Source organism: Delphinus delphis, chromosome 5 (assembly GCF_949987515.2).
Source record: "Delphinus delphis chromosome 5, mDelDel1.2, whole genome shotgun sequence".
NCBI lineage: Eukaryota > Metazoa > Chordata > Mammalia > Artiodactyla > Delphinidae > Delphinus > Delphinus delphis.
In genome coordinates, this window is record NC_082687.1 from 65,396,369 (window position 1) to 65,540,547 (window position 144,179).

At 42.6% G+C, this 144,179-nt stretch overlaps 1 protein-coding gene across 1 annotated transcript; it reads right to left on the minus strand.

Moving 5' to 3' along the window:
* Positions 1 to 14,603: 14,603 nt before the first annotated feature.
* Positions 14,604 to 98,379, minus strand: KIT (KIT proto-oncogene, receptor tyrosine kinase). Its single transcript, XM_060011744.1, has 21 exons — positions 98,313 to 98,379; positions 60,947 to 61,216; positions 56,971 to 57,252; positions 55,761 to 55,897; positions 49,092 to 49,263; positions 45,027 to 45,216; positions 42,485 to 42,600; positions 29,911 to 30,025; positions 28,063 to 28,256; positions 26,776 to 26,882; positions 26,555 to 26,681; positions 26,173 to 26,277; positions 25,557 to 25,667; positions 24,161 to 24,311; positions 22,202 to 22,293; positions 21,543 to 21,670; positions 20,346 to 20,468; positions 16,765 to 16,876; positions 16,551 to 16,650; positions 16,097 to 16,202; positions 14,604 to 14,972 (listed from the first exon to the last, which is right to left on the minus strand). Exons 1-21 carry the CDS (start codon positions 98,377 to 98,379, stop codon positions 14,844 to 14,846), a joined length of 2,934 nt encoding a protein of 977 aa, XP_059867727.1. The 3' UTR covers positions 14,604 to 14,843.
* Positions 98,380 to 144,179: the final 45,800 nt, after the last annotated feature.

Below are 144,179 nucleotides of genomic sequence, written 5' to 3' on the forward strand. Positions count from 1 at the left end.
CTCTCCTGAATCATACCTGTAATATAATCATACCTGTAATGTCTACTTTATATTGTCATTTGCATGAAGATAGGCATCTCTTCCATGCCATGCTCTGGGACAGTGTCTTGGAGATTAGTCTTTTCCTGCCTTCAGACTTGGACTGAAACTCATGCCACAGGGCCTCTCGGTTCTCCAGCCAGCTAAGTGTAGATCTTGGCATTTCTCAGCCTCCATAATCATGTGACTTAATTCTAGAATACAATAGAATAGATAGACATCCTACAACCTATTGGTTCTGTTTCTCTGAAGCTTGCTTCAGTGACTGCAGGGACTCTCTCTGGAAGGCAGCCAAAGTGGCATTGGCTGCTGTCCAGTGGAAGTGTCCAGTGACAGGGATGGTAGCACTAGAAATGTCAGTGTCCAGCTGCTGTCCCTTGCTCTTGTCACTTTTCCACATATGTCCTTGACAATCCTGTGGGCTACCTAAGTTCCTTTCAATAAATTCCTTTTCTGATAAAATCGTCCAATCCGTCTCTGTTACTTACTATTAGTTACAAAGGGACTTGTAAATGTGTCTGATAAAACCCGGTCGTTTCCTGCTTATCCAGTTTCATCACATATCACCTCTCCACTAGGTCCCTACACGTCATCCCTCTGGGTCTTTTTCTCCAAACTCTTCCCACCTTGAGTCTTTGCTGCTCGCCTTTCCCCGGGTGTACGTGGAGGCTCCTTCACGTTATTAAAGATTCAGCTCAACGGATCCCTTTCAGGGAGAACTTTCCTGATTGTACGATTTAAAGTGAACACTTCCCCACCAAGATGCGTTTACTAATTACTCTATTTTATTTTCTATATTGCACTTGTAACTACCTACAAGTTTATTAGTCATGCTTTTACTCGTTCATGGTCTACCTCACCCATTCGAATTTATCCTAGCAGAGCAGGGACGCCCTCTCCCTTCTGTCCTGTCAGTGCTGCCTCCTTAGAGCCTGGAATGGTGTTAGGCACATGACCAACGTGCAGGAATCATTTGCAGAATAGAGAAAAGGGAGGCCCCTCAAGGGAGATGCCCAGGCCAGACTTCTCGGTGAGAAGGGATCACTCTTCAAGCTTGAGCATTAATTTCTGAGTGCAGTAAACTCGTGAATTTTGTCTTTCTGTGGAGCCAGGCTTTGTCCCCCTCAGGGTGTCAGCAGGGGTGGTTCTGTCCATGTCGACTGATGCCATTTAAACCCTGAAAACTGCTAGAGTGTTTGACAGTAAAACGTTAGCAGGCCAAAAGCCGTGATCACCCCAAGCTACAAATGTCATCAAGAGAGCCCTGGCTGTGTTGGCAAGAAAGGGCACCTAGGGCTACTTTTCCCTGAGAAGCAACAATAACAACAACAAAAAAGATTTATTTCTTTGCTCTGGTCTGCCTTCATTCTATTCTGATGCCGCTTGCTAGAGGAAGAGGGACGGACGAAGAGCAGAGGAGGGTCTGGTTTTCCATGCTTTGGAGAATGTTTGTAGGGCCAGCTGGGCTGGGATGGGTAGGGGCAGGAAGACCAGGGATACAGGGAGAGGGGTGGTGGGGAGAAAGGGAGGATGAAAAGAGCAGATATCAGAGGGCTGAAGGGAGTTGAAGGGAAGGAGAGGAGGGAGCAGAGAGAAAAATCAGACAGAGGGAAAGAAAAGAGGATGGAGCAAGGGAAAAAGAGAAGGAAGGGAGGTGAAAGAGGAAAGAATAGGAAAGGGAGAGCTGGGAAAGGGAAGGCAAATTCAGGGAACTGTGGATCCTGGGCCAGGTATTTTTGTGTTTTTTGTTTGTTTGTTTGTTTGCTTGTTTGGTATGCGGGCCTCACCCGTTGCGGAGCACAGGCTCCGGACGTCCAGGCTCAGCGGCCATGGCTCACGGGCCCAGCCGCTCCGCGGCATGTGGGATCTTCCCGGACCGGGGCACGAACCCGTGTCCCTTGCATCGGCAGGTGGACTCTCAACCACTGCGCCACCAGGGAAGCCCATGTTTGTTTGTTTTTGAATGCTGATAAGAGCAAGTTCCCTCTGGGAGTTACTGAAAGGAACTCCTGCGTTTTTAATCTGGATTCCATCTTCCCCTCCTTTCTCTACCCTACCAACTCCTGTTCAGTACCCACGGTCATTGGCACTGACCCACTGACTGCGTGCCAAACATTGATTTGAGGACCCCACCTGTGTTGACATTTAATCCTCATAGCAACTCTGTGAGGTGAAGTCAGTACTATTAGCCCCATCGTTTTTCAGATGAGAAAACTGAGACACAGAGGGGTTACGTAACTTGCCAAAAGTCTCATGTCTGATGAACTGAAGGAGCTGAGATTCAATTCTAAGCAAGTCCACCTTCTCAAACACCCCCTCATTCAGTACATATTTACTGAGGAGCTACTATATTCCACGCACCATGATTCCCCTTCCAATTCCCCAGGCAAAGCTAACTGAGCCCTTTGTGCTCCCAAGGCACCGTGTGTACCCTGATCCCCTGGTACTGGGTTGTACACGTGTGATCCATCTCCTCCAGGAGCCCAGACGTTTCTTGAAGGCACCATCCACGCTTTGTTTTTTGTTTGTTTTGTTTGTTTGTTTGTTTTTGCGGTACGCGGGCCTCTCACTGTTGTGGCCTCTCCCGTTGCGGAGCACAGGCTCCGGACGCGCAGGCTCAGCGGCCATGGTTCACGGGCCCAGCCACTCCGCGGCATGTGGGATCTTCCCAGACGGGGGCACGAACCCGTGTCCCTTGCATCGGCAGGCGGACTCTCAACCACTGCGCCACCAGGGATGCCCACGCTTTGTTTACCCCTGTATGCCTGGCACCCAGTCCTGAGCCTCCTACGGGGGAGGTCCTCGGAAAATGTTTGTTGGATAATTGGGGGGGGGGTCAATGATTGATTAATTAAAATCACCTGCTGTGACTTTGAAGCTAGTGCCTCCGGTTCAAGAATGGCAGGCTTCACTTGGCTAGTAGGGAAACGCCAAAGCAGCAGCTAAGGTAGCCAAGAGAGAAAGCTGACAGTTGCCTGTCTGAGACCGGATGCATCTACTTCGAACCTGCGCAGCCCAAGGTAAGATTGCGGATGAGGGTGAGGCAAGCAAGGGAGAGCGATCGGATCGCCAAAGCCAGGCTAGGAGGCACTTTTCCAAAACTTATGTTTCCCAGGAAGCCGTGCACATCCCGGAGGGTTCAGTCCTGACATTGTGTGTCTGGGTTCTGAAGCCATGGCTGGGGCTGCACCTGTTATTTGCTCACATCTCAGAGAGGGCCTGGGTGGGACAACACACAAAAGAAAAGTCATTGCCCACTCTTAGCAGATGCTGCTGCATTCACAGAATCACAGACCCCAGAGATCAACCAAGCCAGTGGTTTTTACAACCTTTTCCTTGCTTTGGGTAGCAGACATCTTTCTTCTAACCAGATATACGGACCAGATAAACGTCAGGTAGTTCTGGTTAAACCAAGGGTGGGAACTCAAAGTCCCCCCCCACTCCCATCCTCCTGTTTACTGAGTATTTTGGAAATCGCTGATACATTGTGACCATCTCATTTCAAAGATGGTGAGTCCAACCCCCCCCCGCCCCCCCACACACACAGAGTTTAAACGACCCAGCAGAAGGCACCTGGGCGCCGAGCAGCCTTTGGTGGGATTGGGATTCGACAGATCTGAAGAGGTTTCCTCCATTATGTCCTGCTTCTTTTGTAATCAATACAAGTCCACTAAAAACAATGATGGGGACGGTGCCGTGTACTATCGAGCATGTGGCTGGCAGGGCCCACAACTGATGTGCTGCTGCTGGTTGGGACCAGCCGACAGACGGGTTAGACAGATAGTGAAGCCCTGAGTTATATTCTGTGCACTTGCAAAACACTTGACAGGTCAAAAAACTCTATTTTCAGATGCGGCAGTATAATTCGTTAGAAGGTTAATTTGTGTGACGGGCAGAAGCTGCTGGAAGAAAACATCCCCTCCCTTTTGGAGCCTTCCTTTTTTAAAGCCTAGATTCATAGAAGGCATTATGCTAGGTTTTTCCTGAAAGGGTGGGGAGGCAAGCGGGGACCTGCCAGGGAGGCTGGGGACGTATGTGGGGAGACTGTCTGAGACCCACAGGGTGGAGGAAATGGAAAGCCAGGCCCTCCAGGTGCTCCAGGAAGACCATGAATTGAGTACTGTCCTGCCAACACTTAACCTGGATTATCTCATTTAATTCTACAAACAGCCAGTGAGCTAGGAGCTGTTCTTATTTCTATATAATAAATGAGGCAACCGAGGCTCAGAGAAATTACATGACTCACCTGAAGTCTTAGAGCTAATAAATGGCAGAGCTGGGATTAACATTCAGGTCTTCTCAACTCCAAACGCCAAACATTAATCACAATAATGTTCTTTTTACAATTTCCTTAATCTAAGGTGGAAGCTGATGGAATATCCCAAAGTGTAATTTGGCAATGGTACGATATAGTCTCGTCCATGCACATAACATTCTTATGTTCATGGATAGAACTTGCATTTCCTAGGGGAGGAGAGATGAACTGATTATTCTTTAGACAATTGTGCATAAGCACTGTTTCCATCAACTAGGATTTTGATGGATTCAGAATGTCAGGGAGTTGGAGGTTATACGGCCTGAAAGTACCTGGCATACAGTTGTTTTCATCATCGGTTAAAAGCGGGCTAAAACTTTACTAATCAGCCCAGACAGGGGTAAGGATTGACATTCTTGGGGATAGGGGACTTAGAATCATTGGAGAACAGTTCAAAGAGAAAGTGATAGCCCATTGTTGTCTGAGCAGTGAATATCTAATGTAACCCTGGTGTGGTCTGGCTTTATTTATTTTTTTGCGGTACGCGGACCTCTCACTGTTGTGGCCTCTCCCGTTGCGGAGCAACAGGCTCCGGACACGCAGGCTCAGCGGCCATGGTTCACGGGCCCAGCTGCTTCGCGGCACGTGGGATCTTCCCGGACCGGGGCACGAACCCGTGTCCCCTACATCGGCAGGCGGACTCACAACCAGTGTGCCACCAGGGAAGCTCCAGTCTGGCTTTATTTTAATCATAGGCAAATGAACTGTAGATGCATATGTGTAATTGGAAAATAACTCCTTCTCTTCCAATTTCCTTTAGACATCTGAGAAAAGCTAATAATCTTCCTTTTAAAATTCACTGAATAAAAATCAATCCAGGCACACTAATATACCTTCTACTTTCTCAGCCCTTTTTTACTTACTGAAGGATATTATACTTTCAGATTTAATTAACCTTTAATGAGCACATGCACCTTACCTGGCACTGCTCTAGGCCTTCACATGTGGATTACCTTTATCTAATAAACGGACTAAAATCTATTATCACATACTTCCCCCTGACTCTGCTTTTAACCCAAACAAACAAATGCCTTCCAACCTCTACATTTGTTAGAAGTGGGCCCCAAATATAAGGTCTTAAACTTCCAGTAGCTAATGTGACGTTTCTTACCTGAAAATGCCAGGCTTTTGGTATGTCCATGCAATGCGAAATTATAAGTTTCATTTACATGTAGTGATCTGGAGTGATAATCATGATACAGTGGAAATTAAAAACATAAGTTGCAGAATATATAATCCCATTCCTTTAAAGAACAAGAAATACATATACAGAGAGAGAGATGAGAGACAGATAGATGATAGAGGTAGAGATATATTTGTATGAAATAGAAAGTTATGAAGGAACCGTATCAAAGTTAACATCGATTACCTAAGAGAGAGTAACAGTTAATTTGAAAACAACAGCCTTTGTGCTGCAGAAGACTGGAAAACTTGCAGACAAGGAAGGTGTACTTCCTCCAGTATCTTTCTGTTGAGTCAAAAGAGGAGTCTCTGTTTAATGGCTGGGAAATGCTCCCCAAGTGCCCTTGGACAGGAAATCTTCCAGCAGGAGGAGACATCGTCGGCCAGTCCAGAGTTGGGACGGGATTTTTAAGCTGCTAGACTGCAGGGAACTTTCAGGGGTTTCCCAAATGTGGTCTGTGATGGACTAGAGAGTCTGGGGGCTTGCTGTGGGAAAGGGAGGGTAAGAGCCTGCCAGGTGGGCCCCTGGGACCCCATTGCCACTGAATGTTTTGCTTACTGGGATTTCCATTTAACTGGGGATTCAGCAGCGACCCCAGCAAAAGAAATTGTAAATTTCTGATTCCATTGAGAAGGACTTTGGAGTCAAACAAAATTTGCTTACACTCCCTGAGTCTTAGTTTCCTCACTTGTGTAATGCAGATGAAGTCCTACCTCCTAGGGCTGTTGCGAGGATAAGATGAAATAATGCAAGTTAAGTGCCTAGTGCTTGATAATTGGTTATGTGAAAGGAAAAAGGCTCACCTGAGTGGTAAATAGAGGCATGGGTAGGGCAAGTGACGGGCTTGGAATACATTCCATGGTACAATTATCTTCAACTTTTCCTGTCACCTTTAGACATTATTCATTTCAGAGACCTGGGTTTACCTGGACCTGTGGTTGTCACCCACACATGCTGTGTGCACCTGGGGACTTCCGCCTTCACTGTCTGTTTAAAAAAGCCATCTCGTTTTGCAAGGTCAGATATCTAAGTCCTGGTCATCCTGGGAGGAGCGAAGGGCCATAGAGACCCACAAAGTCCAGTAAATAAGTATCATGGTGGAGAAGACCCCTTCTTGTATGTGATGCCAGGAAAAAATGTGAAGCTTTTATTGAGTGAGGCTAACCCAGGTAGTCTGACTTGATTATAATAGGACAATAGAGGCAGTGTGACACAGTGGTTCAGAACCTAAACTCTGATGCTAGACTCCCTGGATTCAAATCCTGCTTTGGCAATTTACTAGCTAATGAGCTTGGTCAAGCTACTTTATCTCTCTATGCCTTTGTTTCCCCATCTATAAAATATTACATAGGGTCGTTGTGAGGATCAGATTAGTTAATGTACGTAAAGCGCTTAGAACATAATTAGAGCTATATAAGGATGCTGTATGGGTTAGCACATATACTGCATTCCCCATACCAATGTCTAGGCAGACATAACTAATCAACAGCAGCATTCTTTTTCACTCAACCTGTTTGAGGTCCCTGTATCCTTCCCAACAGTCGCTCCAAGTAGTTGTTGATTGATTAGCTCACCCAATGAAAACTGTTTTCACATCCTAGTCAACTGGAATATTTGGATATAAGCAGTGGAGAAAGTCAGTTTACCCATACCAGTTTTCTAGACCACACACTCCCCAAGGATAAAGCGTACCCTGATTAGCGGCAAATGATGCCATTTAAGGGCTGTTTGGCCTTTAGGCCCAGGAACCTGTTGTGTCAACACAAGTGTTTTCAGCTGCCCTAGAATACATTCTGAGACAAGCAACCACGACAAGAGTGCTTGCCTGTCCTCATTCTTCATTACCTATAGAACAAGAGCAGCTGCTAAGCCACAGACCACAAAGAAAAAGTCAGTCTCACAAAATACACCAGGGTCCTGCTGATATGCCTGAAAAAGCATACACAGTTCAAAGCCAACCACGGACGGAGACATCTAGACGAGCCACTTGAGAACATTTATTTCAATTAGGAGCCTTTACCCTGAGGACCTAGCCCTTGTGAGGTTAAACCCCTCAGTCGAACCCACATCATAAAAGCTGCATTTAACCAACAAAAGTGGAATCAACAGTGAAGGAGACATATGGGCGACAGCTTAATTTATGAGCAACAATAACAACTGTTGAAGCAAAGGCAAGGTGGTATGTTCACCTACACGCTCACTGATCTGCAATTCTTGATTTGCCCTTTCTCCAATGCCTCTCTGCACTTCAGACCCCAGCCCCTTCTGCAAACCCAACATTTTGTTTTTCTCACAAGGCTCGAATGAACAAGACTGTTCTTTGAAATATAAAGGCAAAAATGTTCTTGAAGGATATGAGGAAGGTCCCATGGTGCATAAGGGAGGGGGCAGATCATGAACCTGGGAAATCAACAGATGATCCTGGAGCCTCACATTAACTTCGACTTCAACCACCATTCTCACCAACATTTAAAGGAGCTGGTAATAGGGAGCAAAATGGTTGATTTGCTTTCTCTACATTTTCTTGTATTTTTGAAGGGGAACGGAAATGGCTAAAACATCATCCAGAACCCAGAGAAAGACCATAAGGAGCTTGCCTATACACCAACTAGTTTATAGTGATTCGGATTCAGAGATCAAACAAACTAGAGCTTGCCTCTCAACTCCGCTGCTCATGGCTGTGAGGTTTAGGGCGAGGCAGTTTTCTCACCTTGAGACGGAGATAAATCACACCTACCTCCTAGTGTTATTCTGAAGCTTAAATAAGGTAAAATGTGTAAAACATCTGTTGGAGGACAGGGAGAACAAAAAATGCCCATCGAAATGAGAAATTGTCTTGAGACCGAAAAATGAGGCAGGCAGCTCGATTTAATCAACGGATCAGTTTATCATAGGGTAGCTTACTCACGGGGTGGACTGGGCAGACAATGATCTAGAAGCATTTGCAGCTGTACTCCACACTGCCGAGGGGCCACTGGGATACTTTTATAGATAACCTAGGGTATGGGGGTACGTGCTTGGAAACAGGGAGTGCATTCCTAAGTCAAGATTTATGAATGGGTAAGTAGTCTCACGGGCGCCGGGAATACATCAACAAAGGATTTCATCATGGTTTGGAGACTACCAGAGCATAGAGGCCACCCGGTTGTAATGATTAGTAAACGATATCTATTAACTACAAAGCCCTTAACAATAAAGAAGTGATTTACCGCACAGCATAATCCTGGGTAGGGACAGTGGAAGAACAGGAGGAACTGTGTGGGCCCAAGATGGCATCAGTGATGCTAACAGTCATACAACATCCAATGTAGGTCCAGGTAAAGAGTAGGCGTTCAACAACTGGTAGCCATCATTATCTTCATCACCATTGGCATCATCATCACCGATAATACCCAAACAAGGCAACCTATCAATTGTCACTGTTATTTATATGACCGAAACATCTAATCTAGAAAGATCCCAGAGACATAAATGACTGCGTGCGTGTGCTGTGAGCAAGGCAAGAATTATTGAAAATTAATTCATTTAAATTATTTGAATACTCATTAACTGCAAACAAGCATGAGATAAAATTTTGGGATAATGTTCTAAAACTGTATCATGGGGATGGTTGCACAGCTCTATAAATTTAATAAAATCACTGAATTGTACACTTACAATGAGTGGATTTCATGGTATGTTAATTATACCTCAATAAAGGTGCTAAAAAAAAAAGTCTCCCTAGGCAGGCGCTGAAGGGGGATTCAGATGACAGGAAGAACAGAAATTACCTTGCATGCAGCATAGAAAGACAAAAAGAAGGAAAATATGAAAGATTAAGAGACATGGAGGGCAGAGTGAGGGGCTCTAAGATGCAATGAATTGGAATCCTACATGGAGAACTGAAACAGGATGGGCAGAGGCAATTTTAAAAGGGCTAAGGATTTGCCAGCATCAGTAAAAAAACACCAATGCATAGATTCAGAGTCCAAAGAATCTCGAATAAGATAAATAGAAAGAAATTCGAGCTTAGATATATAATAGTGAAACCAAAGACAGAATGTTAGAAGCAGTAAAGAAAAAAAAGATAACGATCTTCAAAAGAACAATAGACTGACCTGGCTTCTCAACAACAATGGAAACCAGAAGAAAGCATGGAAATAAGCATGCTGAAGTTGCCAACCTTGAGTTTTATATCCAGTGAATATATCTTTCAAGAATGACGGTGAAGTAATTTAGACAGCAAAAACAAGATTTCCCACCTACAGACCTTCACTAAAATAAAGTTCCTCCTCTGTGTTTTACAATCACTTTAACTCATTTCTTCCACATGCTAGACCTTGACTATTCCCAAAATCTAGACAAGGGTTATTAGATTTAGCAAACAAAATACAGGACACCCAGTTAAATTTGAGTTTCAGATAAACAACAAATACATCTTTAGCATCTATGTGTCGCCAGTATTGTATGGGACATTTAACTGGGTGTCCTCTGTTTTATCTGGCAACACTAGTATATACAAGGGGAGAAATGTTAGAGACAGAATTGGAATCGTCTGTTTGTAGGTGATGGCCACATCCCAGGGATGAGATGAAACAGACTAGGGCTTGATGGGAGATGTCAGATGAAAAGACATGAAGGGCCAGACTCTGTGCAACTCTGACCTTTGAAGGGGTGATGGAGGAAAACAGAGAGGAGGAGAACCAGTGAGGGCAGGCCAGGGGGCAAGTTCCAAGGAGAAGCATAAAACTTCATTCATTCAACAAGTATTGAGTGTCTGCTACAGACCAGGTACTATTCTAAATAATGAAATAATTGAAAAGAGTGCTCTGAAATCGGCACAATGAAACGTAGTGATCATTTAAGGGTTACGGGTAAGTCTCTCCTTAGGCTACCTCCAATTGCGAAGTACAGGCTTCCTGGAGAAAGCTGAGACTTCGATGCCAGCATGGGAAGACCAGGTACTTGCCACCACGGAGGTGCAGAGACTTCACATACCACTAAGCAAACTTGGGCAAGTCTTTACCTCCTGCAAACTCGTGAGCAATTTAACCTCTGGAGTGTCTAATTTTAACAAGTGAATGATAACCAGAGAAACTAGTGACCCACCACATATAGGTATTTTACGTTAATTAATTTTAACACTGACTATAGTATCGGTGGGGAGCAGATAACACAAAAAATCAAAATAATTACAGTACCAGGCAGAATAGATTGATAAGAGCAATAAAAATGATGGGTACCAAATGTCATGGGGATTCAAAGGCAACTTCCAATTGAGTTTATTTCCCTGGTCTTGAAGGGTGGGGGGCTTGTTGGGAGAGAAGAGACAACAACATAAAGTCAGAATGGATGGAAGCAGAAGAGTGGGGCATATTTATGAGTCGAGGGTAACATGAGAGAAGCGTGGAGAGAAGGCTGGAGCAAGAATAGAGAGCCTCGAATTCCTGGCTAAAAAGTTGGGATTTTAATAAAACACAGAAAGCCCTATAGCAAAGTCAATTTTCACCAGCAAACTAGTATGGTACTGTTCGCATTTTAGAGAAAGACAACAGGTAGAAGCACATTTTTGACCGTAGAGTTCTATGCGGGGTAACCGGGAGCATCTTCTTCCTTCCTAACGAGCCTCATCAGCCAGGACAAAGGTCACCATTTTTTTATTTTTATTTTTTTTGCGGTACGCGGGCCTCTCACTGTCGTGGCCTCTCCCGCTGCAGAGCACAGACTCCGGACGCGCAGGCTCAGCGGCCATGGCTCAAGGGCCCAGCCGCTCCGCGGCATGTGGGATCTTCCCGGACCGGGGCACGAACCCGTGTCCCCTGCATCGGCAGGCGGACTCTCAACCACTGCGCCACCAGGGAAGCCCAAAAGTCACCATTTTTGAATGCTATTTATGTAATAGGCATATGAACAAGGTGGTCTGACAGCTTCATTTTAGTACATTGAGGCAGTTACCACGGTTTTGGAAAATGAGATTTCAGGAGTTCATCTGCTCAATGTCACAGAGCAATAAGGGGTCGAGACAAGGCTGGCACCTTTGAACCCAGTGAGAGACTGGACACCAAGCATCTACTTTGTGATTAAAAGCTGGGCCAGTGAAGGTGACAGCTACATTAATAATATAAGGGCCAGGGATTGCTTCTAACTCTTGATTACACACACATGAGAAAGTCTAAATGACAATGAAACCATTCATAAAGGATTTCTTTGTTTTGTGGTCAATTAGCATTCATTCCTGTCAGTAATAATATAATGGAAAAACGCTTGACTGAGTTGTGGGTCTGTTTTTCATTGATTATTGATGTTTCTGGCCACACCATTCCCTCCTGATTTTAAAAGGATTCTTCTTCATTACAGTTCACCGTTCACCCCTTTTCCCTCTCCTTCCAGGAGTTACTTCTGCAGATGTAGATGCCATGTCAAAAAAGAAAATAAAACTGATGGTGTTTTGTGTGCTTAACTCATTTTTAATAGGATTTTGTGGTTCGGGGTGATTCTTTGTTTTAAGCTGGAGTAACACTCAGGCTCTATGCAGGTTCCAATGGTCTGGACAGTCCCTGCTGATCACAAAGGTTGCTCCAGCCAAAGGACAGTACCAAATTAAAAGGCACAAGTCACCTCCCTCCAAGCAAGTGATAGAACTTCATTTTGTTCCAGAAGCAAGTGAGAATGAAGATGAAAGGGTGGAACATGGACATGTCAGAAGGGATGTTAAAAATCCAAGCCAACAAGAATACAAACCACGTTCTTGGGATTCCTCATGTCAACCTTGTGAATTACTTTACTGTTCATATTAATTTTTAGACAATCTCTTTTAGGAAGAAACATTGCCAGTTATATTAGATTGAACCACATAAAATTGCTGCTAACCAGGATGGTCATTTCACATGAGTCAACCTAATAATCATCACAGCACTGTGCAGTCATCTCAATGTGTTCTACATTTATTTCTCAATTTAATGGAGACCTTGGGCTGTAGAGAGAAAATGAGAAAATACAGCACATACAAATTCTTAACAGATGTCTGTTGAATCTTTAAGTATATAAATCCTAGCAATCTGGTAGCCTCGCGTGTATCTTACGCATCCTAGGTACAAACCATTCTAATGTCAGGGTGAATGCACTTTAACACTTTCAAGTTTAATTTCCCTGAGTCTGAAATAATTAAAAATTCCACTTGATTTATATATTTACACTTTTATTAGAATTCTTCAGAACTGTGAACAATTGGACAACATATCAGAGAAAAAACGTAGAACATCAACATCCTTTAAACTTGCACCGCTTACATATTTACACATAAAGTTACTTACTGTATATATAAAAAATATTTTCAAGGACTCATGGGCTTGGGAATATTCAAAAGACATTATTGCTACATTTCAATATTTACCAAAAAAAGCCACAAAATAATTTCAAACATTAAGCCACTGCCAAAGAAACATGGGATGTAAAAAAAAAAAGAAAAAAATTATAAAAATATAAACTTTCAAGAATATCCAAGACAAAACTCTCAGTGAAGTGCCCCTGAAGTACCTAGACATCTACAATTAACAACCATTTTTCTTACTATAATCAAAGTCAATAGAAACACAAAGGAAATTTTCAAAGTATGGCAAACAGCGACAACTTCTTACGTGACAACAAAACGCCCCAACCTGTTACCTTTGGAAAGGTGCGAGAGCATAGAACTCCAGTGCAAATGGTTACTTCCAGATAAATGGCCACAGTTCTCTAAATGAAAGCTAAGAGACCTAGGAGGAGAAAACCGTGAGGGCAGCATACCTGAATCTCACGAGACAACACACAAACCTTGCCATGTACCCATGGATCTCTTCCAGTTGGGTAGGAAAAAAAAAGGTAAACTCTAACAGTAATATCCAGGCTACAGCCTAAAGTGTAAAATTTAAATCTGTTTCAGTGGGAAAGTAGCATTAATAAGGTCTAAGGAACAGGTAGAGTATGTTGAGTATAAATAACAGAGTGCCTTAAGTGCAGGTGGATTGCAAATCAACAGGTCCTTAAGCACTGCACTTCCTATATGCCTCTATGTAAGCTTTGGTAAGCTTCTCTACACAGCTAGGTGGAGTGGAACAAGAGCTGTGCTGAAGAAAGCCAAGCGACTTCTTGGGTACTGAAGGACCCTCTTGGGCTCAAGGCAAGACTACTCCCAAAATATTTGTCTACAAGCATACACACGCGCGCACGCACACATACATACTTATATAGATACTGGCCCAGTGTCTAGGACATGTCTGTGATGGAGGCTGAATCTGAAGTTTATTTCCGGCTACAGAAGAATCCAACTGAGACAGTACTGTTTTGTCACTTCTGCCGGAGTCATGCAGTAAATCGGTCACTTTCTCAAACGGCATCAAATCCACTGAACACAATGCCATTCTGAAGCCGGTCAGCTTGTTCTGGACAATCTCTAGAGCAAGTTCATCGGCTACAAAGGAGATCTCTGTTAAGACTGTGCTTGGCAATTATGTGTTTTCTTTAAAAAAGAAAAAAAAAAAAGCACTAACGGTTTCCTTCAAACTTGTCTGGCTCTTCAGCTATCCCTACACACAGCAGACTCAAGCCAGAATCGTATCCAGAAACTACATCGTGTGGGTTTCCCCCCTCAAATATGTGAATCTGTACAATTTACAGATGAGTATATACAAAATGCAGGCTGGGGAGGCCTTCTCTCCAATTCAGCTCCCTAATTGTGAACTCTATTTAGAAAACAGGTCAGGACCACAAAGGCTCACACCCAGCAGTCTTTATTCGTGCCTGGAAAGCATTTTTCCAAGGCCTACGTCTCACTCCCAGCATGAAATACTAGATTTCTTGAGCCCAGATACTCATAGGCTTCTGCCCTTTGAATAACATTCTATTTTCCACATCAAGGGATGAGCTTTCGGTTTCTAATCCTGCCGCATCATCGTATCATTACGGATGGTTATGAGGAATGAAGGTGACTACTGCCATGTATTCAAATAAACTATCAACTATACTTTTCAGGCAGAAATTGGAGAAGCCCTGGGAAGGACTCAGGGTGTCTATAGCCCATCCCACCCACCCTTTCTCCAAGTCTGAAGTTATTCCGTTAACGGGGGCTAGCTTGCTATTGGGAACATATGCAGCTCAATGGTAGCGGATGACAGAAATCATCGGCCACTAAAGTATGCTCATAAAGACAGGAGTACAGTGGGGTGTCCATTACCCTGGAGGAGGATTCGAGTCGAAGGAAAACAAAATAACCATTATGAAAACCAAAAGAATGGGGGCCGTTCTTGTCGGGGAGCCCCCCAACACCGACCCCCAGATGTGCATTCTGTTTCAGACGTCTTCGTGGACAAGCAGAGGCTGCGTGGAGGATGTGCTGCTGCCCACCGAGTTGATCCGCACGGAACGGTCCACCGAGGGGGTCTCCCGATGGGGGCTGCAGTTCGCTAAGTTGGAATAAATCTGAGGAAAACAAGTCCGCAGTTAATACACCAGCCCCCATAACGAGCACAGCAACAAAGGGGCACGTCTGCAGCCTCAGAATCACAACTTATGAAGACTCCTAAAGCCAGAAGGTTTACAAGACCTTACAGCCAAGAACCAAATCATATTGACCAAAGACAAGCTTTGTTCTATCCCTCATTTTCCCCAAGGTCTGACTACCTAAGAAGTGATGGTGCAAAATGTGCTTTTCTGCTGGGACACATCTGGGAAAGAGAATGATCTAACTTTTATAAAAGGTGTATAAATCTCTACAGCCAACTCCAATCCAAAGGCCGATGTCAGTCACTAAGAAACCGGTGGTCCTTCCGGGGGTCTTCCATTGAGAACCGGGCTCTTGGGTGTGAAATGCTGTTTAATTCAAAATGTGCTTTGACACCCGGAAGAGCAAGCTTCAACCCAAAAGTATCAGTGGTATATGCTGAAGAAAAGACAGTTCTAAACACACAAACCAGAAAAAAAGCAGGTTAAAAAAAATCTGAGTCAAAGTAAGGATCACTCATTCTTCCTTAAAAGCCAAACAAATGACGGATTTGAGTTTTGATTTCCCCCCTCCTCAAATCACTGGGAGGGATCTCCCAACTTCAAACAACGTCTTCATTCTCTATGGCTTGTGGCCATGACAGCTATCTGCCACATTCTGGCTATGCTTTCTTGAGCAGAAGGTTTATTTTACTGCAGCAACAAGCTGTCTTTTCTCTGATTTTATTCTAGTGCACATCACCCCAACCCTCCAAAGGCTGAATAGCCTGACACGTGAGGCAGAGCGCATGCCGACCCCATGACCAGCACTTGGGGTGGAAGAGGAAATGTGGCAAGTCCTTATGGAAACATCTATGTCCACACTTCTGAGTGCCAAGCCCTCTACTCTTTCACCTCCTTATTTCATAGCCCTTGGCCCAGAATGGAGGGGTTGGGTAAAAAGAAACTGTTTCCATTGCTTTACTTTCCTACCCAAAGCCCAATTTACAGCCCAAGCCAAGGAGAGAAGGGGTGGGTAGCTTAGTCCTCACCCCCAGAGCCTGAGAAGGACACGCTTGGAACCAAGAGAGCAGAGGTCCTTTGCCCGGCTAGAGTGTACTCACGTGATTGGTGCTCTCTGAAATCTGCTTCTCGATCAGCTGCACAATCTGCTTAAATGTCGGCCTTTTCAGGGGATCAGCATCCCAGCAAGTCTTCATGATGTCATACCTGCAAAATGAGGGCCATTTATCACTCCTCAATGCCCTTAACTGGTCCTCAGGTGTATGCCATGCAGCAATTTCAAAAATAATTCCAGGGCTACGCAACTGGACATAGTGAATGACATGGGCATAAAATAAAACTGTGTCTATGAGATGCTGCCAAACTTTCTGTATATTTGGTGACAAGAATTATGAAAATCAGCTACAGAAACGACCTTTGACCAAGATGTCATAAAAAAGGAACCAAGCGACATTTTAAACTGTGCTAGTGAAAACCCTCAACATCTGAGCTTGTCTTTAAAAAGGAAAATAAAAGGGGAAACATTATCTGAAGGAAGAATGTCCGGGCCCTTACATTTCCGCAGGTGCGTGCTCAGGGCTGAGCATTCGGAAACCTTCCTTGATCATCTTGTAGAATTTAGAATCGACTGGCATTCCAGGGTAGGGGCTGCTTCCTGAGGCACAAACAGTTTGCAATCAGTGTAACAATACGCAAGCAGGACGCTGACAACACCTTAAAGAAGATGCTCTAAGTCTGATCAAGGAGGCTTTGGCAAGGCTCGTTTTACCTAAAGAGAACAGCTCCCACAGAAAAATCCCATAGGACCAGACATCACTTTCAAACGTGTACACACAGTTGAAAATGCTCTCTGGTGCCATCCACTTCACAGGTAGCCGAGCCTGCAATGGAAGCATAACAGAGTCAACAATGTTAATTATGAAGCTCAAAAAAAAAAAACAAAAAAAAAACGGAACAGAATATATTCCTATAAATGTTGCTTCTGCTGAGAGGTGGAGGTGAGAACTTGACGGGCATCTCACGAAGGCCTTCCACCCACATAACCTCAGATGACCCCGACTGCCTCTGAAATAGGTGGATCACAAGTACAGCTGACCCTTGAACAACGAGGGTTTGAACTGCATGGGTCCACTTACACATGAATATGTCTCAATAATAAATTCTACACGGTCTGCGGTGAGTCGAATCCAAGAATGCAGAGGAACCGTGGATACGGAGGGCTGGCTCTAATTTATACTGAGATTCGTCCCTGCATTGTTCAACTGTATACTATCCCCATTTTCAAGATGGGGACATTGAGTCTGTACAGTGTGGTGGATAGGAGCACAGACAGTCAGACACAGATACATGGGTTCTAACCCTGGCTCCACCACTGGCCTTGTGTAACACAGAGGTTAGTTACCACTGAATGTTATTTACCCTTTTCCCTTGATAGAAACATGGCCTCCCACGGTAAGGACTGCATGGCCCAGCTCCTTCCCAGCTGCGTGCAGCCATGTGGCTCAGTTTTGGCCACTAAGGTATATAAGTGTTGTGTGACAGCTTTAGGAGAACTTCCTTAAAATGAAGCTGGCATGTGCCCTGTGGCCTTTTCCTTCTTGTCTCTTCTGGATGTGTTGGCTGGCTCTCTCATGGCCATATCATGGACCATGAAGATAAGGGCTACACCAAGGATGGTAAAAAAAAAAAAAAAAAGAAACAAAGGTGGAGGAATTCGCTCCCCCTAGTACATCATGGAACCTCCATACCAGGCCCGGCCTGCTACTCCTATATTTGTTTTACTTTTTTGGGGGTGTTCTGTTATATGCAACCAGAACTATCCCTTACTAATACAGTGGGAAAGTCACTTATGCATCTATAATTAAGCCTCAGGATATTCTTCTGTAAAGCAAAAATAATACTTCAGATTCCATGAGTTGTCTTGGGGGTTAAATGAGATAATATGGGTACCAGTGCTTAGCTGGGTACTGCTGACTCACTAGCGTCTGAAAACTTGCCCTGTACAAGCAAGCACGTGATAGAGAGTAGCGGATATGCTGACTATGACTATTCCAATGTGGTGAGTGGCAGATTTGGGGTTGAAATTCAATGGCCGAACTTCACATCCTGAACTCCTCCTGCTAACCTCGAGCCAAACTTTCCGTGACTAGTCCTCTTAGAGACATTTCTGAATTCCTGGATCTTAATTTACCGTAAAAAGCTAAATCAATCCTTCGCTTAATCCATTTAGGATTGAAAACTGGGAAGACAATTTTTTCTGGTCTTAAAGTTATTTTAGTCAGTAGGAAAAAAAAAATGCTTTCCAGTATCCCCTCCCAGATTTTATGCTAAAACTCTTATAGAGGCCCTTAACCTGAGATTTACAATGTGTCTTGAATTCAGGAGCTTGTGAACTTGGAAGGGAAAAAATTACATTCTTGTGTTGACTAACTAAAGTTGAGCATTTCCTTAAATTATAAATTCAGGCAATAAAGCACCAGGTCTTAGCAGTACCTGTGACTTTGTCACCAACAGTAACATAGATACCTTCACATTACAGTTTTATATTCATCACTTAGACATTACAGTAGTTGTTAGACCCACAGTTAGAACATGTTATTCTGTGTAACAAAGAAGCACGTGTAATGAATATCACAGAGGTACTTTTTAATATTTTAATAACTTCATTTCCATTTAATGGCTTTTCTCAGTATCCTATGTATTTTATGCATTTAAAACAGTGTTCTGACAAGGGATCCACAGCTGTCACCAGACTATGATAGGGGCCACAGCACAAAAACGACCAAGAACGTGTGTGAAGAACTTTCAGAGAAACTGACACAACGAGGAGGTCTCAAATGACTATGATGTAAATTTGGGGCCAATAACATGTTGTGTGAGTTTCCCTGCTTTTAATTTTGTCCCATTAGGTCTCCTTACCCAGTAGCCTGGTGAAGGGTGATATCTGTGACTGGTTAGTAGAACTGGCTTAGCTGGAGTCCACAATCTGAAGCCTGGTGGGACCTAACCACCTGACCCATCCTTGTTAATTCCAACTAACGTCACGAGCCAAGAATGGGCTATTAAGAAGCTGCAGCATAACCACTGTCATGATTACTTAGATTCTAAATAAGACATCTAGCCATAATAATAAGTGCCTCATATAAGTATTAGCCACAGTGTGCCTGGCACTATTCTAAATACCCTACTATGTATATTAACTCATTTAATCCTCACAACAACTTCACGAGGCAGGTGACAGTATTATTACCAAAAGGAAAAAAACGAAGGTTCAGAGGTGCTGGGGTAATCCTTGCCAAATATCACACAACCACTAAATGATAGAACCAGGTTCGAACTCAGCAAGACTGGGTCCAGAACCCAGTAGCCTTCTGTCAATACTCAAAGGCCTGGATAGAGAACCACCTTTCATTCTTCCTTCCAATAGTGTACCAGGACGGAGAGGACTTGGTGTTATTAACACTCCTAGCCTTAGGGAGTTACTAGAAACGCATGCTATCATCAGGAAGTAAATCCAGGAACATTTCTGCAAAGCAACAAGTCTAGTACAGCCCACCCACAGAGATGCCATAGTGATGGAGAAGGAAATATTACATCATTATAAGGCACACAAGAGCTACCTCCAGGAACAGCTCTGGACCATAGGTATGGGCCTAGGAAAATAGATACAGAAGAATATATGTTCAAGACTATTCGCTTCCCATACTAATGGGATATTCCTCAGGAAATCATAGGCTCCGGTTTCAGCCTCTACTGACCCGTGTCATCTCAGACAAATATCACGAAAATACACTGTTTTTAGTTTCTCCAACTTTTAAAATGTGAAGACTTGCATTCTAATGCCAAGGGTTTGTCCTGATGATACAATGAAAACTGGCAATGAAAGCACTTTGAAATAAAATCACTATGTTCCGTAAGCCAATTATTCCTTATGAATGTCTTTAATAAGCTCTTGATTATAAGATTCAACATTCTATATACCTAACTCTGGACATTATCTTAGACTTAACATTATCTTTTTCACATAGCATGTCAATCTCAAAATAAAATTCTCCTGCTGTGACCTTCAGGTCCACATTTGTTTCACTTGAACAAAATCAAGTTCATTGCTATTCTCAGGCTATAATGAAAATTAAGGCTATTTCTGTTTCCTTCACATGCTCCATAATTACACAATTAGAATTAGGAATTCTATTATCGGAATTTTGCTAAAGTACACTTAATTTGACTGCTAAAATGCATGGTACCGCAAAGGTAGGATTTGCATTATGAAAATCCTAAAAAGCAATACTTAAGAAAACTTGAAACAAAAATCCTTCACTGGACTGTCAAGAGAGAGTGGGTACTCACATTTCCTTTGACCACATAATTAGAATCATTCTTGATGTCTCTGGCTAGACCAAAATCACAAATCTTTGTGATTCGACCATGAGTAAGGAGGATATTTCTGGCTGCCAGGTCTCTATGAATACACTATTAGGAGAGTGGGAGACAAAAGAAAACCATTTACATTTATTTTAAACTTTTAAAGAGTGAAAGCTATGTTTAATACTAGAATGCTGCTCATGTCATACAGTGCCAATACTTTTGCTTTACGTTTAAACTATTCAGTGCACCAAAAATAAATATCTAGATTACACTTTGAATGATGTTCAAATTTGTGTTTCACATTGTTAGGACCTTAATTACTATAATCACTTTCAAAACCAACTTGAATAAATGCTTCTTTTTTTCCTTAGGACTACTTTCATTCATAGGAAAATACATTATAAATAGTCCCATCATTTTTTTAAACGGAAAACTCATTTTACATGCTTCTCTTTGAATGTCCTTTTAAAGAGTTTCTAAAATGTCTACAACTTCAATCTGATACCTCCTAAGGACAAAGGGAAGAGGCTCTTTATCTCAGCCATCCTATATCCTCTTTGAGTTTGGTAATTGTTTGGAAATGTCACCAATGATAACTTAAGGGTAGGTTCTGTAACCTCATTCTATTCTGCTTGTCCCATTTCCTAAGGAATTCCTCTCACCCTTCCGGAGACCATGTTCCTTGTTTTGGTTCCATCATTCTCTTCCCACCCCCAACCTTCTGATCAAATGTTTATCGCTCTCTCTTGATTCCTTACTCCCCTGCACTTTGTAAACCATACATGCAATATTTGAGGTCTAACTTCAAAAAGACCCAAGTATATGCTTCACCGAGCACTGCAACTACATGAGGTACCCCCTCCTTTGGCTGATCAAATAATTCTCTCTTTATTTTCTAAGAGCAGCTCCTATATCCTAAAAGCCAAGTTTTAAATGAATTCATTGCATATAAAAAATATATTCATAGAAAGCTTATTTAGACAAGCTTGCACTTTAAAGCTTACAAATGAGAACATGAATTCCGAAGAGACAGCAGTTAGAACATGAAGAAACTGTATTTCCTCTGCTTTTGGTTACCACATTTCAAATGACACTCTGCCTTCTAACTATGGCTCTAAAATGCCCCTTGGGGGCCATGGGGGCAAGGAGAGGACTCTTCTGAGAATCACCCTCACTTACATTCTTCGAGGCGAGGAATGCCATGCCCTTTGCCACCTGGTAAGAAAAGCTCAGCAAGTCCTCCAGGTCTAGGGCCAACTCATCATCTTCCATGATGGCAGGAGTCACGTCTCTTTCTATGTATGAACCTGGTAGGAGGAGAAGGGATTTTCCTAGCAATTAAAACCTTCAAGTAAGGACAGTAAAAGACAGTGACAACAATACCTCCAAGGGCTGGTAATCAAGGAACTGATGTTGAACTTGCAGGCAAATCACCTCCCCAATGTTAAGGACAGGTAGGTACTGAATCACAAAGCTAATATTCCCAATCCTGGGCTAAGTTACAAAATCTTCAGGGAACAAGAACAGTGGATGAATACAAAAGTCTCATATTTTTTATATGCAAAATATGTATTTGATATATTTTGATATGCATGTTATCATATATGCAGTAAAATGCTCAGATACAATAACACACGCTCTGACCCCAAATATCCACTTGCAACCCTTAACTGCCATTGACCACTGGCATTGCCACTGGATCCCGTGGCAATGGATCCTAGGCCATTGGATCCTATCCTAAAGGAGAACCGGTCACTACAGGAATGGTGTTAGATTCCACAGTGGTATGACAAACCCTCTGTCAATGAAGTTGTTTTTATTGCTTGATAGGTACCCACCTATTCTCGAAGATCTCCTTTTGTCTGCCTTGGTTGGTACAACATAAGAAACTCCGGGTTTCATGTCCATGTACTCGTTAGTACTATCACCACTGGGAGAGATGAAACATGCATCAAATCATGATTAAATAAAATGGGAAATGGGGGAGCACACAAGGGCCAGGCTCTATCTCCCCATCCCTTTTTGAACATAAGAGGCTGCTTTTATTTAAAGAAAGCATTGCCAAGTTTCAATAAGGAAAATCTTGTTCAGTAAGATACGAGTTTTTAATATTCAACATTCGGGTCCAATCCCCGGGAATTAGATGGCCGTTTTTGTGTTCAATTGTAGATGGAACTCAGGTCAGAAATTTCCCATCTCTTGACGCCAGGGATTTAATGAGAAGCAGAGAACCAAAAGCATTATCCCACATTACTTCAAACTCTCTAAATCAGCCTCGAGAGAGACAAGATGAAAGAGACAAAGAACCAGAGCTTCTGAGATGTGTTATTAGTGGGGGAAGACAGAGATCACTAACATATAGCAACTGATGGAAGAAGGGTTAAAAAAACCAAGTTTGGTTCAGATAAACACCAATAATTTGGATGATTTTCTGAACCATCTGGACCTCTTGAATCTGCAACATTTGGCTGGAGAGTCTTCAAGATTTCTAGTACTTCCTGCTTCTGATTAGCATAGAAACACCATGACAACAATCTCCTTCAGAGTGTGCTGGTGGTTCCAATCCCATATGGGATCCCAAAGCACAGAAAACACTACACAGGACTGAACAATTTAGGCCATTACTTCAGAAAGTTAAAAAATATACAAGGGGCCAAGGTTTTAGAAATAAGGCAAAGTGGCTCATTTATTCATATAAAGAGGATGTGCACTAGAGAAACTAACAAAAGATGGTTTGGTTTATACTGTATTTTACTTCCACTTGTCACTACTCAAAGTTTACAGGATTGAAAAAAAAATTAAAAAGCTTCACCTAGGATTTAAAACTTTAGCCAGAGGTATAGAAAAACACTTTAGGAGGTAACCGCCTATCAACAATATTTACCAAGGTTTCCTTGAGGGCCTGGGGTTAAGTTTAGGAGACAAGTCTTGCCTTCTCAAAATGTAGGGGATATAGCAAATAAAAAGGAAAGAGGAAACCCACCACACAACTGCAGAAATATAAAGTATAAGGGATTAGGCACAATTACTAGGATTTCTGTTGGGCAGGGTGATCTAGGAAATCTTAAATGGCAGATCTTAACAACACTTGGAAAGAAAAGGCAAGACGCGGCACAGAATTCTATTCTGGTTGTAAACTACACCGATTCTCCTTAAAGGAACTTGAAGCCCTTGACACATCATTCAAGTTCAGAATGGTATCAAGGATGAAAGAGATGAAAATAAGGCACAAGTTTTTAAAATGTGCTGGAGCAGTTGTGCCTTTGAGAGCATGAGTTAAGAAAAGAAAGGGTAAGGTATACAGAAATAATTCAGAGGTGGATGGAGAGAAACCTATGTGCAGAGAGCTGTCTGGAGCTCTTTGCCATTCTGTTAAAGGTTTTAAAGGAATTTACGGTGACAATTTGGCAGCCCTTCCCACTTTCCCTATAAACAGTGTCTCACTGTAAAGACGCATACAGTACCCGGCTCAACAGTATAAAGAGAATGACACCAAGAACAGAACGATGAGAAGAGAAATAGGTACAGAATTCACTCAATTGAACAGAACTAAAGCTTAGAAAAACACTAAAGATGCATTTTTAAGAATCAACAGAAATTTAAGTTCAACACTATTTCAAGCCTTAAAAACACCATTTGAACTTTCTAAACCGTTCATCACATTTAAATGATTTACTAATTCTGATTTTGTACCTCCAAGTACCTCAGGTTCACTTTTTTAAAGAATCAACCTTGATTGTAAACCCTCAGACTCCATGAACTGCTTGTCAACAGCTATTTATGTAAATCAGTCTTACCAGGAAGACTCCTTTGAATGGAGAAGGTTTTTATAAAGCGCCGCTTCTGCGTGATCTTCCTGCTTGGAGCAAATAAATGAATCACGCTTTCTTCTCAAAAAATTCAGAAGATCACCGTAGCAACAATATTCTGTAATGACCAGGGTAGGCCCTACGAGCATTTAAGAAAAGGTTAGAAAAAGGTGAGATATACAGACCATCCAGCCTCCCATAAAAATACCCAAGGGTGATCACGGCCATTCACACTCAGGTTCAAGGCTAAGCCTACTTAGTACAAGTACGATCCTATCTATTAACATTGCTTAGCAAAAAGCAGCAGAGTAACCTTTTTACCTGAATTTTTAAGTGATCAGGGGCCAGGCATGACTGCTGGTTTTAGACAAGAGTTATAGCTTTCACTGTTATATTATTATCAAGCCTGCTATTTGAAACCTTTGATTCACTTCTGTTTACAGTGGGGGCTCCATGCCTCTTGGTAACGTTATTATGGAAATGATGATGAGCACACACACACACACACACACACACACAAAACTGTGGCATAATAGGAAAACCAACCACCAGAACCACCAGCTGAGACGAGGAGGTGGGGGAAACCCTGAAATGACAGGGCATCGCCTGTGTTCCAGGGCCTATCTGTCGAACTTTTTTTTTTTTTTTTGGTGTTGTGCACGCCTAAAGAACTGTAGTTCTGAAGTTAACAGGCAACTAATTAACTCGGGCAGAAATCTCTCAGGAACAATTGGTGATGTGGTGAAGCAACATTTATGGGGGCTGTTTTGAGAAATTATATAACCCTGTCAACTTGACAGTGGGTCTCTCCAGACCTTGAGGAATGGCTCATTTTACACATCTTTGTTCCTTCTGACCAAAATGCCTTCTGGCAACATCCCAGAAAGCCTTGATGAGAGGACTAATGACTGCTTCCGAATTGGAAATTTCTTTTTTATAGAAGTGAAATGTTTGCTCATTTGGTGTATATTTGAGGGCTGGAAGGCTTAGAGGACTATTTTTAATGACGGTATGTATATGAACATTAACCCTTTAGTGGCTAAATGTCATCCAGCAAAATATAAAAGCTCACAAGGTAAAAGAAAAGCTTTCTGGAGGAGATGAGACATTCTCGAGGTATTCAAGAGGTCAATGTCGGTGAGACATACACGACTGTAACTAGGGTATGTCCTGGGCTGTCCTGCCCCATGATGATAAAACCTGAAATATACATTTTTAAAGTACAATAGCTTGGGTGGTGGGGTGCAGGAATCCAGCAAGAAGTTAGCCGCCTGGGTCAAAATCTTGCAAGGAGCTTAATCAAGCATTGTCAAAAACCATATCAAAATCTCCCATCTTTTGATAATTTGACCCATAACAAGAGTCAGGTTGGCCACGGCCTTACCTCCAATGGTGCACGCTCCAAGAAGATTCACAATATTCACATGATTACCGAGGTAGCTTAAGACTTTGAGTTCAGACATTAGGGCTTCGCGTTCCGTTAAATGGGCACTTGCTAAAATTAGAAACATCTTATTTTAGCAAAAAACAAATCTGGAGGGGGGGGGCTTGGGATGAACTGGGAGATTGGGATTAACACGTATACACTAATATGTATAAAATAGATAACTAGGGCTTCCCTGGTGGCGCAGTGGTTGAGAGTCCGCCTGCTGATGCAGGGGACACGGGTTCGTGCCCCGGTCCGGGAAGATCCCACATGCCGCGGAGCGGCTGGGCCCGTGAGCCATGGCCGCTGAGCCTGCGCGTCCGGAGCCTGTGCTCCGCAACGGGAGAGGCCACAACAGTGAGAGGCCCGCGTACCGCAAAAAAAAAAAAAAAGATAACTAATGAGAACCTGCTTATAGCACAGGGAACTCTACTTCTCTTTGCTATATGGTAGAAACTAACGCAACGTTGTAAAACAACTATATCCCCCCAAAAAAACCCAAAAAACAAAGCCCAAAAAAAGACAAATCTGGGACACTGGTGGTGAGCACGCACAGTAGCCTGCGGGAACTTACGTTTGAGCATCTTCACAGCAACAGTCATGGCTGCATCTGACTTAATTAGGCCGTATGCAGTGGCCTCAACAACTTTCCCGAAGGCGCCGGCACCCAAGGTTTTCCCTATAGAAAAGAAGACAAGGAAGTAAGTGGCAATGGTGTGGTGGGACTGAAGGACTATTTGTGTCATTTCAAAACCAATAAAGGATTTGGGACAAATTTGTCCAGATACACTTCCTTAAAGTGCGCTTGATGCCAAATCTATCAAAGGTGGTGACATCTCACAAAAAAGACTTATTGTTTCAGGTGGAATAAAATAAAGGAAGCTACTGGGGTTCCCTAAAGTCACTGTTATGTGTACACAGAAAGGTTATGTGGAAAGACCCTGTTGCATACTGACCAAAACTCAGCCTGTTTCTGGGAAACTCCCATTTGTGATCATAAGGAAGTTGCGTTGGGTCTATGTAAACATAATTGTTTCCATTTATCTCCTCAACAACCTTCCACTGTACTTCATACATGGGTTTCTGGTGGAGGGAGAAAGGGAAAGAGGCATCATCTTTTAATGGTTAATGGTTCAGCCATTACAGCGTTCAAGGCAGAGAACAAATAAATGGTTACCTGCAAATATTTGTATGTAAGAATCATCACGATGATACACATCATACCAGCTGCGATCACAAAACCAATCAGCAAAGGCGTGAACAGGGTATGGGCATGGATTTGTTCTAAAATGAAGGAGGAACGTGGAATCACAACCTGTTAGTGGGGTCGGATCTTCACCACGACCACCTTGCCCCCAACTCGCCCACCTCCCACCTTACTGCCCATCACGGCAGAAGTCAAACCAGTTGCATCTGAGCTCCTGGCTTTGATTATTATCATACTCTTGTTATTCAAAGGAATCTTTTAAAATAACAGCTTTAAACCAGACGACTGTGGAAAAGAAGTTGCGATTTCCATAGCACAAGAATAACGTTACGCTGTTTGTCAGTGAAAAGCGACATCTCAGTGAACTTTGCACTTCAAATTCCTGCCTTGAACTTTAAAGTGTTTCCTTTATGGATATCTTATAGTTTCTTCTTTATGTTTTCCTGACTTTCCAAATTTTCTACACTGAACATTGAGCTTCTTTCACAACCGAGAAAAACACTTTTAAAGTGTTCTTTTCACTGCACTCCCTGAAAAAAAACCTATGATGAAGAACAATGTAAGATTCTTCCCCTCGTTACTCAAAAACTGAACAAACACCACTTTCTGGCACTCATCTTTGCCAGCTCAAGAAACAAAAACCGAGCCCTAAGAATGTAGGTGTCTAGTTCCTTTGTCTTCTGACTTCATACCAATTCATCAATTCGTCCACATGCATGGTTCAACTTGTTAGGAGAGCTGGTCACTCATCAATCAAATTTTCAAGATGGTAAAGAAATAGCTCACTAACATGATTCCATAAAAGGTAATGTTAACTTTGTGATATGGTGTCTGGCAATCTGTTAAAATAACTGATTTTAAGTCACAACTTAAATAATTTTTCATTGAATTTAAATCTTTAAATTGTCCCAATTCTGTTTCTGTTTGGATATAAAGTAAGTCTAGTTCTCCTATTTTCTGTCTCTACCCCTTCCTAATGGAAACCGCTGGAAATACACCATTAATTTTATACAGATACATATGCACACACATACATACGTGCACGCACGCATAAAATACATATAGTACATGGTTACTGCACACATTTTATTAACAAACTAGCACAGGATGAAACTGAGTAAGTTTGATGACAATCAAACGTGCAATGTGACTATTACCAGAAATGACATGGCCAGGGATGGAATGGACTTAAAATCATGATGGACATGGCAGGCCGAGCCTAAACATCCCCTTAAATTGGATTAAAAAGAAATATACCTTTGCTGTTACCTTTAAATGCAAAGTTAAAATAGGCAGAACTCTTGCCCACATCGTTGTAAGCCCTGCACTCCACCGTGCCATTGTGCTTAAAGGCGCTGTCGTCAATGGAGCTGTAAACCACTAGTTTTCCAAAAGGTGACACAGATGAGTTTTGGATCTGCACATCCACTGGCCCAACAGGGACAGAACATCTAGCGGGAAAAAAACAGCAGTGCGGACTTACTCTAGGAAAAAGAATCAATCGATCAAACACATTGGATGTGGCATACTTTTAAAACTAAGTCAGAGGTTTGTAATCAGACATTTCCTTTTACAACTGAAGAGTGTGATGACGGATGAGCACGTCTGTGGCACCGTGAAAAAGAAAAGCGCTTGGAAAAGAAGAAAGAGGTTTCAGAGTGAGATGTGGGTTCGAAATCTGGACTCAAACACCTATTCTGTTGACTTCCGACTAGTACTTAAACCCTCCAAGACTCAGTTCCTACAGCTGCAAACTTGGGGTGGTAATACCCATCTTGGAGGGTTATCGAAAGGATCAGAGATGAATTCAATAAGACGGTTGGTTCATATCCTGGCACACAGTAGCCTTTTATAAATAAATGGTGAAAGAACGTATGAAGGATTGAAAAGGAAGAGCGTGGAGGAGGAAAGCAGTAAAGTCTATGAGGATGAAGACAGGGCCAGCTGCCAAACACCAGACGTGAGGACCCTACGGCTCGAGGTACGATCATGCCGCTGGGCTGGACTCCAGGTGGCAAAGACTCAGATGACCCTATTTTAAATTATCCCCCCCATATGCCTGGCAATTTTCTATCCCTTACCTTGCTCTTTACTTTCCCCCTTTAGCACTTAACACCTGCATATGGTAGTTATTTATTTCATCTTCTGCCCATCTCTGCCCATTAGAATATAAACTCACAAATGGGACTCAGGTGTTTTGTTCACTAGACCCATGTCTGGCCTAGAGGTGGAACTCCATAAATATTTGCTCAACAGATGTCTAAAACTACTGTGGTTGCTTTCCCTGTGGGCATACTTTCCAGGGGTCTTGAACCCCCTATTATTCCCCAAAGAAAATACTCCACTAAAACTCAGCTGAGAACAACAATCCTATGTAACCTCTTCCAACTTGGTGTTGATAAAAAAGGTCTATTCCGTGAAAAATGAAATTTCTATTATTATCCTGACTATTTAAATGATCGTGACGTTACACTGGCCTGAGTGTAAAATAGCATTTGATGGATAAAAACAGCAATGCTGACCCCATTTTCATCTCCAGGTAATATGAAAGGACAGTTTAAGGTTTAAGTGTGGATTGTGAGGGAGAGGAAGTACAATGCCAGATGTGCTCTGCTCAGGGCCTGGGCACCTCAATCAAGGAGAAAACCTTTTTAAAACACATAGCTCCCAAACGCCGCATGTATGTGGTAATTGTGCGATCATTACTTTTTGGTAACTTGGCAATTAACTTCCGAGGTAATTTTTTTCATGATAACTACAGCCACATTTCCCACATATATTACCTCCTGTGTATAGATTGGAAATCTAATTACTCTGTCCTGGAAAATTGCTTTATCTACCTGCAGGGTGGAAATTGCATGATAAATCCAAGAAGATAACCACCAAAATAGAGAAGTCATTCAGTAATCATGTTTCAGCAAACAAAATTCATGTCTACCAAGAAAAATATAGCAATTATGTCCTTTAAAAAGCCACATGGATAGAAAAAAAATTAATCAAAACAAAGTTTGGTTTTTTTTAAAATCTGAAAACGTATTTGAAACTCAAGCGAATTGCAGTCCTTTCCTTATGCATGTTAAGTAGTACCCAAAATAATCATCTCACCTCTGCTCGGTTCCTGGACAAAAATACCAATCAATGGTGGGCTCTGGGAATCCTGCTGCTACACACTGCAGCATGCCATTCATGAGCCTGTCACGAGTCAGGATTTCTGGCTTTGCTGCAGGGAGAGAGAAGTGGCCTTATGTCAGACTGCTGGAAAACCTCACCAAGGCTCACTCCACTATTTCTGAATCCTCAAAAACTTTCTCGAGGCCGAAGGGGACCCCGAGGAGCATGTTGTTCAAAGGGGAGAATCTGAACCAGTGAGTGGAAGGCACAGGGAAGGCAGATGTGAGGGTCTGACCAAGAAAGGCTTTCCCGGTTAGAGCTGCCCAGTCCACATGTGGACTGTCCATCCTACGGATGCCGGGGTCTCCGAGATCTCCCTGTCCCGGGGATGGCTGAGGTCGCAGGACCACCGGGCAGGGTTTCTGTTTCCAGTGAGGGGGAACCTGAAAGACGGCATCTAATCAGGATTCTAGGATTCCCAACTATCTTAAAGGTGGGAATCCGGTTTAAAGGTTTCCTGCCATCAGGATTTCAAATTATTGAAACTTTCATAGGAATTTCAAGTTATTGCAGGAACTAGAATACTTCCCCTTTTTTTTGGGCGTGGGTGTGGTGCAGATAAGGAGCTGAATCACCCTTTTACAGAGAAGTCAAAACATAAGAGTAAAACCCAATATGGGCTTTTAACTCCAAACTTTTATTTCAAATACAAAACAGGAACAGAAAATGAGAAGAGGAAACCAGCTCAAGAGTTTTATTTATACATATGTCTAAACCTGAGTATAATCACTGAAAAAGTAAACTGTATCATCAGCAGGAATGCTCTAATTTGACATTTCTGTGTAACTATAATAATCAACTGATGTTCAATCAAGGGTGCCCTAAAGCACTGCAAATTCTTGAGATTATTTCTAAAGTGAACGGAAGATGAATTTACATACAGTTGTTCTACTGGTAATATATCTGAAGGATTCTAACCCTTTGAGAATGAGTAAGCTCCACTGTGAGCACCTGATGGCAGGGATGGTGACGTGCTCATCCTGCATCCCCGGTACAGCATCGCATGTGCCGACGCCAAGCACGAGCACAGAGCTACAGGCGGCGGCGTGCGGCAGACAGACCTGCACCCCAGCTCTGACACTTAGAGGTTCTCTGCCTTCCACCAAGTCTCCTTGGGTGTCCAGTGGGGAATAACAAGAGTACCCATTTCATAGGGATGCTGTGATAACTAAATGAGATGGCGCACACAAAGAACCAAGAATGATTCACAGAGGCGAAACAATAAATGTATTAATTACTAATTTATTAGTTATTCAGTTACTCTTTTCTATTCAGAGTACCCACCCTCCTCGGTTAATCAAGTTTGCTACCAATTAGGTTAACTGTATTTGCCACTCTAAATATTCTCTTCAATATCTAAAAACTGCTTCAAGATACGCATGATAACGTGTGTGTTTTAACCCGATGCATTGGGAATTTGACATTGATTATGTTGCAACTGACAGGAAAAATATACATGGTCAGAGGAAAAGACTGACAGATCAGAAGCTTATTTCCTCGAAGGAAGGAAATAAGCTGATAAATGACATCTTTGTAGAACGACCTCTCAGCACCTCACCTCCTTGCAGGCAAATGGCTTGGCAGGGATCAGAGTGTCTGCATGCATGGCACACCCACCTGTCATTCAACCTGGCCCTGCTGATGCGCAGGCCATTTGGCTAATACACACAAAAGAGCAACAATCCACAAGCAGTCTCAAGGTAGGGGCATCCTTGAGAGTTTGGATCCAATGCCAGCTTTCACAAATAGAGCAAGAAGACAAGCCATCGTCTTGCGAAAGCATCCATCTGGCAAGTTTCATTTAATTATCATGGGCAACTGTGTGATCGGGCTGAAAAGTAGGACGTAACACAGAAAGCAGCGGAACTTTAGGAGAATGCTATTTGCTGAAGACTGCAGGCACCATACGGCAGGTCTCTCTGGACTCAATTCAAGTGTCATCTTCTTTTCCAAGCCGTCCTCAACTCTCCAAAGCCAAGTTGGTCAGTCTCGCCTCCCTACTCCTGAAGCCCTTTAGAGCACCTGACGCGCTTATACAATATCCTGGTGTGTCCCCTCCTCCGTCAGACTGTATGTTCTCAAGGGCAAGGACCATGTCTCACTGACTGTACCTCTGACTCCTAGCAGAGTCTGACCTATGGCAGACATACAGTAAGAGCTGTTGAATGATTAAGTCCCCCCAGAGGCACAAGTCCCTCATACTCCAAAGGAATTCAATTAGAGTCACAAAAAGGGACCTGGAAGAACAGCCTAATGGTGATTTTCCTGTGTAGCGGCAGGATTTACACTATGTTTTCAACAGTGGGCCAATGACATAAGAAATCCACACATATACCTGGCTGTGTGATTTTTTTTTTTGCATACTGAGATTAATGATGAGAGGGGAAGGTCTACACATAGACAGTAAAGATAACTGGATAGGACTCAAATGGGAATCAAGTTCATAAGACAGATCTCCTCATACCAACCTTCCTTTTGTCACTCATTCTTCCTAACGCTACATGATGGATTTTTAGTGGAATTAAATATTACTCAGTACGGGGGAAAGGGCTGAAAGGATGCCTGATGACGTTCACAGTGGTTATCTCTGAGTAGCAGGGTTATGGATAGTTTCTATTTCATTCTTTTGACTTTGTTTCTAAATTTTTTTTCTTTTTTGACAGTGAACACATAGCTAATAACAAACCTATAAGACATTTTTTAATTAAAAAAAAATTGGAACAGCTGAAAATTACATAATCAATTGCATTTAGCTTTGGTTACAAGATCCAAGCCTTCTAGCATGACACCTGGTAGCAGTTATACAATGGCCAGGGCTGGCAAAAGGCACAGTCAGGCTGACCTACTTGTTCCTGTGTGCTGGTTAATTAGGCAGATGTTTAAGCTACTATTCCAACCTAATCTAAGGCTAACAGAGCAGCTTTTGTCCTGTTGGACCTTAGGCTGGCAAACCAAGCTCAGAGGGCTCCTCAAACTTCAGTGTGCATTTGAAGCATGAGGAGATGAGGTTAAAATGCACGTTCCTGGGCCCCATTTCCAGAGATTTAATAAGTTGAGCATCTGACCAAGCAAAGGGCTTTTTTAGAGAATCTTCAAGCGACCCTATCAGGGCTGGGACTAGAGTGAGGCAAGAAGAGCACCTAAGGCGAGGAATTTAAGAAGCTTCTCACCCTCTAGGTCTTGCAAATACAGGTTGGCACCCTGAGCGAGCACCTCCTTAAATTTGGCAACCTAGGCATCTCTCCTGCCTCATCCTAATTCCAGCCCTGTCCCTAATGTTGGTGACAAGAGACCTCATTGTGAAAAGGCTAAATTACATGAGTCCAGTTTGGGCTGTACACGGCAAGTTGCACTACAAAAAAATGTTTAATGCATAAAGAATGAGCTAGGTATAATTCTGATTCCTAAAAATGAAAATCTGGGCTCATCTGCATTTTGTAAGTGCCTCAACGCACCGTCTAAGGCATTAAATATACATTTTGCTTTTAAAGACACATAACTCCCTGCAATTCTCCAGGTTAAATCTGAGCTGTGTTTCCTTAGATATTCTGCAATCAGCAGTATACCAAATGACACATTCCTTAATTCCTCCCAAGTTGGAGGTTTAGATAAGCCTAAGAGGTGTATAAGCTACGTATTTCCCGTGGAGATAAAAATTAGCCTTGTCTCCTTTCAAAGCATTGTGGACCTCAGTCATCTGGCGTCTCCGACAACACTGATCAGCTCGTAGGCAGATTTCAGAGTGCTTATAACTCTTCTGAGAATTTATTGCTCATGCAATTAAAAATCCCAACCATTTCCTGACTTACCCCCCAGATATGTGATCTTACAAAATATTCCTTTTCACCAACATCGTGTCCATACGGAAGGCAAGAACAAATCGAATTTTAAAGAACACAGCACAGACAACAAGAGCTGGGGGGTGGGTGGGAGGAGGTGCACAGGTAACTGGTGGGGAAGCACTGAGTGTAGTTCTTGGCTCAACTTAACTACCTCCACCAACTCCTGCTACAAATGCGTATCTGCCCACACTCTCTAATCAGCAAAGAACACAGACTTAAGTGTCCATACAACAAAGGACAAACTGAAGAGGGATCTTACGGATGAGTATGTTTTTACAGTTGTAGGTCCCATGATATTTAATGGCAATACAGCAATGATTTGTAGCAATTTGTCACTATCATGGTTTGGGTCTGAGTCAAATCTACGTTCCTGCCATAATATCGTTATAATAAAGGAATTTAAATCAACTAAAATAGAAGTATTAAAAAACTCAGGTTAACTTTTACTTATGAAAGGAGTATCATACTTTTTTAATACTTGAAAAAAAAATCCCCAGAACAGATATTTTGAAAATACATTTTGGATACAAACAATCATATATAAAATGGATAAACAACAAGGTCCTATAAGGGAACTATATTCAATATCCTATAATAAACCATAATGGAAAAGAATATGAAAAAGAATATATGTACTATATATGTATGTACAACTCACAATCACTTTGCTGTACACCAGAAACACAACATTGTAAATCAACTATACTTCAATAAAAAAAAAATTAAAGAAAATACATTTTGTTTTATACATTCTTAAAGATATCCAGCAACTGGTGTATGGGTACTTTAATAGAAATTTGTTTAACAAACGAAACAAAACTTCAACTATAGTGTCCTACATCCAGTTCTGTTTAGCAGAGTGTCTATCATTAAAAAAAAAAATCATTCTCCTACTGAACTGATGTCCCAAATGAAAGGTATGCAAATTTTTAACGTAAAAGGTGAAACAGTAATATTTTACATTTTAGAGGCCATAGGTCTCTCACAAATACTCGATTCTGACACAAACATAACATGTAAGCAAATGTGCAAGGCTGTGTTCCAATAAGATTTTATTCATGCACACTGAAATTTGACTTTTATTTTCACATCTCACAAATCTTGGTTTGTTTTTTTTTTTCCAACCATTCCTACCACCCACCCGCCACCCCAAAGAAAGAAAGAAAGAAATTCTCAGCTTATAGGCCATTCAAAAACAGGATACTTGTCAAATCTGGCCAGAGGGCTATAGTTTGCCAATCCTTATTCTAAACAGCCATCAAAAAAGATCTCCCTATCCTGAAAGTTAGCTTTAAAAAAAATGATGAAACTACTTGGAGAAAGCCTTCCTCAGCCAGAATCACTGCGCCCAATTTACAGGAGCACCATCGCTAGGTGACCTAGACGGAGGGGGGATGTGTACACATATCACAGTGCAACCCTCCCTGCTGCCAAGGAGTGCAGGCATGTGATAAAGTGCTATTTTTCTACTCTGTAGGACTAGTGAATTCAATGTGCCACATAATTCAGAAGTGGAAGAGAAGGGTTACTGACACAATGCCCATGGAAAGATTATGTACCTATTCTTGGATTAATTTAAATCTCCACTACATTATAGATGACGCTGTATACATTTGTAACTGAAGGGGGCTAATCTGATGTAAGAACACATGTGGCTCAATTGGGAAGGAAATTTCCATAGAGCAGAAGTTCCACTAATATGAAAGGGACTACTCATGTTATTTTTACAAAAGTATATCCCAAGTCCAGGGTCAATTCTAGCTGAAGCTTACATGGTTCCAAACCTAAACCTCTTCTGCTTTTCCACCATAAACATGAAATAATGGCTAGACCACACCAACAAAGGGCCTAACGATCTAGATGGGTTACCTGTCTTCCAATTGGTTCAGCGTTTTAACAGATCTCCAAATTACCAAGAGACCCCACCAGACCAAGTTTCTAATGAGACATGAAAGAAAAATGATACCAACACATTTCCTAAATTTTTTCAAAATATAAGAGAATCAAACTCTGAAGTAGGTTGCCATGATATTCCTTTTTTCTTGCAATTTAAATGTCTATAGCAATTCTTGCATCCACAGAGATCCTCTTCATAAGAAGGAGATATTAAAGTGCCACATCAAAAACAACACTCATAACTCCCAAGCAATTTAAGAACAAAAACTCATTTCAAGTTCAGGAAAAGAAAATAAAAACAGACTTTAGATACTGTCAAGTATCTCAAATCACCTATAAAAAAATTAATGTAGAAAGATAAGAAACTATTTTTACATAGATTAACTACCCATACTAAGAAGATCTGAAAATTATTCCTTAATTTGGAACTGTCCTGCAAGCCAGCACAGTGTATCTTCCGTGACATATGTTCGAGACATAAGAGCATGAAAGATGACAGATGATAACCTTATCAACTTCCAGGCACTTAGCTGAGGTCGCTCATTTGAGATTAAACAAGATAATTATAAACTTTAAATAATCATTTGGTTGGTTTCTTTAAAAACTCAGTCACATCATTTCAGAGTCCCACCCTCACACACCACAATGTCTCAAAATGGTATCAGATACGGGTTAAAGAAATTATGAAATAGCCATGCAGTGAGATTACCAAAGCAATACTGTAGAAGAAATATTATGGTATGGAAGATTGCTTACAATGCATTCACTGCTCAGCACCAAAGCACACAAGGTTAGCAAAAGAACCTCATTCTTGTTCCACCCCCGCAAAAAAAAAAAAAAAAAAGTTTTAAAAATGGTCTGTAAAGATATATATGAGATATATTAGCACTGGTAATCCACAACATGTAAATAAACTTCAAAAGGTACAATTAAAACTTGTTCGATTCTTATTTTTGCCTATTTGTATTTTCAAGTTACCCCATCCTTCACATAACATTTTTATAATAAGAAAAAATTGTTTAAATCTAAAAACACATGTATACAAATGTTTGCACAAACCAGGCTACATTCTGGTTACTGTGGTAGCCTTACAGCAAACTCTCAAAAGCCAGTAAATAAATCAGAGAAAGGAGGTCTACTTAGCACTAGCTTTATTTAATGTTGAAGAATTCCAGTAATTTAGTATAGGAGTAGGTCTAATAGAATCCACCTAGTAGGAAAAAAGAAAAGAAAAAACAGAAAAACACTAAACAGCAAAGCTTCTCAAGTAAAACTTGATAAGTGTGTTAGCGGTAATTTAGCCTCTACCGCAAGTATGGTGTGGACACCCAAAGGTTTGGAAGGCCTTATCATCTTTAAAAAATGGAAACAGAAAGGCTAACAGGTTAAGAGGTAGGAAGACATTTCCAACTTCCCAAAAGGCAAAGTCCTAGTAACTTTGTTCTCTTGACGCATGAGGATCTGGAAAGGTGCCCCAAACCCCCGAACTGGCACGGCCACCCCGGGTATTATTTCACCCTGGATAAAGTCACTGAAACTTCCAGCCAGGTGGATGACCCAGATGGCTGGCTGGCTGGCTGGCAGACTGTCCAAAGCCATCTAGCTACACGGCTGTCCTGTTAGGTCTGCCCTCACCTACGGCAAATGGTGGGCTGCGCGGGTGCTGTATTGCACAGTGTTGCACTCAGGGTGGCTTCTCCCTGGAAGAAGGATAGTTTAGCTATCCATAACTGGATTTAACTACGACCCCAAATAAAAAATACATAAAAAGCAGCTCAGATTCTGTAGATGTGGTCAAAGGGAAACATTCCCATGAAGAAGCCTCGTTCCGGATGATTGATTACTTTGACCGATTTGGGTATATTGTATGATCTATAAATAATCGCTTACAGCAGACAGGATGTTAATTATATGATGCCGTGGTTTAGAAATAATACAGTATTTAGCATTTCCTTAAATTGTTTCAATCCCCTGTTAACACTCTGCCATAAATGGAGGGAAATCGGTGATTTAGAGAATTAATTTGGTGTAGAGTTCAGCAGTTGTTTGGATATCCAATCGAGCTTAACATTCCCTGTGTTCCGTGTAATCCCAAAGATGAAAGGCAAGCGCTTTCATTCTCTAGACCTTACTTGTCCTGATGGCCTTGCTGTACCACCACCTGAGTACCACCACACTCTCACTCAACTGATAGGTCTGTCATTAAAGGATAGACCTTTGAGATTGGAGAGGGATCTATTTATGGCTCCCAGATAACATTTGCTACAAATTTTATATGCATAATACTGATCTGGAAATGCTACCAGATAACATTTTATAATGCTACTAGTGTCATTTTAAGTTACTGGCCAATCAAAACCATAATGAGATATCTCCTCACACCTGTCGGCATGGCTATTATCGAAAAGACAAGAAAACAAGTGTTGGCGACAATGTGGAGAAAGAGAACTCTTGTATCCTGCTGGTGGGAACGTAAATTGGTATAACCATTACGGAAAACAGTATGGACGTTTCTCGAGAAATTAAAAATAGAACTACCATGTGATCCATCAATCCTACTTCTGGGTATAAATTCAAAGGAAACAAGACTATTATCTCGAAGGATTATCAGTCCTCCCACGTTCACTGCAGTAATATTGACAACAGCCGAGGTATGGAAATAACCTAAATTTCTTTCAGTGGATGAATGAATAAAGAAAATGTGGTGTGTGTGTGTGTGTGTGTGTGTGTGAGAGAGAGAGAGAGAGAGAGACAGGGGGGCCAAGTGGATAATCAGGGTTAAAATACGTGTTTGGCCTCTTATTTGTCCTGGCTCTGATAAAAACCTTTACTGTATGACATTGATTGTAACCAAAGAGACCATAGGTTTCTAATCCATTATCACAGGCTACCTACAGAATCTTGGTGATGTTACTTTTTCTAAACATTTGCAGGAATTTTGGAAAGAGTAGCGCCTATTAAGAAAGCACTTTTGGGTAGTTTTATAGTTCTTAGAACGCTATTTTCCTCCCGATTTTGATCTGAAAGGGAAACAAATGGCCATTTTCACCGAAGATATCAAACTTCTTTTTAGAACTAAGAATCTGATTTCTGTATATACCTTCAATAAGCAATTCAAGACTAATTATAGTAATGCAAGTTCAATGCAAAGAATCACTGATTTTTTGGCCATTATAAACCACCTTTAATGTCAGTGAGCCTACTTACCAGACCCACGTAAATCATGGCTTGTTAGAGAAGTTAAAAACAGTATTAAAACATTTTCAAGGAGCTTTCCTGGTGGCGCAGTGGTTGAGAGTCCGCCTGCCGATGCAGGGGACACGGGTTCGTGCCCCAGTCCGGGAAGATCCCACATGCCGCGGAGCGGCTGGGCCCGTGAGCCATGGCCGCTGGGCCTATGCGTCCGGAGCCTGTGCTCCGCAACGGGAGAGGCCACAACAGTGAGAGGCCCGCATACCGCCAAAAAAAAAAAAACATTTTCAAGTTTAACATGTACATATTTCTCTCTTAAAGGTTACACGTAAGTGATTAGAACACAAACACACACACACACACGCACGCACGCACAATATCCTCAAATCTACATGTGGAATTTTCAAAACAAATGGGTTCTTCAACCACCAAACATTTAACTCTTCAAAATCAAGGATCTTCCTGAGCATTTCTCATAGCTGAATCTATTAAGCAATTATGCATCCCTGTCACTGAGTGAAAGTAGCCTGAATTCCTACACTAATAGCATGCATTTATTATTCTGATTTTTATTCATTCTAGTTTTTGCAGAGCACAATTCCTTTCACCCTTGGGGCTAAGCTTATTTACAGAATAAAACATGCAGCAGATCTACATACGTAATTTGGCTCAGCTAAAATGGTATGTCAAAATAGACACAACTGGTCCAAGTTTAAATTTTAAAACTATTTTTAGCTTTTGATTTTAAATGTAACATCTTGCCCCATGATACATCAACTAGAATTTTTTTTTCAATCCAAAAAATAAAGTTAACAAAGAAATTAGCTAACTATATCTGTGAAGAGCAATCGGGACATACTTCATAAGAAACAGATAAAAGATTCACACAAAAATGCTAGCTCTGTCAAAGCATTTGGAGGTCAAGAAATCCAACATGTTAGGTAAGTGAAATAAATGCCTTTAGCGTCAGCTTAGTGTTTGTAATAAACTGACATCAATGAAGAGACTCCCTGAAGAGCTTAACCTACGAGGGCAGACACTACACACCCTCATCCGTGTGCCCAGTGCCATGAAGCAGGAGCTCAAGTACGTGCTGGGAGGTATCTGCGACCCAGGCCCCAGAATATACAATAGAAAAGGCCTCCTGCGCTAACAGGGAATCCAAGAAGGGATCATTTGGGACAGTTCAGGCCATTTCCTCTCTAGTTTCAAACAGGCGTGAATTCACCAGCAGAGGTCATTAACACCGATCCTATGGATGGCAAATTAGGCTGGTAAGTAAAAAGGTAGTAATTTTGTCACCCTGAGAAAAGTAAGGGTGACTTCAGAGATGTCTTTCTAAGGTCAGTGACTCATGACTGACTGGCAGACCACACACACTGGCAAATGGAAGCAGGAAAAAGGGGGAAAGAGACAGATCTTAATGCACCCTGGACCTTGAAGCCAGGGAAAGAGAAATGCAAACGACATAACTTTATAAAATTCCCAACTACTAAGCTTCTCAAAGTGAGGCCTGTCGAGTAGGCCATGTCCATGATCTACTGGTACTGGGGACCTAAGCAGAGAAACCGAGACTAAGCAATTTGACTTAATTGTATCTGTTGAATCTAATAATAAAAAAAATCCATTCTTGGATTTTACATATCTTTGCTCTTTTCCATCTCACTTTTCTAGTGGCTGGTTCTTTCTGTATTTTATAAGAAGTATTGATCCAGAAGGAACTGGAAATTAAAAATACAAGGTCCCTTACCACAGACAGTTTGAGAAGTACTGCACTACAACACCCTAAATAAAGTTTTGTACGGACAGTACGGATATGACGCTTGCAAGGATACTGATTTACCTGCAATCATCTCTTCAATTACTTGAACAGTAAGCAGGTAGTTTTGCCCATGTGTAATACACTAAACTCTTCTGATTAACATCTGAATTAATCTAGAGATATTTGAATTGCAGGCCAATGAGATACCACATAATCAAAACTGTTCCCGGGAACTGAGATGTTAATTAACGTGTTTCCCTTGGAAAAGGAGAGTTCTGTGGTCATACAAATGTGAGAGATATGCTCATTTCCATGCCTCCTCCTGGGCAGGCAAAATACACGTTAGCGTATGAAGGATGCCGAGAAGGTCTGCAGTTAAGAAAAATGTTTATGCAGATGTGATGCTCTTTGTCTAAATACATGTTAACATCTTGTTCAGGAAACACGATTTTGGAAATGCTGGAATTGACAAAGGACTCCAGATTAGCAATCAAAAACCTGTCTTGAGTGTCACTTGCTAGCTGCTTCCTGTCTTCATTTGTAAAGGGATCACGCTCACCACCCCACCACGCTAGTGAGCGGCTGCATCAGTGAACGAACGATGGAAAATCACTCTATGCAGCAAGTAATAAGCTCCTGGAGGACACGGAACTGGCTCCCATCCTGCAGCCCAACACACACAAACTGTTACTAAGCTGCTCTCTAGGGAATGTTCCAGGTTGTCTCCTCACGCCCCCCCGCCCCTCCCTGCCATGCCCCGGATGGCTAATTCCGATGGTCATTTTGTGGGCTGGTCCCTTGAGATTCCGTGCCTTTGGAGGCCTCCTGCCTCTGGTCCCCTGGCTGGTGTGGTGTGGCAGGCACCTGCCACCCTTCCTGGGAAATGCAGGGGGCCCCAGAGCAGAGCCAAGAGCGGGCCCTACACTTGGCAAAAGTCCCAGCTGGTGAGCACAGCCCCAGGCATCAGCCTCTGTGCAGAGAAGCTGCCCCAAGACATTGTGGGATGTGGGCCACACAGGGCTCAGGTGTTCAGGTTCCCACGTCCACTGCCATCCTCCCACCCTAAACCACCTGCGCCCTTCTCCCACAGCCTCCACGTGACACGCAGTAGGGACCCACTGAGCTGAGCGATACTGCATTCATCTCACACAAAGAATACCCCAACGTGGGCTTCCCTGGTGGCGCAGTGGTTGAGAGTCCGCCTGCTGATGCAGGGGATGCGGGTTCGTGCCCCGGTCCGGGAAGATCCCACATCCCACATGCCACGGAGTGGCTGGGCCCGTGAGCCATGGCCGCTGAGCCTGTGCTCCGCAACGGGAGAGGCCACAACAGTGAGGGGGCCCGCATACCGAAAAAAAAAAAAAAAAAAAAAAAAGAATACCCCAACCCGAAAGAGAAAGCGTTGTAACAAGAAATTGTTTGTCAGGGCTTGATAGCACTTCTTTCCCACCTAATACCATAATCTAGCTCCTATCCAACCTCCGGCTCCCCATTTCAACAATCAGTAAGAATACATTCTCCCTCAAACTGTTTGCTATTTTTAACTTCTATGGCTCCTCTGTTGACTTCAAAGGCAACACCCAGCATCTGAGCACCAGCTACAAGGTCATGTGGTTAGTGAAATGTAGGACAAGGAATTGGTTTTTGTACACAGTCTTCCAACCACCAAACCACGAGGTCTTTGTTAAGGTCAAATTATCATGAAACGTTATTGACCCAGTACACAATGAACTCAGTGCAGCAGCTGTTACAAACACTAGCCACAACTTAAAAGAATAAAAAAATAAAAAGATAAGCAGCCATTCGTTCTACTCACTGTTCACGTAAACATTAAACGTCACGGAAGAATTCGCATCAGAATTGGACACGAGAAACGTGTAAGTGCCTCCTTCGGTCCCTTTTAATCTGGTTAGATGAAGTTCACTTACATATCTACAAAGAAAGGACAACCCATCAGTCACCTGTGGACGGCCTGCCTCAGGGCGTGTGGCTTTATCAGTTTCTACCTGAAAATACATGCTTATTTTGGAAAAATATGCCCCACTTAATTCAGTATTAACAAGATCCACATTAACAAACAAGAACACACACATATATTTCATTGGGGACAGATGCCTGGCGTGTGAGAATACAGAGTGGGGAAAGGCTCTCTCGGCATAAAGGCAACCTCACAGAGATGGCAGCCTCTTCCGCTTCCTGAGCTGTCCCCACGGCCGCATCCTTCTCTGCCCTGGTCCTCTGTTCAACCTCCCTCTCATCGGTGTCCTGAACTCGCCCGCCCTGCTTTAACGGCACCTGCCTGGCAAAACGCCAGGCTGGCAGGCATCTCCATGTAGGTGTCTCCCTGCAGATGCTTCAGGGTCACACGGCAAGGTCAATACCGCTGCCCTCACCTTCCTTCTTGTGACACCACCGTCTCCCGGCTTTCCTCCTTCCTCCCCGCCGCTGCTTCTTCCCAGTGTCCTCTGCAGCATGTGCTATTCGACCTTCTGTTTCACAGCAAGGACATCGTAGATGGCTGTGATAACTGAGCACGCGGTACCACCATCGGGGGCGTTACTGACACGGGCTCCAGCATGGACGGAGTACCCTGGGCGCCCCTTGACCCCCACAACCGATTCGACACGCGGTGGGTGGTTCAGTCTCTCCTCTCACACTGCATGTGCTCCCTGGGCAATCCATGCTCCCCTGAACTACTTACTGTCTGCTCACAAATCCTGACCTCTAGTCCAGACCTCCCTGTCCTATGCCTTCCTTCCTCTACAGACCTATGCTCACATCCCACCCCCCCAGTCCAGAGTGTCCCTGTGACTGGACTGTGGCTCACCCACACCCTTTCTTCTCTCCTTTCCCCTCTCTACCCTGTTCCCCCCAACTCCCCGCCAGGTCTCTCTCTCCTTTAATGAAGACCTTGCCTGTGAATCCCTCCCGCAGGCGCTGCATCCAGGGAACCCGACCTACGATACATTCTACCTGAACATCCCGGCTCAAGATCCCACAGTCAACCTCAAATTCAACAAACCCCAAGCCGAGCTCATTGCCTTTGCCCCCTCCCTCTCCCCTCCCCCTCGAATAGTATTGCCTCTTACCATCCAACCTGGCTGCCACAACCAGACTCCTGAGAGCATCTTCAGCTCCTGCCTCTTTCCTAGCCCTTCGATCACCTTTAAGGAGGAATCCTGGACACCTCCCAATACATGCTCTTCCCTCCAACCCTTAGACCGAGGCCCAGGACAGCATCCTTTCTTATCCACACTCTTACAACAGCCAAGAGCTCCTGACTAGGAAAAAGTACTAACTCTATCTAGGCACCTACCTCTTATCAGCCTTGGGCTCTTGTTCAGATTAACACACCTAGGTCTCAGATTCCTCTTCTATAGAAAGAAGGGAAGTAAGAGTGCCTCCTCATCGAATTTGTGAGGACCAAAATTATTGAGTTAATGTACATGAGGGACTTTGAACAGCACATGGCAGGAAAAAAGCACACACAGCTTACATGAAATGTCACTATTGCTACTGTTTTTATTGTAAGTGTTTTGAGGATCAAATGAGAGGTCTGGGGCTTCCCTGGTGGCGCAGTGGTTAAGAATCCGCCTGCCAATGCAGGGGACACGGGTTCGAGCCCTGGTCCAGGAAGATCCCACATGCCACAGAGCAACTAAGCCCGTGCGCCACAACTACTGAGCCTGCGCTCTACAGCCTGCGAGACACAACTACGGAGCCCGTGTGCCACAACTACTGAAGCCCATGCGCCTAGAGCCCGTGCTCCTCAACAAGAGAAGCCACGACAATGAGAAGCCCATGCACCGCAACAAAAAGTAGCCCCTGCTCACCGCAACTAGAGAAAGCCCGCGTGCAGCAACGAAGACCCAACACAGCCATAAATAAATAAGTAAGTAAGTAAGTAAGTAAGTAAAAATTAAAAAAAAAAAAAAGAGAGAGAGAGAGGTCTGATGTAAAAGAAACTTGGGTTCACCGCCTGGCCCAAAGATGCTTAATGATTCTTAGTTTTCTTACAGTCTTAAAAAAAATGATTAAAGGCACTAACATTTCTCTTTCTCTGAAGAGAATTATTTAATGTGTCCCTAGTATATGCTAGTCACTGCTTTGAACTATCCTCAGAACTCTAGGAGAGAACTATCCTCCAATTTACAAACAAGAAAACTGACGCATGGACTTTTCTGTGTGCTCTAAACACACAGCAAAATGAAATGATGATGACTCAGGAAGCAGCCCCAAACTTCCTTCCGTATCAGCTGTCCTCTCATACACTGACGGGTCACAGAAACAGGATCCGGTAAGCCAAGGGGACAGGGTGGGGGGAACGTGTAATTCCCCAAACAAGGCCCTTTTCTTACCTGATGTTACTTTCATTGTCAGACTTGGGGTAATCTTCCCACTTGTCAGTGGAAGTTCTGTTCATGTATATCCACTGTCGGTGTTCAGGTTTGGGATATGCCTCATACTCAACAACCAAATCCACATTCTCGCCATCGTTTACAAATACTGTTGTATTCATCATAGGGAAGATATTAATGAATCCTTTATCTAATCACAGCAGAATGAGACAGAAAGAAACTGTTATCCCCAAAATCTTGACAAATAACAAAACTTCACCTTTGGATTATAAAGATATTGAATGATTTCCAGTATTAATTGGCAATGACAAGTAAGAATTTTGACTAACCATTTTACATTTTATTTTGCTCTTGGAGAATCACGGTCATAAAGTGAGAAAGGACACACGTTGGAAATGTTTATTCTCTTATCTCTGCTCTTAAGCAAGTCTGTTAAAGATCTATCACCATCTTAGAAGTCTTCTAGAACTACCAGTCCTGATGTTTATTAGGCTAAAAAGTATTTGGACTAAATAGTTAGCCCATACCCAGATCCAATATAATTGTATATGTGGTAAGAAGATGTCATAAATCAAGAAGGGGAAGAGAGCCCCGATATTTAATAAAAATGTTGCAAGAATGTCATTTAGTATTTAGAGAAAAATAAACTTAGATCTTCTTATCATATCATATATCACAAATGAATCAAGGACAGCATTTTAATAATTAAACCATATTTTTAACTAAACAACGGAATTTACTTCTATCAAAACTTTGTGGAGGGGAGGGTGAGGGGAGTTTTCTAGGCTTTTTAGAAGCAGCCAAAGAAATAAAAATCCTAAAAGACAAATCTAAATACATAAACATTTTCAGAAAGTATCTATATATAGGAAAATTAATTAAGGTAATAGGAAAAAGAGGACATAAAAATATAGAAGGAAAAATAAACTGCTAATTTAAATAAGGCATTCCTTTTCACATATTGAAAGTAGCAAAACTTCAATAAAGCTGTTAAAAAATAATGTATATCCACTCTATGGAAAAATAGTAAAACTAATCTGAAATAAACTCAATAATTTTGCAAGTGTACTTAAAGTAGCACACTGAATTACACTTTGTAAATGGGTACAACTCTTGTGGAAAGCATTTAGCGATATAGATTTTTAAAAATTATCTACTTTTCAATTTAATCCAGAGAACTCTTCTTAGTGAGGTAGATGGCCACGTGCAAAAAGAAGTGCTATTTACACTAGTCATAATAATTTTAAAAACGAGAAAATAGAGAACTGGCTAAGTAAATAAATCAGCCCTTAGAAATTATTATATAATAATAATAATAACAATACAAGGAAGAGCTTGGAAAAGACCATCATAAAATAATTGCCAATATCATATTTATAGCCTCCATTTATGGAATGCTTTTTAGCATACACTTTGTTTAATAATTATGACAAACATTTAACTTATAATGATACTGAAAGAGAACGCTTGTAACCCCTAATCACAGATGAAAAAGAAATCAAGTCCTGGAAAGCCATATAGGTGGCGACCCAAAGCAGAGCCTACATGTGAATACAGGTCTGTAAGAAGCCAAGGCTGGTCTCTTTACTGTTGCACAGCCTAGAGTCTCCACATACTTCAAATGAGAAAGAGAGAGAACATAAGATTGTATGTATAATTAAAATCCTGTTGCATATAAAAATATAACCATATACCAAATCCTAAAAAAGCTTATATCAAGTTAGTGGAATTATGGAAGAGTTTTAATCTTCTATTTATTTTCCAAAATTTGAAAATTAATTATAACATTTTATATTGTCATTTAACCAAACAGTGCCATTGTCTTTGGCACTGTTTGGTTAAATATATTGATAGCCCCCATGATGTTGACATGAGAGTATTTGACTCTCCTTTAGTTTCCTACAGATTCAGAATAAAAAAATGGAGTCAAACTGTCCTTTGTATCAATGGAAAAAATATTTTTCAGGTGAAAATCAAAAATCATCCAAATGAAATTAAAACACCACTTTGTTCTAATACCTGAATCATAAAAGGTACACCCCTGCCATTCTTTAAGCTAATTTAGATTAATTTTGAGGAAATAAATGTTTTGTCTGAATGTTACGTTAAATTTTCAGGTACTCAAGATCATAAATTCAAAGATATCACACAATGCAAAATATTCAAACACCACAGACAACGATATTTCCACTGATTTCTCTCCCTCTCATCATGTACAAAATACTAAAGTTCTCCTGAGTTTTCTATAGTCCAGTTTGCTCAATATAGTTTTATGTCCTATAATAGGACACAGCTTCAAATTCATGAAGTGTAAGAATTATTAGACTCAAAGAACCCCACCTGGGTTTGTTACAGAGGATGATTTAAGAAATTGACGAGACATTAACATTTAATCAAGGGCAAACACTGTGCCGGGCACATCTGCAAAATATATGGCCTTTCTCCCTCCACAGCCTTGGGAGTTAGAGGCTATGTTTCTTGGAAGAGAAAATGCAGGCAGAGTTAAAGTGGGGTGTATTTGAAAGTTAAGTGCCAGAGCTCCAACTCAAAACCAGGTTGGGGCCACCCAGAAGCCTTTTTTGCGCCACTCCACACTGTGTCCAAATCCTACTCCCAGCCCCTAAAGAAATTACTTTTCTCTTTGTCTCTTACTGTTCCTCCCATCCCAACCCACTCCTGAAATAGTACAAAGCCAGATTCAGGTTTCACGGCCTCCAGTCTTTCCAGTTATATTCTTGGAAATTGATGAATGGATTTTAAAAATCTGATTACATACAACAATAAGCTCCAAACATCCTTACTAATTGCTTTCTGGAGCTGAAGCTGATATATCAACATGCTCCCTAATCAACTTAGCAAATTAGCACTTATGGAGTTTAATATTTTAAAAGCATAGCCTTTTATTCAAATTAATAAATGGTTCACAATCACATTTAGGGACAGAGTAGTGCCCTTTCTCTGGGCTGGCTCTGTAATCGCAAGTAAAGTGTCTTTTTCACGTTCAGTCTGGTGAGATACTTTCCATTACAACATGGGCAGAAACGCCAAAATCATATGAGATTATTGTGGGATAAATCGCAGACTTCTAACATTGGTACATAAATTATTGAAGAAATATGGGGGAAAGGAGAGAAATGAAAACAAATATCACACCATTTTATTATTGCTCATGATGAATTTCACCACCCTACAAGTACTTAAAGTCAAGCGCTGAGAATATGGTTGCATTAAAAAGACAAGAAAGTAGATTAAACGCAAACAGTACTAAAAAGACAAGAAAAGTATAAACAAAGTAATTTTAAAATTATTATTATTTTCAGTAATTCAAAATACCACACTCTGATCTCATTAAGTAGATGCTTGGGAAATAAATATTCAGTAAGATCTAAAGCATGGAAGACTAAACCAGTTGTGTATGCCAGACATGATGGGGTTAGGGCACAGGTTACTATGTTTCAGTTTACGCTCTGTAGAATCAATGACCCATGCCTGGTGGGCTGTCTTCCTGAAGGTTTATGCTACAGCCTATAAGGCTGGAGGACAGGGTGAGGTCAGGGGTGTACTGAGGAGGAGAAGCCAATTCAGTCCTTCCTGCTACAAAGGGTGACTAGAGCCCATGAATCAAAAAACGATAAACCAAAAGGCTGAGGAACCTCACCAGAAGATTCAGAGAAATACATTAAGCTCTAAGCATATGCCTTCCTCCACAGAGAAAAGTCTCCATCCATTTCCAAAGTCAAGTCATTCAGCAAGGACTAGAGTTTCTGGAAAGGCTCAACCTACATTGTATTTGTTGAGGTAGGGGAGGTAAGCAGAGAATGACATGTTCAAACAGCTTCACAGTTACAACTTTCCACTTGCCTCTATTAAATTGGTAGAATTTGCTTTTGTGCTCTAGTTGGAAGAGGCTACGAAGATCATTTTCTTTCATATATTCATCCATTCATTCAGTAATAATAAAAACCCTAAGAATCTGTTCAACATTCCATTAACGTAAAAAGGAAACCATCTAGTAATTCCTTCATTCACTATGCCAGTAATTTATCCATTCCCAGAGATATTTACCTACTACTTCTAAGGTTGTTGTGACATTTGCTGATCCAAAAGTATTATTGGCATAACACATGAACACGCCAGAATCATTAACTCTTGCTGAGCTGATAGTCAATCTCTCCTGACGAAGAAAATTGAAGTCACCCTGATGCCAGCTATTCCTCTTCACCTGTTCTTTAGTCTGCTGGTTTCAGAAGGAGAGGGAAAAAAAAATCAAAGATTACCATAAAATTTATATTCAGGATCTTTCCTAGATAAATTAAAAATAGCAGCAATTAACTTCTCCGTATTAGCATTCATTATACACTACTTAAGTAAGTATAATAAAACATCATGACAAGTCTGTCATTGGAACACTTCATATTACAGGATTATATTGAAAGATAGTTATTACTGATGATTGTAAAAAATGAAAATTCATTTCTTAATAACCACAGCATACGTAATTCCAAATTCTCTGCAGTGCTAAATATTTTTTAACAGTGCCAAATTTTAGAAGTTCTTATATAAGAAATAATACAGGACACTGATATTTTAAAAGTCAGCATATTTATATCCTATCAATACTTCCTGTTATATATATATTTTTTCTATTCTACATCCCACTGGTTGAAAGAAAACACATCACTAGTAACAATCGTTCTATTATATTAACATTTATATTATTTTCATGAATAAAAATAGACTTACAGTGTCTAAGACTAACTCGAAAATTCATCCTATAGTTCTTACCCAGCAGAATTTTGGCAAGTATTAAAGGGAGTTCTAAAGTATATAAGACATATAAGACAAAATCCCCAATTATTTACACATGAGCTGAAGAGAAAAGGTTTGCATTTACTCTTGTGATATCACCATGCCACTGTTAATATTTATCTGCAGATAAGACATGGAGAGATTTCTTGTATGGAAAACGTCATGGGGAAACAACCATAATACAAACTATAACCACTCTCTGAGAAGATTAAAAGAAATAGCATAGAGCTTTCTGCATCTTCCAAATTTTCTGTAACATGAACACATTCCTATTACGATGGGGGGAGGGAAGCAACTAAAAAAGAAACTAAACAGGAGCTGATATTGACATGAAACAAGATCAAGGGTGATTCCCTGGCCAGGCTATGGTGAACCTATTGGCATTAGACCATTCTGACAGTACTGTAAATCCGAACAGTCCTTCTGGAAAGCAACTTGGAAGCATGGTTCAGACCACTAAGCAACTCCAGCAAATTTATCTCAAGGAAACAACTCAACAGAAAACAAAAGGTCCAAGATATTTACTGCGGTGAAAAATTGCAGATGACCTAAATGTATACCAGGTATCAAAACTATGAATACGTGAAAATAAGAAAAATGCTTCTTTTATGTAAAAAGCATAAAATGAGTGTACCTTAAGACAGCAACCATGTGTTAATACATATGCATGAGGGGAGAGAGAAAATAAACATGAAAAAAAATGTGGGCAATATAGCATTTGTAAGGACTAACCACTTGAGACTACTGAGCACTTGAAATGTAGTAGGTCCAAATTGAGTTGTGTTGCAAATATAAAATATGTCCCAGATTTTAAAGACTTAATATGAAAAAAGTAGTGTAAAATATCCCATCAAAAATTTTTATGTTATGGATTTGGTAAAGTAGCAAGATACAAAATTAATGCACAGAAATCTCTAGCATTCCTATACATTAATGATGAAAAATCTGAAAGTGAAATTAAGAAAACACTCCCACTTACCATTGCAACAAAAAGAATAAAATATCTAGGAATAAATCTACCTAAGGAGACAAAAGACCTGTATGCAGAAAATTATAAGACACTGATGAAAGAAATTAAAGATGATACAAATAGATGGAGAGATATACCATGTTCTTGGATTGGAAGAATCAACATTGTGAAAATGACTCTACTACCCAAAGCAATCTACAGATTCAATGCAATCCCTATCAAACTACCACTGGCATTTTTCACAGAACTAGAACAAAAAATTTCACCATTTGTATGGAAACACAAAAGACCCCGAATAGCCAAAGCAATCTTGAGAAAGAAAAACGGAGCTGGAGGAATCAGGCTCCCTGACTTCAGACTGTATACTACAAAGCTACAGTCATCGAGACAGTATGGTACTGGCACAAAAACAGAAATATAGATCAATGGAACAGGATAGAAAGCCCAGAGACAAACCCACACACATATGGTCACCTTACCTTTGATAAAAGAGGCAAGAATATACCGTGGAGAAAAGACAGCCTCTTCAATAAGTGGTGCTGGGAAAACTGGACAGCCACATGTAAAAGAATGAAATTAGAACACTCCCTAACACCATACACAAAAATAAACTCAAAATGGACTAAAGACCTAAATGTAAGGCCAGACACTATCAAACTCTTAGAGGAAAACATAGGCAGAACACTCTATGACATAAATCACAGCAAGATCCTTTTTGACCCAAGTCCTAGAGAAATGGAAATAAGAACAAAAATAAACAAATGGGACCTAATGAAACTTCAAAGCTTTTGCACAGCAAAGGAAACTATAAACAAGATGAAATGACAACATCAGAATGGGAGAAAATATTTGCAAATGAAGCAACTGACAAAGGATTAATCTCCAAAATTTACAAACAGCTCATGCAGCTCAATATCAAAAAAAAAACAACCCAATCAAAAAATGGGCAGAAGACCTAAAAAGACATTTCTCCAAAGAAGATATACAGATTGACAACAAACACATGAAAGAATGCTCAACATCATACATCATTAGAGAAATGCAAATCAAAACTACAATGAGATATCATCTCACACCAGTCAGAATGGCCATCATCAAAAAATCTACAAACAATACATGCTGGAGAGGGTATGGAGAAAAGGGAACCCTCTTGCAGTGTTGGTGGGAATGTAAATTGATGCAGCCACTATGGAGAACAGTATGGAGGTTCCTTAAAAAACTAAAAATAGAACTACCATATGACCCAGCAATCTCACTACTGGGCATATACCCTGAGAAAACCATAATTCAAAAAGAGTCATGTACCACAATGTTCATTGCAGCTCTATTTACAATAGCCAGGACATGAAAGCAACCTAAATGTCCACTGACAGATGAATGCATAAAGAAGATGTGACACATATATACAATGAAATATTAGTCATAAGAAGAAATGAAATTGAGTTATTTGCAGTGAGGTGGATGGACCTAGAGTCTGTCATACAGAGTGAAGTAAGTCAGAAAGAGAAGAACAAATACTGTATGCTAACACAGACCTACTAGAGAATGGACTTTAGGATACAGGGAGGGGGAAGGGTAAGCTGGGACGAAGTGAGAGAGTGGCATGGACATATAGACACTACCAAACGTAAAACAGATAGCTAGTGGGAAGCAGCCGCATAGCACAGGGAGATCAGCTCCGTGCTTTGTGACCACGTAGAGGGAGGGGATAGGGAGGGTAGGAGGGAGGGAGACACAAGAGGGAAGAGATATGGGAACATATGTATATGTATAACTGAGTCACTCTTGTTATAAAGCAGAAACTAACACACCATTGTAAAGCAATTATACTCCAATAAAGATGTTAAAAAAATTTTTTTAAATGTTAATTATATAAAATATTTTGGATATATTGGGTTAAATAAAATACATTAAAATCAATTTTACTTTTTTTTTTTTACTCCGTCATGTGCCTACTAGAAAATTTTAAATTACATAGGAGGCTCACATTCTATTTCTACTGCACAGCGCTGCTAATGTACAGTGGTAGAATTCTAGCTATTTCTCTTTTTTTCTCATGGTATTATATTTTTGGAAATTTTTTTCACTAAAATAAGCATACATAAAAGCTGACTGCCAAAGTCGAATGTTTTGGAATCAAAAAGAAGAGAAACCTGCTTGGTTAACTAACTGTGAGATCTTGGCCAAGTCAAGGATGCCACTATGGTCTCAGCTTTTGTTTCTAAAAGGCAATGAGAGAATAAAGGTCTTTAAAGGCCTTTCCGGTTTGGAGCACTATGTCGACTTGAAGATAATCCCTTCTAAGAGATTCTTCTAATAATTGGCAGAAAGCTGACATTTTCCTGCCTAAGAGTAATTGTTAAGAAGAGACAAAGGGGAAGTGACATTTTTCTCTGGCCTCTTCCAGTCCATCATACAGACTTCTCCTCGGCAAAGGCAGAGTGACAATGGACAGGTCACAGACTATATTCTAGATTCCCGGTATCTTCCTTCTAGTTCCTGCAAGAGCCCAGGAGTCCCTGTTTAGGGAGCTAAACAGGACAATGAATACATTGGTGCTAGAAGGAATAGTTTGTTAATAATTGATACATCATCAGCACCCAAACCCGAAGGCCATAATTTAGGATACTGTCAAAGATCATAATAAAAGCAAGCAAAAATACGAGGGTTTAGAAGCCTTAGAAAAGCTAACCAAGATTCACAGTGTTGAATAAACTCCAAGACTCTCTTACGTTTTAAAACAAACAGTTGCAAAAATACCACAAGAGTCGTTTTACCCTAAATTTCATTGTGAACTAAACTTATTCTAAATGATCCAGATCAAATACTATGGATTTTTGAAAGAATCTGATAGTGCTATAACAGGGCTAGGTATTCCAAATTAAGCCAAAGGATATCAATAAAAGATTCATGGAGGAACCCTGGCATACAGCCATGAGCCCCATCTGCAAGTCACACATTACATATTGTTTGCATGTGATTTGCTCTTCCTTAACCCTTGGAGGTGCTCACTGGGATTTCCCCAAAGAGTTCCCAACACTGCAGGCTTATCTACCAGCACCAGCGGATTAATTGGGAATGGCATGCAGGACTCCTGGGAAAAAGTGGTTCAGAATCAAACTGCCTGGGGCAATTTAATTCTCATCTCAAAAAGGCTAATTTTCAAGTTATGGAGAGGCTCAGTTACGCACCCCGTAAATTGTTCTCTCATCTGAAATCAAGGATCATAGAAAGGCAATTAATATGGGACTGTGTTCTATAGGGTTAGTCAGAAATTCATGTGTAAGCTGTTGGTTTTATGATAGGACTTGTTTCTCTGACCCACTGGTTCCATTCTCCTGTTAGTGGCAGGCTTCACTTAGCAAGGTATCTATCACTGGTCTACATGAACGCCATCATAATGGTTTGCATTACGCTAATCACCATGGTTACTTGTTTAGCAAAGGATTCTCTAAACAGGCATGAAACTGCCAATGTTGAATACAGAGCATGAGGCGGAAGAAGAGGAAGAGGAGGATGAAAAGACAGTATTTCCTTTCTTCCAACGTAATACGCATGTGTGTACTCAGGAAAAACTACCATGAGAGCAAATTAACTACTTGGCCAAGATCATTCAAACAAAAATTATTAAAAACTCAGTCACGGGCTTCCCTGGTGGTGCAGTGGTTGAGAATCCACCTGCCAATGCAGGGGACACAGGTTCGAGCCCTGGTCTGGGAAGATCCCACATGCCGCGGAGCAACTAGGCCTGTGAGCCACAACTACTGAGCCTGCGCGTCTGGAGCCTGTGCTCCGCAACAAGAGAGGCCACGATAGAAGCCCGCGCACCGCGATGAAGAGTGGCCCCCGCTTGCCACAACTGGAGAAAGCCCTCGCGCAGAAACGAAGACCCAACGCAGCCAAAAATAAACAAATTAATTAATTAATTAATTATTTTTAAAAAGTAACAAATGTTCAAGTACAGTTGGCGTCTTTAAAAAAAAACTCAGTCAATGGGAATCTTAAGGCAAAATATTAGGGAAACCGGACATTTTAAAGACCTTGTTATTAATATGAGTATTAGAGAGGGAGAAAAACCTTCAAATATAACTGGCTAAAATTTATTTAATTTTAAGATATGCCTAACACGGTATCTGACATACAGTAGACATTCAATATGCATTTGTTAAACGAATGATAACCTAAACGTTAACCAAATGTTTCAGATTGATGACAACCATTTTATTAATAGCGACTAAAACAAATAGAAAACCATTAGCAACCTGATCTCGGGTAAGCAGGCTCAAAGGAGGAAATCAGATGCATACAAAAAGAAATCTCTCAAAGGGACAGGCCTCTCTGTGGCAGAGGGAAGGGCTTCTTGGCTGACATCTGAGACCATTGATTTATGTTTTTAATATGGAAGGAAAAAAACTGGCAACTTTCCCCAATATTTTAAATAATCTGGTCTGAACAGTTGCCATAGTAGCTTTAAAAATCAAGGTAGTTACTCACTGAACCATTAATTTTTTTTTCCCCCCACAAAAGTCATTCAAAAGAAACAGCATGGAGTAGTAACAAGTCTGAAGTTTTCTCTACGACTTTCTCAAAATAAATTTACAAAATGACATTTCTTTGTTACTCATAATGAATATACACATCTACCTATGGTGCAATGAAAGGGGTAAATACACATCATCTGTACACACTCCAGAGAGTTCCACCTCTGACAGACACACCAGCTGAGCCATCCCCAGGACAATTAACAGACTTTTCTAGAATATGTAAAAGAATGTATATGTATGTATAACTGAATCACTTTGCTGTACAGCAGAAATTAACACAACATTGTAAATCAACTCTACTTCAAGAAAATAAATTTTTTTAAAAAATGGACTCTTTTAAAGAAAAACCTTCAACTCTCCCACACAGAGAGAATGATACTTTGAGGCAAATGGAGAAAACAATCCACTCACCTGGCTGTTTTCCCTTATCCACATTGATTCCACAGAGCTAGACACGTCTTTTATCAAGCACATCACTGCAAATTCTTCCCCTTCCCTGAGAAGATAGCTGGCTTTGGACACAGACACAACAGGCACAGCTCTGATGGCTAGAATAAAACGAAACGTGGCCCTCAAATAACTGGCTGTAGTAGAGCATAACGTTTTAACTTACCATTTTTCCTCAGCTCACTTTGTGGTCTTTTAAATAAGATATAAAGTAGGGTACTAACCGATCTGTATTACTTGTATATTTGAAGACATCAGCAATGAAATTGTACATCCCTCAAGTAACTTCATTAACACCGAGTGAAAAAGATAGACTGTCTACTTTGAGATTATGATAATCCTGGGCAATGCTATTTTGAAATAGGTAGAAGCCCTGGCATAGTGAAGCTGCATTCATCTTTATTTGACTTGCTGGTTTCATGAGAATGTGACCAACAACTAATTATATTCTTTTAACCAAACAGGCATCTTTCCCACGCGCTATAAAAATAACGTCTTATTTCTTAAAATCACAGGTTTTAAATAATCAAACTTGCCTTAATTCCAAAGAGCATCCTTTTTCAAAAGCCTTAATAAAAACTACTCAATAGCTAAATGCCAACTGGTGTTGAGTTAGATGATCTCTGAAATACAAAAATCTGGGTATCTTCCAGCTATCAAAATACTCTACATAATGCCACATTAAGAACAAGGTCCAAAGTCAGCTGGTACTTTCCTCCTCAGATTGTGAATAGTTTGAGAGGTATTAAAATTAAATAGCTGAGGAGGAATCAATTCATAGATCAATAGTCAATCAAGGAGTGAATTATCTGTATGCTAACCTTTTCAGTGTAACTAAGGCTTCCCAATGAGTTTCTCTTGGAAGGAACAGTTTGTGCAATTATGAAACTTTGGGATGTCCTGATGTCAGTAGGTTTAAAGACCGTCCCCAGGACCATCTGAATGCCCATCCCTGGCAGACACACCCAGCTGGAGGTGGTCATGGACCCAACACATGGGATGGAGGCTGTGAAATAAAGTATTCACAAGCAGCCAGCATTATTTTGAGGCTGGGCGAAACGATCCAAGAAGCTACCTGAGTGACATACTGAGTTGGACCAGTGAGAAGAGAGAAGTCTTCTTTTAGATCAAAGGATGCTCCGACTCCCAGAAGAAAGCAAACAAGGGCCCATACCTGCCCTCACTTTCAGGGTGAATTTCTTCGACAGCACGGACTTGCCCTTCTGGTTCGCCGAGCAGTGTAGACAGAGCCGATGATACTCGCGCTTCACATTTCTGATCGTGATGCCGGCCTTGGGGTCAGCGACAAACGTCAAGTCCTTGGGAAGAGGTTTCCCCTCGCACCCCGTGAGGGAGTAATTGGTCACCTCTGGGTCTGTCAGAGGACAGCGGACCAGCGTGTCGTTGCCTTCCTTCCCGTACAAGGGAAGCTCAACCAGGAAAAGCTTCTCAGGATCTACAGCATATCAACAATCAGTAGTTTGAATGGCTGGTCACAGACACTGAAAACATTTTATAAAAATCTAAAATATTGCCGCTCATAACAACAATCCCTAGTGGCCCAAATGGCTGCTGACTTTATTCTTTGCAAACAAGAGTAGAATTTATCCGAGTCATACTAATAAGGAAGAGTTAACACCTAGTAAACGCTTTCCATGTGTCAGGCACTAAGCCTGGACCATTACACACTTCTCACTCTCATTTAATCCTCAGTACACCCCTATATGACAGGCGCTATCATTATCACCATTTTATCGATAAACTATAGTCTCAAAAACAGTAACTCTCCTTAAGTGACACAGCCCAGAAATGGCAAGACAGAACTCAAAGCCAGGTCTGACCGATACCACAATCTGAACTCTTAAAGCTCTGGGAATATTTTATTGTAATAGTTACTTTTTTTCTACAGCAGGTAACACTCCAAAGAAACTGGGCCAAGAATAAGCCAGCCTGATGGTATCTAATAGGGTGGGAAAAAGTGGAATTATACCTTGTTCAGGACTTTCCCACCCACTGTCCAACCTGTAATTTGTTTTGATCTTATCTAATTGACACAACTTCTACTTTTGTGTGAGCCTTTATCACTTTTTTGAAAAGTGTCCAAATATACTTCCATGTTGTACCAGTTTCCGAATTAATCATATGTTTTTGGGGTTTTTTTTTAATCTATTTAACAAGCAAGAAGACCTATTTAGTTCAGAAAGGTGAAATAATTTCCCTCTGGTGATACAATAACTTGCCTCATTTGTCCCCAAGTGTGCTTGACTTCAAAGTCAAATATGTACTCTACGCCTCCAAGACTAAGGGAGAAGCATGGGAAAGAGTCTATGAATTAAAAGAAGAATACAGGGCTTCCCTGGTGACGCAGTGGTTGAGGGTCCGCCTGCCGATGCAGGGGACGCGGGTTCGTGCCCCGGTCCGGGAGGATCCCACGTGCCGTGGAGCGGCTGGGCCCGTGAGCCATGGCCGCTGGGCCTGCACGTCCGGAGCCTGTGCTCCACAGGAGGAGAGGCGGCAGCAGTTGAGAGGCCCGCGTACCGCAAAAAAAAAAAAAAAAAAGAAAAAAAAAAGAAGAACATAGAGGTTTAGAGGCAGGCAAAATGACCACGATCTAGGAGTCATGTGAGGGTATTCAATGAGACGAAAGGGAAAAAAATAAGAAATGTTTAAAAAGGGGACTAACTCATGTTATCAGTACTCAAGATGTGCTAAGAAGAAAGGAATATGGGAACCCCATGGGTCAGCCTGAAGCCTGGATGATAATCAGTAGTAACAGTGCAGAGTACATCAATGTGGAGAATGAGCTGCAGGGGTCCAGATGTTTTTCCTTATATAGTGAGAGAATTACCAGCATCTCCATTGTTTGTAACAACACGGGTTTCAGAAAGTTCCTAAGAACCACCAGCTGAACACCCTGAGCACAGGGACTTTCCACACAATTCTTTCTTCATTAAGATAAATTTCAATCAGCTTATAAGTAACAATAGAGTACAATTAAGACTGAAAATGAACAAAACTGAATCACCATAAAATTGTCATTCAGTGTTTTCATTCCTGCAAAACCCTAACCCCTCTGCGGGGGCCTCTTTCCAGAGTTCCCAGTCTCCAGGATCCTCCAGTTTCTGAATAGAATCTAGAAAACCATCAGGAGGCCACACAGTATAAATAACACGTGGGCCCCACTCTATTCATATTCTTTGAAAGGTATGTATAAATAGAACTTCTAGAAATCAAATAAACCGATATGCAAACGGGGAGCTTATGAGTTTCAGAAATGCTACGGCAAATACTTGATCGTCCAAACCAGGATACTTGTGACTGAAAGGGGTACTCTTAATAATTATGCCAGGACACCAGGCATGGACTGGGAAAGCCTCCGGTCGACTAGGATCTCATATAAGCAAATACAAACCTCATTCTGTATACACAATATGCTGCCGCCTCTACTGTGTAAAGGTAATACAGATACAGGGTTGGGCCCACAGATTACACTTAAAATATTTTTTAATTGTCCTTTCCATCTGTAAACCGGGTGTTCCACAAAAATCAATGACATAATTGAAATATACTTATCATAGAATTTTGACCAATTTTCAAAGAGTTTTCCAAAACAAATTATGCACCTCCCAGCCTTACTAAGTTATTCTGCAAACAAATTATCTCATAATGGCTGAAATATGGTTCGAGGCTATAGCTGGTTAATTTTCCATCTATTCTTTCTCAGTCACTTGAGTCATAGTTCCTACAGCAATGCCCCAATTTCCTTCACTGCTGTCTAAGACAAATTACTTAAGCATCCAAACATCTTAAATTGGTAATAATTAAGTATAGTCCTAAGTTATTGGGGATGACGTCCCCCATCAAGAAAATCTGTGAGCCCTGTGAGACTGATTTGGCTAATGCAGCAGTTTCCCTATTTAGTCAGCTGTCTACCCACCCTATTAATAAGCAGAATGATACTTCATTACCACCTGGAAATTACAGAGTACCTTCCTGAATGTCAAAGAACAGAACATGGTTGGCTCCACAATTATGGAACCAAACCCGGAGGCTAGCTGTGGCTTTTCAACGCGCGTCTTTCTTTGCAGCGACCCACCCAGGAAAGAGTAAAAGATAAACTAAGGAGAGGCAGCGTCAGTTTCACGGCAACCTTCTGTACAGAGAACATGAGAGTCAATTTTACTAACCCTTGACAGAACTAGAATTTGCACAATTTTGTCTCCCTGATAACAATTACATAAGAAAGACAGCGCAGGCGATCTTATCCAAGCATTGCCGTGAGGAACTGTGACTCTAGGGGTGGCTCAGATCCACAATCTAGGATAAGTTTATTCGGTCCTCTTCCACAATACCATGCATGAGGTTGCAAGGACAACCCCAGGCCAGGTACAAACCCAGGACTAGAACTGAAACTATTTATCCTCCTATAATGTGGGTCTGTCTCTTAAGCTTTAAGTGCTTCAGTTTTTACATCAGCAGAAAGAGACTCCTCCCTTATCCCTGCCCCTAGCCCCCTAGGAAATTTCCTCCGGACAAGGATATTAAAAGCACAAACACAGATGAATCACTGCATTCATCACATGAGATGAGGTTCAGAAATCCAACCGTCACATTTTCCTTTTGTTTCTAAGAGGTCACAATTTTTTAAATGAATGAACTGACTTCTATTAAGAACCTAGGAAGGACAGGAGGTGCTTAGCCAACTGAGTTATTTTTCTGGAATTTACTCCCTAAAAGTGGGTCAATTCATTTGAAGCTTTGGTCTGTTTAGGCCTTTAGAGGCCTTTAGTTCCCTGAAATGTTTTTACTAAGTGGGAGTATCTGGAATCTCAAGGCATTAAAATGCCGCCTTCCCAAAGGGCCTAATTTATTCTCAGGGTTTACTCACATCACCAGGACAAATGGGCTAAACCATATTGCAATCTCATTAGGAAGAGTTACACAGCCTTGCAGACCTCCAGCTGGGGTTATACCCAAAGCCACTATGTATCAAAAGATGGGGGAAACTAACAATAAAAATTTTTGTCTTATGCTTCCTAGACCCAGCCAGTAATATTTTATCCATGACTCAGCCATGTGTATGTCATCCCTAATTAAGGACAGGATATAAAGTTTTCTAAGTATAGCATCAAAGAAAGCTGAGCATTTACCTCTAACAAACACATAAATGGAACCGCTCAAGCCGCCTTCATTGGTGCACGTGTAATTGCCTGTATTTGTGGCTTCTGCTTTCTTGGTGATCCATTCTGGGTGTGTTTTCTCTCTCAATTGACCCAGAGTCTCAAAAGTCCACTTGACAAATCCTGGGTCGGTGCATAACAGCCTAATCTCATCGCCGACACTGACAATTAACTCTGATTTTGCTGGATGGATGGATGGTGGAGACGGTTCCCCTGGACTCACAGATGGTTGAGAAGAGCCTGCCAAGAAAAATGAAAATCGTGTTGAATGTGATCTTTTTCTTAGGCGAAATAAGGATTTCTTCCAATATTGATTTCCATCTTCTGTGTACTCGACAATAAAAATAGGACAAAGCTGCCCGGCTATTTATGGGCAGAGAGTTCTTTTTAAAGTTTCTCAAGTTCATCTAGAATATTAAGTTATTTTCTGCAACCCTCAATTAATCCTGAGGGTCACCCTTGGTATGCAAGCCAAGACTTGCTGGATGCCATGGCCTTCGCTGGGTTAAACACAGAGCGGGGTCAAGTTTCCACTCTGAACGTGGGCCATTGCAATGATACTGACATGCTGACACCCAGTCCAGAAACAACAAAAACAAAATCTTACACTATTAAAAAAGAAACTACTGGGCTGTCACTCTTTAATCAAAATGTACATGATCATGATTAACTTGGCTTTTTCTTAAAACTTTGTGAATTCAGTTATTTCTATGCAATTCTCCTTATATGGTGATGGTCATCAAAAAAGGACTATCTCGAAGTTTCAAATAATAAGTCATAAAATGAAAATCTTATTTTAATGATCAGATCGTGAGATTTCCTGGCCTATGTTGGTTTGCAGCCTGATCTACCTACCTAATGCCTAGAGAGGTTTCCTACACAGGAAACTAGTTTAAAGATATAAACTATAGACTCTGAATATGAAACTTGAACCTTAGAAAATTCACAGCAGCCAATTCATTCATTCATTTGTGCACGCCTGCATCTGCAGCATGAAGGCAAGTATCTGTTCATTACTTGTGATCTACAAAAGCATTGTTAGGTGCTGGGAGAAAATCCCCATAAATGGACACACAGTCCTTACACTCCAGAGCTTAAAGTACACAGTGTTCAATGTCAGAATAATGAAACCAAGATACAAGGTTTAGCTTTAGGCTAAAGAAAAAGAAGTGGGCTGGATTTTCACAATATCAGAAGAGGAGAAAGAAAAGACAGACAGGTACCAGAGATATATACCACAGAGACACTCATGCACAGTGAGATACCAGAGGTCAACTAGATTCACGGAAACCAGTGAAAAGCTCTGGTCCTCAGGTAGGCAGGAGCCACAGAACCCAACAGCAAGGATTTGAGATGAAAAGAGGAAGATCTGAGACTGCCAGAGGAAGAGCACATTAGTGGCTAGAGTGCCACGAAAAATACAAAAGGTTGACTCACATATGACCTGCATGAGATGGGCTGGGGCACCAGGATAACAGAGCCCCCTGGGGGGCTTTCAGCTACTTCTGCAGGATCATGGGGGGAACGGTTCATGTGCCTGGGATTCGTGCCCCCCGCACACATACAAGGTCAGCTGGAGAGGGTGTGGAGAAAAAGGAACCCTCTTGCACTGTTGGTGGGAATGTAAATGGATACAGCCACTATGGAGAACAGTGTGGAGGTTCCTTAAAAAACTACAAATAGAACTATCATACGACCCAGCAATCCCACTATTAGGAATATACACTGAGAAAACCATAATTCAAAAAGAGTCATGTACCACAAGGTTCATTGCAGCTCTATTTACAATAGCCAGGACACGGAAGCAACCTAAGTGTCCATCATCAGATGAATGGATAAAGAAGATGTGGCGCATATATACAATGGAATATTACTCAGCCATGAAAAGAAACGAAATTGAGTTATTTGTAGTGAGGTGGACGGACCTAGAGTCTGTCATACAGAGTGAAGTTAAGTCAGAAAGAGAAAAACAAATACTGTATGCTAACGCATATATAAGGACTCTAAAAAAAAAAAAAGGTTCTGAAGAACCTAGGGGCAGGACAGGAATAAAGACGCAGACGTAGAGAATGGACTTGAGGACACGGGGAGGGGGAAGGGTAAGCTGGGATGAAGTGAGAGAGTGGCATGGACTTATATATACTACCCAATGTAAAACAGATAGCTAGTGGGAAGCAGCCACATAGCACAGGGAGATCAGCTCGGTGCTCTGTGACCACCTACAGGGGTGGGACTGGGAGGGTGGGAGGGAGACACAAGAGGGAGGAGATATGGGGATATACGTACACGTTTAGCTGATTCACTTTGTTATACAGCAGAAACCAACACAACGTTCTAAAGCAATTATACTCCAATGAAGATGTTAAAAAAAAAATGTTACTGAGCACCAACAGTATGAGAAGTGCTATGGACGAGACTCTGTGGACGAGACTCTGTGCCCTCTAGACTGAGCATCTAAATGGAGGAGCCAGAATGTGGGAATGAAGCGGTTAGGATTATTTTTAAAGTCATACAGTGCATTAAATAATGAAAATGGGCACAGCGGTAAATAGAGATGCTATTATTTCAATTATTTATCCCCTTTAAAAAAGGAATACTTCCGGGAATTCCCTGGCAGTCCAGTGGTTAAGACTTGGTGCTTTCCCTGCTGTGGGCCTGGGTTCAATCGCTGGTCGGGGAACTAAGATCCCACAAGCCACGTGGCACGGACAAAAAAAAAAAAAGGAGTACTTCCTAGTCCATATGAGCAACGTTGACAGTAAACTGAATCCAAAAATTCTCAAGAATTTATATTGCAATATATTCCAATCAATTCAGTCTTCTCATGAGTGGGTCTTAAGGGCATATGCAGATACTACAACCTGGTTGAATAAATACTGTTGACTTCCGGAGACCTGCCACCCCAACGTAGGCAAGGCTTAGCTGTGTGACCTAAGGCAGGCCACTAGAGCTTTCTGTGCCCAAGTTTCCACATCTGGAAAATGATGATAGAAATACCCTAATTTCACAGAGTCCTAATGCAAATCAAATGCGATAAATACACGCAAGGAGCTTAACACAGCACTGCGGTTTGTAATAAATGCTAGTTATTACAGTGAAGCAATAAAGCATCCTAGGTAAGAGCTTGACTCAATTTTTGAGGTTTCTAAATTGTTTTTGAATTTATTTTATTGAAGTATAGTTGATTTACAATGTTGTGTTAATTTCTGCTATAAGCAAAGTGATTCAGGTATCCACATATATATTCTTTCTCATATCCTTTTCCATTATGGTTTATCACAGGGTGTTGAAATTATAGTTTCCTGTGCTATATGGTAAGACCTTGTTGTTTATCCATCCTATATATGATAGGTTGCATCTGCTAATCCCAAACTCCCACTCCATCCCTTCCCCTTGGCAATCACAAGTCTGTTCTCTATGTCTGTGAGTCTGTTTCTGTTTCGTAGATGAGTTCATTTGTGTCATTCTTTAGATTCCACATATAAGTGATATCATATGGTATTTATCTTTCTCGTTCTGACTTACTTCAGTTAGTATGATAATCTCTAGAGATAAGACTGTACAGATTTGCATCCTGGCTCTCTCTACCACTTACTAAGTGGGTGATCCTTAGGCAAGTTACCAATCATCTCTGCCTCGGTTTCCTCATCTTGAAAGTAGGGATAGTAACAGCATCTGTTCATAAAACTGTTATGTAAAGCACTCAGAATTGTGCCCAGGCACATAGAAAACACATAATAAATACGAGACAATTATTCTAAAAACAGAATCTCTTATCTTCCCTCCAATCAGTCCTGACTTACTTCCTATGGATGTGAATGGGTCCATCATTTCCCAAACAGATTTCTGCCTACTTCGCCCTCCTTGGCAGTAAAATCATAGCAATCTTTCCCCAGAGCCTCTGCCCCACATCCTTGTATGCCTTTCCACTCCTGCTGTCCCACCCCAGACTAGCCACTTACAATGTCATGGAGAGAACACCCTCTCCTGAAAGATCTCCATGCCTCCAGCCTCCACTCACCCCACCCCCAAATCATCCAACCTCATAACCCTGAGACCCATCAGCCTAAAACACCACTTTTTCAACAACCCCACTCCCAGCCTCAAAACCCCTAACAGAGGCAGCAGCAGCTAACACTGACATCATGTGCGGCTTACAAAGCATTTTCACGGGATTAATTTCTAGCTGTTTCCTCTGGACCCAACCTGCCTCTCCAGTCAGACAGACCCTTAGGCTAAGGATGCTGCAAACACTCTTCAGTCCTTGCTATGCCCATCTCTCTGCCCACGTCCCCAGGACACAGCTACTCCACCAATTCACCTCTTTGTCATATGGAAAGCCCAGTCTTCATGGCTGTTGTTCCCTAACCACTCCAGGTCGTGATCACCTGTCCCCACTAAATCCCTCTAACGTGTTCAGCCCCATCACCCATTTGGCTTCTACTGCTGTACCACAGTGGTCTACATCTATATCTTACCTTCTCTACCTACTGCAAGGTCTTAGGGCCCTCAGGGTAAGGATCCTAAATTGTACTTTTTCCCCTAGCATAGTCATAAAAAAGATTCCCTTCAATCCCTGAACATATAAAAGATTGGAGGAAGGACAGGTTCCAAAACACCCAGCTCCTGTAACAGATGTTAACAGTCTTCCGACCTATCCCCAAAAGAGCACAACTGTCTATTCTGCTGCTCCACTAAGGAAAGGGAGTGGCTTAATTCATCCATTAAAACTACTATGGAGGGGCTTCCCTGGTGGCGCAGTGGTCGAGAGTCCGCCTGCCGATGCAGGGGACGCGGGTTCGTGCCCCGGTCCGGGAGGATCCCACATGCCGTGGAGCGGCTGGGCCCGTGAGCCATGGCCACTTTACCTGCGCGTCCGGAGCCTGTGCTCCGCAACGGGAGAGGCCACGGCAGTGAGAGGCCCACGTACCGCAAAAAAACAAAACAAAACAACAACAACAAAAAAACTACTATGGATACCTCCAAATTTGATATCATTAGTTTGCACTTTACTTCTAGAGTTAGTTTTAAAAAATAAATTTTTTAAATAATCCCCACCAGAAACATTCAGGGTTTTATTTTCAAAATAAATGATAAGTTCAACCCTCAAACTCATACTATAAAATGAAAATAGAGCTTATATCAGAATGGGACTGTGGATATTATTCTCTTGTCTCCAAATAATGCTCTCACAAGAAAAAAAAAAACCTAGAGATTCCTGTTAAAAGATATATATGTGTGTATATGTATATAAACAAACACACAGACATATATACACACATACTTTTATTATATTTAAAAATCAGGGCTTCCCTGGTGGCGCAGTGGTTGGGAGTCCGCCTGCCGATGCAGGGGACACGGGTTCGTGCCCCGGTTCGGGAGGATCCCACATGCCGCGGAGCAGCTGCGCCCGTGAGCCATGGCCGCTGGGCCTGCGTGTCTGGAGCCTGTGCCCCGCGACGGGAGAGGCCACAGCAGTGAGAGGCCCGCGTACCACAGGAAAAAAAAAAAAAAAAATCAATACCAATAATTTATTCCAACTGGCCTCTGAAATTGCTCTGGAATCACACATTTTGAAATATATCTGGTACATAGCAAGTTCTCAACAAACGTTTGTTGAATTGGGTTTTATCTGTATCAGGACCCTTTGCATTTGAACATATACTTCCCTAATTATGTTTGGCTAATAAAAATATCAAGAGTTGCTTTCTGTTTCCTGAACACATGTTAATTAATGAGCCCCCCCAAAAATGACAGATGGCAAAACCCACCATTCTGGGGACCAAGTACTATAATGAATGATGGCTCTGGGCTAGGAACTCCAGGACCTATTCAGCAAATACTTATCCCAGGTACCTTGCCAAGCGCTGGACCTAGGAAACAGTCCTTGTTCTCAAGAAGCACAAATGAGGGAGGAAAAGGGCACTTAGGAACAGTCAACAATGCAAGATTTTAACAATAGTTCAAGATAAATACCAACATACCCTCTGTAACCTCCTTCTAGTATAAAATTCAACCATACCCCAAAGAATTGAAATCAGGATGCAAACAGATACTTGCACACCAACGTTCATAGCTGCATTATTCACAAGAGCCAGAAGGTGGAAAAACCCAGTTGTCCATCAACAGATGAGTGGGTAAACAAAATGTGGTAATATACGTAAAACAAAATATTATTCAGCCATAAAAAGGAATGAAATTCTGACATATGCTACAACATGGATGAACTCTGAAAACATTATGCTAAGTGAAATAAGCCAGACACAAAAGGATAAATATTGTATGATTCCACTTATATGAGGTATCAAGAATAGGCAAATTCAGAGACAGAAAGTAGGATAGAGGCTACCAAGGGCTAGGGAGGAATGGAGGGTTATTGTTTAATGGGTTTCTGTTTGGGATGATTAAGAAAAAAAAAGTCCTGGAAATGGATATGGTGATGGTTGTGAATGTACATTAATGGCACTGAATTAGACCCTTTTAAATGGTACGCTTTATATTATGTATATTTTACCACAATTTGTTTAAAAACTAAAGTTTTTAAAAAATCAGTAATTCTTCAAGGCCCGGGGGAAGCCTCAAATTTTCTCAGCTACCTGGGCTCTTTCTTATCTGACCACTCTGACCTCTAGTAGTAGCCTCTGTGGGCCCCCCAAGTTTATCTTAAATCACAGCGTTAAAAAATTAATCACTGTTATTATTTTTATTTGTTCCACACAGCTGTGTTGGAGGGCCTGAACACCAGCTCTCTTTCTTCCCAGTTCTCTACTACCTTATACAGAGTAGCCATTCACAGCAGAAGCCTCTTTTATTAGTGCTCTGGGCTGAATAAGCTAGAAATTTTAAACCACACTGACTACTGCCCAAGAGACTTGAACGCTCAGGGCTACTAGAGTTCTTCTCCTGTACATCTGTGCTTTTCTCCTCACACCATCTGAGTCCTTTGGTTTTATTCTCAAACCTGTTTATGGAAGTTGGACTTGATTTTATATTATATATAAGTACATGTTATGAAATCGATGAAATGAGAGTGTGTGTGTGTGTGTGTTTGGGGAAGGCTGTTGATTCTCTGATAACTAAGCAACAGTCTATAAGGTGGCTCAACTGAAAAAACCCTGCAGGTACTTCAAGTTAAACGTGGGTGAAACATGAGAAGATTGGGGGAGGGTCTCCACTTCACAAACACGGGGGGGGGGGGGGGGGGGGGGGGGGGGTGGATTCTGCATTCTGACTCTCTCACAGGCACTACGTTTAAAGAAACTGAAATTAGAAACTGCAGGCCTTATATTGTGGGTGTGGTGTACGGGGAAGACAGCAGCTCAGACTGCCTGAGAACTCCCATCAGTCAACCCAAACTCAAAGTCAACCAAAACTCAAAGAAAAAGTTCTGTTTCCCCATCAAAAAGAACAAAGCCATGATCTTTCTTTTCTTAAGTGAAATAAACCATTCAAGGTAGACCTGTGTTTTTTGTGATCTGTGGCTTAAAAGACTCGAGTCCAGAGTGGGCTTCCACAGTACAAGCTTCTTAATGACCTGTGTAAGTCGGGGCGACTGGCTTGAGCACAGGGTGCTCCCCAATCACCTTCAGTAGTGGTTGGACCATGTCAACTGTTAATCATTCTGGAGTCTCAACTCCCCTCCTAAGGTCTTTATACCCTTCACAAATGTCTAAAGCTGCAAAGACTGAATTTATAGCTGGGATTAAAAGTAAGGAAGTCATTTCAAAACCTTCTCCTCTTTGGACACAAATGTAAGGAGCCAGGCAAAATAATGGCAGGGAAGAAACCCTACATAGACAGGCCTATTCTAGTTTGGGGGAAGTAGAGTTGTGAATAAGGCAAAGCTCAAAGCTCCATTGTAGTTCAGCTCCTCTCTGGTTCACATACTGTTCAACCACAGTTCATAATAAAAGGGCTAATGATTTGTATATCCTACTGTTTCTGACACACTTTTATATTCCCATAGGAGTAAACTGGATAAAAATCAAGATGGAAGGATCGTAGTAATTGCCCACAACACCCATGGGGCTTTAAAAACAAGTAGATGATACTGGAAATAGAATAAAGCTGGGGTGGGAGGTATGAGCTCAGTGAAAACCACACAAGTCCTTAAAAATGCTCTTGCCCAGCGACAGGGAGAGTGTGAATCCACTCTGGATCCCCACGCAAATTGGAGGAAGCCACGCCATGGAGGATCCAGCATGGCCCCCATTCCACTGTGGTGAGGCCACGCCCCCAGAACCATTAAGAAATCTTTCATGTCAACGTGCATCTATTGCATAATTATTACCATGGTGGTGAACGAGATGCTGATGGGGAACTCAGCCTCGTGTAGGAGACGAATCTAATACAAATGAAACAAAAATACTGAGAGGTCACAAACAGGTCCCAAGACTCAAAGGAAGCAGCTATCATTCTGCCCAAAAGGACCATGAAAAGCTCCAGGAGGAGGGGCCATGGGAGCTGAGCCAGGAAGTCTTTGTCTGTGTGTTTGCATGTGCCCGTGTTTGTATGTGTATTCGAGGAAAAGCTCATCCTGTGAGGACCCCATCCCACCCACCCCAACCCCCCAAACTGTGAGCTCTCAGAATCCAAAGCAAGGTCTGTAGCCATCACTAGGCTCAAAGCCTCAGAGGGCATCAGGAATACAGCATGTGCTCACTAAGTGCACAGCGAAGGAATGACTACATATAGGAAATGCAGAGGTTCAGGATTTAAGAAGATAATCTGAGACATCATCTTACAGAGCAGTGCTTTCCTCATCTAGGGTGTTTGCTAACAGTCTTCTTTTTTTTTTTTTGCGGTACGCGGGCCTCTCACTGTTGTGGCCTCTCCCGTTGTGGAGCACAGGCTCTGGACGCGCAGGCTCAGCGGCCATGGCTCACGGGCCCAGCCGCTCCACGGCATGTGGGATCTTCCCGGACCGGGGCACAAACCTGTGTCCTCTGCATCGGCAGGTGGACTCTCAACCACTGCGCCACCAGGGAAGCCCACTAACAGTCTTCTTGAAGGTCAATTTCACTCAGTGACAAATAACAGTAAACATCCTTTTATATTATAATATGTAGCATAAAATAGAAAGAAAAAAATCAAACACATTTTTTTCGGGGGAAAACATGAGCTTTCAAAGAAATTGAACTGCTTCACGACTCCATACTCACAAACACACCGCCCAAATCCCGACCATCTCCAACCTTTAAATGCACCTCCACGGACAAGTTTGAGAACAGTTCTAAATGGATCACTTGAATTCCAATTGAACACTGTCCAAAGGATTTTCTGGGTAACAGAAAAGTTCAGATATATCTTTAATCTTATAACATAGAGATTTAAAGTACTCAACTGAGAAGAACTCACAGCTAAAATCTACTCAGGTTTAGACATGAGATGAACAGTAGGTAATTGACACAGTCTCCTCACCATCCTTTAAGTCTCTCACTGTAATACCCCTAAGTTCGGGGCCTGAAAAAACCAATTCCTTGGTACAATGCAAATTTGTATTTATCTTTTAAAAATAAAATTTCTCTCTGCATGCCAGGCCTTGGTACTACATTAGGTCCAGGATATTTAGTGATTATACAAAATCTGTTTCCATATTCGAGACAGCTTAGGGTTGCAAGCAATGGCAATAGACCATTATAAAATGATCAGCCATTTGAAAGTCAGTTTAAAATCACAAAATATCAATAACAAAGACATCCCGCAGCACAGTCTTTTTTTAAAAAAGCAGCTCCTTGAGCATATTTCAATGTTGGTGTAAAGATTATGAACTAATTGACAGAAGGGAACCGAAGGACAGAGAAAGAAAAACTGGAGCATTAGTCATTAGTGGCAAAGAGAGAGGGCTCAATAACAAAGCCAGCACTTCAGAAACGTGTCTTCATGGATGCAATGGTAATTGAGCTCCTACCGTTTGGCCTGTGTGGGGCCTGGGTCCTGGGAGGACCAGGAATACAGAGCAGGGCATGACAGCCCAGTGGGGAAGCTGAACTCACACACACAGTGACCATACAATGAAGCAAGTGCAGACATAAAGGGCAACGGGGGGCTTCCCTGGTGGCGCAGTGGTTGAGAGTCTGCCTGCCGATGCAGGGGACACGGGTTCGTGCCCCGCTCCGGGAAGATCCCACATGCCGCGGCGCGGCTGGGCCCGTGAGCCATGGCCGCTGAGCCTGCGCGTCCGGAGCCTGTGCTCTGCAACGGGAGAGGCCACAGTGGTGAGAGGCCCGCGTATCGCAGACAAAGAAAGAAAGAAACAAACAAACAAAAAAAGGGCAACGAAGCATGTGGGCAAGAAGAGGGGTCAAGGAACTTCCCTGGTGGTGCAGTGGTTAAGAATCCCCCCGCCAATGCAGGGGACATGGGTTGGAGCCCTGATCCGAGAAGATCCCACATGCCACGGAGCAACTAAGCCCGTGCGCCAGAAGTACTGAGCTTGCGCTCTAGAGCCCACGAGCCACAACTACTTAGCCCTTGTGCCACAACTACTGAAGCCCACGTGCCTAGAGCCCGTGCTCTGCAACAAGAGAAACCACCGCAATGAGCAGCCCGCGCACCGCAACAAAGAGTAGTCCCCGCTCACCTCAATTAGAGAAAGCCTATGCGCAGCAACGAAGACCCAATGCAGCCAAAAATAAATAAATTTTTAAAAAAAGAGGGGTCAGAAAGGATTCCTAGAGCTCAGATTAAAAAATGTGTGCGACCTGGCCAGACTGCAGGCGCAGATGGTCTATCGAGTGGGGGAACCACAGGAGCCAATGTCACAGAACCAGCAAGACGCATGCTTAGAAGTCAGGTATCACTCAAAATCCCTGCAGCATCAAGGTGTGAGGCCAGAGACCCAGCAGGGTCTTTGTCATGGTAAGGAGGGGAGCCTGCCCAGATGGGGAGCTATTGGTGTGTGTCTTGGGGGGACCCCTCTGGAAGCAGTGAAGGATAGTACTGACAGAACAGGACTTAGAGACACGGACAGCTAGGAGACTAGGTCCAGACAGGAGCTGATGAGAACATAAGCCAGAGGTGTGGGACGGACAGGAGAGGTGGGTGTTTACTGGGTGAGTACGGGGCCTCGGCATGGGCGGATCTAGGCAGTAACGAAGCAAGAGGAAGGAAAGAAGACACCCCTGTTTTTGGCTTACACCTATGAGAAGATGGGGTGCCCACAGACTGGAGGGGGAAAAAACTGATTTAGACGCATTTGGATCAGCAGGTGGCAGCTGGAAGGTTCTGCAAATTGATGGGTGTGGGAGCAGCAGGGGAGGTCAGGGCCACAGACACATTCACCAGCACACAGGGGGTGGTATCCCGGGGTGCCCACAAAATCATCCAGGGAGGGAGTGGAGAGTGCAAAGAACAGAGGGGCCGAGAGGGAAATGACAAGGCCCAAGGCGGCTACAGTAGGGTAGAGACGGTGATGACTCGACTGGTAAGAGAGAACCAGGAAATTCCAGGCTAGAGGGTGCGGAGGGACTTCTAGAAGGATGCTAGAATCTTGGAGGACATGGCAGCAGGTGGCGGAACAGAAATGGACAGAGAACCAGCCCTAAAGCCTTCAGCACAAAGGATTGGTCACTGGCAGTAGGGAGGAGGGATGGAGAGTCATGGAAGTTATATCACTCATTTGCAACCCTGGCTGCACACCAGAACCCAATCCTGCCAGAATCTCTGGCAGTACTGCAGGCCTGGGGTGTGGGACAAGAGGAGCCTTGACTGCACGTCAAGGAGAGGAGAGGGAGGAAGGGAGGGAGGAGGAGGAAGGAGGACTCCTTAAGTCAGTGAGCAGAAAGGCAATGGCTGATGGGGAAATGGAAGACATGCAAGCTGCCAGAGGTCTCGCATGAAAAGCTGGGCGGGGATGAGTATCCAAGGGGGCAGGCAGCCAGGGAGAACAGCAAAGGAAGGAAGGAAGGAAGGAATGGGATTTAGGGACACAGAGGACTGACTAGCAGAGAAGACCACAACACAGACTGGCTGGAGAGGCCTAGGCGGCTACTGCCTGGCCTCAAGGGCTGATGAATATGGCCATGAGGTGACTGAGGCGGGGTAAATACACTATTTTTAAGCCCCTCTTTCTTTTTTTTTTTTGCGGTACGCGGGCCTCTCATTGTTGTGGCCTCTCCCGTTGTGGAGCACAGGCTCCGGACGCGCAGGCTCAGCGGCCATGGCTCACGGGCCCGGCTGCTCCGCGGCAATGTGGGATCTTCCCGGACCGGGGCACGAACCCGTGTCCCCTGCATCGGCAGGCGGACTCTCAACCACTGTGCCACCAGGGAAGCCCGCCCCTCTTTCTTTGAACACGCTCTTTTCAGAAAAACATCTGTGGCACAAAGGAGCTGTGCTACCACACGTGGGTCCCACATTCTCGTGGACGTCCGAGCAAGTGTGAGTCACCAGGCTCCCTGGTGCTAAAAAGGGATGCCCCAGTGCAAACAGGGGTGCCCTTCTCTGGAGAGGCAGGGTTGGGCCACATCACCCCAACTCCCACCCCACACTGGCTCACCTTTCTGCAGGCTTTCAGCTGGGGTGGGTTCACCTGTGGTTTGGGCCCTTCCGGCCTCTGCTCCTGAGAGCGGTTTCCTCCTGGGGGCCGAGTCAGCTCCTCTATTTTCTGCCTTAACCACATGGACAAACCCAGCACTAATAAATCACCTGTGTTGATCACACCTTTCCTGTAACATGTGTATTTTCTGCTTTTCTGGCTGTTACTGTGATCCCTGGGCCAATCACGCAGGCCTCGTTCTCTGCTATTAAAGCACATCCCCACGCAGATCCCTCAACGATGCCCAACCGGGAGCTTCCTTGTACTTGAACCCTCAACTCCTTCTTTTCCATCAATTCTCCATTCACAAGCATGCCATCTGGGGGCAAGAGAAGCTGCCCTCAGGCTGCTTTTGCTGTTTGAAAAGCACACCCAAGATCAAGGAGATGTTAGATGTCCTGCATTCTTCTGAGGAAACTTACTAAGAGGACTCAGCAGCAAGGATTCAGGCTTCCAATAAATGCCTTCTAAAGGTATGACATCTGTCAAAGCTTTTCTCAGGTCGGAGGCACGAGCAAAATTACTGTTTGGTGTCTGCTAAGATATTTAATATTTGTACGTTTTACATAAAATGTGTAACTCTGTACTTTTGCTCTGAAGCAGTTAGTGAAGGAAAAATGTAATGGTGGGGACATAGAGAAATTCTGGATTCTAAATTGGGGGCAAGTCCCTTAGGTTCGAGGCGTCTGCTTCTTCTGCTGAAAAACTAAAAAGAGGCCATCAAAAGCCCTAAGATTCTAGGATCTGTAATCAAATAGTTAGGCCATAATAGGGTCAAAATAAAGAAACCCTTTATTTTAAAAAAAAACAAAACTGGCTGGACATAAAAAGTACTCAACTATTTATGGCAATAATGAATAGCAGTGATTCTCTTATGATATAAATAATATAACTAATCACCTGCTTTGTTTTTAAACCACTGTTTGAACAGAATTAAATAAGGGCCTTAACATGGAACTTGATTCCTGGCTCTTATATCTTATGAAGTGAACAGTAAGTGTGGAGATGCATGTATCACCCGTTCGACAATGAAAGGAGGATCCTTCTCAGCTTACGATATTGCAAAACTTCTTCTAGACATGCATACATCCCAAGCAGCAAAGGCTTACATAGGGCTACTTAATATATTTCCTACTCAGTCACCCTAAGAAAAATACAACCCGATGTTTGAGGGCGCAGGACGTCCCCTTTTTTTTTCGTGGTACGCGGGCCTCTCACTGTTGTGGCCTCTCCCGTCGCGGAGCACAGGCTCTGGACGCGCAGGCTCAGCGGCCATGGCTCACGGGCCCAGCCACTCCGCGGCATGTGCGATCTTCCCGGACCGGGGCACGAACCCGCGTCCCCTGCATCGGCAGGCGGACTCTCAACCACGGCGCCACCAGGGAAGACCCAGGACTTCCCCTTTTGATCTCAAAGATACGCATGGCCATTATGAAGTGGGTCTTTGGGGAGTCAGATGAGGTCTGGATTTGACAAACATAATGTAAGAGGATCCATCCCTGTAGCAGAAAAGAGGAATGTCCTAATTTCCAGTGGGCTTTTCCTGATAGCCCAGTGCAGCTTCTGTTGTAAATACGGAGATTTCCACGTTTGGAATTCTGTAAAGCACTTAATGAAATAAACAGTAGATAAGAAGCAGAAGGACTGAAATCCAATAAACAACAGAACAAGACCCTTACCATCTGTGAAGCTGGGGTGGGGAAGCTCCTGACTGCTTTCAACATTAACTTCCTTGACTTGAAGAACAATAAACAGCCAAGTGAAAAGGAACACGGCAAGAAGAGCGTGGAAGGTCGGCCTCGCTAGTCAAAGGCCAGCTTCACCCCAGACCTACCAAGTACCAAGGAAAACAGACGCGTGCGCGTCTCACCTCCAAGCAGACCTCCTGGCTGCACACTCTACAGAGGGCAACAACTAGACCCTTGAAAGGACCTGCAGAAGGACGTGTCAGGCGTAAACTGCCTTCATGTTAGCGCTGTCCTGGACATGTGTGGTGGAGTGTGGGCCTGTAATCACTATGCCATTTCCTCCAACCAAGAAATTGCCAATTCCTCAACATGCCAATGCCCAGGCTCAGGAGGGGAAATGAGTTTGTGTCAGCAGCAAATGAAAACTTGAAGAAATAAAAATATGCGACACCCATAAGCTCTGGTTCTAATTCTATAGCATTTCATTCTAATGACATCAAATGTAACACCAATAAGCAAGAGATTGTCTGGTCAATATTTTTACACTCGCGAACATAAATATATGCCAACTGGGGCATTTAGAAAACATCTTTTGGTGGTAAAATATACGTAACATAGTATCATGTTAAACGTTTTTAATTATACAAATTTTGAGTGGCAATAAATACATTCACAATGTAGTGCAACCATCACTACTATCCATCCCCAGAGCTTTTTCATCATCCCAAAGTGAAACTCTGTACCTATTCAAGAATAACTCCCCATTCCACCATCACCTCCTCACCTCAGCCCCTGGTGACCACCATTCTACTTTCTGTCTCAATAATCCGACCGCTCTAGGGACCACGTGTAAGTGGGACCATACAATACTTACCCTTTTGTGTCTCGCTTATTAAACTCAGCCTAACGTCTCCAAAGTTCATCTGTGTTGTTAGCATGGGTCAGAATTTCCTTTTTTAAGGCGGAACAGTATTCCACGGTATGTAAATATCATATTTTAGTTTATCCATTTATCCTGATATTTGAGGTGTTTTCCTGAGGCGGTTTTTAAACTCTGTCTTCAAATGTGACCTACATTTTTGAAAGGCCTCTCTGCTTTTCTAGTTCTGAAAGATGCCTGGAATAATACTTGGCTTAAATAGATATTTAAGCTAATTTTCACCATAATGGGTAAATCAATACATTTTACTAGTGATTATATACTAAATTCTGCTTTTAATACAACTGTCAGTTAAGGGAAATTGTACTTTCCCCTCCATCCCATACATGGAGCAGAGAGAATGTTTTTTCCTTCTGTTCCACTTTCAAAATGTTGTTTTATAGCCACTGGGCTGGTTTAAAACAAAGGAAGTAAAAACAAAAGTATTAATTAAAAACAAACAAACAAAAAAAAAAAGCAATTTTATCTGAAGCAGCTGACAGAGAAAAGGTTACCAGAATTGGTAACTGTCTTGAAAAGAGGTGAATTAGCAGGGGCCAAACAGTTTAGCTGCAGCCCTGGATAACAAGCTGCGGCAAGTCCCTGGTCTCCCACTTTTTCACGAAACAGGGAGCCCCCTGTTGTTTGCCTGTGTTACCCTGCCATAGAAGAGGTTCTGTTTGTTAGGTGCTGGAGAGAGCCAATTTCCAGAAAGGGAGTTGGATGGGTTTTAGCCTCTGAATTAAATTTAAAGGACTGGGACTAGGGCTAAGGGCAAAAGTGAGCTGAGTGTCCCTCTTTGGAGCCAGGCCTCAGCCTAGCGGCCAGGGGGAAGACCACACAGGTGGGGGGCAGAAGAAGGAACTCAGCCTGGGTGGCCTCAGTGTTCTCATCAAACCTAAGGCTGAGGCCCAGATGGGTTTTCAGAGGAGCATGTTAGCAACTTACTCTTAATCGGGTCAGAAAAGCCAATATGTATATACATGGACAAGGTAAATGTGGGGAAATGTTAATTGCAGTCTAAGTGAAGGGTATCCTGAAGTTCTTTGTAGTCATCTTGCAACTTCTGTAACTTTATTCAGCAATATTTTAAAGTCTAGAAGCAAGCTCAGAGACTGGAGATTGATGGTGCTTTTCTGAGCTTGGATGAGCACAGGAGGCAACAGGAATATAATGGAAAAGGTGTACGTTTTGCAGATTCCAAGCTGAGTGTTGTGAAACTTTGGGGAAGTTACCTGACCTCTCCAAGCCTCAGAGTTTTGTTTTTGTTTTTTTGTTTTTTGCTTTTTTTGGGTTTTTTTGCGGTACGCGGGCCTCTCACTGTTGTGGCCCCTCCCGTTGTGGAGCACAGGCTCCGGACGCGCAGGCTCAGCGGCCATGGCTCACGGGGCCAAGCCGCTCCGCGGCATGTGCGATCTTCCCGGACCGGGGCACAAGCCCGCGTCCCCTGCATCGGCAGGCAGACTCTCAACCACTACACCACCAGGGAAGCCCAAGCCTCAGAGTTTTGACATCTATAAATTGGGGGTGAGATACATCAGGATTCATACATTATCTCCAAATCCTATACCTACCTTATGTCCAATAAATGGTTGCAAGTGAGAAATAGTGTTTATGATGTTTGTTCCAAAACTTACTGTGTTTATTATGTTTCACTAAATCTAACAGAGTTTACACTGGGTATAAGAGAGTATGCTGAGGGGCTTCCCTGGTGGCACAGTGGTTAAGAATCCGCCTGCCGATGCAGGGGACATGGGTTCCAGCCCCGCTCCGGGAAGATCCCACATGCCACGGAGCAACTAAGCCCATGCACCACAACTACTGAGCCTGTGCTCTGGAGCCCACGAGCCACACTACTGAGCCCATGAGCCACAACTACTGAAGCCTGCGCGCCTAGAGCCCGTGCTCCGCAACAAGAGAAGCCACCGCAATGAGAAACCACCGCAACGAAGAGCAGCCTCTGCCCGCCACAACTAGAGAAAGCCAGCGTGCAGCAACAAAGACCCAACGCGGCCAAATACATTAAAAAAAAAAAAAAAAAAAGGAAGAGAATATGCTGAGCCCCAAATGTAAAACAAAAACAATTAATTGGCAAATAGCAGATTATCTGTTCCTCTATCAAAAGCAAGGTTCCCGCAAGCCACTCTAGATCTTAAATCTCCATCTTTAAAAAGAATTTGAGCCCTTGCTCTCAGTACGTGTATTTTTATAAATTACACCCATGTGTGCCATTGTCAGCCCTTCCATGAATTATCAATGTAAGGCTTACTTAGTTTCTGACTGGAGGTAAAATGCCCCCCACCTTGAAGCTGTAGCCTCTGGGAGTAACTCCCATGCTGTCACCTTCTAGAATAGGAATGAAAACCCCTGGCTTTACCCAGGTCAGGACAAATTGACCAAAATGAGGCAAAGGAGCGCATCTCTGTTCTTCCACCAACTAGATCTGAAAGTGGGTGGGGAGAAAGAAGCTGCCCCAAGATCATCTTCTAGGAGCAGAGCGGGCAGCTCTTCCAGGAAGCCCTGAGGGGACTGGGGACAACAGTCATTTCCCTGGAAACTTCGCAGGTGCCACCTTTACCACTCGGGCTGCTGGCTTCCGGCCTGGGTATTATGAACATCTCCAAGGTCAGAGGATTTCCCTCCTTTCCCATATCCCTGGAAGCATAATACTCAAGAACTTCTCCTGGGTGGTCCACAGGCCAGATCCCAAATTAGAACCATAATCATAAGATTCTGCTGCCACTGTGCAAGGGACTCACTTTTCTAGCAGGAGGATTAGATGATGGTGACAAATACGCTCTCGTTAGGTGACGCCTCCATCCAAATTGCATACATTCACCAGCCCGCATGTCCTAGGGATAAAAATGGGACTGCCCCCCCCCCCCGGGCATTCATGCATTCAACTAAAAATGTTTCTTGAATGCTTGCCATGGGCTGGGCCCTTGGGCAGCAGGGAAACAAGGCAGGGTCTCTCGTGGAACGTATATGAATTTATATTTAGCTCCACGGGTGAGCTGTAAACCAATAATTATACAATTATATAATTACAATGTGCAGAGTGTGGAGAACGGCACTGTACACAAGGGGCGCTGACCTGACCTACCCTGGGGGGGTCAGAAAGGACCGCAACGGAAACATGCAAGCTGGGGTCTGAGGTGCACTAAGGGAGAAACACAGTGCCCCTGGCAGTGGGCAGAGGGGCAGGGTGGCTCCTGCAGCTCCAAGGAACAAGGACATCTTTAAGGAGTGAAGAAAGCACGGATGGCGAAGGATGAGGCAGGGAATCTGCAAAATGGAGATCAAGAGGAGGCACTGGAGGCGTGGGATGGGATCTACGAGGACAGACTTTATTCCAGGAACACTGGGAAGTCTCTGAAAGGTTTTAGTCAGAGAGGGACACGATCACATCTATTCCTTTAAAATATCACCAAGAGGGGCCTTCCCATCACCCCTCCCCCTGGTACACGCGTGTTTTCTGAAGGCCCCTTGCAGCCTCTGCGAGGCACTGTCCCACAGTACTGCAATTGTCTGCTTTCCTGTCTGGACCAACTGAAACTCCTATCTATCTTTTTAGTGCCACAGAAAGATAACTGAGAATTGCACCCTCGCCTGACATTCAAGAGGTCACACGAACTTTAATATTTTCTTAACGATCACTGCCCAACGCTGTGACACAACCCAATCATTTTTGCATTGAAGACTGGAGGTTCTCAAACTTTAGTCTGTACCAGGATCACCTGGACAGCTTGGTAAAAGGGACCGCTGGGCCCGCCCCCTGGTCTGGAGGGGAAGGGAGAGTTTGCATTCGGGTCCAGGACCCCACGTGGAGGACCAGTTATCCCCTCCCCCACAAGGCAGGCAGCTACCAGGAGAAACCCGTGGCATTAATGCAGCAAAAAAAAATTTTTTTTTACCAGAATCTGTATCTTGGAATTCAAAGCAAACCTGCAAAACAGATTTTCTTGAGTGAGCAAATCTGCCTGGCTTTTACACCTAGAAATCGGCCTCACACTGGGTCCCCCTGACAAGCTTTGGCAGCCACTCGGGCACAGATTTCTCGAATCCCCAAGCTTGAGAAGTGGGAAATGTTGCAGAATTCACCAGTCACAGCTACAGGACTCTGGAATAGTGACACTGGGTGGCAAATACAACTTCTGTAGCACATCAGACCTCAATCTGGTACGTGACATCCGAGGGCCCTGAGCCCATGTCCACAGCCCATGCTAACCCAGTGACGGCCTCTGGGCTCTCATCTGCCGTGGGTGAGAACCAGAGAAAAGAGCACAGGCTTCTCCTTGGACTGTATGTGGTCCTGCACCAGCCGTATCAAATGCCAGGCATTTCTTGGTGAGTAGTCAGATACTATTCACCAATTTTCTAAATTGCTGATCAGATAATTGCTGCAATCGTAAATTCTGCAGACATTCTACATTTGAATACACAAAATAAAAAATAATTAGGCCAAAACAATCACATTGGTCTAAAAGCACACTAATGGACAAAATTCGTTTATTCAAATTTGTTGCGACATTCATCAAAACACTTGGCTGGTCAATTTGCTTAATGAGTGTTGACTTTTCCCTTAATTTTTCTTGGGTGACATTCACTTCAAGCAATACATTAAGCCTGCTACCCGTTTACAAAGAATTCTTAATGACCAGCCCCATTTTGAAATGATTTCTTCTCAATCTCTGTAGAAAACCAGAGGGAATGTCTGAAAATGAGTTACTCTATTTTCCAGAATAAAAAAAAAGTTTCCAATATACCCATTGAGAAAGTTTTACTTCTTCCTTCTATGGCTTTAGATTAATGGCTATCCCTAAATACAGGAGGAAAAAAGGGCCAATTCTAAAATTGTCACCTTTTAGTATGTAACTTAAATCAATGGCCAACTGGAGGAAACTCAAGTTGGAGGAAGGAAATTTAGTATTTTTGGAAATCTAAATTAATATTATGTCAAGTCCTGGCAGCACTTTTTTTTCAAATGACTATAATTAGAGATATGCAAATGCTTCACTGGGGGAAAAAAAGGCTGAAAGAGAAAAATGCACCTAATTAAGTAATGATTTTATCTTTACTAGATGGTTATTAAAAGTGTAAATGTGGTTGAACCCTTTTAAAACTATAAAATAGCATTATCTCCTTCAGAACTCAAGGAATATCAAACCAAACAAATAATGGCAAAAGTGTGTCACTCTTTACACCTTTTCCTCAGATATGGGCTTCCTGGTACTCAGATGATTTCAACTGTTACATTTTGTTATAAACAATAAGCTTAGAGTGGGATGAATTGGGAGATTGGGATTGACATATATACGATAATATGTATAAAATAGGTAACTAATAAGAACCTGCTGTATAAAAAAATTAATAAAATTCAAAAACAAAACGAAACAGTAAGCTTAGGATATGGCTTAGGTCGCCCATAAAGTGGCCAGTTTTCAGATAGTTAAAACCATTAAGTTTTCTCTCTACTTTCTTATATTTTGGAAGAAAATTATTTTTAAAGGCAGGTACTACTGATTTAATGTTTCAAGACTTTGCTACTTTCATCCTGACTTGGTAGACCCAAAGGTCTACAAATTTTATGTTAAAATGTCCATACAGATTCTGGCAAGATGGTGGTGGAAGCATAATTATTGAATATCCCCAACTCACCCTAACCGTAGAAACAAACAGAGCAGAACCAAAAACCCTATGGATAGCATCTACAAGAAAACCAGGTGATAAGGTATCCCCTACCCACAAAACCAGGTGATAAGGTATATCCCCCTCCTATGTATGAAGGAGGTGGGGACAAACTATCAACAGCTTCAAGAACTGCCGTTAGGTACGCACTACAATGCTCAGAGGGCCATTCTGGGGACACCCACAGAAGCTGGCAGAGGACTCTGCAGGTTCCAACTTCCCTAGGAAGTACAGAGGGGATTGTGACCCATGTATTTCTAATGGGCTGGAATGTTCTGGGGTGGGAGAGGTCTGATCCCTATAAACTAACAAACTAGGTCAAAGCCCCACACTGAGGAGAAACTGCTAAAGATGAATCTAAGATGAGTTAAATAGGCAAAGGAAAGGAAAGGTTCAGATAAGTAGGGGCTGAGAACGGAGACTAAAAAAAAGTAAGATCTTAGGTGTAGAAAAGACAAGACCATTTTTTTCACCACTTTGTGAAAACAATGTTAAATGGGTACTCTAGAACTGTGAAGCTAGAAAAGCTATAATGGCTCTAATAAGAGTATACGAAAACTCATAGCGAACAACAGAAAAGAATAGCAGTTGAATTCCAAATACGTTCTTTAAAGAAAAAATAAGGAATAGAATGACATCCCTAGTATAGAAAATAAAATCATGCCAGAAAGACACAAAAAAAATGAAAACTATAACCTAATATTTCAAAAATGAGCTAAAAGAAATTAAATAAAAAGAAGGTATAAAGAACAGCCTAAATCAGAATTTTTAAAACTCAGAAATGAGCTGATTGAATATATATATGTAATTGAATCACTTTGCTGTACACCAGAAACTAACACAACCTTGTAAATCAACTATACTTCAATTTAAAAAAAAAAAGGAAAAAAAGAAATGAACTGGAGAAAACGAAGATTTGAAAATGGAGATAAAGAAATAAGAATTAGAAATGAAAGAAAAAAATCATTTCAGAAATAAAGGGTAAATAAAAAGAACACAAGAGCAAATAAAATGAATAATGTCTCAAAAGAAGGAGAAAATGGAAAGGAGAAAAATTTTTTAATTCAAACGAATTATGAAGACATTAAAAGGATTTGAGAGAAAAAGATCAATATAAAAAGACAGGCAAAGAAGATCTAACATACACACAATGGGAGTTCCAAAAGCCAAGAAGAAGAATAGAACAAACAGCAAAGGCTACACTACAAGAAAGTTTGAAATTACAGTCAGCTCTCTGTGTCTGCAGGTTCCACAACCACAATACAGAGAGCCGGCTGTACTGTGCCATTTTATTTAAGGAACTTGAGCATCCAGGATTTTGGTAGCCGTGGAGGTCCTGGAACCAACCCCTTGCAGATATGGGAGGATACTGTACTTACTAAAGTAGCACAGTATGTCACTGAAAATATCAACCCAGAGCATCTGACACTACAGAATTACTGGACTTCAAAGAATAAAGGCAAAAAACAGGCCTTTGGGTATCTAGGCAAACATACCAAGTTAAATAGGAGGGAAAGAAAATCAGATTGCCAGCAGACTTTGACAACACTTTATAGCAAAAGACAATATAGTAAAATATTAAAGATCCTTGAGCAAAGAAAAGATGAGCCAAGGATTTATATCAGACAACCTGACTTTTAAGTATAAAAGCGAAGGCTACAGACAAGCTGTTGTGAACATAATTCAGGAAGCACTTCCCATGAATGCTTCCTGAGGTATCTGTTAGAGGATGAGCTTCAGAAAACCAAAATGTCAGGAAAGACAGAAGAACATAAGAACTAGTGGCAAGCATTAAACATGTATTTACTTGTAGAACTAAGATTAAATGGTGGGGGCTTCCCTGCTGGTGCAGTGGTTGAGAGTCCGCCTGCCGATGCAGGGGACACGGGTTTGTGCCCCGGTCCGGGAGGGTCCCACATGCTGTGGAGCCCGTGAGCCATGGCCGCTGAGCCTGCGCGTCCAGAGCCTGTGCTCCGCAACGGGAGAGGCCACAACAGTGAGAGGCCTGCGTACAGCAAAAAAAAAAAAAAAAAAAGATTAAATGGTGATAACAAAGGAGACAGCAGAGTATGTGATTGCTGTATATTCTGGTAGTTTTGGTGCAGTTATCAGAAAAATTAGGGGAGGGAGAGCATCTGCAAAGTAGAATATGCTTGCTGACGGCCTTATAGTAAAAGGCTATTACTTCAAATCCCAAGCAGGGGAGAAAAGGGAGAGGAAAGAACAGGCTGCTAGCTAATTTAAATTGTTACTCACAGAAGGAAACCAATAGAAAATAGAGCCCCAGAAAGAGCGAACCAAGGGTATCATATAAAGGTAGAAGTATAAAGGCAACCATTAGAACAGAAAGCACAAATCTTTTTAAGTACCCAACGGTATATCCAAAAAAGGGAAAGAAAATAGAATAATAGAGGAACACACCATCTATTAAGTCGTCTTACTAAAAAAGAAATCAAACCTGAGTATGATCATACCTCTAAATGACCAATTTACAGGAAATTCAGGGAACAGAGAACATGTTCAACAGCACCACAGGAATGCAGCCAGCAGCATTCGGACTGTGGATAACTGCACAGGACTAATCCTCAGTTTTCTTCAACAAACACTGGAGAATAGAACCTATAAATAAGAAATGACTTAAAAGGCCATATCAGCGAACTGCCATATATGGCTCTTGCTTAGAGTCTATCAAATATTTATATATTCATATATGTCTTTATATTTATTTTCAATAAGGGAAATGTGAATCCTGGCTACTCAATGACACTGTGGAATTTTATTGCTTTGGAAGGCTGTGACATTGGCATTATCATTATGTTTAGGGAAGGGAACCTTTCTATTTTAGAGCTACATACTGAAAATGTTCACAGATGCAATTCTCTGATGCTTATGTTTCAAAATAATGGGAGGGTGGAGGGAATTCCCTGGCGGTCCAGTGGTGAGAACATGGGCCTTCACCGCTGTGGACCCGGGTTCGTTCCCTCGTTGGGGAACTAAGATCCCACAAGCCGCGTGGGGCGGCCAAAAAAAAATGGGAGGATGAAGTGGGTAGAGGTGAAGCAGAAAGACTGGTGTTGATCCAACTGCTGAAGCTGGATGACAGGTATATGAGGGTTCGTTCACTATTCTCCGTGTGTGAGGTGGTCCCATGATAAATACATATATAATTACATTTCTATGTATTTTAAAGTTACATATTTTTTAAAGTTAACGTGAGATTCAATTCCTCCATCTTGAAATAAAATGGCTGTTAATAGGTTTTCAAATAACCCAGCCTAGAAGTCAAAGGACACCCCCCTTTTTCTTTAAATCCTTTCCTAGTCAACTGATAGCAAACTTAAACAGGGTCTATTTAAATTTAGGCCCTGAAATTCTCACCCAAAACAATAGGTGCTAACCAATGATGATGACACCAGATAAAAAGAATTCTCTGGCTTAGAAACACTATAGTCTTTCGTCAAATCTAAACCAAGTGCTTTAAGGCAACTGATTTCATAATGAAGCATCCACACTTGTATACCTAAAGCTGTTGGTTTCATCGAAATTGTTAACTGACATGGTACCAGGCACCTGAGTATCTACCTTAATGCCTTCAATTCCAGCTGTAGTCAGTGGATGCCTTCCTGCCCATAACTCAAGAGGGTACCACTTTCTGTCCCTGGACAGTCTTTATCTTGGATTCCTTCCTAAGTATCAATACTAAAGGCAGCACGAGTCCTACTCCAGGCCTAAGACTTGACAGAGAAGGAACTTTCCAGTTCTGGGCACAAACAGTGGCAATTCTCATCTGGGGGAGTCCCCGATTTGAAGCTGGAGGGCTTATCACTTCATGGAACTCTGAAAGGCCACCCTAAGGCTAAAATGCAAAGTCAGATGAAGTCACCCTGTCACCTCACCCAGGCTGGCTGCAGCAACACGGGAGTTGACACACCATGCCCAGTATAACAGACGGTGGCTAAATGGCGCTCTGTCAGACTCAAAAGTGCCATTAGTTAAATACAGGTATATTAAAAACTGAAGGTGGTCAGATTTCAACAAGAAACAGATGAAAGAATTTAAGAAGGAGGTGCAGTGGCTTCCCTGGTGGCGCAGTGGTTGAGAGGCCGCCTGCCGATGCAGGGGACGCGGGTTCGTGCCCCGGTCCGGGAAGATCCCACATGCCGCAGAGCAGCTGGGCCCGTGAGCCATGGCCGCTGAGCCTGCGCGTCCGGAGCCTGTGCTCCGCAACGGGAGAGGCCACAACAGTGAGAGGCCCGCGTACTGCAAAAAAAAAAAAAGGGGAGGTGCAGAGCCTCCAGTGCTTGGAGACATACTGGAGAGCATTCAGCCTGGACCCCTGAAGCATCCTCTCTCAGCTGTGAAAAACCGTTCTGGTCCATTCTGGTAAAAACAGTTCTAAAGCCACAGATGGACGATGCACTTTGGCACATTCAAGGCTCCACAAAGTCCTGAAAGTGAAGACACCTATCTGTGTTCCCCCGGCGTTGCAGACATTTCTGCCACCCCCTTCGGTACATCCTTCATCAGTACATCCTCATACCTGCTGGAGAGGCTGAAGTTACAAAGACTGGAGCCGTGACAAGCTGGAAGGCTGGCGTGTGATGCTCAGCCCTCCCAAGGGCACTGGCGGGGCGGACAGGACTCAACTGACCAACATCTCACAGAGCTCCTCCTGAGTCGGCCCCGACCCAGGCCCTTCCCCAACCCACCCCTACCTAACTTCATTTTTGCGTCCTCTGGTCCCTCCTTCCCTGTGAACCCCGTCCCCCAACCCTCTGAGAAACCTTGCTTTTCTCTGCATCCTTCCTTAATTGACCATAATAAGAAACTGAAATAAATCTAAAGGAAGGCGCTTTCTCTGAGAGACTCTAGACTTTTTCTTCCTTCTGGGCTCTTTGCGGACCTGGACTCATGAAAGAAAAAGAATTCACTAGAACATAAGCCTCAAGAGGACAAGGATTTCTGCCTGGTGTGTTTACAGCTATACCACTCGCCCCCCTACTGCGTCGATAATTATTTGTGAACAAATCTATAAATTCCTGGTACGTGTAGGGTCCGTTTAAGAGATACTGAAGGGACTAACAGAATGAAACTGTAAATCCTAAGCACTACAGCTTTATGCCCAGAGTTGCTGTTCCAAGTTTTCCAAATGGAGAGAGAAGCCATCTGCACCTGCCTTGGATTTGTCCTCACCTGATGGCATGCCACTCACTACCTGAGCTCTTTCGGCATCCTGGCCAGCTCCTTCTTAGAAGGCAGTCATTCTGAAACGAAGGTGATCGTTTAAAATACTATCCCTTGAAAAGACTGGAATGGAAATGAGGCTACACATTCAAATCTCCTAAAAAATTCATAAACCCTTCTACATATGCTAGTTTATTTTAAAAAGCTGGAAAGGGGGGTTCTTTTTCATGAAAGTGATACATTTTGCTTGAGCTAGAAACGTGTCTACTATTTCCCTGTAGTAAATATACTGACTATACTAAAATAAGGAGAAAAACCTTTAAACATCCCAATTAACTGTTTTCAAGTGGTGATTCTAATGACATATTTTTGGAGTAAGAATCCTGGTTTGACTTAACAATGACGAAAAGCCGAAAGGCCAGTCCATGCAGTTTTACCAGACCATTCCTTGAAATGCAAATCTTCCATCAGCCGTTAAAAAAGAAATCTACATTGTGAAAATTAGGATGGAAATGCATTTTAACATTTATAAACTTTAAAACTTATCACTTTATAACGTACCCATAGTCTTTCCAAGTAGTATAATTTTCAATTTTTTAAACAATAGTTTTTTTTTTTTAGATGTACGCGGGCCTCTCACTGTTGTGGCCTCTCCTGTTGCGGAGCACAGGCTCCGGACGCGCAGGCTCAGCGGCCATGGCTCACGCGCAGCCGCTCCGCGGCATGTGGGATCTTCCCGGACCGGGGCACGCACCCGTGTCCCCTGCATCGGCAGGCGGACTCTCAACCACTGCGCCACCAGGGAAGCCCGTAGTTTTGTTTTTTTTTAAGCATGCACTAGCCAAGTAGAATAACAGCCAAATGCCACACAAAATCGCTAGTAAATGTTTTCCTCAGAAGTCACACCTACATTAGATCCCTTTCTATAAATACTTCCTTCCAATAAAAAGAGACACCAAATAATTTCCAAAGTTCTTTGTGACAACGCCACCTTTGTTCTAACCCTGCAAAGCAATTCCTCTGCTAACGAGTCTGCATAGGCCATCATATTTAAATTACTGGCAGCCCTGATTGCTTTCAAGAATTTTATAACACCCTTTGAAATAACGTGAGTCACCTGGGATAAACCCAAATGAAGTGGGATGTTTTGCCTCACTGAAGAACTTAAGAGACACAAGGGAAAAAGTAAGGATTTCTCCTTCTTTCATTTTCCCTATTATATTTTAATCCATTAGGTCAAGAACAAGGCATTCCCTGGAAAGTACCATCACTCACACTCTTTCCTTAAGTGATAGATTTCTGCCCGCCACAAACAGCCACCTCCTCCCCAAAGCTCACTGCTTTGGGAAGGGCAGTGACCAGCACCCCTCATTACCTTTTAATTACCTTCTAAACGCAGGGCTAGGGAACCTACAGCAGAATCCCAAGATGGCCTAAGCCAGTCAGGACTCTTAGAAACCCCTCAGGCTTGGGGGTTTCATTTGTTGCCAGGTTGGTTGGTTGGTTGGTTGAACAAGTGAATTTATGCAGACTGTTACATTCCTGACTTATCATTTTAATAAATATTTAAAATTTGTTAAGAAGCAGAGACTCAAAGATCATCTCAACTCAGATGTTGAGCCTACAAAACCTGTGATCTTGGCTGGGGCGGGGGGCGAGTAGGAGGTAGGGGAGGGTAATTAGCCCTGGACTTAAAAGCAACTCAAAGTACACATCCGTGGATCTCTCTGGATTTGCATTGTGCATACCATATATGTAATATCATGCAAAAGTGAGACCTATACTCTTCCGTTTTTTAAAGTTATTTCTCTGAGGAAGCACCTACTTGACCAGATGACACATACAAAAATCTCATCACATATGGTACCGCAGGAGACACTGCAGTTACTGAAGAAAAATCCAGGTGCCCTAAAACTTATCCTATCTCATCTTCTGCTGGTCTCCACAGAGGTTTTTTTTCTATGGGAGTCTTTCAGCTGACTGTAAACCTCTACTTCTGCTGTTCACACCTTGACCAATTCCTGCCCCATTCCTCGAGATTCAACTCAGGTCCCAGATCTTCCTTGGAATCAGCCATTCTACTCAAGAGCTGACTGTAAACCTCTACTTCTGCTGTTCACACCTTGACCAATTCCTGCCCCATTCCTCGAGATTCAACTCAGGTCCCAGATCTTCCTTGGAATCAGCCATTCTACTCAAGAAATGATGCTCATTCCTCCAACCCAATGCAAATGAATATGTGTCCTGGCTTCAGGACCAGCACAAGTATTTAAATCTTATTACAAATCTTAACTGTGTGAACATCTACACCAAGCACTTACGTTTCCACAGATCCCAGGCTCCTTGAAGGCAGGGATCACATCTCAGAAATCATCATGCATGTTGACAGGACAAGTGAAATGATGTAATCAACCAGAGACTGCCCAATTGCAATTTCATTTCTACCACCTTCCCCTGCTGGACCACTGGCTGATCTAACGTGCCACTGAGCCATGACCACGAAATGACCAAAGGGAAGGGACAGGTGGGAAGGGAAGTGAGGGTGCTGGGTAAACCCCAGACTGAACAGTCCATCCCTGAGTAATCAAGGGAAAAGGACTTCCTTCACCCTTACAGATCTGTCAGCCTACATGCAGCATGGCTGGCTGTGTCTCAGAATCAACAGTCAGTCGGGTGATCACAGAGCACAGTCATTCTTAGGTTAGGGCTAATTATGGTCGATTATAGATTTCTCCAGACCTCGAACTTCCTTGTTTTGGGCACTTATTTTGGCACTCAGCTTAAGCTATCGTGCACTTGCACAATTCATTCTGTGGTTAGATCCACTGTCCCCAACTCCAATAGATCGATCAATAACCCCTTTTTAGGTGTGAGTTCTTTATTGGCTATTTTCAATATAACCAAAAACTGTAAGGGTCGTGTTAGAGTCTACCCAGAATTTATAAGAAACAGTCCAGCCCACAGCCGAGGCAGTGAAGAGAGAAAAACAGCTGGTTGTTTTATTTAGAAAGATTTCAGCTGGGCCCTTAAAGGGTCATCAAGCCAACTGAGGTGGGCAGGACCTAACCATTTCAGAATGACAGTTACTTTTGGCTTTTCTCATACCTATAGCCAAGGCCCTATAACTCTGGTAACACAATAAAGTCTTTTCCAACCCTTCCAATCAAAGAATTTTCCCTAAAAAAAAAAAACAAAAAACAAACAAAAAAAAACACCTCAATTTCTTTCTGGGGCAATTTCAACTATTCTCATTTTGTCCCATTCTTCACTCACATACTACAAATATTTGAAGACTGTCATTCACTAAACCTTCCTTTACCTTATCTTCTCCAGGCTTCATAAATCCAATTCTTTAAGTTGCCCTCAAAGGGCCTATTTCCCAAAGCTTTAATCAACTCTACGTCCTCTTCTGTGCCTAAAACATCCATTTTGTTCTCTGAGAAAACCAATAAACATACTTTTAAAATAGTCTCATGCAGAGACTAAATGAAGAATTATCTTCCTGCCATCGACTTCTTTTCACGAAAATTTACTTTTCATTACACGACGGGTACACAACACACAATTCTTTAAAATCCCCAAATCCTACTGTAATATTATAGAGCCATGGTCTGTGACCTTTGAGGTTTAGTTTTTAACATGGACATGACCCTAAGAAGATTTTCATTTATATCTATCATCGTGTCTGTGAAATTAAGTGTCAAGTAAATGCAGCCTGTAAATAATCAATAAACAAACATAGCGGAGTCCAGCATCTTATGGCCTCTTTCAAACGGGCTCCTCTTCTTGGCTTTATTTCTGTGAACTCCACAGCACCCCCAGATCTCCGTTACCACACCCACAATAGTTCCTGTTCCCCTTCCCCACAATCTCGTAGTGTCTGGCACATCCAAGATGCCTGTAAATTTGCCAAGCGAAGTAACTAAGTCTGCCACCTTTATCTTCCTCATGTCTCTTAAGTGTTCCCCCTTCTTTCCAGAGCATGCACCCCAACACGCAAGCACTCACTCCTTCATCCAGAGACCACCTAACCATCTAAAGAGTATGATCGGGCTTCCCTGGTGGCGCAGTGGTTGAGAGTCTGCCTGCTGATGCAGGGGACACGGGTTCGTGCCCTGGTCCGGGAAGATCCCACATGCCACGGAGCGGCTAGGCCCGTGAGCCATGGCCGCTGAGCCTGCACGTCCAGAGCCTGTGCTCCGCAACGGGAGAGGCCACAACAGTGAGAGGCCCGCGTACCGCAAAAAAAAAAAAAAAAAAAAAAAAAAAGAGTATGACCGATGGTCCCTCTGCCCAGCTCCCCACCAACACATAGCTCTCAGCCGTGGGCCTAACCATCCTAACAGAGGCCCCTCAGAAACTCTCCGTTAGACATTTGTACACCCATGTTCATAACAGCATTCGTCACAATAGCCAAAAGGGGCACGCAACACAAGTGTTCATCGATGGATGAATGGAGAAAAAAATGTGGTCGGTACATACATAAACATATACATACACTGCCTTCCTTAAAAAGGAAGGAAATTCTGACATGCGCTGTAACACAGATAAACCTTGAGGACAGTATGCTAAATGAAATAAGGCAGTCACGAAGACAAATACGGAATGAGGTCCCTAGAGTGTCAAACTCATACAGACAGAAAGTAGAATAGTGGTTGTCAGGGGCTCAGCGTTTCATGGGTAGAGAGGGTTTTGGTTTTGCAAGATATATGTGTTCTGAATATGGGTTACACAACAATGTGAATGTAATTAACACCACTGAACTGTACACCAAAAAAATGGTTAAGATGGTAAATTTAATGTTATGTGCATTTTACTAAAATTTAAACACACACACACACACACACACGCCTCCCTTAGTTTTGGCTGCCCACAGCAAGGGGATGTCCAAGTTTTTGAAGCAGGTTGGGGAGTGCGCTTAACAGGACAGAACAGTAGAGCGAACAGCCCTGGACCAGCAAGCAAAGCTGGGAGGGCCACTACGGGTCAAGTCTACCGTAGCCTTGACTTCAAAGTTCTTTTCAGAATCTGGACCAAACTCAACACTAAATATACCCTCCCCCTCCAATGCTCCTTGAGGCTAATCAGAGTCCACCTTTCCAGCCTCTTCGCCTCCAATTCTCTACCCCCAGTCCTAACACCAACTGAAAGATCCGAAAATCTTCAAATAAGATCTTAATCTCTTGCTCCCTGTTTCAGGAGCTTTTTCCAACACAAGCCTCAACTACAGACACTCTACCCTCTTTTAAAGTTTAGAAATTAATGTCAAATATTATCTCCCACGTGGACTGATCCCTGATCTCTATCACATGCCCACCAAGACGTAAACTCCTCTCCTGTGAAATATGGCCTGGGCACTTTGCACTTCTTACGACACCAATTCTCTCTTCGAATTGTTGGCTCTGCTCTTACTCTGTTCCTATCCCACCCCCAGAGCCCACACGTATAGTCCCTACAAGGACCAAGGCATAAGGATTGATCATCCTTTGTTAAACTGAATCTGAAATGTTGGCTCAGCATTCACTAGTTCAAAGCTCTGTACAAGTGCTGGAGAACAGGAGAGAAGTTAAACCAGTACTGCCTGAGCACTGCTGTGTGTCCAGCCCAGGGCAACGGACAAGTTCAGCTTGGTCCCTCACAGCTAGGGAAGGGCCTCATATAGTCACGGAAAAGCTCCTCCCTTCTCAAGGTGCTTTCAATGCCACTTTACAAGGCAATAGGGTTCATGGACCCTCTGTGAGCTACACTTACTTATTCATTGAGAAAATGGGCCATTGACAGAACTTTCGCCTCCTAAACTTTTATCCAGAAAGCTATATTCCCTTTGGTGGAAAGCAGCCTGTGAATAAGGTTAAACAAAGAATCAGGGAGAGAAGTATGCATTAACACTAACTGTGAACCTTTTAAAAAACTAGACATTGAATGGATAAGCTTCATCTTAATACTAAAAGAAACCCCTCTATATAATCTGGTTTAAAACCATTTCCAAATTTCTTTCCTAAGAGACAAACGCTGAAAAAGAAACATAAAATCAGCCTGATGGTGGAGTCCCCATGCCTTCCCTGTAAGGGACGGTATGCAAAGTGTGTTTCGTGCATGATCTAATTTACTCCTTTCAGTAGGCCTATGCCATCATCCCCATTTTACAGATGAGGAATTGAAGCTTAAGCAGAGGTGAAGGGTCTCGTCCCAGGTCACAGAGCTGGCAAGAGGCCAAGCTGGACAAACTTGTCAACTTCAGAGCCCAAACTCTTAACTCTGATGCCTCATGCCCTGAATAACAATTTAGCTTAAACTTTAAAGTTTGCAAAAGCCTTAAAAACCTAACTGTCAGAAAGGTATGCAGCGGAAAATACCCAACCAACACATTTCATAACCAAAATGTAAGCATCAAGGCTAAAGCATAAGATGAATGGAAAAATTAGAAGGTATGAATGTTTCCACTAGAGAAATCTTCTGGGAGATATATGTATACATATAGCTGGTTCACTTTGTTATACAGCAGAAACTAACACAACATTGTAAAGCAATTATACTCCAATAAAGATGTTGAAAAAAAAAATCTTCTGGGTTTTTCTCCCCCCCCCCCGGTGGAAAAAATAGTCAAAGGTCTGTTCACTCTTTAACACTAGTGATTCCCAACTGTTTTGTCAAAAGCTATGTAAAACTCAAGACAAAAATTAAAGTTTATTTCATTTTAAAAGCTGTCAAGTTAGTACCTATTGGTATCTGCGTGCAAGGATTATAAAGAGAAATAGTCAGATTCTACATACTCATGGAATTTCTTCATTTGTCAGGTGCCTATGCCATCCCAGACCCTGTGCCAAGTATCTTTACAAGAATCTGTTTCTAACCTTTAGAGTACTCATATTAGAGAAGGCATCATTCCCATTTTAGGGACAGCAATAATTCCTAATTTACAGATAATAAATATGTACAGAGCTTGACATGTGTTGAGCTTATACCATGAGCGTGCCGGGCAGTACCATTCTAAAAACTTTATATGTAGCCACATATTTACTGGCACAGAGAGGTTAAGTAATTTTCCCAAAGTCACACAGCTAAAACTAGGATGAAAAGAGTGCAGCTCAGCAAGGGTAAGCAATTTGTTCCGAAGTCACAAAGCTGTCGGTCATGGAGCCAGCAGACTAATACAAGGCTGTTTTCATTCCTTAGGCCTGTGCTCCTTCCACTAAGTACCTGCGTGGTCCCACCTGTGCTCACCGGGACCCAAGGCTAAATGCCTAAAAGCCTGACTGGCAGTATAGAGTGGTACTGTCTAGAGCAATGGAAAGAGTAGAGGTCCCATCTAAAGATGGGGAGTTTTCGATTCTTCGAGAGAATAAAGAAACCTAGATCTTGATATAAATTCTCCATATTTTAAATACTGCCCCAATGTTTTCTAAAAAAACATCAGGTGGGCCAAACGAAACACAACCAAGCAAGGGCTATGAGTTTGCAATTAAGAGTCTGAAGTCAAAAGATGGGCTGTCTCGGGTCCAAAATGTCAAGAGACTAAGAGCTGCCAGGCTAGGCTTCCTCACAAGTCCTCTCTGCTTTCAACAAAGATTTACACTGGATTCGGCCTAGATTCAAACTTTTTCCTCTGGTGACTCCCTTGCAGGCCCTCTTCACTCTGCATTTGCAGCCACGAAAATATCTATTCAAGTTATAGAGACTGCAGGTGAAATTTTGCATGCTTAGGATTTCTTCAAACGTCCTTCAGTCCCTTTTTTTAAAAAGTTCCCATATGTGAGTGAAGCAACATTAAGCACTTCCCTAGCCCATCAGCTGTTTAAACTAAATTCATTCTGGAGAAAATGCCGCTGCAGCCTTGACCGCTGCCTTTGAAGGGGTCCCTGCACTGCAGTCCAGCTTCAAGAATTCCCGCTCAGGACACCGCGGCTCATTTCCTGGTGTCCTTCTTTAATCAGCTGGGGGAGACTTGAGGAAATGAGTCAAAATCCTCAGGGCAACTTCTAAGGGCCGTCAACAACAGCAGCAAAATCCATCACAACAACATCTGTACATAAACGTGCTCCAAGGGAAGCCCACAAAATAACTTGGCACATTTCTGATGAGCATTTGTTTTGGAAAAAGAAAGGCTTGGAGTGTTGAGCTGCCATTATATCTCACTGTGCTCGTCCAGGGTAAACAGCCAATGATGTCACCCATCACTGGGGCTTTTCTCTCTCACAGGTACCCCACAAGTATATAATGCTAAGACCACTTTTAGTTTTTTGCAGTGGGGATGGAAAAAAATTTCAACTAACTTGCACCATCATGTTAGAGACAGTGCATCTTCATTTTGGAGGGACTCTACCTGGAATAGGACAGCTAACACCTAAAGCCCTCATACCCAGCGTCAAATGCCTACAAACGCCTCCGGGAAGCTATCACTGAATGACTCCCCCTTCAATGAATACTTCCCTCAAATTGAGAACACTAACTCAGACATCGTATGACAGGAAACCTAGGTCTTTTTCACCAACAATGGGAAAGTAATGATCTTGGCCATCCTATATTCCCAGAACCTCCAACAATGCCTGGCATATGATATAAACAGTTTCAAATAAATCTCAATTTATAACTGATTCTTAGAAATCATGTGACTGGAAATACAGTTGGGCATATGGGGCCAACCTCAGGCTTCACCCCTGATTATTCTGGGAACTCGCTTATCCTCAGCCAGTTTCTCCAGCTTTAATGGTAGGGATGGTAACAAGACTACGTCCAGGGCTTGCTGAGAGGACTGGAAATTGCAGGCAAAGGCCCCAGCATTGGGTCTGGCACTAACGTGAAATTGGAGGCACCCTAGAAAACGTGTTGCAATAGCACAGCATGAATGGTTTATAAAGTCTGAAGAAAAAATGTGTGGGTGGGTGGGAAACACCAGGAAGTGGATAAGTGAATTATCTGGGTTCCCTTTTATAAGACCATCATGTTATTTCCAGCAGGACAGTCATTCAGAATGTTATGTGTCCAGCTGCTGGGGATGACTCTAGCCTCACACCTGCAGGAACGAGGGGAGGGTATGATTCACTATTCACTGCAGGTTCATCCTGCTGGGCACAGGAGTTGTAAACACTGGGGCGGGGCGGGCCTGGTGACGATGGAGGGTCCTGCAGAGTTGGCACCTCCTAAGCCTCAAAGGGAAACTGTAGGGGAGCATGTTTGGACTGGAGAAACACACATCTCCCTGCTTTAACCAGAGGCAGACCAGCAGGACACCACCAAGCGGTCGCTGTGACCAGGAGGCAGTGGAATTTCAAGGAGGCAGGAAGGATTCAGGGAAAGAGTTCAGAAGAAGTGTAGAGTCTACGCACTCATAACACTGGAAGAGGAGAATTTGGGACCCAAAGGATCCTTCATGGTGCAGACCCCTTGCTGCCCTGTTGAGGACCCCGGGCTCCCACAGATTTAAGGGACTGGCACAACGGCACACAGCCAATAGAAGCTGAGAAAAGGAGAACCAGAAAGGCAGCACAAGGCTTTGTCACTACACCACACTGCCCCCCAGGAGCCAGACCTTAAAATCCCCTTTGCCAAAAAATCTGTTCGATGGAGCCGGCTAATTATGAGGAATAAGGGAGCAATGGATTCATTTAATTTAAAAAATGGGAAATAGTATGTGTAGTCTACCTTTCTTGTGTGCCCGATGGGTCCACTGCACACCCCTTCACTGAAATTAAAATGTCAAGGCACAAAGATGGAAAGGACCAAACGTCTAATTTGAAGCTTAGGCAGTCAAATCCGCCACGGGAATCCGGACACTCATTCATGATCCCTCCTACCTCTCTTCCCCCACAGGAAAGCCCTCACAATGCCTTATAAGACCGGGAAGGGGAAGGCTGCATCTTAAGACTTTATGGGAAAACTGATCAGCAGTAGATAGAGTCCCACAATAGTCACAGCGATGCTTCCTTTGGAGCCCTTGAATTCCAGTTCAGACTCACTTTCTATCCTTACATCATCAAGTTAGCCTTAAAGGTTAAAAAAAATAAAAATGACCTGGGAAAAAGCAGGGCTTCAGGGGTTAGTCGGGTGACCTGCACTCGCTTGCGCACCAGCGACGCCCAGAAAAAAAGAGAAGGGGCAGGAATCTGAGGCTTCCAGGAGCCTGCAAATCCTCCTCCACCTGAAGACCCAAGTTCCCGCGCAGATATAACGGATTTTCATAACAGCTTTAAGATATAAGTAAGATTTGCAGAAAGTTCCACTCCATCTCCCACCCCTCACCTCAGGCAGCTCTTCAGTAGAGATAGCATATGGGGGGTGTTGCGAATCTCAAAATTCCCAAAGGAAACAGGGACCTGCGATTACAGGTCGCAGACACCGTGTAGAGGGGCTTGCAGAGCCCTGCCAGCCTGGCCGGGTACTCCGGCCGTGCGTGGATGGCGGCTGGGGTCAGGAACCGCAGGGTGCCGGCGCACCGTCCCCGCCTCCCCCGGGAGCAGGCAGCAAACGCAGCCCTCAGCCGCTCCGAGGCGCGTTGCAGGAAAGAAACGGCACCCGGCAGAAAGGGGCGAGCCTCGGGCACAGAATCTACAAAAGCAAAAAGTCTGCAACCTAGCGGCTGCTTTCCACACGCCCTACCCAAGTTGTCTCCGGAGCCGCACCTCCAGGTTCGCGGCCAGAGAGCCGCACGCGGCACGCTCCCCGTGCAAAAGGCATAACCGGAGGACCCGAGGACAACGCAGTCTTCGACTCGGGTCCAGGATGGCGCCTGGAGCAGAAGAGGCAGCGGGGTCCGTCCCCTGCTCTGGGGCACAAAGAGCGCCGCGGTTTGGAAAGCTGCCGCCGCAGAGCAAAGAAAAGGCTCTCCTCCAACTTCGCCCTCCGCGCGGCTGAGAACCTGCGGGCCGGTCCTCCGGTGCGCCGGTCACACACGCACAACTTTTAACAAAAGGAAGCAGCGGTCGCGCCTCGCCCGGCGGAGATTAACGCGCTGCATGCGAACCACCTCGCCGCCCGCCTCTGCGCCCGCTCACCCTCCGCACAAAAGCATCCCCAAACTCGCACGCAACCCGCTGCCCTCAGCCTCATCTCGCTCAGCCAAAGCCCCCCTCGCCGCCCCCATTCCCGGAAGACCCCCGGCTCAGTGCGCCCACCACCAGCGACAGGGGGCTCCCTGCGCAGGTGAGCAGGGCAGGGCGCAGGAGAGTCCCAGGGCCGCCCCGAATCTTCCCGGAGGCTGAAATGCCCCGGCACCAAAGGGCCGGCAACCACCTCTCCCGACACACCCCAACGTGTTCGGGCCCTACGGGGGCACAGGGTGAGCCGGGGGACGCGGTTCGGGTGCCCGCAGCGCCCTCCCACCTGTCTGGACGCGGAGCAGGAGCACCAGGACGAAGAGGAAATCCCAGGCGCCGGGAGCGCCTCTCATCGCGGTGGCTGCGCTGGGAGCGGAGCTCCGTTCCACGTTCCTGCTCTCGCCCAAGTGCACTGAGCGCGGCAAAGCCGGGCCCCCAGAGCTGCGAGCGCCGAGCAGCGGCCCCTCCTCCCAGCGCCCTCCCACTGCGTGCCGGCCACGCCCCTTCTCCGCGCCCCTCCTCGCCTCCCCTCCCTCCCTCCCCCACTCCAGGGTCTTGCTCCCTGGCTGCGGCGTCTGACCCCTGCTCCTTCGACGAGCTGATCCCGGGGGACCGAGCCCGCGGGTAGGGAGCGGGCACACCGGCCCTCACCGCCCGCTCCTGACCCCAGAGCCCCTTCATCTCTCCACCTCTTCTCTCCTGTGATATAGTAGGGCTGCCAGAGGCGGTTCCCGGACGAGAGTGGCGCTGCCCACGCGCTTTGTGAAGCTGGGCGCCACGCGCACATCAGGGGACCGGCCCGCCACCTGGCAGGTGCTCCCCAGACAATAAAGGTCCGCCTCCGCCCCTCGAGCACGCTCCCAAGGGAGGAGGCTGGACGCCGCTAGTGGTGGAAGGTGGTGCGGGGGACAGGAACGGGGGGGGGGGCGATGGGATTGGGCCCCGACATTCTTCTCTATTCCTGTTATTCGAGGGGGATCAAGCGTGGCGCCAGGCGCCGCGGTAAAAAGCTGAGCCCAGGCGTGGGTAATTATTAATGCTCTGTTTCTCCACCTGCTCCTCAACCTGTAAGATCACAGTTGGTTTCTGTTGGTCGGCGTGGCCTCTGCCCAACAAGCCCCTGCTGAGACCTTTCTGGAGACTGGGGCTTTGGGGTGGGAAGGGGCCTTGAGAAGTTTACTCTGGGAACCCGAGTTTTTAAATCCATTTGCGCCAAAGTCGTTGTTCTGGAAGCCCTCTGGGCGCCTTTTTTTTTTTTTTCCTGTAGGGTTTCTCTGCCTCTCTATCAGACGACAGTTACAGGGGTGGGGATTCTTGTGTTCTTCTTAGCTGCCCTAGCCTGTACCAAGGCAAAACAATAGTAAAATGATCCTCTTAAGCCAACTTTCACGGCCTAGGAAGTGCTTTACCCAAGGAAACAACAGTATCTGTATGGGGTTTTATAGTTCCTCCTTAGGCTGAATGCTATTTCATGCTCACAGTAACAGCTCTGTGAGGTCGCGGAACAGATATGTATATTATTTCAATTCTAAAAGTAGCCCAAGATCACACAGCTAAAAGAGGGGAGACCCAGTCATTATAAGACTGACCCCAGGTATGATGAGCTTTCCCTGTGCATTCTAATAAATCAGTAAACACCTCTCCAGAAATCTTCAGAATGGAAAAGAAATGGGAAGTGCCCATAAGAAAAAGCTATGGAATAATTTAGATACACCTAGACTCTTCTCTAAAGTAGCAGCCAAAATTTATAATTAACCAATTCTCTGCCACCCCCTTTATTTAATATTGAAAGCTCACCTGTTCGATGTTGATAGGACCTAAATTGGTTTAAGAAAAGTGACTTTTAAAGCTAATCACTTGGACTTCCCTGGTGTGGCGCAGTGGTTAAGAATCCGCCTGCCAATTCAGGGGAGTTAGGAGTTCGAGCCCTGGCCCGGGAAAATCCCACATGCTGCGGAGCAACTAAGCCCATGCGCCACAACTAACTGAGCCTGCGCTCTAGAGCCCACTAACCACAACTACTGAAGCACGCGCGCCTAGAGCCCCTGCTCTGCAATAAGAGAAGCCACCGCAATGAGAAGCCTGCGCACCACAAGAAGAGTAGCCCCCGCTTGCTGCAACTAGAAAGCCCGCGCACAGCCACGAAAACCCAACGCAGCCAAATATAAATAAATAAATTTTTTAAAAAGCTAATCACTTAAAAATTATCACTACTTCATCAATATATATGATCGCCTCTCTTTAAATGTTTTTATTTATTCATTCAATAAGCATCTAAGTGTCTACTGTGAACGAGGACGGGCTAGGCACTGGGAGGACCATTGTTCATAGACAGGTGTGGGTCCTGCCACAGTTCTTACAGTCAAGTGTGGGAACCCACACCCCAATGTCCTAGCAAATGGTTCAAGGCACACAGCTGTGGGAGAGCTGAAATTTAAAGGGCTCTGTGCTCAGGACCATCAGACCACATCTTCTTCTTAAAATGACAGAGATAAAACCTACCATGCAAAGCAATCATAAGTTTCTAGGATCTTGATTTATTTCTAAAATCATTCGTAGTGGGGGAAAAAATCACTATGTGTTAAAAATATCAACATTTTGCCTGAAAGAAAATTTACAATTTTCTTCTTCAATCAACTGATATTGGAGAGGATAACAAGTCTTCAGAAGAGTGGCTGAAAAGAGACCATATTGCAATTTAATTCTAGGCAGGAAACGTCTATCAGAAAAAAAAATAAAAAACAATAGGGAATTATACAATGCTGGACTATCATTCATGTTCACCATTCAAAAACACCTATGAGCACCTAGGTAGGCATACGATACAAAAATCAGTGAGACAGAGTCTCTACCTAGAGGGTTTCTTGTTCCAGGAGGAAAAACAGATACCCAAATAAGAAACTATAATATCTGTTAACAGGGCTCGTGTTCAGCCTGTACATACCCAGGCTGGCCACATCGGTTGGTAGAATATTGAAATCTTTCTGTACTGATTGGAAAAAAACCTACCTCCCTAAACACCTTAGTACCCTCTCACTCCAACTCCTCCCTTGAGATACCCCAAATCTCCCCAGATCCAGCAATTAAAGGTTTAATGACAGGCACAACAGAGAGCTTCCAGTCCTTGTGGCTTTAGGGTTATTAGCTATTTTTAATAGTACCCCCTGCCAGCTGTGTACTAAAAGGAGGCATATAGAAGGTGCTACGAGTGAACTTCCAGGGGAATGAACTATACTTTAGATCATGTCCAGTAGAAACATTTACAATAATGGAAATGTTTTATATCTCAGGTATGATTTGTGGGACCAGTTCTGTACTCTGTTTTGTGATTGGCCCTGGACCCTTTCATGGATTATACTTTATGTATTTTTATTGTTTTTGTAATTGTATTAATGAGAACTCTTGATTGCAATTGTAGAAGTTGTAAACTAGTTTATGCAAACAAAGAAACCTAAAATGTATTAGCCCAGATAACTGGAAAGTCAAGGGGTGATAATGTCCCAGACTTGCCTAGTTCTGAGAGCTCAAAGTCATCAGACTCGAAGGTGGGGTGTGTGTGTGTTTGTGTGTGTGTGTGAACACACATGGATTCTTTTTCATCTCCATCCTTCAGCAATGCTTTCCTGTATTGCTTCCCTGACCTCATATGCAGCTCTAGACTTATAGCTCATTAGTACCAATGCAAGCAGAGCTTTTCTGCCCTCAGGAACATCTCCTGCAGAAGTACTGATTTGGCTTAAGTCACATGCCCATCTAGAACCAGTCACTGAAGCCAAACAGATGGAACATGAGGATGGGCCAGGCCTGGGTCACATGCCCATCCCTGGAGCTAGGGTTGGGGGCCCACTTCATCCACATCACGAGGGAATGGGGAGGACTGTGTTCTCAAAGAAAAACCGAGGTCCTCTCAACAGAAGAAGGAGGAACGATGCTGCAAAAAGAGAACCAAAAATGTTCAGTATAGTCTCACACAGCCCAAATCTGTAATTGGAAGAGTTTTTATATTTCTGATTCTAAAAGTAAAGATGCTTATTGTAGAAAATTTAGAAAATACCAAAAATTATAATGAACAAAACAAAACAAAAATCACCCAAGGTATAATTACTGAAGAGTTCATTTTGGTATGTTACTTTTTTTTTTTTTTTTTTACAGAGCCAAGCAAAGCAATTCTTTCTTTCCTTCTTTCTTTCCTTCTTTCTTTCTTTCTTTCTTTCTTTCTTTCTTTCTTTCTTTCCTTCCTTCCTTTCTTCCTTTCTTCCTTTCTTCCTTTCTTTCTTTCTTTCTTTCTTTCTTTCTTTCTTTCTTTCTTTCTTTCTTTCTTTCTTTCTTTCGCTATGTTGGGTCTTCGTTGCTGCTCACAGGCCCTTTCTAATTGCGGTGAGCGAGGGCCACTCTTCATTGCGGTACGCAGAAGCATGGGCTCTAGGCACTCGGGCCTCAGCAGCTGTGGCACGTGGTCTCAGTAGCTGTAGCTCAAGGGCTCCAGAATGCAGTTCCAGTAGCTGTGGCGCACGGGCGCATCATGTGGGAGCCTCCCGGACCAGGGTTCAAACCCCCGTCCCTGCATTGACAGGCAGACTCCCAACCACTGCGCCACCAGGGAAGTCCCTGGTGTGTTTCTTTCAAATCTTTTTTCTCTGCCTATTCTAAGGGGTTTTTTTTTTTTCATTATATGATTTGATTTTACAATATTTGCTAATTTTCTTTCTAGCTTTTTCACTAATCATAACACAAGCATTGTCCCAAATCATTAAAAATTCTTTGGAAACATACCATATAATGCTAATATAATGTTGTCAGTCCTATTTATATACCGTAATTCTGGATGTTTAATCATTTCTCTATTTTTTTCCAGTTTTCTTCTATCATAAATTACTTAGTGATGAAGATCTTGGTGAATAAAACTTCCCTGCCTCCTATTAATTATTTAGGGTAGATTCCTAGAGGTGGAATTCCTACATCGAGGGAATAATCCTTTTCACGTTTGCTCCTTAATAGACCTTGTTTTTCCAGTAACGGTTTGAAAGTCTTTTGTCCATCAAATGGGAGAAATGAGTACATGATCCTTACTAGTAGACTCTGTACTGATGATAACCCTCACAGTTTGTGAGGATGAAAAAAGATAATGTATGTTCTTAGTTCAAGCTTTCACTCAGTATCGATTGAACACCTTCCATGTGCCAGATGTGCTCTATTTGGCGCTGGGAATGCAGAGTTAGACAAGACAGAGATGCTGTCTTCATGGGATTTACGGAGAAAGAAGAGAGACAAGGGGTCAAATTGGTTACAGGTGCTCTAACAGAGCTCTGCACAGGGTGATGTTTGAACACAGAAGAGCACCTCGATCATGTCGTACGGTGGCCTCATGGAGCTCCCCCAAAGAGATGGCAGATTCTGAGGCATCCAGAGGAGAGGAAGGCAAAACAGGGAGAGGTAGGAAACATGCATGCGAAGGGCTGGAGGCAAGAACCAGCGTGAGGCATGTGAACCACGAGTGGTGCAGCACAGCTAGGAAGCGGGGCCTCACGGGGAGGGAAGAGTTGAGACAGAGATAAACAAGAGCTATTCGTGCCAGGAATCATGAACTTCATCCTCTGATGAAGGGTGAAGCTATGAAGAGTCACTAAAGGACTTTACTCTGGGGCCAGATGTGATAAGGTTAACATTTTGAAAAGATAGTGGGAAGACTCAGCGAAGGATGTATGGAAAGGGGCCCAGACTTGAGAAAATAGGAGCCTAATGTGGTGATCCACAGGAGGAGTGGTAAACTGGATTAAGTTTGTGGGGGTGAGAATGGTGAGGGGGGTGAAGAAGAGAGATGCTGGGCAGACCTGTAGGCCTCGATCCCCAACAGTACTGTGGAAGATGAGTGGAAAGAGAGACCCATTTCTGATGTCAGCTCCAGCGTGCTTCCTTCCAGCAAGACACGGGAGCAGGTTTTTAATGGAAAGTGAAGGATGTGCCATTGAGCCTGGTGGCTTTGAGGTGCTCGTGGATGTCATGCAAGCTAGACACCCAGGCCTGGAGCTCAGCACAGGCCAGGCCATAGGGAGGTGGCTGCCGCCGAGGGTTTGGATGAGGTCACCCCAGATGGAGTGTCCCCCCTGAGGAAAACAGAGGGCTGATGTCAGCACCTAGGGAAACACCCACATTTAAGGGACAAACAGAAAAAGAGGACCCCACAGAGGATCCTGATAAGGAAGGGTCGGAAAGGCAAACACAGAGAGGGCTGTGGCACAAGAAGATTTCAGGAGAGTGGGAGTGTTCAGGTGTTGCCTATCTCTCAGGGAAGTCAAATAAGATAAAGACAGAAAAGCATCGGTCGATTTGTTATCATAATAAGAACTGGCAACGCCCAGCCAGTTCCAAATTATTTACATAAACTAGCCCGTTTCATCCTCACAGTAACTCTACCAGTAGGTACTCTTGGTCTCCCCTACTTTATAGCTGAGGAAACTGAAGCTCAAGGAAGTTAAGTAACTTGCACTAAACTTACACCAGGATGCGAACCCTTGGAGGCTGACTCCATAGCTCCTGCCCTTAATTCCTGCGATAACTCCCCTCCCTAGTTAACCTAGAGGTCATTGGTGACTAAATCTATACTCTTACGCTCAGACACACACCCAGACACCCAGACAGACAGAGTTTGTGACGCCAGGATTCAGGCTGCAGTGGGTTGAGCAGTACATTAGAGGTGATGAGATGGATCGAAGATGTATTGCTTGGTACGTTTTCAAGAAATTGAATGGTATGAAAAAGGAGGGGATGGGGTAAGGGATCAAAGGGAGATTGGGAAGCCTTGAGCAGTTTGTAGGCTGAGGTAAAAACACCAGAAGAGGGAGAGTTGGAAGATCCAGCTGGTGGGGGAGGATGATTGAGAAGGGGAGATGAAAACAGAATCTAGGGAATTCCCTGGTGTTCCAGTGGTTAGGACTCAGTGCTTTCATTGTCTTCCGGGTTAGATCCCTGGTTGGGAACTAAGATCCCGAAACTGGGCAGCGTGGCAAAAACAAAAAACTAAACAAAACAAAACAAAAAACAGAATCTAAAGTCAAGATGGAGGAATTAACATTAGAAAACAGAAGGGAGGAGTCCAGTGAGAAATGGGAAAAGTTGCAGGGGGGTGGGAGGTGTCAGTTTTAAAATCCTAGAGTCATTTATATGTAAATATAAATATATACATATTCATATATTTTAGTACTTAATATTTAATACTTAAATATGTATATATATTTTTTTTTTTAGTACTTAAAAGATGACACTAAAAGATTACTTAATCATACTTAACAGCAATTGCTCCTCCTGGGGCACCGTACAAAAATGAATAAACAGAAAACAACTCAATAGGGCCTCTTATCTAAATCCATGCTACTTCCCAGAATTAGAGTATTTCTAAACTTCAGAGTCACATCTGTGTTCCATAAATCCCCACAGCACATTGTTCAGGCATCTCTTAAAGTCATATATCTTTCATTGCCTTTTATTAGAATTATTCGTAACCTTGTCACAGCCTCTCTCCACTAAATAATACATTCTTTGAGGAAACTGCTGTAATTCAACTGTGGATCTCACTCAAGGGCTTGCCCAAAACGAAGCCATGATGCACACAGTAGTCACCGAATGTCTGCAAGATGGAATTACGGACGAGCTATGTAACTGGGTGTCTTTTCCTATAATTTTTATTTTACCAGGGCTTATTCAGTCTCCATGAAATCCAGCTTCTTTTTCTGGAATTATTATTGTCATAAATTTGTATAATCCAAATCTGTCTTAATCTCATACTGAATGCCATGATCTTTTCACCTTTTGACGTTTTGCTTAGGATCTGATAAAGAAGTCACATTGCAGGAGTAAGGAAGGAAGAAAAACTTGCTTTACGATTAAAAGTATTAAATGGTCAGGAAAATACTGGGAGGAAAAACGTATTTAACACACACAAAAACGAGTACATGTAAATCAGGTCTCCTGATTGGTGAGGGAGGGAGGGAGCAGAATTGTTTAATCTACTTACAGTTCTTGAAATTTGCAACTAAATAATCTCAGATTAGGGACCCACTCCTCATTCTTTTGTTTTTAAATTGAAGTATAGTTAATTTATAATGTTGTGTTAGTTTCAAGTGTACAGCAAAGTGATTCAGTCATACATATATATATTCTTTTTTCACATTCTTTTCCATTATATATTATTACAGGATATGGAGTATAGTTCCCTGTGCTACACAGTAGGTCCTTTGTTGTTTACCTATTTTATATATAGTAGTGTGTATGTATTAATCCCAGACTCCCCTCATTCTTTCTTTTTTTTTTTTTTGTCCGTGCCACACAGCATGCCGGATCTTAGTTCCCGACCAGGGATCGAACCCGTGCCCCCAGCAGTGGAAGTGCAGAGTCTTAACCACTGGACCGCCAGGGAAGTCCCCTCATTCTTGATTGATAGGAACTATTTCCACAATTGAAGGAATAGTAATGCGAGCATGGCCCTTGTTACACCAGTGCTGCAGCAGAAACCATTTCCAGCGACAGAGTAGCTCTGCTCGTGGCTTGTCCTCAGGTCTTCAGTGGTTGAAGTGTCCGTGGAGATGGGGGTATATACAGGGCAGGAAGGGGTAGGGACGAGCATGAGGAAGGGGTCTGAGACACTGTGGGGAGTGAAAGGGGGCAACAGACATAAACCAAACCCTCCAGGATGAATAGTTATCCTGAGCATAAAGATTATAGCAACCTCTTGGCAGCCACCTCATTTCAATTAGGAATCAGATCCCTTCTATCCCTTGGGCCCTTTAAGACAGAAACGCCTTGGACATGTGTCTGCAGGGATTGAGTCCTTCAGCCCTCAGCTTGAAGGAGGTGTGAACCCAGAGAGGGGGAGAGAGAGAGAGAGAGGATGCAAGTTCAAAAGCACTTGCAAATTGTGATTGACAAAGTCAATTCATTTTTTAAAATACATTTATTTATTTTATTTATTTATTTTTGGCTGCATTGGGTCTTCGTTGCGGTGCGCAGGCTTCTCATTGCAGTGGCTTCTCTTGTTGTGGAGCACAGGCTGTAGGTGCACAGGCTTCAGTAGTTGTGGCTCGTGGGCTCTAGAGCGCAGGCTCAGTAGCTGTGGCGCACGGGCTCAGTTGCTCCGTGGCATGTGACATCTTCCCGGACCAGGGCTCGAGCCTGTGTCCCCTGCATTAGCATGCGGATTCTTAACCACTGCACCACCAGGGAAGCCCCTAAAGTCAATTAATTTTCATTGACTTGCACATTAAAAAAAAATCAGTCCTGGCCAAAATCATCATCATCATCATCCTCATACATAATAATTATTATTGTGTATTATAATTATTCATGCCATCATAACCAGAACTGCCCACCTTTCTACTATAAAATGCCTTTAAGACTTATTAATGGGTCATAACCATTTCAGGATATAATAATAATAGATAATGTTTATTGAGTAATTACGATGTTTCATGTGCTGATTGAAGTGTTTGTATTAACACATTTCTTTTCCAAACAACCTTTAGAGGTCATTCTGTCATTCACCCCATTTTACAGATGAGAGGAAGGCACCGATAGGTCAAGTGACTTAGTTACAGTCCCCTGATTAGTAAGCGGTGGAGGTAAGCTTGAACCCAGGCAGCCAATGAACAAACATCCATCCTGTGCTGCTTCCCTCTGCACACAGTGCATGTTTGTTTCACGTTGATAATAGGTTTTCAACTTCATCCTCAACTGTTCAGAACCAAAGGGTGGGGATTGTTTCTCACCATCTCTGTGTCTTCCACAGTGTCTTGTACTTGTTGAAAGTTCAAAACTTGCTTGCTGCAAACTAACTGTTAAAAAAATGTGCGTTAAATGGGGCAAGCAATTTGAACACTGACAGGTTGTTTGATGAGATTATTATTATTTTTAAGGTAATAACATTGTGCTAATATTAAAAATAGAGTCCTGGGACTTCTCTGGTGGTCCAGTGGCTAAGACTCTGCTCTCCCAATGCAAGGGCCCCAGGGTTCGATCCCTGGTCAGGGAACTAGATCCCGCATGCATGCTGCAACTAAGAGTCCACATGCTGCAACTAAGACCCGGTGCAGCCAAATAAATAAATATACATATATATATATATATATATTTAAAACAGAGTCCTTACTCAGCCATAAAAAAGAATGAAATATTGCCATCTGCAGCAACATGGATGGACCTAGAGAATATTATGCTTGGTGAAATAACTCAGAGAAAGACAAATAGTATATGATATCACTTATATTTGAAATCTAAAAAATAATACAAATAAATCTATATGCAAAACAGAAAAGGACACACAGACATAGAAAACAAACTTATGGCTACCAAAGGGGAAAAGGAGGTGGGATAAATTAGGGATATGGGATTAACAGATACAAACTACTATACTTAAACTAGATAAGCAACAAAGATTTATTGAATAGCACAGGGAATTATACCCAACATCTTGTAATAACCTTTAATGGAATATAACTGCAAAAAAAAAAAGAAACCCCAAATCACTATGCTGTACACAATATTGTAAATCAACTATACTTCAATAAATATTTTTTAAAATTGGGACTTCCCCTGCCAATGCACGGGACATGGGTTCGAGTCCTGGTCTGGGAAGATCCCACATGCCACGGAGCAACTAAGCCCATGTGCCACAACTACTGAGCCTGCGCTCTAGAGCCCGCGAGCCACAACCACTGAGCCCGCGTGCCACCTGCGCGCCTAGAGCCCGTGCTCCGCAAAAAGAGAAGCCACCGCAATGAGAAGCCACCCACGGCAATGAAGAGTAGCCCCCACTCGCCACAACTAGAGAAAGCCTGCACGCAGCAATGAAGACCCAACGGACCCAAAAATAAATAAATAAGTAAATTAATGTATTAAAAAATATTTTTTTAAATTGAGTCCTTACAGTTTAGATATATACTAAACTATTTATCATGAAATGTATGATGTCTAAGAGTCCCTTCAAAATTACCCAGTGGGCACTGGGAGGTGGGGAGTGGATGGGAATACAGACAAAGCCAGATTGGCCAAGTGGCTGATGAACCACAAGAATGGCTGAGGGCAGTGGGCAGCAAGATTAACGCCTCCACAGGCTCATCAGCGAGATTTTTTTTTTTAAAACATCTTTATTGGAGTATAATTGCCTTACAATGGTGTGTTCGTTTCTGCTTTATAACAAAGTGAATCAGTTATACATATGTTCCCATATCTCTTCCCTCTTGTGTCTCCCTCCCTCCCACCCTCCCTATCCCACCCCTCTAGGTGGTCACAAAGCACCGAGCTGATCTCCCTGTGCTATGCGGCTGCTTCCCACTAGCTATCTATTTTACATTTGGTAGTATATATATGTCCATGCCACTCTCTCACTATGTCCCAGCTTACCCTTCCGCCTCCCCATATCCTCAAGTCCATGCTCTAGTAGGTCTGTGTCTTTATTCCCATCTTACCCCTAGGTACTTCATGACCTTTTTTTTTTTCTCTTAGATTCCATATATATGTGTTAACATACGGTATTTGTTTTTCTCTTTCTGACGTACTTCACTCTGTATGACAGACTCTAGGTCCCTCCACCTCACTGCAAATAACTCAATTTCGTTTCTTTTTATGGCTGAGTAATATTCCATTGTATATATGTACCACATCTTCTTTATCCATTCATCTATTGATGGACACTTAGGTTGCTTCCATGTCCTGGCTATTGTAAATAGAGCTGCAATGAACATTTTGGTACATGACTCTTTTTGAATTATGGTTTTCTCGGGGTATATGCCCAGTAGTGGGATTGCTGGATCATATGGTACTTCTATTTGTAGTTTTTTAAGGAACCTCCATACTGTTCTCCATAGTGGCTGTATCAATTTACATTCCCACCAACACTGCAAGAGTGTTCCCTTTTCTCCACACCCTCTCCAGCATTTATTGTTTCTAGATTTTTTGATGATGGTCATTCTGACCGGTGTGAGATGATATCTCACTGTAGTTTTGATTTGCATTTCTCTAATGATTAATGATGTTGAGCATTCTTTTATGTGTTTGTTGGCAATCTGTATACATATGGTCACCTTATCTTTGATAAAGGAGGCAAGAATATACAGTGGAGAAAAGACAGCCTCTTCAATAAGTGGTGCTGGGAAAACTGGACAGCTACATGTAAATGAATGAAATTAGAACACTCCCTAACACCATACACAAAAATAAACTCAAAATGGATTAAAGACATAAATGTAAGGCCAAACACTATCAAACTCTTACAGGAAAACATAGGCAGAACGCTCTATGACATAAATCACAGCAAGATTCTTTTTGACCCACCTCCTAGAGAAATGGAAATAAAAACAAAAATAAACAAATGGGACCTAATGAAATTTCAAAGCTTTTGCACAACAAAGGAAACCATAAACAAGACCAAAAGACAACCCTCAGAATGGGAGAAAATATTTGCAAATGAAGCAACTGACAAAGGATTAATCTCCAAAATTTACAAGCAGCTCATGCAGTTCAATAACAAAAAAACAAACAACCCAATCCAAAAATGGGCAGAAGACCTAAATAGACATTTCTCCAAAGAAGATTTACAGACTGCCAACAAACTCATCAGCAAGCTTGAGCCCAAGTCTCCTGAATGCTCTGGGCCCAGCATCTTTCTCCCTTAACCTGAGAGGTTTACCCTTGACAGTCTCTGAGGTTCCATCCTGCTCCAAAATGTTGATGACTCTCTGATTTGGGGGCAATAACTGAAAGGAAAAATACCCCACCAACTCTTTGTGCTGGTGGCCAAGAAGAGATGGTAGAACCGCTCATATTCTTTTAGCTTCTTCAAACATTGCACCTCTGGCTTTCATTCCTGTCACTCCCTGGCTATGTGACTCTGGGCAAGTTATTTAACCTCAGCACCTCAGTCTCCTCATCTGTAAAATGGGGTAAAAATAGGGCCAGAGGCACCTCACACGGCTGTGAGTTAATATATGCAAAGTGTTAAAAGCAGTGCCTGGCATATAGTAAGCACCCAATAAATGAGAGATCTTTTTTACTATCTTAATTTTATAGCTATTAAAACGAACTGTGGTTCAGTGAGGAGAAGTGATTTAGCGGAAGTCTATCCATTTTAATAAACAATGGAGCAGACATTTAAAGGCAAGTTTTCTGATCATAAATCCAAGGCTGCTTCCACTCAAATTGCCCTCTGAGGGCATTATTATGAAAAATAGCAATTATGAAAAATTATACTAGACAACAATCTAGGAGGATCAGCTACTAGCCTAAGAGTCCGGCAGTCATCAGAAACCAAGTTGACATTTGTTGTTAACACAAAAACTTAGTCTGAGTTTCAGACTACGGGCTCTGGGTCTTGGAGCCAGTCAGCCTCTCTCCCAGACAGCCTGGAGCCCGGCACAGTGCAGTCGGAAAACGCTGGATGGCTGAAAGGTAAATTACATGAGGCAGCAAGAGCCAGCCCAGCACAGGGGAGGGGATGGGCCGTTCTTTTGTTTGCAAACTGAAAAGCTTCTTAACCATGCACGCTGGGTCCCTTGGAAAGCACGGGGGCTCTGGTCAGGCTGACCTCAGGCGAGCAGTTTATTTTTCAAATGGTAGCAAATGATGAGTAACTTTTCCAGCAGCTCTACCATCATCAGACTTAATCTGTCATCTCAAGATTATTTTTTTAAATAATCCTTTTAGAGATGTTATGTGACAAAGAAATAAGGTTGATCTCTGTTTATTCACATAGAGTTTAAAGATATGCTGTTGAAGAAAAAGGGAGGTCACAGAGTAATACATGTAAGATGACTCAAATCATGTTAAATATTAGGTGGAATCCTACGAAGGTACTGATAATTTGACCATTTTTGACCAACGGAAGCAGCAATTTTGCATGGTTCCACCTAATATGGAACTACGTTTCTGAAAGGATACACATCAAACTGTTAACTGTTCATGTTAGGCAAGGAGGGTAGATTTGGAGAAGGGGGAAGGAAGTAAGGGAGTTTGCTTCTTTCTGTACTCTTTGAACTTTTATTCAAGTAAATTCATGTATTACTTTTATCATGTAAAAAATAAAAAATAAGTTGCTATTTGCCAAATTTAGCTGCATCAAATGGTTTCTGGAAGGAACTTAGGAATTAAGAAATATTTATGTTTAATAAATATTAAATATTCCTATACTCAAATACTTTTGCATTTTGCATATCCCAGGGCTACACACTTCAGATGTCACCAACATTCAGGTTCCCCCTTGATTGAGGTTATTTTGTTTTTTTTCGTTTTAAGTATAGTTGATTTACAATGTTGTGTTAGTTTCTGAATGGACCTAGAGATTATCATACTAAGTGAAGTAAGTCAGACAAAGTTTTTGTATTGTTTTTTTTCTTTTTGGCGGCACGGTGAGGCTTGCGGGATCTTAGTTCCCCTGACCAGGGATTGAACCCGGGCTGGCAGTGAAAATGCGGTGTCTTAACCACTGGACTGCCAGGAAATTCCCCAGAGCTTTGTATTTTTATCATCAGTGTGACTTACTTACTTACTTGATTAATTTATTGATTTACTTACTTACTTATTTATTGATGAGGGAAGTGGGGATAATTTTCTTTTTATTTGTGTTTGAATAGAGGCAACTTGTCTAACCCCTGAAGACTGAGTTAGGGGCCCAACTATGTGTTTCAGTTGGATGACACACCTTCTGTGTCTTAGGACTTTTCACTCTGTATTATGATGTATTATAATGACCCATTTACCTGTCTGTGTCTCCCAGGACCCCCCTCCCCTGCTTCCCCTACCACAGCAACTAGAAAACCACCACCATGTCCGCTCATTGAGACCTTAGCACACAATGTCCAGCATAATAGGGGCTCATCAACATTCAGCAAATGAATGAAAGCTTACATGCCAGGGGGGTGGCAACTCTTTTCATAAATTGTTCATTCTTATCTTAAAAAAAAATACTAGCCATGTTTATAGCAATGGCAGAGCAGAGGTGTTAAGAATTACTCATGTAATGGTTCAAGGGCAAAGAGCTAAAAGCAAGTCAGAAACTTGTTCACGTTTTGTTCAAAGCCCACTAACATTTCAACATGTGTTAAATGTTAATAAGCAGCTATCTGGGTCAATGGGTTAAGTAATAGCGGTGGTGGAAGGTGAGAGGTGAAGAAATGCATGGAAATTACATTTGCAGATGGCTTGGCTCAACTTGTAGAATAGCGGGCAAGCGATTTAATCATATTATCATCTTCCCTTTTCTCCGCAGCAGGCTTGGTAATGTGACAACGTTCTCTTTATTCGGGCATCTGCGGAGCCTGGTAAAATCTGAAAATATCAGGAAGGATCCAAGGGTTGGGTCACCATCTTCTCCTTAGTGGCAGAAAAAAAAAAAAAAAAGAAATCACAATGTTTAACAAAACTGTCAGAAACTGATGATACGGTTTGTAGCTCATCCTTTCCTACTCCATGCATTTGACCGTTTGTCTGCACCTTCTCATCAAGGCCAAAGAAAGAAACAAAGAGATTGCTCCTTAACGACAATACAAAATGATGATAATAGCTAATGTATTCTGAGCACACATTATGTGCCGAGTATCCTGTTAAAATCATTAGTTAAGGGGAGGGAGGTGGTTTTGCCCACCAGGGGACACTGGCAATGCCTGGAGATATTTTTAATTGTCACGTCTCGGGGAGAGGGGAGCACAGAGAGGATATTGGCATTTAGTGGATGGAGGCCCGGGATGCTGCTAACCATTTGAAAGTGCACAGGACCACTGGCCCACAACAAAGAATTATCCAGCCCCAAATGTCAACAGTGCCAAGGTGGATAAACCCTGCTTTAGATGAATTTTCTCATTTAACACTCAAAACCACCCTAAGAGATTATTGTCTTCATTTTACAGATTTGGAAACTGAGGCATGGGACAGTCAGCTAACTTACTCTAGACCACACAGCTAGTAAGCAACAGAGCAGCTTTGCAACCCAAACCTGTCTGACTTTGGAGGTCCTAACCTTGGCCATGGTGTATTGGTGGGAAGGGAGCGGATGATCTTAGATTAGCAGTGGACTTTATGATTACATAACAGAGAATTGCATAGGGCCCTTGTGTCCATCACTGGAACCCTGTAGGAACTTGGAGGCAGGTGACTTCGCTCTGCTCAAAGTGTGAACTCTGTGAGTGTGCTTACTGTTCTTTGTCCTCTTTTCAACTAAAACGGTCTGAGATTGTATTGTTTTTATGAAGATAGTATGGATTTATAATTAGAAATAATTATATTTAATGAAAATACTCATAAAGCAGTTTGTGAATAGTTCTCCAAAATAATAAAAGTAATAGCAAAATAATGAAATATTAAGTTCGGCCTTTCCTCATTCTATGGAATTTTTCTTCAGCCTTGCATCTCAGTGGGCAGAATATATCCCAAGTTATATGAAATTCAGGAAACAGCCTTATAGTCCTTATCAGCTGTCATTTTCCATATTTTACAAGAATTGAACTTTTAATTATGTTTCAGTGCAGTTCAATAGTACCAGACCCAGCAAGAAGATACTTCACATGGTTGTAATTGTATTTTATACGTAAGGCCTTCCTTTTTCCTTCAAAATCCCCAAAGGTCTCTCATTGGCGGACTCTACTGAAAATCACCTATTTTCCATGAGGCTGAAACAGGTTCCATATTTAATGGACCAATGTAAAACATACTAGAAATATTAGTATGTGTGTTATGCTTTTTCTCCTTCTCAGTGGGTTATGTTTCTTTTGCATTCCTACTTGTTGTCATGATTAGATTTCTTATTTATTGGCTTATTTCCACATTTGACTTGATAGTTTCCATCCCATATGTCTTATCACACTCTCAGCTATCTGTAGCAGGAGAGAACAGGGATCTCAAAGATCATTCAGACCCCTAACCTGTATCTGAAACATTACCACCCCTGGTTCAATGCCCAGACTTTATACTCCAAAGTACTGCAAAATTGCTTAGAATCGGTGAAAAAGAAAAAGGGGAGGAAGAAGAAAAGACCCTAGGAAATTCATAAAGAGGAGGGGGAAATCCTTAAATAATTGAATTGTGGTTATTTTTTTTAGTTACACTACTTTTTAATGAAAGAGTATATTAGAATATGTAAATTGATATAGCCACTATGGAAAACAGCACGGAGATTCCTCAAAAAACTAAAAATAGAACTACCATATGATCCAGCAATCCGACGTCTGGGTATATATCCAGAAAAAGACAAAAACACTAATTTGAAAAGATACATGCACCCCAATGTTCATAGCAGCACTATTTACAGTAGCCAAGATATGGAAGCAACCTAAGTGACAATCAACAGATGAATGGATAAAGAAGATGTGGTGTACATATACCATGGAATACTAGCCATAAAAAAGAATGAAATTCTGCCAGTTGCAGCAGCATGGATGGACCTAGAGAATATTATGCTTAGTGAAACAAGTCAGAGAAAGACAAATACTGTATGATATCACTTACATGTGGAATCTAAAAAATAATACAAATGAACATATATGCAAAACAGAAACAGACTCACAGACATAGAAAACAAACTAGTAGTTACCAAAGGGGAGAGGGAAGCAGGGAGGGACAAATTAGGGGTATGGGATTAAGAGATACAAGTTACTATGTATAAAATAGATAAGCAGCAAGGATATACTGTATAGCACAGGAAATTATAAGCATTTTCGTGTAGTAACTTTTAACGGAATATAATCTGTAAAAATACCGAATCACTATGTTGTACACCTGAAATTAATATAATATTGTAAATCAACTATACTTCAATTAAAAATATATATATTAGAATAAAATAATATATATCCTTTATTTTAACAAAATAATTCAATTTCCAGGGAGGTCTCTTACTCTAATATTAAGCTAACATTAAACCGCATCACTGAACAAAATCTAAATCAATAAATATTTTACCTTTTACATTTCAGGAAGAAAATAATAACAAATCTAAGTTAGAAACCTCAAAATAATTTTGTCTCTCCCCCACCCCACCTCTCCAATCCATGCTGCACTCTGCAGGGAGAGTTATTTTTCTAAAATAAAAATATGCTAATTTCAATGTCTATCTCAAAAACCTTCAATGAGTATCACTCTTACCTAAAAAAAATGGTCCAATGCTTTAATATGACATTCAAAACCCTTCTCAATCTGGCTGTAATTTAGCCTTATTTCTTGCCAGTTCTCATGCTTTTTTATTTCTCTCATCATCCAAGAAGCTTTAATTCTAGTCATAGCAGACCATGCAAGTTTCCTCAAACACATGTGCTATTGTCAGGCTCTTTGCCTAAATGCTCCTTGTCATTTCACCATCCAATTCATCCCATCCTTCCAGGCCCAACCTAAATGATACCCTCCTCCCATTCCCATAGCACGTTGTTCCTTTCTCAACAGTAGAATCCTTCAAAACATCTAATGGGTATTTTTGTCACTTGCATAGATATTTGTAACATACCCTAGCTTCTGGGCTCAAATTTTATCCATCTTTTATAACATAGAATTATGCCCATAACTGGGAACCAAGAAATGTTTGATTTTAATCAAGTGACCATAGAGAGTGTGCTTTTGGCACTAATTTGCCTGGGGAAGCTGAGAATAGTATCTACACTAGCCACTCTTTGCATTTGGTGTTTTTTTGTTTTTTTTTTTTTTTTTTTTTTGCTGTACGCGGGCCTCTCCCTTTGCGGAGCACGGGCTCCGGACGCGCAGGCCCAGCGGCCATGGCTCATGGGCCCAGCCGCCCCGCGGCACGTGGGATCTTCCCGGACCGGGGCACGAGCCCGCGTCCCCTGCATTGGCAGGCGGACTCCCAACCACTGCGCCACCAGGGAAGCCCTGCATTTGGTGTTTTGAGGAAGGTGTTTAAGAGGAAGTGGTGTGAAAAACATGTCCTGAATAGGTCAATCCCTCCAATAACCGAGATCTGATTAAATCACAATCAGGTTTATATCGGTTCAGTAGTATTTCCCAAGTCCCTCAACCCCAATTATCCCACCTTCAGGCTGAAGATGCTTCTGAAAAAGCAAAAAAGAACTTTTCCCACTTTTGTTTTCCCAGAAAAGCCACTTCCTTTCAGTAATTCTAGTCATACAGCAATTATTATATTGGTAAAGGATTTTGGACTCAGTTCCATACAATTTTCATTATAATTTGCAAAAACCTGGCAGTTTAGCAATTGGTGGAACAGTACATAACCAGTGATACAAACATTTGGCCTAAATAAGGCCCACTTGGGTATACTGTACTTGGGAATTTGTAAACATAGAAACTTCAGCTTTTGGGATCCTTTCTGAAGAAGCAGTCACCACATTCTTTCAAGCTCCTACTCTCTTGCTTCTTTCTTAAAGACTCCCTGGGCCCTGATAAAGAAACAGCAGAAGTTGCTTTCCTGACTCAAACTTGAAGGAGGACTGAACAGCTGCTGAGGTGCCCGTTAGACACAGGCCTGGTTAAAGGACCCACCCTTATGATGCTATCTAGAGACAAAGGATGTCAGTCTTGAGAATGACCTTGGGGCAAGAATCAACAGCTCCAAACTCTGCAGGCACCAAGCAGAAACATAAATGTACGAGTAGGCTGGTGGGTAGGAAATGTGGTTACCGTTGGAATATAAGAGCTTGTGGCCCTTTTCTTTTTCTTTAAAGATTTATTTATTATTTATTTATTTTATTTATTTTTGGCCGTGTTGAGTCCTAGTTGCAGCACGCAGGATCTTCGCTGAGGCATGCAGGATCTTTTGTTGCGCTCAGGCTTCTCTCTAGTTGTGGCGTTTGGGTTTTCTCTTCTCTATTTGTGACGCGCAGGCTCCAGAGCGCGTGGGCTCTGTAGTTTGCGGCACGCGGACTCTAGTTGAGGCGTGCGAGCTCAGTAGTTGTGGCACACGAGCTTAGTTGCCCTGCGGCATGTGGAATCTTAGTTCCCCGACCAGGGATCGAACCCGCATCCCCTACATTGTAAGGTGGATTCTTTACCACTGGACCACCAGGGAAGGTCCTCAAGGTTCTTTAAAAAGGAACAAACCTACCCTACCACGCAACACTCGTTGGGTAAGAATGAGGGGCCCATTGTTGCCCAGAATTTCCCATTTTCCAAGAGAAACTGAAAATCTAGATCTGGGCGGGGGGAGGGGGCGATTTCCCTACTGGGAAACGAATTGACATTCATTTTCAAGCACCGTGTAGGTCCTAGAGAAATCAGTCTGCAGGCTGGATGTGGCCTGAGGCCACCAGTTTGCAGTCTGCGTCTTAGGGACCATTTAGCCCAACTCCTTCGTTTTATAGATGGATATGTTGCAAGTGAGATTGATTTCACACAGCTGGTTGGAAGCAAAGAAGACTAGACCCTAAGCCCTCTAATTGCCCCTTATCATCATTCACCTTGGATTCAGCGCTGGAGTCTGAGACACTGGAATGTAAGGACCGAACTAGCCTGGAGGGCTCTTGCCTGGTTCAGAACATAGGCTCCAAGCTCGCTTGAATTTGATGGATAACAGGATGACGGAGCCATTTCAGGCTCCTCTACTATCTCTCAAATCCCCTGGAACTAGACTAGCACTTCCTTAATATGGCAGATCAGCAGATACACCTGAGGAACATTACGAACTATAGATTTCCAGGTTCTAACCTAGAATTTAGCAATCTGAGGTTCCAGGCCCATGTATATTTTTAGTAAGCCCCATCAGTGATTCTCAACGATTCTAAAGCTCAGCTGCTGTAAGCTGGGGAGCCAACATGGGCCATATCAGGACTTACAGATGAATCCCATTCCAAGGCTCTGGTCTTGAACATGGAGCACTGTTACTCTTCCGTTAATTTTTACCACGTTTTACAAAGCTTCCAACTTCCTAGATTCTTGGGGTTTTTTTCACACTTTTAGAAAAAAAAAAAGGAGAAAGAAAACTAACTCTGTTGTGGTAAAACTTTTGGTTTTCAATAGTATTGCTGGATGCAGGATATTTTTGTTCAAGAATGAACCTGAACAGCTGCAATGAACTACTTAATTCAATCACGAATGATAAATTCCTCATAAATTATACTTACACATTTTATAATTTTAATAGTTCTTATTTTTTTACTATAATCTGTAAATATTTAAGTAGATGCTATGAATTAGATTTCAAAATAGATGAGTAATTTTTGACTGTGACATCCATTTTCATAGCATTACAGTTTATTTTAGGGGACAATTATTGGCACTTGTAAAAATGTATCTAATTGCTAGGCTAAATCAAACTCTGCAGTACTTAGATGTTTTTACCCTCATCAGTCCTATTTTTTCCTACAGTGACCAAAACAATAAGGGAATAGAGGCAAAAAATAAAATTCTAAAAGCAAAATGCTTATCATAAATTATCATTTTGAAATCAGCCCAGATTTGCTTAGGCCAATAACTCATTTCTAGATCTAGTAAATCCCGTTTCTTTTTTCTTTTGACCCTGATTGCAGACAGAGCCAAAGTATTTCCTGATCAAATGTAACTTGAACCTCTTTATATCAAGCTCAGACGATTGCTTACATTGTATGGAGGCTTCACTTGTTTTCAAATGCCTAGATTAAAAACTCAGATTTCATCGGTGATGATGATGATATTGATGGTGATGGTGATGGTGATGGTGATGGTGATGGTGATAGCGATCCTCTGCTGCTGCTAACTCATCGTCTATCAATACAGTAAGCACTTTGACTTGTCCAGGCACTGGCTGCTTGCCAATTGTCAAGGCTTATGGCCCAGGCAAGATTTAAATAATGCCTATTCTTGTTTCCTCCTTTCTTTGGGGACATGGTGTCCTTGAATAATTTTTATAAGCTGATTTACCTTGGTCCTAAGAGGAAGAAATCCATCTAGCTTCTTATACCATGCCCAGAATTTAACAACAAAGAAAATCTTAAGAATAGTAATAGATTTCTATTCCAGCCACTAACGTACTGCACCACTTGCAGAGTGCCTTGAATGAATCTCTGAAGGACCAATCAGATCTAACGCATCTCAATCTTGTACAAATATTCCGAGTTGATTCTTCATTCCTGATGGGTTTTCTGGTGTAATTCTGTATTTACCTAGTTTTAAAATCCCACACTTAGGTGAAATGTCTATTTAGATCCACCCGTTTTTTAATTGAACTGTTTGCTTTTTTGATATTGAGCTCCATGAGCTGTTTGTGTATTTTGGAGATTAATCCTTTGTTTGTTTTTTCATTTGTAAATATTTTCTGCCATTCTGAGGGTTGTCTTTTCGTCTTGTGTATGGTTTCCTTCACTGTGCAAAAGCTTTGAAGTTTAACGAGGTCCCATCTGTTTATTTTTATTTCCATTACTCTAGGAGGTGGGTCAAAAGAGATCTTGCTGTGGTTTATGTCAAAGAGTGTTTTTCCTATGCTTTCCTCTAAGAGTTTTATAGTGTCTGGTCTTAAATTTAGGTCTTTAATCCATTTGGAGTTTATTTTTGTGTATGGTGTTAGGTAGTGTTCTAATTTCATTCTTTTACATGTAGCTGTCCAGTTTTCCCAGCACCACTTACTGAAGAGACTGTCTTTTCTCCATTGTATATTCTTGCCTCCTTTGTCATAAATTAGGTGACCATATGTGCATGGGTTTATCTCTGGGCTTTCTATCCTGTACCATTGATCTATATTTCTGTTTTTGTGCCAACACCATACTGTCTTGATTACTCTAGTTTTGTAGTATAGTTTAAAGTTGGGGAGCGTGATTCCTCCAGCTCTGATTTTCTTTCTCAAGACTGCTTTGGCCATTTGGTGTCTTTTGTGTTTCCATATGAATTGTAAAGATTTTTGTTCTTATTCTGTGAAGAATGTCATTGGTAGTTTGATAGGGATTGCACTGAATCTGTAGATTGTTTTGGATAGTAGAGTCATTTTCACAATATTGATTTCTTCCAATCCAAGAACATGGTATATTTCTCCATCTGTTTATGTCATCTTTGTTTTCTTTCATCGGCATTTTATAGTTTTTGGAGTACAGGTCTTTCGCCTCCTTAGGTAGGTTTATTCCTAGGCATTTTATTCTTTTTGTTGCAATGGTAAATGGGATTGTTTCCTTAATTTCTTTTTCTGATTTTTCTTTGTTAGTGTGGAGGAATGCCAGAGATTTCTGTGCATTAATTTTGTATCCTGAAACCTTACCAAATTCATTGATAAGTTCTAGAAGTTTTCTGGTGACATCTTTAGGATTTTCTATGTATAGTATCATGTCATCTGCAAACAGTGACAGATTTACTTCTTCTTTTCCAATTTTTATTCCTTTTATTTCTTTTTCTTCTCTGATTTCCGTGGCTAGGACTTCCAAAACTATCTTGAATAAGAGTGGCGAGAATGGACATCCTTGTCTTTTTCCTGATCTTAGTGGAAATGCTTTCAGTTTTTCACCATTGAGTATGATGTTTGTTGTGGGTTTGTCATATATGGCCTTTATTATGTTGAGGTAGGTTCCCTCTTGCCCATTTTCTGGAGAGTTTTTATCATAAATTGGTGTTGAATTTTAACATACAGATGTCCAAGAGGCACATGAAGAGATGCTCAACATCACTAATTATTAGAGAAATGCAAATAAAAACTACAATGAGGTATCACCTCGCACTGGCCAGAATGGCCATTATCAAAAAATCTAGAAAAAGTAAATGCTGGAAAGGGTGTGGTGAAAAAGGAGCCCTCCTGCACTGTTGGCAGGAATGTAAATTGATACAACCACTATGGAGAACAGTATGGAGGTTCATTAAATAACTAAAACTAGAACTACCGTATGATCCAGCAATCCCACTACTGGGCATATACCCTTAGAAAACCATAATTCATAAAGAGACATGTACCCCAATGTCATTGCAGCGCTATTTACAATAGCCAGGACATGGAAGCAACCTAAGCGTCTATCGACAGATGAATGGATAAAGAAGATGTGGCACATATACACAATGGAATATTACTCAGCCATAAAAAGAATGAAACTGAGTTATTTGTAGTGAGGTGGATGGACATAGAGTCTGTCATACAGAGTGAAGTAAGTCAGAAAGAGAAAAACAAATACTGTATGCTAACACATATATGTGGAATCTGAAAAATAAAAAATGGTACTGATGAACCTAATGCCAGGGCAGGAATAAAGATGTAGATATAGAGAATGGACTTGAGGGCATGGAAGGTGGAGGGGAGGGGGAAGCTGGGGTGAAGTGACAGTAGAATTGACATATATACTCTACCGAATGTAAAATAGATAGCTAGTGGGAAGCAGTAGCATAGCACAGGGAGATCAGCTCAGTGCTTTGTGATGACCTAGAGACATGGGATAGGGAGGGTGGGAGGGAGGCTCAAGAGGGAGGGGATATGGGGACATATGTAGGCATATGGCTGATTCACTTAGTTGTACAACAGAAACTAACACAGTATTGTGAAGCAATTATACTCCAATAAATATGTATTAAAAAAAAATCCCACACTGATTTTAAGGACAGTTGCAATAGGGTAGGATCCTTGGGTCAACATAATGTGTTAGAAAAAGCAAATGGAGGGGACATGGGCCTCCAAAAGGGGCAGGCACTCCCCAGCCTCAGCCCATTGTGCCATGTGGCCGAGGTTCTGGTGTGGCTTGATCTTCTGGCTTTTCAGGAAAAGTTGGAGTTGGGATTTTTATATGATCTCCCAATTTTTAAATAAAGGTAGCTGATTTAAAACAATTTAAAATACTACCCAGGTTAAACAAGACACTTCTGTGGGACCCTCCTAGCTGATATTCTGCCAGTTTGCAAACTCTATATTGTGAGAACCATTGCTCTGTGGGTTTACAGTCTTAGTGCTAAATCAGTTTTGAACTTTCACCCTGGATAGCTTTTATGTAACAGCAATATATTTATATATATAAAATGCCTACTATGTGCCATGCACTGTTCTAGATACCGGAGATGCAGCAGTGAACAAAACAGGCAAAGTGATGCTTACATTCTAGCAAACATTCATATTCATAAAATCCACAAAGGACAAGACGAGAAAACATGAGAAACAAGGGGATGAAAACATGAGAAACAAACAAGGGGATGAAAACAATCTCAGTGAAATTTACAGCTAGATGATTTTAACAGACACTTCAGCATGTCATATAGAGTTTAATAAAATTAAACTTTTAAAAGCAGACTACTTCATGGAAAATGCAGCCTTTTAAAAAATATATTTATTTATTTATTTAGCTGAGCCGGGTCTTAGTTGCAGCACGTGGGATCTAGTTCCCTGACCAGGGATTGAAACCTGGGCCCCCTGCATAGAGAGCGTGGAGTCTTAGCCACTGGACCACCAGGGAAGTCCTGAAAGTGCAGCCTTCTAAAAAACCTCCTATCAGAATAAAGTATTTCTTGATATAACAGATACTTGTTGAGCTCCTACTTTGTGCCAATTGCCCGGCTGGACAGAAAGAATACAACGGTGAATAAGAAAAACATGATTTTAGCCCTCTACACGCAAGTGCACGACGCAGAAAATAAACCAGAAAAAAAGAAAAATTAATAATAATAAATAATGCCAAATCATGATAAATACTATGTAAAGACTAAAACAGAGACTAATGACCAGAATGAGAAGCCTAGTTTAAATAGAATAGTCTGGAAATTTCTGCCTGAAGAAGTGACATTTAAGGTGAGGTCTAAGGGAGGAGAAGAGAGAGTCCCTTGAAAGAAGGGAATAGGATGGAGGGAAGCTTTCTAAATAAAGGAAACAGCATGTGCAAAGGTCCTGAGGCCTGAAAGATCTTACTTAAGGAAGTGAAGTCTAGTGGGGCTAGAAAGCAGTGGGTTGAGCCTGCAAGGACAAGCAGGGCCATGTATTCACAGAAAGAATTTTGGGTTTACATGAAGTACAAGGGAAATTAGTATAGACTTTTAGTCAGGGGAGTGACATAATTTGATTTAAACTTTTAGAAAATCACCTTGGCCATTGTGTGTGGGAAAAACACACAGGAGTCAGGCAAGCATGGATACAGGGAAATAAATTAGGAGGCCATTGTAAGTAATAGTCTCGGTTAGAGGTAACAGTAGACTGCCCTAGGAGAGCAGCATTGGCGGTAGAAAGTAAGGCATAGATTTCAGACACATTTTGATTGGGGGCTTTCCCTTCAAGTCCCATGACTCTCTCTGTTTGCCTATTCTTCTCATTTTTTCTTTCTGGGAAATAAAAATCACAAGATTTAAGGTCAACTCTGCCTTCTGATATGAAAAGCCAGTACAGGAAATGGACAGTCCATTCCAGCCTAGTAATAATAACTCTGTGAACTGACTTTCACTGAGTTTAAGTCCACAAAGTTAAAAGTCAGGGGCGTGATCCTGTCTGCTAAGTATCTCCCTTAACGCCAAAAACTTGGATCACTAGGAGTTTTTCAGATTCTGAAAGATACAGACAGCATGATTGCCCCTCTTATCAAAATATTTTGCATGTTTGTTTTATTGCGTACTTTGCTTTTTTTTTTCAACTTGCTTAAAAAAAATTTGACACCATAGTTGCAGGAGAAACATTCCTGTGACTCTTAACTAAATAAAACTAATGAGTTAATCTTGGAGAAAGATTAAATGAGTCCAAAAAACTGGCTCCGTGGCTTGGGATTCCTGTGGCTTATTTTTATTATTCTGTGTGGTAGGAACCCCACAAGGTGGGCTTGAAAATCAAGCACATTTGAAAAGGAAAATCAAAGTAAATATCTGATATTTTTGATACAGAGAGAGGAGAGTGGGGGATGGGGCAGGAGCTCTCAGCCTGGACCCTCTGCAAGGAGGTAAAGCCCCCCTCTCTGTCTCCAAATTCAGTAGCGTAGTCCCAGTTTTATTCTGATCAGTCATATCTTCTGTAACCCTTTCCAGCATGGGTTTGGACTGGGGAGAAAGAAAGTTGGAGAACATCAACATAAGAGAAAGTGGCAGATATGTAAGCGTTGGGGTGTTTGAAGTTCCTCAAGTTTTAACATTCCAGGTAAAAAAGGAATTAAGAAAAAGACATAAAATGCATAAAAGGTTTAGTCTCTCTTACCAACCCTTATTTTACCTTGAAGGGAGGTCCAGGATTCTCAAAGAACACCAATCCCTATAGCTGATCCCTGGAGTAATTTTTCCTAAGCCCCTTTTCTTCATCCAGTCCCAGCTCAAACTAAAGCTAGCATCACCCTCTTTGACAACCTGGTGACAGCTGTAAATGATTAAACACTTAAGCCAGGAAACTGGTGCTACTGGAGGTTTAATCTGGTAACAGAAGAGACAGAGTTTGTAGCCAACTTCAGAAATTCAGTCTGGATACCCAAGTGATTTAAACTTCTTGGGAAACCTGCAAGGTCTAAATCAAGGGCCTCTTCCCTTAATATTGCCTTTGTGGATACATTGTAGCCTAAGAATAATAATGGCAAACATACATGGTACCTACCATGTGTCAGGCAGTGTCCTAAGAGCTTTACTTTCATGATGTCATTTAATTCCCACAATGACCCTCCAAGGTCATCCGGCCAGTTCGTGAGTGGCATGGAGTCTCACTTAGGCAGCCTGGCTCCCAGTGTGTGCTCCTAACACCCCTCTTCCCACTCTCAGCCCCAATCTCTGCCCTCCAACCCCGGCTTTAGTGACATGTGTCTTAAATCACGATGGGTATTCTTGTAGGATTCTTCCCTTTCCTTTCCAGTTCACATGTTAAACTCTTGGGTTTAAAGATAAAGTAGGAAAGGACTTGTGAGAATATTATTAACCACAAAATCTAACATGTATGGGACCCATCAGATATCAGGCACTGTGCTGAGAATTGTACACTGACTATCTGTTTAATCCTTACGACAACTCTAAGATTAATACTATTACCCTCTAATTTAGAGATGAGGAAGCAGAGACACAGAGAGGTACAGTGACATCCCCAAATCACACATCAGGAAGAAGTAGAAATGAGATATGAAGTCAGACTTACCTGCCTGAGAGCACAAGCTCTGAGCCTCTGAGCCTGTGCGCTATAAAACCTGTCAAGACCCTTATGGTCTGTTTTCTCTCTGGTCTTCGCTCAATAAGACAGAAAGGTTAGCTGCTATGGTGGATACGAGGGGACATTCCCCAGGTGCCTGCTGCAGAACTGGGGCACACATTCCTCCAGCTTCTGGAAGCACTGGCTGCTGATGTGTTCTCCTCCCGGGGTACCTTCGGTGGGAGAAAGCCCCCTAGGCCAATGTCGTGCCCCTCCCCAGGCAACCCTCGTATAATGACTACCTGCAGGGATATAGAAGCTCAGCCCCTCAGCCTAACCTGAGTCATCTCTGAGCTCCACACTGGGTAGGTTGAGGCCTTTGTTGCATCGTCATCATAGCCCAACTTCCCCAGTTCTACTTCCCACACACCCCACAGGTGCTGATCCTGGGACCGCCCACCAATAAACGTCCCGCATACAGATCTCAGTCTCAACGTCTGTTTTCCCAGGAATTCGACCTGTGACAGCTCCCAAGGGTCCCAGTGCCTCCTCCCAGCCTCTAACCCTATCATGCCTATCCGTTGCATGCTAGAGAAGAGGGAGACGATCCAACGTTTACCATTCCCTTACACCACACGAGGCACAAGAGTGGACAGCCTGTGTAGATGACCCCCATGAGCCCCAAAGGAATCAACTAAAATAGTGGCACTTCCTTTTTACAGATGGAGACAACAAGGTTTAGAGTGAAGTGAGTTGTTTTGAGATTACAAATTGAATAAGGAGATAAATCAGATTTCTGGTTACCAAATTTTAGATAGTGTGGTAGGCTGAATAATGGCCTGCTCCAAAGATGTCTAATCCCTGGATCCTGTGAAGATGCTACCTTCCAAGGCAAAAGGGACTTTGCAGATGTGATTACATTAAGGCTCTTGAGATGGGGCGAGATCCTGGATTATCCAGGTGGGCCCAATGTCATCACAGGGGTCCTTACAAGAGGGAGGCAGGAGGGTCAGAGTCCAAGAAGGAGATGTGAAGATAGAAGAAGAAATGGGACTAATCTAAAACTAGAAGTCAAGAAACACAGGTAACTTCTAGAAGCTGGAAAAGGCAAAAAAAAAGAGTTTTCCCCTAGAGCTTCCAGAACGACAGCTGGGCTTCCCAACCATTTTAGATTTCTGACCTCCGGAACTGTAAGATAATTGTCTGTGTTGTTTTAAACCATCGTTTGTGATGATTTGTTACAGCAGCAGTAGGAAACTAATACAGGGAGGCCCTTCCACTCTCTCCAAGTTGCCTTTTTGCATCTATGTATGTGACACTCTTGCCTCATCCCACTCGTCCCTTTGAGTAACGTCAAGGCTGCTCTTTCTTCTGTTGTGAGGACCCTGGACAGAAAGATGATGGAGGCTGCTCCTCTGACAGCTCCCTCTCCAGTGGAGCCAGTCAGCTGTTGGCCACCACAGGCCCTACCCCGGGTGCGAGTGGGGAAACAGGACCAAGGAGGGAGGAACTACTATTATGTCTTTTCTTAGTAGACTCCCCGGGTTTACCTTTCTGGTGCAAGCTGGTCTCCTCTAACCTCGGGTTGCTTTTTTGCTACTCATCCCTGTCTTCCCATCCCTTCCTCTTGGAGCTCAGGGTGAAGCTCTTTGGGGAGCCTAGTGCAATTTGAAAGGAAAAACAGGAGTGGATGTGATGTCTTCATTCCTCTTTTAAGATCAAAGCTTTGCATCACTGCTAAGAGTTCATTGGCTTTTGACTTTCTTAGGTCTGGGGTGAGGGTGGGGATGGGAGAGAAGCAATCCTGGCTGGTTGGAATGGAAAGTAGCATTTATTGAGTCTTTGCTCCGTGTTATGTGACCCCTATTCTACCAAGGAGAAAATTAAGGCACTTAGATCACGCTAAAATGTGGCAGAAGTGGGATCAAACCCACGTCTGTCCCATTCCAAAGCCCTTATGCTCTTTCTTTATGTGCTGCCCTTACTATAAGATTTGCATTTTATGAATGATAACATTGCAACTTCTCTTCCTTTCCCAATATCACATCCAACTTCACAAAACACTTTTACTTCTTCTTCTTCTTGTTGTTTTAACCATTTTCCTACCTTCTACTCTAGGTGAGTCCTCCACGGCCCCTCTGTACCACACCTCTAAAGCCCTCATCAGCTTTCACTTCTCCTGGGAACGCAACACTGTTCTCTTGCCAAGAGGTTTTACCTCCTGGAAGTCTTACTAACACCTCTGGTTTCAAGCATCCCACGGCTCCTGCAGGAAGCACCAAACTTGTGTAGACTTTCTCTTCTCAAATTCCTACAATTGCGATGTTTGCTACCCACTTGTTCCTGAAGCTGCAAAGATTGCTCTCCAGACTCCTGTTAAGAAATGCAGACTTGGGACTTCCCTTGTGGTCCAGTAGGTAAGACTGTGCGCTCCCAGTGCAGGGGGTCTGGGTTCGATCCCTGGTCAGGGAACTAGATCCCACATGCATGCCGCAACTAAAAAGTCCTTATGTTGCAACTAAAGATCTCTCATGCTGCAACAAAGGATCCTTCATGCTGCAATGAAGATCCCGCGTGCTGCTACTAAGACCCAGCGTAGCCTAAATAAATGAATAAATAAATATTAAAAAAAAAAAAAGAAATTCGGACTTGTTAAAGTACAGAATTACAGAGCTGGCAGCGTCTTTGGAGAACGTCCATTTTACAGATGAAGAAACTGCGGTCCAAAATCACACAGTTAGTTTATTGGTCAAGTCCACTCCTTGAGACAGGGACGGGATTCTACATGTTGCTCTACACTTTTGGTCATTGGTTGGGTTACTTATGGGTAAAGAGCACAAACTCTGGATCCAGATCACCCAAGGTTCAAAGCCAGCCTCTGCCACTTGCTAACTGTGACCATGGACAAGTTTCTTAACATCTTTGTGCTTAATCCATATACAGGGAATAAGTACCAACTTCTTAGGGTTGAAGTGAGAATTAAATGGTTTAAGATGTGTAACTACCAAAATAATCGTTCAACAGGTATTCATGATTTCATCTGATGGACTGAAGATTTTAATTAAACACAATTACCAAACTTTTCTGCAGTCGTTTAAGAGACTTCCAGATCTAGGTGGGCATTACAGCAGAGTGGAGAAGAGCAATTATGAAAATGAATTGTTGAAGCTCTGGCCCTTTCTGTCTGCAAGACTTTGGGAAATTATTAACTCCTTTGTGCCTCAGTGCCCTCATCTCTAAAATGGGGGAAATGAAAATATTGACCTGTAAGCGTTCTTGGGGAAATTATACGAGGTAACCTGAGCTCAGCTCCCGGGACATAAAGGCTTCATATTTGTTGGCTCTTATTATTATACAAGATATTATTACATATCTTATATGTATATATATTATTATAGAGACAATGTGGACTTCCTTCTGTAGCTTTTAGTCCAGTCATTAGTAAGTCATGCAGAAAAATTACTTAGTATGTATAAAGCTTTGCATTTACAAAATCATTTGTAATCACTGCGTTCCTTAGCCAATTAATATGTATTGCTCAAAATAGCCCTGGGAAGTTATCTGAGGTTCTCTGCATTTATGATATATCTTAGAAACTCAAGGTCACACAGGGAGTTGATGGTAGAATTAAGAAAGAAATTTGTAGTTGTCTGACTGTTACTTAACTCCCTGAAACTTGCTTCTTTTCTATCTATTCCTGATAATTTATCTACCATCAAGAACAGTGCTTACTTAGCCCAGTATCAATGGGTGACTTGACTGCACAGGGGCTTTGAGGGACTCAATCCAGAAGACTCCCCAACCTACTTCCATCCTTGTGAAGAGGAGGTAGCTCCCATGGAGGCTGAGGGCACCAGGTGGGTGGAAAGCTCTGATCTGGGACTTTCCGGTAAGATGGGGAACAGAATAAGAGCTGGGAAATTAGGCTAATAAACACAGGATTCTGAAAATGTCTTAGAGCAAAAGAAAGTAACTTCTAGGGATGAGGTCAAGGGGAAAGAATACTTCTGAAGGAAGGCTGTGCATATCTAGAGAAATGTATCAGTTAAATTACAAACTGTGTGTCCTAACTGAGCTGTCCCTGTGTTCATGGCCCGTACCTTTCCACGGATGGAAGCACCTGGCAGGAGAACCAGCCACAAGCAGGTTTCTGGAGTGCAGAGCCAACCTCCCAGAGGAAAACAAAAGGAGCGTAGTCAAAGCCAGGAGCTGTACCAGGAACCAGCCTCAGGCCTACCCCACCTGCAGGTCCAGGAACACTTCCCAACAGTGTGGCCCAGGGCTGCAACTCCACCTCACTACGGCTGAATAGGTCCTTTCACAGGTAAATGCACTCTGGAGTCAGTTTTATATACTGACACCCCCCCCACCCTCCACCTTTCTAAGCAGATGAGCCCATTTCCCCTACTGATGTCTCACGTACAAATGATAGTCTTTTACAGAATGGCTCTGAACCAGGCAGCAAAAAACAAAAACCAAAAGCTGGTTGTAAAACAAATTGTATGTATATGCGTAGCTATCTGTGTAAACTGAATCATTTAACATACAACAGGAGGGCTTCAAAGAATCCCCTCTTAATATAAAAGAATTAGGTTCAGCTTTTGGGTTGTTTTAAGAATGAATTTTTGCCTCTTGTTTCTTGCAGTAAAACATCCCTTTACCCTGCAAATGGTCTCCTTTTAGAAGATAACAAAAACAGTGAGTAATTGTTGCAAAACAATAATGTTGATCGGTGCTTGCCCTGCTTTCTTGACCTCTGACCTAAAAACAAGGCCCTATGGTAAAAACCCCACACCACTTGATTATAAAACAAGTTTATTTACATAACACAGCAGAGTTTCAGGAAACTCACTCCAAGGACACCTTTTCATTGCAACTAAAGCAGGGAGTTTGGAAGGATGTACAGCGAGCCCAATGACTCTGTAGAGAACTTCTAAAGACCTGACTACAAAATAGCCCTCCTGCTAGACTTGGGGGTCTGGTTTTCAATTCGGCCTCATCTCTATGCCCTCATTTAAAAAACTGCTCCATACCAGCTGAATAGAATTCAAGTTCCATACAGAAAGTATGACCCCTCTTCTCTCATGCTGCCACACATTGCTTCCAAGAAGATGGGTACTTCCTGCTGTGATGACTTATGAAGATGTGCCCATTGTCTACGAAATCAATCCGCCAAACCAAACACCAGCCCTACAGAAGGATGGGCTGCCTATGCCTGACCCTGAAAGTCAACAACCAGGCATTTCTCTCAGGCAGGAAAAAGGAGGGGCAAGTATTCAAATGTCAAGGCTCTCTAGTTTGAATACCGAGTGTCCCCATTTTAAATTTGAGAGGCCTCAGCAAAGAGCATCCTGGCATGTCTTAATAGTTGCCAAGGGATGAAGGGTGATTAGACAGATGCTGGTACCCAGCTGTTCTCCAGCTTCACTGAGGTCAGAACAAGAAATAACATTTAGACCAGTAATGGGGGAGGGCAGGTCATTTAGATACAATAGAAAGTTGTAGGAACTGGAGACTTCTGCAGAGAAGGTGCTCAATACATATCAGATTGAATGCTTGAATGAATACTTGATTGAATGGATGAACGGATGAATGAGGTTGGAGAATTCTCCGTCTCAGATGTATTGGGTTCACTCCTTAAATGTATCTGAAGGAGGAGCCACATGTTACCTTTATGAGCAGCCATAAGCCTTAGTTCTTTAAATCCCTGAGATGTTACAGTCCTGCCGACATTTGAGGGTCTCTTCTGTGCCAGGCACTGAGAATTCCTCTGAGGAGCTTCAGGCTGTGGAAGAGAATAAGCCATAAACACAGAGTCCTACAAACTAGGGAGGCATTTATGAGGGGAAACTACATAGAATTTTTAATTGCGGAATACGAAATTCTGCTTCCGAATTCAACCTGCAGATTGAATACATGCATTTATTGACTCTTTTAAATTAATTCATTCAGGCATCAAATATTTACTGTATTCTAGTGCTTACTGTATTCCAGGCGCATTCTAGACACTGGATATACCGTAGTACATATAACAAACAATGCCTGCCTTCCAGGGGAAGACAGCAGACAATAAACAAATATATAATGTGTCAGGTGATACTAATACTGGAGATAATATTGGAGGAGAAATAAAGCAAGATTAGGAGTATAGAGAGAGTCACAGTGGGGGGTTGATTTATACAGGCTAATGGAATAGCCACCCCAATAAGGTGACATTTGAGCAGGTAAGACATTAGAGAAGTAAGGAAGACAGCCATGCTGCTATATGGGAGAAAAGCATTCTGGGTGGGGCAACAGCAAGTGCAAAGGCCCTGAGGCTAGAATGCACTTAAAGTGTTCCATGTGTGGCAAGAAAGCCGATGTTGATGGAACAGAGTAAGTTGGGGAAGAGAGGAAGGAGGTGAGGTCAAAGACACAGCAGAGCCAGATCTTACAGCACCTTTTATCTGAGTGAGACAGAAAACCATTGGAGAGATTAGAGCAGAGGAGTGACGTGACATGACTCACGTTTTAAAAGGATGATTCCGGCTCCTGTGTGGACAGTAACTATCGGGGGGCAAGGATTGCAGTAGGGAGACCAGTCAGGAGGTGGTTGCCATAGTGTAGGTGAGAGTTGATGGTGTCCTGGACTTGGGATGGTAAGAGTAGGGAATGATGAGAAGTGGTTGGATTTTTTATATATTTTGAAGTAGAGTTGACCAAATTTTCTGTGGATTGGATAGAGGGTATGAAAGGGGAAAAAAAGAGACAGGGATAATTCCAAGGTTTGGAGCCTAACCAACTGGAAGAATGGAATTGCCATTTCCTGAAATGGGGAATTTTGTGGCTCCAGAGGAAAGGAGGTAGGGATTCTGTTTTGGACAAGTTAAGTATATGGTACCTGTGGGACATCCAAGTGGAAATGTCAAGTCAGCAATGGATGACATGTGTCTGGAATGCAAATGAAGATGAGCCTGTCAATATAAATTTGAGAGTCATAGCATTTGGATAATATTGAAAGCCAGGAGGGTGGCTAGAAAGTGAGTATAAAGAGAGAAAAGAAGTGGTCCAAGGCCTGAGCCTGCGGCATTCCAGCATGTGGAGATCAGGAAGAGAGATGACTCTCCTGGCTCTGAAAAGAAGAAGTAATAATGGTATAATCTTGGCTCAGCAGTGAACAGTATTTTACATGGTCACAATAATCTGGCCACTAAATACATAGTGATTTAACCAAAAATTGTCCATGTAACTGTATTAAGAGAAAGGAAGAAGAAAAAATAGGTCAGTGTGGAGGTGTCAAAGTGACACATCTTCCCAAGTAGGAATATAATAAATATCTTAAAATTACAAATAAATAGCAGTATAAAGAGGATATGTGGAAACAGGCAGGTACAGACCAGGAGAAATGACTCAAGAGTAGAAAGTGGCTTCCTTTGGGGAGTAAGAGTGAGGAGAAGGAAAGACCGGAGCAAGGGATTACTCTTTTCATTTAAACTTTATACTTCGGTGGATGAATAGATAATCAAAACATGGCATATCCATGTCATGGAATATTATTCAGCCGTAAAAAGGAACGAAGTATTGATAGCTGCTGACACTAAGACGAGCCTTGAACACATTATGCTACGTGAAAGAAGTCAGACCCGAAAGACCATAGCGTATGAGTTCATTTATATGAACTATCCAGAACTGGCAAATCCACAGAGGCAGAAAGGAGATAAGTGGTTGCCAGGGGCTTAAGGGAGGGAGCAACGTGGAGCGACTGCCAGGAGGTACAGGGTTTCTTTTGGGGGTGGTGGAAATATTACGGAATTAGATAGTGGTGATGGTTGCCTAACCTTGTGACTACACTAAAAATTCCAGAAAGGTACTCTTTGAAAAGGTGAATTTTATGGTATGCAAATTACAACTCAATTTAAAAAATCATATGTTATTTGAAATGTTCAATTATATAAAAGTATTACCTCGATAAAAATGAAAATTAATTCAAAAATAGTATTAGACTCGAAACCCTGAATTACCTTTGAAATAAGGAAGGAACCCTACCTAATTTAAACCTTACTCTAGGATTCTTATTGTTTTCATCTTGTGATGAAAGTAGCATAAACCATGAGCCATGGCTGCGTCAGGCAGTGGCAATTGCGTGGAAAGCAGTGACGATGAAGGAAGATGGCGTCCACACTATTTTGCCTCCCAGATCTCACATGAGGAAATCAAACTGATGGACAGGGCCTGCTCCATAATATATGGGGCCCAGTGCAATTGAAAACGCAGGGCCCTTTGTTCAAAAAGAAGGAAAAAAAGTACTGTTACAGGTACTAAAATAAAAAGGTTTTCCCTTTCTTCTGCAGTCTCTCTCTTGACTTCTGTTTTTTATTTGCTATTTCATGTCTTTCACAGAGAGAAAAAATTAAAAATTTACTAGCCTGAGTTTTAGCGTTCATCTTTACATTGTGCAATGCCAGCTTCAAATACAAATATAAAAGACTTAAATTTGCATGTAGAATCACCAAAATCACACAATTTGTATTTTATAGCTTCTATATGCATATATGTTTCATTCTTATCAGAGCAATGGAAACACTGCACATAACTAACTCAAGTGTTTTGTTTTTTTTTAAGCCGTGCCGCAGCATGTGGGATCTTAGTTCCCCGACCAGGGATCAAACCCATGGCCCTTGCAGTGGAAGCACGGAGTCTTAACCACTGGACCGGCAGGGAATTCCCTAACTCAACTGTTTTTATTTCACTTTTTGACATGTACACATTCCACCAGTACTCTGTGCCTTCAGCTTACTGTGAGCAAGGACAGACAGAAAGGAAAGGAAGTATGGGTTATCATAGCTTCCCTTTCCCTCATTTTCAGCATAAGTGGTTGCCTAATTATAGGCAAGTAAAAAATATGCAAGCGAGAAACGATATGATAAGGGTACCTTGGTGCCTCATGTATCTTAAAATGTCTTTACCTTCTTTCTGTATTCAAGGAAGTTCTGCCTAAGTGGAAAGCCCTGCTTATTCAGTTGTGTCGGTAATGTCCTTACTGGGTACTCATTTTGAGTTTTGTATATGAACTATCCAGGATAGGTAAGTCCACAGAGGTAGAAAGTAGTTTAGTGGCTGCCAGGGGCTTGGAGGAGGGGGAAATGTCCTCCTACGTAGATTCTTTGTTCATGGGGTCCCCCTAAAGCTACATGGGAATGGGCAGCAAGGAACAGTAACAGACACCCACATCTGTGTGTATCTCCTCTGCTCACATACGTGCTCTGTTGTCCCATTGGAATTCGCTTACAAAACACAAATTCAAAGCTAAAATTATTCAGGATTTCTAGACCTTGACAGCAGAGCATTAAACTGAACCTGGAGCCCTGCTGAGCAAGGGGGCCTTGTCCACACAGGTTGCATACTCACAGCAGGCTGGCCCTTGTTGGTAGAACCCAGTTTACATCCACAACCCCACTTTTGGAGGGAGGGAAAATGTCTGAGGAATGTCGTGTTTTGTTTTCTAGCTTCTGCTGTGCACATATATACTGGGAGGCAATAGAAATGGATTCTAAATGCCGGTTGACCCTCATCTCCTCTGCCCTTGTCGGTTTTCTTTCTTTGCCTCTCTTGACCTTCTCTCCCTCCTCTTGTCTGCTCCTTCTACCAAAGTAGTGTTCAGGGACTTCTCTGGTGGTGCAGTGGTTAAGAATCTGCCTGCCAAAGCAGGGGAAATGGGTTTGAGCCCTGGTCCGGGAAGATCCCACATGCCACGGAGCAACTAAGCCCGTGCACCACACTACTGAGCCCACATGTCACAACTACTGAAACCCGTGCTCTGCAAAAAGAGAAGCCACTGCAATGAGAAACCCATGCACTGCAATGAAGAGTAGCCCCCACTCTCTGCAACAAGAGAAAGCCCGTGTGCAGCAACAAAGACACAACACAGCCAAAAATAAAATTAATTAATTAAAAAAAAGAAGTGTTCATTAACCAAATCAGTTTCCACTGTCTTTTAGTAAACTATGTCTATTTCTGCCTTTCTACTATTTTGCTCATAATTTTTCTCTTTTTAAAAAAAATGTTAATTTTTATACAATTTTTAAAGTTACTTTCCATTTACAGTTATTAGAAAATATTGGTTATATTCCCTGTGCTGTACACTACATCCTTGAGCCTATCTTACACCTAATAGTTTGTGCCTCCCACCCCGCATATTGCCCCTCCCTCCTCCCCACTGGTAACCACTTGTTTGTTCTCTACATCCGTGAGTCTTCTTTTTTGTTATATTCACTAGTTTGTTGTAGTTTTTAGATTCCACGCATAAGCAATAGCATACAGTATTTATCTTTCTCTGTCTGCCTTATTTCACTTAGCATAATGCTCTCCAAGTCCATCCATGTTGCTGCAAATGGCATTATTTTGTTCTTTTTTATGGCTGAGTAATATTCCACTGTATATATATATGTACCACATCTTCTTGATCCATTCATCTGTTGATGGACATTTAGGTTGCTTCCATGTCTTGCCTGTTGTACTTAGTACTGTTCTGAACATTGGAGTGCATGTATCTTTTCATAATTTTCCCCTTTGACAAGTCTAACCACAACCATCTCTATCCAACCAGCACTCCTTATTTGTATTCCTATTAAATCAGTGCTATATCCTTAATGCAAACTCATCATCATCATAAATCATCACCATTGTCATCATTATCATCATCATCACTGATAGTACAAGTACAAAAAAATTTATCCTGAAGCTTGATGTATCTTGGAAAATAAAAATATGCCCCAAGTTCATGATATATTATGAGTTTCACTGATTTTTCTGTGCATAATCCAGTTCTCCAAGTCTATGTTCTGCATTGTATCTTTTTTTTTAAAAATATCTATTTATTTATCTATTTGGCTGTGCCAGGTGTTAGTTACGGCATGCAGACTCTTAGTTGCTGTATGCATGCAGGATCTAGTTCCCTGACCAGAGGTTGAACCCAGGCCCCCTGCGCTGGGAGCACGGAGTCTTAACCACTGGACCGCCAGGGAAGTCCCCTGCATTGTATCTTAATTTAAGGACTGACTCAAACACAAAATGACTATAAATTTAGACAGACTACCAGTGGCTTAGAAATGGCAAAAAAAAAAAAAAAACAAAACCAAGTTTATGGAAAAATTGGTCTCTACTTTCAAGGAGAGACAGATGACTCACTAAAATGGCCCCATTCAAGTGTGACACTTCGATGGTATCTTTGGGTTAGCCTTCCATCCCCCCAGCCCCCAAATAGAGCACTTGTCAACCTATGTGAACAGTGCCAGTCCATTCCTGAAATGAATCCTCCAAGAAGGACCCTAATATGAATGTATATGGGAACTGATGGAGGAGACTCTTCCACTTTCTGGGACTAGATATCTTGGTGGAGCTCCTATGTACATTTTTAATTTATAATTAAAGAACACTGGGGCTCCAAAAGGCTAATGGACTTGCCCTAGGTCATACAGCTAGAAAGTGGAAGGGTTTGAACCTAAATCTTCTGTCTGTTAGATCAATAGGCTTTCTAGTATCCAGCACTTCTCTTTCATGCATAGAATGGAGGGGAAGGAGGGAGGGCGATCAGAACATATAAGGATTCGGAGAAGAACTCTAAATTACTATCAGCATTTGTCAGTTTTTGTCCTAAACATAAACCAGACTACCGGAAACATTAGGAAATTAAAAAGAAAAAAAAGACACCAGTGAAGCTGATTGTCATTTCTTTCTATTTTATTCTCAGTTACAGATGGAGAAGCTGATGTCTTAAATCCTCATGCTTCATAAGTTAATGGGAAAATGAAGGTCAAAGGGTCTACTCACCAAAATGTCTTCCTTCGCTTTCCTCGGTTCATTCCCGTCCTCTCTCGTGGCCACGTAACTGAGTTCCAGCCAATGGGAGTGGAGCAGAAGTGATGTGTGTTGCTTCCAATCTAGTTCACATGCTACCATGTGTCCTCCTTCATCCTGCTGACTGAGATGGAGAACCCCTGAGCCACCTCAGAAGCTACATGCTGAAGGTGACGTAGGAACCTACGTCCTTGGTTCCTGAATAACTGAAGAGCTTCCACCCCCATCCCCCAGCTCCCCAGAACTGGAACCATTCTGGACTATCACATGAGCAAGAAATAAGCTTCTGTTGTGCTGAGCCATAACCTATATGGGTCTATTTATGAGTGCAGCCTAACCCATCCTAACTAACACAGGTCCAAAGAGTTCCTTCTTCCACATCCAAGCAAAGTCCAACTGCTGTGGTCTTGCTCCTAAATGCAGGGTTTCTGCATAACTGTAGCCCCAAAACAGATGGTAGGTAAGGAGGGTGGGTGAAGAGGAACAGGGCAGTATTTGATGATTTGGGTCTTGGATTTCTAGTAGGGATTTATTCACTGCAGTTCATGGAGTAACTGCTAGTGTTCCCCATAATGAGTGGGTTGGGGTTTCAGCCCCAACTATGCCACCAACCTGCCATTTATTATCCCTTGTATCCAAGGAGGTAGTTGAAGAATAAGGTATCCAAGGTCCCTTCCAGTTCTATTAAGAGATAAGTCTAAATTCCAGTGCCAGAATTAAATGTAGCCTAAGAAAAGAATACGATTTTGTAGGGCTGAATATTCAGGTCTGACAGTTACCCACTCATTTATTGGAACTCATGCTGGACTTGTTAGGTATTTTGAATATTTCCCTTGGTTATTTCTGCCAGAAGTCAAATTTAGAACTTTCTCAACTTAGAACTTTCTACTTTAGTCAGATTATATGCAAGTGGAATGAGTAAGAACAGGTGTTCCCAAATTTGGATCTGAGGAATGCCAGTTCTGAGATGTTAATAGGTGTTATAAGAAAAGAAAACAGGTTCTTGGACAAATAAGTTTGGGAAATACTGGGTTGAACAGGGAGAACCCAGTTGGACAGACATCACCCCTACCCCATCTTAACATGCTGCCATCTCAACTCCATGCCATGTGACATTCAGCTCCCTTACCATTTTCAAAGGGAATTTCAACTACATGCAGCTATTTGTAATTTTATTTTTCAGCCTTTGCTGAAATTTTCTTGGAAAAAATGAAGAAGAAGGCTTGTCCCCCATACTCATAGAAAGGTATCTTAAATATCCTCACTAGATGTATCTCTTTACAAGATTCCATTTTCCTGGCACACATGGAAGTCCTTCTACCTGTCCTTTCCTCATTCAAATCCAGCTTCTTCTTCTTGGTCCAGAAAATTTTTGTCTTGGCTCCAGACCTGCATATTGCATTCAGTAAAACAAAACTCCTGCAGTTCACTGGTCCCACTCGCCATAGCAGGCATTTAGGGCCCATTTGTTGTTTCTTAAGCAGGTCCCTTACTGACTCAGTGCTACCCCAACCCTTAGTAGATGATTAAAGTAGTCCTTCCAAGTACCTCTAGTATTTTCCCAAAGACCAGTTTCACGAAAATGTATGTGTTTCATTATCAGACACAAAGTTTCTTTACTGCAGGACTTCTCAGAGACTTTAACACAGTGACTTGTAATATAAATCCTCTGTGGAGAAAATACACTGTGCTTCCTAAGTTTGTTTGACAAAGGGGAATACATTTTGAGAAATCTTGAGTATAAGGTAAGCTTTCTTTACTTTGGGTCAGGATAGGGAAAGGGGTGCTCCCATCCTAATGCCTTGCTTCTCATCTTTGCCATGGAATCCTATCATTTTTGGTTTTCCACCATGTCCCCCTTGCAAAGCCTTCCCTGCTTCTGGTTCTCTGGACTGTTCTGTGGAGCTAGAGTCCCCCAGCCTGACTGATAGAATCCAGTGTACATTTGCTCAGTCTAATCTCATGTCTGTTTCAGGCTGCTCATCATTACTTTTATTAACCCTTGGTTGGTAGGACTAGTTTTTTGAATCCCAAATTGGGCATAAGATCTGGCAAGTATGTGTGTCCATATGAATGTACTTACAGAGGGTGATGGGGAAGAATCCTAAAATCAGGGCTGTGCTGGAAAATCTAGGGAACCATGGTTACGGTTCCCCATGGAAGCCATGCCACCTTTCTCTAGCTCATCCACGACCAGCATTTTCCTTCTCTCCTCCCTGTCAGCCACGACATGTTCTCCACTTCCATTGGAATTAGGTCAAACTTTAGTCCCTCAATTTTCTTCCTTTCACATCAAAATATATCAGGGTCGTCTACCCACTTTCTTCTTTCCCCTGTTTCAGGGGACGATACATCCTTCCCCCTTTCCAGGGCTGACCTTGTCTGGGCTCCTGGTGCCCTTCCCTCCAGGCCCTGGGGCTGTTCTTCATTTACCAGCACCTTTGTCCTTTACAGCATCAGCCTCTCCTCTTCCACTTACAGTCATTGTCTTAATCAACTCAGGCTGTTGTCACCAAATACCATAGCCTGGGTGGCTTAAACAGTAGACATTTATTTCTCACAGTTCTGGAAACTGAGAAGTCCAAGATCAAGTTGGCAGCAGATTCAGTGTCTGGTGAGAGCGTTCTTCCTGGCTTGCAGGTGGTCGTCTTCTTGCTGTGTCCTCTGGTCGTGGAAAGAGAGAGATCTTCTCTCAATGAGGGCACTAATCCCATCATGGGGCCCCACCCCATGACTTAATCACCTCCCAAAGGCCATCTCCAAATACTATCATATTGGCAGTTAGGGCTTCGACACGTGAATTTGGGAGGTACACAATTCAGTCCATAGCAGTTGTGGTAAATCAACTTTCTTGAAAACAAACTTCAAACACCAAACTTTTCCATAGAGCGGTCTATACATGTTGCTTCCTCTTTTTCATCTCCAGCCACCTCCCAGTCCATGGCAATCTGTCCCTGTCCTTCCTGTCTCTCTCCTTTGCAGTCACCAGAGCCTTCTGAATGCTAGATCCAGTTACTTCTATTAATAATAACAACTATTAATTGCATTTATTGGGCAGGTCAGTGTGTTAAGTGCTTACATGTGCCATCTCATTTCAGCTTCACAGCCCTCTAAAGACAGGCTGGAGTTAATTATGGAAGGTTACAGGTCAGAGGTAGCTCAGAGATCCCTTAGAGGAGGGAAGAAGTATTAGCTGCTGTTATTATTATACTGAATTGGCTTAGAGTCCAGTTCTTCCACTTATTATTAGCTCCCTGACATTGAATAAGTCGTGTTCCCGTTCTGTGCCTCAGTTTCCTCATTTGTAAAATGGGGATGATGAAAATGACCTATCTCATAAAGATGCTATGAGTAACAAAAGCAGTTGTCATATCTGAAGCGCCCCCAGAGGGCCTGGCACATAGTAGGTGCTCAAAAAATATTGATTTCCCAGCCCCAATATATTTGTAATATCCATCTGCATTCACAGTAATACAATAGCATCAGCTCGCCATTTAAAGGACACAAATTCTGAACTATAGTGAGAGGGGAATCTTAGGGCATGAACTGCCTGTAATCAAGCCGTAGCTAAACAGGTTTGTGTTTTGCAATCTGGCCTCCGAAAAGCATTGCTCAGTTTCCTGCAGTCAAGAAACAGATGGGTGTAGCTCTTTCTATAATGTAAGTATTTTGATTTATTCTCACCTTTTTCTGACCTCATTTCCTTTTTCTGGTATAAATTGGAAGCAATTTCTTTTAAGCTTCATGTTTTCCAGAAGTGAGGTGTGTTTTTTTTTTTTTTTTTTTTTCCCCTGAGTGGCTCCTGGGATAACAGTATTGACCACAGGTATATATATCCTGGGACAGCATGGGTCCCCGGACCCTGACTATACAATTTTCCTGAGGAAGCCAAGCTTTCCATTACTCCAAATATTCTTAGTCTTCCTCACTTTGAGGTTTATTTTGGCATTGGTGACCTGTCTTCCTTTCACAGATTATCTGAGGTCCCGACAGCCCTTCCCAAGGCCAGGCCCTCATGTCCCATCACTGGTGAAATGTCTTTGATTACTCTGGCCTGTGTACAAATCCTACTGGAGTTCCAAATCGGCCCACCGAGGTGTTTTGTCTGGAACACAAAATATTCTAAATTTGTTTTGGTTGCTAATATTTGAAATGTGCAAATTTCACATCAAATGACGGACCTTGGGATGCTGAGTCCCTGTGCGTTAAAATCAACAATTGGCTAGAGCCAGGTGCCTGCTCTCTACACAGTCCCCTTCTCTCCCTGCTCTGTTCCCCACCCTGGGGAGCAAGGTCTCCCACGATTATGCCACCATCCCTTAGTAAGCTTTTGAATCTACAATCCCTGTTCTGGCCTCAACTAGGCTAGGGAGTTTTAAACCGTACTGCTGTCTGGGGGCAGGGGGTATTGCAAGCCCCGCACAGGAGGAGCCCACGTTCAGGTCCTCACTCTCCTCTCTGCCCTAACGCATCTTCCCTGGCTCCCTGCTCAGCTCTCTGCAGACCTTCTTGCCTTCCAGTCCACCCTCCTGGCCCCCATCCACCCGCCAGAGCCATGCTGTTGGCTGTGGTCCTAACCGCCTCTGAGGTCCAGAAATGTTACCCTATCTTAATACTGGCTCCCTTTAGTCCACACCGTTAGTCAGTCAAACCAAGGGGCTTTGAAGACACATTGGGTCTAGAAACACTCATAACGGGCATTATCTTAAGTGTCCAGAGTAGGGTTTCAATTCATTTTTATTTATTTGACTCTTTGAGTGCAGTAGCAACTGGGACCAATGAAAACCAAGGTTTGGGGGCTTTTAGCAGAAAAGCTTGTGCCCCCTCAAGGCACAGGAAGGTCCTTACATAGTAGACGCTATGCCTACTCTTTGCTAGCTTGTATTATGCTGTGTTGTGAGGTTGAGAAGTGTGGAGCGAAGGGAATTGAGAATTCTAAAATGTGAGAAGGGACTTCAAACTTCGTATAATTCAACTGCTTCAATTTACCTAGGAAGAAATTCACCAGAGCCTGTTCAGGGTGTTTTTACTCTAAAAGGATTGAAGGACTATGCCCTTGTGAGTTTCAAGGTCAGCCCAGGAGAATGAGGGCTTTAGGCAATTTTCAGCACCCTGGCCAGCCTCTGTAGATATGCACATACTCTGGGTACACTGGGTAGGGGCTGTGTGATGCTCTGTGCCTGGAAGGGTGGGTGGATATGAAGGTGGGGTATGAAGGGTGTGTCAGTGGGTGGGCAGGGATTTAAGAATTGTAAAACAGTTTAAGCGGAAAGACTTTATTTCTACAATGCAGCAGTAAAGGAAGCATCTGAATGAATACATTCGTGTATTTAGGAATCCATTATGAGTAGAATTGTTCAGCTTTGGAGAAATCACTCATCACGAAGGCTTATTCACCTGATAGGCTGCCACCATCCAGAGAAAACAAAAGCCAGGAGAGCTCTTGTTGATTTTCCCTGCATAGGGAGTGTGCGCTCTTGGGTTCATAAGTTTTATGCAAATAGGATTCATAAGCCGGCCATAAATGATATTGTTCCTGTCATGCTACATGCTGGCAGTCTTGATCTCATTACACCTTGGCTACTTGAAACTTCCTATTTGAAAACTTCTATTGTGTGGTCTCCAAAAGCTTGCAGGCAAAACTGCTGCTGGAATAGCAATGTGCAGGTTCTTGTTCTGCCTCCTGACCCAGGCTGGGAATAGGACCCTGCTGAGGAGGCTGTAGGCTCAGGGGGAAAACACAGAATGCTGCTTCTTAGGCAGTGATGTCACCCACTAAACCCCCTTTTTTTTGGACTCAGGTTGGACAGCTCAGGGGTCCTTAGTAGCGTTTTTCTCAAAAGACTCCCTAGAGTAGACCTTGGGATGTCTTTTCTCTCGTGGAATGTCCCTTTGTCCCCCTAGAAGACTCATCTCCCATCTCTCTTCTGCCAACCTCCCCTCTCCTGGCAATCTTTCTCTTACCTCACCTCCCCACACCCTTCAGGCAGAGCTGGGTGCTCCCCTTCCTGGTTCCCCAAACATTCATGATGAATGGTGCTCAATGGCTGTCCCTGGGCGGGCACTGGGGCCCTCTGTCAGCAAGACTTGGCCCCCTGCCTTCTGTGGTCCATGGTCTCTTAGATGTTGTAAATGGCAGGACAAATGCAATCCTAGAGGATCACTGACGGAACCCAAAGGGTCCACAAGAGGGAGTGAGCTAGGAGAGGGGGAGTGAGGCAGGATCAGGGAGATTTGTCTGAGGCCATGGAGAAGCTGAGTCTTGAAGGATAGATGGGCCGTTCCCTAGGCAGACAAGGGGGTGGGTGCTCCAAGAAGAAGGAAGAGTATCATGTTTTCACTGTGTGTTTACTGAGCACCTGCTACGTACCAGGCGCTATTCTA

Excerpts from the sequence above, each read along its gene's own strand:
- KIT (XM_060011744.1), bottom strand. The coding sequence starts at position 98,379 with ATGAGAGGCGCTCCCGGCGCCTGGGATTTCCTCTTCGTCCTGGTGCTC. Across the intron at positions 28,257-29,910 it reads TGTCCAGGAACCGAGCAGAG|ATGTTCTGTCCCTGTTGGGC; the intron begins GTGAGATGATTA and ends TTTTCCCGCTAG. Across the intron at positions 21,671-22,201 it reads AAGGAGATCTTCGAGAATAG|GTTCATACATAGAAAGAGAC; the intron begins GTGGGTACCTAT and ends TCCTCCTACCAG.